The following is a 143,046-nucleotide window of genomic DNA, read 5'->3' as shown; positions in this document are numbered from 1 at the left end:
CTTTTGTTTGAGAAGTTACCCTGCAAATCTGGAGAACTGGCTTCCGCTGGTTCCAAGCTGAGGGCAGGTACCGCCTGTTCGGTTCCTTGTCTGTACTCTTCGTTCTCCCTGGCAACCAGAGCACCCACTTGGGCACCTTTCCTTCATTCTCCTGCCTCTAATGAATTGAGCTGTGGGGACCTGAACTGGGGTGTTTTTGTTTGTTTGATTTTAAAGGGGCGGAAAACCCATAACAGCTTGGTGGGTTTCCACACAAACTTTGTGCTTTTGACGCTCTGATTTACAGAACCGGACGGAGTACGTGAAAAATTCTCAATACCAGAAGCATTGGTGTATAACTTCAATCTGTAGATGACAATTTTATTCTCAGATGTGAGGAGGGAAGTGATGAAAGAATGTCAAGGCTCTTGTGGCTTTTCACAAACAATAAGTTACAGAACTACATAGTAGCCTGAAGGGAAAGAAAAGAGTCTTTACTGTTTGCCGAGAAGGACATGGTTAGTGGGTGGTGTAACAGGGTCTTATCCAATCAGGCATCAGCACCAGCTGCTGCTTCAGTTTCCCCTTCTTGGGCTTCTCCAAACATGCACCTAGTCATTTGTGAGTCAAAGAACCCCTTTTGTTGGGGGTCTGGTTGGTTAAAAAGCATCACAGTTCAAGTGTCAACTTAAATCAAAACAAGCCTTTCCTCCCACTTCACAATTTCTTTAGTGCCCCTATTGGGCTTAACAGTTCCTTCCCGAACCCAGGCCCTGCTGCCTGGTGCATCCTCACGTCTCTTCTGGCTCCTGCTCCTCACTTTCTAGCTGGCGGCTGTGGTCCCCCAACCCAAGGCCCACTGCAGACCCATTCCAAGCAGCTCCATGCAGACCTCTTTCCTTCTTCTCACCGATGGAGCAGCCGCCCCTCCCACAAACACACACCAGGTTACTACTAGGTGATCCTGGTCACCTGTCTCAAACACTAGCCCAAGCCCAAATCCATCAGCTTGAGCCAGATAACTAGGCCCAGCGGGGCTCAGTCCAACTCCCTTAAAGGGCTAGCCCCCCAAGACAAGTGGGATCAATGGTCATTGGAAACCGAAGACAGGAGAGCGAGTACAGTTGTGAGCTGTGGGGCAGAGGCTTGGTTTGGTAGAAGCTAGGAACATGCGGAAGACGGACCAGCCCCAGTAACAGGGCTGCATAAAGCTTGTCAGTCTTCATATTATTGCATTCCCTGGATGGTTGATTCTTCTCCTCACTGGTGCTGCCAGTCAATACTGCAAATGCAAGATTAGTGATGACCAATCGCTAGTGTATGAATTTATCTCATTCAATGTGCCAAAAACGGAGGGAGGTAGGAAACAAGCAACAAATGAACTAACATGATCAAAACAGAGAAATCTGTCATGCAAAATATGATCTTTGTCAAGAGGCGTTAAGTAGCAAGACAGGAAAGATTTGGGCTCACCTCAAAAAGTACAAAAAGTCGGGGCGAGAGGAGTTGTCATTTTCCAAGATCAAATGTGTGATTGAATGAACTTTTGTCTACTGGAGTCCCAGGGCAGAACACTGATGAGTTTTCCTGTCCTGGAAGATAATAGTTCTGACGATATCATCAAAATGTAGCTGTAATGTTGAAACTTGCATTAAGCACAAGAAGTGTTTGTTCACAACACAGGACACAATTCACACAAGCAGAGTCTCTGCAGAGGCAAACTGCACAAGAACAACTGAAGGTTTCACGGGGACTTGACAAATTTGAGGCTGACATCACAACTGTCATGAGAGGAAATCTGGCTTGTTCTAATTAACAATAAAGAACTGGAACCACACGGAACAAAATTAAACAAATCATTCACAGACGCTATGGAAGCTTTCCACTACTTACTCAAAAAGACTGATCCCACATAGACAGGCTGCAGGTTGAGCCCAGAGGAGGCTGAACTGGTGCCAATGGAACATAATCCTCATGTCCCTCATTCTCTTCTACCATTAACAAGGAAGGTCTCTGTTGGCGAAGGAGGCCACATCACAGTTTGTGGCATCGAAATGATGGAAACTTGTGGCAGAAGGCAGGGCAGATAATTTTTAGAGTCCTGCCTCCTCTTTCCAGTTGGCTCAACATCTGTTGAACGTGCTTTAGCATATCTGGACTGGTTTGGCCAAAATGGTGACATTGGCCATGTCCTGGAAAGAAAATAGGTGGGTGAGAGCGTATTGGTATCTAGATGCAACTGGTGTAAGGGCCTATCGAGCGAACAGGCCGGGGCCTGGATTATTGTGCCTTTGCAGTTTGTTTACAGAATTGCAGCCTTTGCATTTTGGCCAACGTGCCAAATGGTTCTGTCTGTGTCCGAGCTTATTATACTCAGGGAGTGACTCAGATAGTGTCTGCTTGACGTTTCATCTCATAAAACCCATGATGGGCTTTTCACTTTTTTCCCTCGGATTTTTTCAAGCTAGGGAAACTTACAAAACCCCACTAGTCAGATACCCCCCTTCGACTCCCCTTGAGAGCCAGAAGGTGCAAGCCCTGAAGCAGAGTGAAATCCTCATCTGCCTGGTCCTTGTTCTGCATAGGTCCTTATACCACCCTCCTTGCTGGAGCAGCTGAGTGTCTGCTAGCAGTGCATTCCCCAGCGGCTGGCCCTTGTGCCCACACAGACTGCTGGATCCACGTCAGACCGTCCTGTCCTGCGTCTGCCCAGAGTCCCCTCAGGGCAGGTCACTCCCCTCTCCTCTTCCTAGCCGCTGGGGCCGTAAGCAGAGGCCAGGAAAGAACTGGGATTCCTATCGGAGAAGAGGTGGGGCAGCAAGGCTTCACTCCAGCTCTGTTGCCCAATGGCCAGAAACCTTTCCTCTTGGTGGCACAGCGCCCCCTAGTGGGTCCCAGAAATCTTTAGAATTGGATTATCCTTCAAGATTAAATTGCCTGGGATTAGCCATGTCCTCTGTGTTAAATGAACTAAAGTGAGGAAATGCCACATGCTGGAGGAGGCCTAGAGCACAGATTGTCTCTCTGTCTCCACATTACCATGCAGCTATTTGTTTGTGCAGTAGATGGAGACCCAATACAGATTAGAACTGAAAAAGGAGGTGTGTTATTCCAGCACAGGTTCACACAGAAAACGAATCACCCTGCACCTTGGAAAAACTTCCTCAGGCACCATGATTTAATTGGGGATTGGTCCTGCTTTGAGCAGGGGGTGGGACTACATACCTCCTGAGGTCCCTTCCAACCCTGATATTCTATGAATCTATGCCAGCCCCCTGGCAAATGCTCAGTACAGCACTGGGGCTTCAAACAGGACATAGCTATTCTCACATTGGCCAGAGGTGGCAATCAGCATAACCAAAATACCTACAACATTACAGTCCGTAACTGGGTTTTCAAAACTGCTTTCACATATGTTTGCCTTTAGTGGAAAATAAAGACGACCTTAAACCAAAATCCTGGATATTGCTTCTACTTCTGATTCCAGCTCAGAGAGGCAAAGGGCATCTTTTCTCAAATCATGATTTGTTGCTCTCCTGGACACCATGCTATTCCTTAAGGAAATTCTCTCAGCCTCTGCCACAGAAATGCATAGAAGGTGAAATTCAGCCCTTGCAGAGGGCTGTCACTAAGGCCAAATATCATTTAAATATCATGTAAACACATTTCACCCAAACACATATAAGGAGACAGCTGAATTAAATAATTGCATTGGAGGAACTGGGACACAGAACAATCAAAGCAGAAAACAGATTCACATTCTTTAGTTTCCTTTCCTCCAAAGATGCTTGCACTACAAACTGCTTAAGCAGTTTAAAAAAGCCCATGCCACCTCAGTCACTAGAAAAGCAGGAGAAGATCTTGTTACTTTCGCGGCATCCTCCATCCTGCATCCATTTGAACGGGAAAGGTCTCATGGAATTTTTAGGGTCCCCAGTTCTTAAATTAAAGCCACCAAGATACTCTGCTGTGTCCATGTTGTTCAGATTCTCAGACTGGCACATGATTTGGCTCCCCTTAAATTACAGAGAAATTAACATATTTCACAAGCAGGCTCCTCACAGAACACACACATCATGATCATTGCTCAGATGCAAACATTTTAGGGGCTGCCCATAACATTCTGAGAGATGTGAGATTGAAGGTCACTCTGAGTGTTACTAATTTCTAGCCCACAAAAGCTTATGCCCAAATAAATGGGTTAGTCTCTAAGGTGCCACAAGGACTCCTCGGTTTTTTTGCTGATACAGACTAACACGGCTGTGCTGAAACCTGGCACTGATTTATAAATACCTCTGCAGCACCCAGTCAGCACCCAGTTTCATAAGTGATCACACAGTGAACTCTGCTGAAATGCAGTCATTTCATTTATTTGGTGTTGTGCTCTCTGGCTGGGTTTTGCTTCTGCGAGAAGGAGCTGATTTCCCTTCCAGTGTTTTACTAACTGCCTTGTTAGCACTGGGCCTAATTCTGACCTGAATTCCCCATTTTCACTGGTTCAACACTATTTACTTCAATGAAGTTGCTCCTGATTTACATCAGCCAAACTAAGAGCAGAATCAGGTCCATTGTTTTTAAGTAGAGATGGCTGAAAATTGAATTAAAAAAGAGTAATGAAAAGTTTTGAAAATGTTGAAATAATGTTCATTCCAAAGGTGTCCGGAAAGAATGATTTTTTGTTTGAAATGTTTCATTTTTGGTTTTACTTACTTTTGATTTTTATTTTTTCTCTTTTTGTTTTTACATTTCGCACTGAAAAATGGAGGGGGCAGGAGAGGAAGGACAAAATGAGCCACTGGAAATTTAAAAACAAAATGAAAAAAGAAAAGAGTAAATTTTTCATTTTCCAATTTTGTAAACAAAATAGAAATATTTGAGAAAATAAAGATTTTTCATTAAAACATCTGATTTAGCAAAAAGGTCATTTTTCAATTTTGTTGTTGTTGTTGTTGTTGTTTGACAAACTTTGAGTGGCTCTACTTTTCAGCTGGTCAGGCTTGCCGATGAGCACCCACCCAAAAAAGGGAGCAGCATATTGTGACAGTTGTGATGTTTTCATCTTGTACCTATTTTTCTACTCCTGTCACATAGGGAGATCTTGTAGTTCCTTCATCTTTGAAAGTAGCATCACCCCTTTGAACGGCACGATGCTATGCTGTGGTATGGCAGTTCTTTATTAGTGCCTCTTTGAAGTATTTTTTGCCATGTAAAAATAGTTTCCTCATGTAAACTCATGTGCCTCTTGAGAGTATTTCCTCTCATTAATTGCTACATCTTTTTATGGCACTTCTTGCTTTTCCTCTGCTAAAATTCCTTCCATTCTTTCCTCCTCTATGCTGTGACATCTTTTTGCAGATTTATGCATCCTTAACTTGCTGCTTTTTCTTAAAAACATGTCCCCTCAAGAAACCGTTTGATCTTCTGCTTATTTCTGTACCGGTTCCATTTCAGGAAGCTGTATATTGCCTTGCCAATGGTGCACACAGAGGTCTCCGTATTATCAGCATTCCTGGATTTGCTCTCAACTGGTCAAGGCCTCCACCTTGAATAGCATTGGTGCCTATTGCCCAAATAAGGAGGGAAGGGGCCAGAGCAGGTGTGCGAATCAACTGAGAAGCTCCTGGAAGGCATGTGAGATCATAAAAAGGGCAGGCAGTGCTGGTCGAGGAGAGAAACAACTGCACCATCCAGAGGTGAGCGAGGAGACAGCTTGCTGTAATACTGCTGAATGTTGTTGGTAAGTGGTGCTGGAAGGGCTACAGTTCTAAAGGACAGAAAGGGGGTAGCAAGTGGCAAAACGGAAATGTGGGACAGTTTAGCAGGGATGACTGAACCAGGCCGGGCCTGTGGCTACAAAATTGTTATGACTTGATTTCCCTTCTGCTACAGCTTGTTGGAGAAACACAGCTGTGGTCGTCCATATAAAAACTCAGTTTTTGGACCTTCCCTATAACATGCTGATCAGTTTTGCCTCGCAAAATGGCAGCTGCCCCTGTAGACAAGCAGACTCCTAGTAATTCAGTGATGCAGTACAGGAGAACTACATGGCATCACATACATAGGCACCCCAAACCTATCAACCTGCAGAGTCCAAAGCCAAGACAGCCAAGCAGCCAGACATACCTGTGTAGTGGGGTGTGACGGGGTGGACTGACCCCACACTGCAGCAGAAGGGGTTAAAGCAGTGCTCTTAGCAGCCAAAGCCACACCCCCTCGACCCTGCTGGGCTGCTGCAGTATAAAAGGGAGCAGCCTAGCTCAGTCTGGGCTGACTGCCAAGGAGGAAGGCCACTTGTTAGAGACTCCAGCCCAGGAACCGTTACAGCCCTTGCCTATGGGAGCTGAAGAGTCAGAAACCAGGCCCCGAGGCCTGCTGCTATCAGAACCCCAGGGAGCCTCCAGGACTGAGGAGCCTATGGATCACTGCTGCAGGAAAGCCAGTAGGAAGTGACCCGGTGAGGGAGTGCTACCTCCCAACCTCATGACGTCAGCGTATTTCAGTGGGATTCCCCACTGACCAAGTGGCAGACTGCTCCCCCACTGTTAGGGCCCTGGGTCAGGGCCCAGTGGAATCGGGTGGGACCGGGTCCCCCTACTGGGACTGCCATCCCCCTGGTGATGGCCCCCAGGTACTGGCCACTTGGCCACCTTAAACTTCAGTCGTGGGTGGCTGTATTGACTCCGGCCATTGGGCCACACTCCCCTGCAGTTAAGGGGAGTCCAGCCATTGGGCCACACTTCATAAGAACATAAGAATGTCCCTTCTGGGTCAGACCAAAGGTCCATCTAGCCCAGTATCCTGTCTTCTGACAGTGGCATTGCCAGGTGGCCCAGAGGGAATGAACAGAACAGGGAATCATCAAGGGATCCATCCCCTGTCGCTCATTCCCAGCTTCTAGCAAACAGAGGCTAGGGACACCATCCCTGCCCTCCCTGGCTAATAGCCATTGATGGACCTATCCTCCAGGACATTATCCAATTCTTTTTTGAACCTTGTTATGGTCTTGGCCTTCACAACATCTTCTGGCAAGGAATTCCACAGGTTAAAAACTGCCAACAAGGGGAGTCCTGTTCCCAGTTCCCCTGCCAACAAGGGAAATCCTGTTGACTCTGGCCATTGGACTACACAGCCCGGTGGCTGAGCACAACCATATTGACTTAACCATGCGGTACGGCAGTTCCTCCGGATCTCAAAGCGGGGCCCTTGTGGGTAGCAGGTCCTGTCCCAACTTCCAGGCTGGGGGTCATTGCTTGTTTCCAGGGCCGGCTTAGGATCAGGTTTTCCCTTTGCTCCTGGACGAAGTCCCCGTCGGATTCCAGTTCCCTTGGGGCCTTATGAAAGTCTCTGCCTGAGGTGATGGTCCATCTGGGGCCATAGGGGGGGGTCAGAAGAGTCCTCTCCTAAGTCAGGATCTGCTGAATGGCTGAGTAGCCCTCTCTGCGGGGTTGCTGCCTCCTTCCTGCCTGAGTTTCAGTGCCTGTAGCCCCTTAGGAGCTTGAACCAAGGCCAGTCATGCCCCTGGATCACAGTAAAAATGCTAGTCTGAGGGTGACCCCAAACTGGAAGACCACGTAGTGCGGGGTGATCTCCAGTTTAACCCTATCCTTGGGACAGAGCCGTATGTCCCCATGGACACACTGTAATTGTATCTTCTTCCCTGTAGGCTCAGGGTTAGATACCACCCTATCATGGATGAGGGTCTGGCTGCATCCCGTGTCCACTAGGGCCAGCGTCAGGGCCCCATTTACCCTCATGGAGGCCACAAGTTTCACTGAGCCCTTCCTTCAGGTCCGGGGGCTGGCCACCCATACCAATGGGGCACCAGAGTCCTGGGAGGGACATGGGGGCCAAGCGGCAGTGGGACACCGGCCTGCAGAAGGCACTCCGGAGGCTGGAAATGCTAATTCCCAGAGACAACCTGCAGGAGGCGCTGCATGGGTGAGTCCCACATCGCTACAAGTGGTGGAGAACGTGGGCAGAGGAAGTCCACCCTGACACAAGGGGCAAGGCAGGACAGCGGGACTATTGCCCAGACACTGGAGCTACAAGCAAGGGATGGATCCTGGGTACATGGGGGTTTTCTATGCTGAGACCCCAGGTGTCGTCCCTGGTTGGGGCCCAGTGTCAGCGCCCCGGCGGAAGGGGGCTGATGCCCTGCAGGGGATCTGGGAGGTCCAGTGGGGCTCCATGAACAATTGGGCCAGCTCATGGAGGAACAGCAGGCCCTGACTCAACTCCTGTGGCGGGAGTTCCGAAGGAACCGCAGGCGGCATGAGCAGCGGAACACCAAGCCCAGGAGGCCTGTGGAAGGGCGCAGGGCTTGCTACACCTGCTGATGGATGGGGCATTTAAGACAGAAGCCAGGTGGCTGCTGACCTATTGGGCCTGTGGGTGACAGGGCCACCTGCGGTGGGCATACCCAAGCCCGACGTGGAAGGTCTACGTCAGTCCCGGCCAGAGGATGGAACCAGTGGTGAGCTGGAGCTGGTTCGCACTGGTTCGCAGGAACGGGTTGTTAAATTTAGAAGGCCTTTTAGACCCGGTTGTTCCAGGACAACTGGTTCTATTAGGGCTTTATTTAACAAAAGCTCCGGCACTCCGCCCCAGCCCCAGCTCACTTCCCCCTCCTCTCCTGAATGCTCTGCCCCCCTTCTCCTCCTCCCCTGCTTCCCGCGAATCAGATGTTTGCGAGAAGCCTGAAACAAGCAGCAGGTAAGCTGGGGCGCGGGGCCGGGGGGGAGGGGAGGTGCGGCCGGCTCAGCCACTCCCTCCGGCCCGGCTCCTGGTCCCGGCCGAGCAGCTCCCTCCAGCCTGGCACCCCCGGCCGAGAGCCCCCAGCCCCAGCTCAGTCCCGGCGCCAGCCGAGTGCCCCTGGCTCAGGCCCTGTGGCTCCCTCTGGCCCAGCTCCTGGTCCCGGCCGAGCAGCTCCCTCCAGCCTGGCACCCCCGGCCGAGAGCCCCCAGCCCCAGCCCAGTCGCGGCCCCAGCCGAGTGCCCCTGGCTCCAGCCCCGTGGCTCCCTCCGGCCCAGCTCCTGGTCCCGGCCGAGCAGCCCCAGCCCGGTCCCGGCTGAGCGCCCCTAGCCCCGTCCTGTCCTGGCCCCAGCCGAGTGCCCCCAGCTTTGGCCCCGTGGCTCTGGCCCGGCCCCCGCTGTGCCAGTGCTGGTCCTGGCCCCACGGCTCCAGCCCAGCCCGGCTCCAGGCAGCACGGTAAGGGGGCAGGGAGCAGGGAGGGGGTGTTGGAAGAGGGCAGGGGAGTTTGAGGGGTTGTGGGGGGGTGGATAGGGGTCTGGGCGGTCAGAGGGCAGGGAACAGGGGGATTGAATGGGGGCAAGGGTCCTGGGGGGGGCAGTCAGGAAGGAGCAGGGGTTGGATGGGGTGGCGGGAGGCAGTCAGGGGCAGGGATTCCAGGGGCAGTCAGGGGACAGGGAGAAGGGGTGATTGGATGGGGCAGGGATCCCAGGTGGCAATCAGGAACGAGAGGAGGGGTTGGATGGGGCGGCAGGGGGCAGTCAGGGGACAGGGAAAGGGAGTGGATGGGGCAGAAGTCCCGGGGGGGGAGAGGCGACCACGATCCCCTCGTGGGGTGAGGAGGAGGGAACCTGTTGTTAATATTTTTGCAGCTCATCACTGGATGGAACCCCAAAGGGAACACGGGAAGCAGCACGGAGGCGGGCTGCCTGCTGGAGCTGCCGGGTACCCGGACATATTAGAAGGCACTGCCCCCTCAGGGGAACTGAGCGGAGGCCAGAGGAGGTGTCTGTGGGCCTGGAAGGGCCAGAACTGGAGAAGGCGATAGCCGGGACGGAGGGGACCCCAAAGAAGGTTGGGACTCAGACCGTCACTGGGCAACTCTCCAGTAAGGAAACCCAGACGGAGTGGGCTTGGCAAGAGGCTGGGGCCCAAGTGGGCCCTGGACAAGGGACTAAATGGACCCAGACCCTGAAGGAAGAGGGCCTGGGGGACTCAGGCCTGCGTGAGTGGCTGGAGACAGTGGAACAGGCCCATCGGACGGTGGAGGTGGGGTTCCAAAAAGCCCGCCAGGAGCAGGCAGATCTGTCCCGAAAGCTAAAAGACTCTGAGGCGAGGCGAATGCGGCTGGCGGGACATCTCTGGGCTGCACAGGCTAGGGGACCGCCCCCTCCCCCGGGCGTGGGGTTTTGAGGGGTGTGTGTAGCGGGGCACTAACCCCGCTCCAGCCCTGAAGGGCTTAAAACAGCCCTGGGAGAGGGCTGTAGTAGGGGGAAACCTGGGCTGATTGGGGAAGTAGCCACAGCTGGGCCACACCCAATCAGGCCAGGTTTTCCCCTACCACATCCCTCTCCCAGGGCGCTTTTAAGCCCTTCAGGGCAGGAGCGGGGTTACTGCCCCGCTACAGTTTTCCAAATGTAAGATGTCAGCCGGCATAGGCTGCAGGTCTCTTAAAGCCTTTAAACAAAGTCCTTACTAATGTATTTTAAATCACACATGAAAAATAGACCTGAAAAACACAAAAAAGGGAAAATGGAAGGGTAGTAACACTAGGGGGCTGAGTTAAGGTTGCTTGGGTGGTTTTTCTGTGCGTTTCCATGCTTTCAAATGTTTCAGTGTCTTTAGAGATGTAACCTCGTGCGTTTCTACTCTGTGTTTGCCTTACGATAACTACTAATAAGGCAACTGTCAAAAACCTTCATCCTTTTTGTCATGTGAAGTTTTTTGTCTGAGAATAATAATAATAATAAAAAAGAACCCTATCTCCCATCAGCGTTCGTTTGGTTAAACTAAAGAAACCAAGCTCCTAGAATCTCCTCTCGTAAGGTAGGTAGGAAGATCCAGGGAACTACAGGCCAGTCAGTCTCATAGAATCATAGAATCTCAGGGTTGGAAGGGACCTCAGGAGGTCATCTAGTCCAACCCCCTGCTTTAAGTGGTTCAGAATTGATTCCTTGAGGACCTGTTCCATGATTTTTCCAGGGACTGAGGTGAGACTGACTGGCCTGTAGTTCCCTGGATCTTCCTTCTTCCCTTTTTTAAAGATGGGCACTACATTAGCCTTTTTCCAGTCATCCGGGACCTTCCCCGATCGCCATGATTTTTCAAAGATAATGGCCAATGGCTCTGCAATCTCATCGGCCAACTCCTTTAGCACCCTCGGATGCAGCGCATCCGGCCCCATGGACTTGTGCTCATCCAGCTTTTCTAAATAGTCCTGAACTACTTCTTTCTCCACAGAGAGCTGGTCACCTCCTCCCCATACCGAGCTGCAGAGTGCAGCTCTCTGGGAGCTGACCTTGTCTGTGAAGACAGAGGCAAAAAAAGCATTGAGTACACTAGCTTTCTCCACATCCTCTGTCACTGGGTTCCCTCCCTCATTCAGCAAGGGGCCCACACTTTCCTTGACTTTCCTCTTGTTGCTAACATATCTGAAGAAACCCTTCTTGTTGCTCCTAACATCTCCGGCTAGCTGCAACTCCAAGCATGATTTGGCTTTCCTAATTTCACTCCTGCGTGCCTGAGCAATACTTTTATACTCCTCCCTGGTTATTTGTCCAATCTTCCACTTCTTGTAAGCTGTTTTTTTGTGTTTAAGATGAGCAAGGATTTCACTGTTAAGCCAAGCTGGTCGCCTGCCATATTTACTTTTCTTCCTACACATCGGGATGGTTTGTTCTGCAACCTCATTAAGGTTTCTTTAAAATACAGCCAGCTTCCCTCGACTCCTTTCCCCGTCATGTTATTCTCCCAGGGGACCTTGCCCATCAGTTCCCTGAGGGAGTCGAAGTCTGCTTTTCTGAAGTCCAGGGTCTCTGTTCTACTGCTCTCCTTTCTTCCTTGTGTCAGGATCCTGAACTCGACCATCTCATGGTCACTGCCTCCCAGGTTCCCATCCACTATTGCTTCCTCTACTATTTCTTCCCTGTTTGTGAGCAGCAGGTCAAGAAGAGCTTTTCCCCTAGTTGGTTCCTCCAGCACTTGCACCAGGAAATTGTCCCCTACACTTTCCAGAAACTTCCTGGATTGCCTGTGCACTGCTGTATTGCTCTCCCAGCAGATATCGGGGTGATTAAAGTCACCCATGAGAACCAGGGCCTGTGATCTAACAACTTCTGTTAGTTGCTGGAAGAAAGCCTCGTCCACCTCATCCCCCTGGTCTGGTGGTCTGTAGCAGACTCCCACCACGACATTACCCTTGTTAGTCATACTTCTAAATTTAATCCAGAGACTCTCAGGTTTTTCTGCAGTTTCATACTGGAGGTCTGAGCAGTCATACTGCTCTCTTACATACAACGCAACTCCCCCACCTTTTCTGCCCTGCCTGTCCTTCCTGAACAGTTTATATCCATCCATGACAGTACTCCAATCATGTGAGTTATCCCACCAAGTCTCTGTTATTCCAATTACATCATAATTCCCTGACTGTGCCAGGACTTCTAGTTCTCCCTGCTTGTTCCCCAGGCTTCTTGCATTTGTGTATAGGCACTTAAGATAACTCGCTGATTGTCCCGCTTTCTCGGTCTGAGGCAGGAGTCCTCCCCTCTTGCAGTCTCCTGCTTGTGCTTCCTCCCGGAATCCCACTTCCCCACTTACCTCGGGGCTTTGGTCTCCTTCCCCCGGTGAACCTAGTTTAAAGCCCTCCTCACTAGGTTAGCCAGCCTGCTTGCAAAGATGCTCTTCCCTCTCTTCGTGAGGTGGAGCCCGTCTCTGCCTAGCAATCCTTCTTCTTGGAAGACCATCCCATGGTCAAAGAATCCAAACCCTTCTCTCCGACACCATCTGCGTAGCCATTCGTTGATTTCCACGATTCTACGGTCTCTACCCTGGCCTTTTCCTGCCACAGGGAGGATAGACGAGAACACCACTTGCGCCTCAAACTCCTTTATCCTTCTTCCCAGAGCCACGTAGTCTGCAGTGATGCGCTCAAGGTCATTCTTGGCAGTATCATTGGTGCCCACGTGGAGAAGCAGGAAGGGGTAGCGATCCGAGGGCTTGATGAGTCTCGGCAGTCTCTCCGTCACATCGTGAATCCTAGCCCCTGGCAAGCAGCACACCTCTCGGTTTTCCCGGTCAGGACGGCAGATAGATGACTCAGTCCCCCTGAGGAGAGAGTCCCCGACCACCACCACCCTCCTCCTTCTCCTCTTGGGAGTGGTGGTCGTGGAACCCCCATCCCTAGGACGGTGCATCTCATGCCTTCCAATCAGTGGAGTCTCCTTCTGCTCTGTTCCCTCAGGTGTATCATCCACTCCACTCTGCACTAGTACCTGTGGAGAGAATATGAAAACGGTTGCTCACCTGTATCTGTGTTTCTGGTACATGGATGTTTCTGGTACTCTTTCCCCTTCTGTAAGTCACATGCCGCCAATTATCCTCGCTGGCCTTCTGTCCCCGCTGCGTAGCCTGCTCTGAATCTTCAGAACATTGTGCCCGCTGAAGCTGATCCTGACGTCTATCCAGGAAATCCTCATTTTCTTTTATGGAACGCAGGGTTGTTATTCGTTTCTCCAGACCTTGAATCTTCTCTTCCAAGATGGAGATCAGCTTGCACTTTGTACAGACAAAGTCGCTTCTATCCTGTGGAAGGAAGACAAACATGGCGCATCCTGTGCAGGTCACAACGGCGGATTGCTCAGCATCCATGGTCTCTTCGTTCTAAGAGCTCTCTCCAGGCAAACTCCTTCTGTTTGCCTCTCTGCTGTTCGCTGCTCAGCTGGTTCGCAGCTGACTGTCTTTTTATAACAGTCAGGCCCAGCTGGAACAAAGCACTCCCAAATCAAACTGGTCAAACAAGCAATCAAACAATCAAGCACACAGTCAAACTGCCAAACTGCCCCCCCAACAGACAATCAGATACTCACCAGCGCAGTCCCCCTACTGCAGCACTTAGCGTACCTCACCTCAGTCCCTGGAAAAATCATGGAACAGGTCCTCAAGGAATCAATTCTGAACCACTTAAAGGAGGGGAAAGTGATCAGGAACAGTCAGCATGGATTCACCAAGGGCAAGTCATGCCTGACTAACCTAATTGCCTTCTATGATGAGATAACCGGCTCTGTGGATGAGGGGAAAGCAGTGGATGTGCTATTTCTGGACTTTAGCAAAGCTTTTGATACAGTCTCCCACAGTATTCTTGCCAGCAAGTTAAAGAAGTCTGGGCTGGATGAATGGACGGTAAGGTGGATAGAAAACTGGCTAGATGGTCGGGCTCAACGGGTAGTGATCAATGGTTCCATGTCTAGTTGGCAGCCGGTATCAAGTGGAGTGCCCCAAGGGTCGGTGCTGGGGCCGGTTTTGTTCAATATCTTCATTAACGATCTGGAGGATGGTGTGGACTGCACCCTTAGCAAGTTTGCAGATGACACTAAACTGGGAGGAGTGGTTGATACGCTGGAGGGTAGGAATAGGATACAGAGGGACCTAGACAAATTAGAGGATTGGGCCAAAAGAAATATGATGAGGTTCAACAAGGACAAGTGCAGAGCCCTGCACTTAGGACGGAAGAATCCCATGCACTGCTACAGACTAGGGACCGAATGGCTGGGTAGCAGTTCTGCAGAAAGGGACCTAGGGGTTACAGTGGACGAAAAGCTGAATATGAGTCAACAGTGTGCCCTTGTTGCCAAGAAGGCTAATGGCATTTTGGGCTGTATAAGTAGGGGCATTTCCAGCAGATCGAGGGATGTGATCATTCCCCTCTATTCAGCACTGGTGAGGCCTCATTTGGAGTACTGTGTCCAGTTTTGGGCCCCACACTACAAGAAGGATGTGGATAAATTGGAGAGAGTCCAGCGGAGGGCAACAAAAATGATTAGGGGGCTGGAGCACATGACTTACGAGAAGAGGCTGAGGGAACGGAGATTGTTTAGTCTGCAGAAGAGAAGAATGAGGGGGGATTTGATAGCTGCTTTCAACTACCTGAAAGGGGGTTCCAAAGAGGATGGATCTAGACTGTTCTCAGTGGTAGCAGATGACAGAACAAGGAGTAATGGTCTCAAGTTGCAGAGGGGGAGGTTTAGGTTGGACATTAGGAAAAACTTTTTCACTAGGAGGGTGGTGAAGCACTGGAATGGGTTACCTAGGGAGGTAGTGGAATCTCCTTCCTTAGAAGTTTTTAAGGTCAGGCTTGACAAAGCCCTGGCTGGGATGATTTAGTTGGGTTTGGTCCTGCTTTGAGCAGGGGGTTGGACTAGATGACCTCCTGAGGTCCCTTCCAACCCTGAGATTCTATGATTCTATGATTCAATTGGCCTGTCTACAGAACACTAGGAGGGTGGTGAAGCACTGGAATGGGTTACCTAGGGTGGTGGCTGTGGGCGGCTGCGGGCAGGGGGTGGCTGTGGGCGGCTGCGGGCAGGGGGTGCAGCAGGGGCAGGGGGTGGCTGTGGGCGGCTGCGGGCAGGGGCTGCAGCAGGAGCAGAGGGTGCAGACAGGCTGGCTGCGGGCAGGGGGTGCAGCAGGGGCTGCGGGCAGGGGGTGGCTGTGGGTGGCTGCAGGCAGGGGGTGCAGCAGGGGCTGTGGCAGGGGGTGGCTGTGGGTGGCTGCGGGCAGGGGGTGGCTGTGGGTGGCTGCAGGCAGGGGGTGTAGCAGGAGCAGGGGGGTGCAGACAGGCTGGCTGCGGGCAGGGGGTGCAGCACGGGGTGCAGCAGGGGCTGTGGCAGGGGGTGGCTGGGGGCAGGGAAGGCGGGGGAGGGGTGCAGACACTCACACGGGGGGGGGCGGGCTGGGAGCAGCAGGACGCAGCCGGGGACCCACCAGGCAGCAGCAGGAGCCCCAGGGCCAGAGGTCAGAGGAGCAGCAGCAGCAGCAACAGGGCCAGGAGGCAGCCCACATGGCTCCCTCAGCGCAGCACCCCCTGGCGGCCGGGAGGAGGAATTACAGGCTTCCCGGCCAGAGCCCATCAAAGCTTCTCTTGCAGGGAAGACAGTTAACAAGTGGTTCTAAAACCGATTCTAAATTTAACCACCGGTTTGTGCAAACCGGTGCGAACTGGCTCCAGCTCACCCCTGGGTGGCACTCCGTCAGTTAATAGGGCGGCTCATATGGGTCTTCGGCAGCACTTCGGCGGTAGCTCAAGCGCTCCATTTTAGTTGTCAGCGGAAATTCAGCGGCGGGTCCTTCACCCCGTCTCTTCCTGTTCAGTGGCACTTCGGTGGCAGCTCAATCGGGTTTTTCTGTTTGCTTTTCTTCGCTGCTTGGGGCGGCAAAAAAGCTGGAGCCAGCCCTGTCTGGCACGTAAATAACTTGCAATACTGGCTACAAAAGTGCCAAGCAAATGCCTGTTCTCGCTTTCTGGTGACATTGTAAATAAGAAGCAGGCAGCATTATCTCCCGTAAATGTAAACAAACTTGTTTGTCTTAGCGATTGGCTGAACAAGAAGTAGGACTGAGAGAACTTGTAGGCTCTGAAATTTTACATTGTTTTGTTTTTGAGTGCAGATATGTAATAAAAAAAATCTACATTTACAAATTGCACTTTCACGACAAAGAGATTGCACTACAGTACTTGTATGAGGTGAATTGAAAAATACTATTTATCATTTTTGCGGTGCAAATATTTGTAATAAAAATAATACACACTTTGATTTCAATTACAACGCAGACTACAATATATTTGAAAATGTAGAAAAACATCCAAAATATTTTATAAATGTCAATTGGCATTCTATTGTTTAAGAGTGCAATTAAAACTGCGATTAATTACAATTAATTTTTTTAATCGCGATTAATTTTTTTAAGTTAATCGCGTGAGTTTACCGCGATTAATTGGCAGCCCTACTTTTAAGAGAAAAGGGAGAGAGCATCATGTGTGATAGATAGTCACATTGCTTAATGCACTTCTGGAAAGCACACATACTACAGTGATGAGGGCTGTATAAGAACCTGAATCGAAAGAAGAGTCACAGAGAAAGTGTGTCACTTATGCTCACTCTTGAGGTGATGGCTCCATTGTCTCAGTATAACTCAGCTGTTGCGGAAGGTCATGATCACCCAGAATGAGAGGGTCCCTCAGATAAATTGACCTCTCCCATGAAGGGCTTTGAATATGAGGGCTTGAATCTGACAATGATATTGAACGGAAAGCTAGTGCTGGGCTCTCAGTGCGCTGAGTTGTATTCTGAACCAATTGCAATGTTTACAGATATATGGTTTCGCTCTTAGGGAGAGTGTGTTACAGTAACTGAACCTGGAAGTTATAAATTATGGGTCAATGTGGGCATGGCAAATCCAAGAGCCAGAACTGGTGTGCAGGGAACAGCGTAACTGGGAAATCTTGCTGCACCCCGAGTTCTGAATGGCAGAGAGAAGTGTAGGGAGATGTGTTGCTTTGCATCCTTGCTGGGGCAGGTATATCTGTTTTAAGGGAAGGGGGTGAGATTGGCCTGTGCTAGTTACAGTAGTGTGGGGACAAGTGGGTGTTGGGGGTCTGCGCTGCTAGGAGGGTGGTGCTCAGAAGAGAGACTGACTGCAGCTGAGGACTGTAGCTGTGACTAGTGGAGATCTGTGCCCTGACATCATGCTGTGTACGTAGAGGGTGTCTGTGTTGTTTGGAGGAGCTCAGTGGGAGGCTTAGTAGATGGGGCAGGGCTCCATGCTGCCAGAGGGGTGGGGGCTGTAGCAGACACAAGGCCATTGTGAAGAAACTAAATTAATTCTTTGCATTGGTCTTCACAGCAGAGGTCCCCACACCCAAGCCATTCTACTGAGGTGACAAATCTGAGGAACTCTCCCAGACTGAGCTGTCAGTAGGAGAGGTTTTGGAACAAATTAGTAAATTAAACAGTAATAAGTCACCAGATTCAGATGGCAATCACCCAGCAGTTTTGAAGAACTCAAATACACCTCTACCTCGATATAACGCTGTCCTCGGGAGTCAAAAAATCTTACCGCATTATAGGTGAAACCGCATTATACTGAACTTGATTTGATCCACCAGAGCACGCAGCCCCGCCCCCCCGGAGCGCTGCTTTACCATGTTATATCCGAATTCGTGTTATATCGAGTGGCGTTATATCGGGGTAGAGGTGTATATGAAATTGTAGAACTGCTCTCCACAGGCTCTGGCTTCCTCTGGGCCCTGTGGATGCTCAACCCTCTGCTCTGCCCCAGGCCCTGCCCCCACCAGCCCCTTCCCCCCAACCCTCACCTCCACCCTGCCTCTTCCCACCCCCAACTCTGCCCCAACCCCACCCCTTTCCCCAAGCTCCCACCTCCGCCCCACCTCTTCCTGCCCAGTTTTGCTCCCGCCCCTGAGCGTGCTATGTCCCCACTCCTCCCCCTCTGCACCTCCTGCATGCTGCAGAACAGCTGATTTGTGGCAGTCGAGGAGACACTGGGAGGGTGTGGGAAGAGTTGATCGGGGCTGCCAGTGGATGGGAGGCACTCGAGGGGAGGGGAATGCCAGTGGGTGCTCAGCACGCACTAATTTTTTTCCATGTTGGCACCTATGCTATTGTCCCTTAATCTATAACCTGTAACATATTACTTAAATTAGCCTCTGTATAGTAAAGATAGAATTATCAGACATGTAGATGGATGTGTTATGTTGGGGAAGAGTCAACATGGTTTTTGTAAGGGAAATCACGCCTCGCCAACGTTCTAAAATTCTTTGAGGGCTTCAACAAGCATATGGACTGGCGTGAGCCAGTGGATATAGTGTACTTGGATTTTCAGAAAACCTTTGACAAGGTCTCTCACCAAAGGCTTTTAAGCAAAGTAGGCAGTCATGGGATAAGAGAGAAGGTCCTCTCGTGGACCAGTAATTGCTTAAAAAGAGGAAACAAAGGGTAGGAATAAATGATCAGTTTTCACAATGGAAAGAAATAAATAGTGGGGTCCCCCAAGGATCTGTACTGGGACCTTTGCTATTCAACATATTCATAAATTATCTTTAAAAGGGGGTTGAACAGTGAGGTGTCAAAATTTCCAGATAATACAAAATTACTTCAGATAGTTAAGTTCAAAGCAGACTGTGAAGCATTACAAAGAGATCTCACTAAAGTGGGTGACTGGGCAACAAGATGGAACATGAAATTCAGTGTTGATAAGTGCAAAGTAATGCAAATTGGAAAACAATAATCCCAACTATACATATAAAATAGAAGGGTCTAAATGAATGAACTGTTACCACACAAGAAAGATCTTGGAATCATCATGGATAGTTCTCTGAAAACATCTGCTCAGTGTGCAATCTCACTCAAAAAAGCTAACAATGGTAGGAACCATTAGGAAAGGGATAGATAATAAAACAGAGAATATCAAATGCCACTGTATAAATCCATGGTACACCCACATCTTGAATACTGCAAAAAAATATATTAGAATTGGAAAAGGAATAGAGAAAGACAACAAAAATGATTAGGGGTATGGAACAGCTTCCATATGAGATGAGATTAAAAAGACTGGGACTGTTCCGTTTAGAAAAGAAAGACTAAGGGAGAATATGATAGATGTATACAAAATTGTGAGTGGTGTGGAGAAAGTGAATAGGGAAGTTCTATTTACCTATTCACATAACACAAGAACCAGGAATCACCCAATGAAATTAATAGGCAGCAAGTTTAAAACAAACATAAGGAAGTACTTCACACAACGCACAGTCAACCTGTGGAACTTGTTACCAGGAGATGTTGTGAAGGCCAAAAGTATAACTGGGTTAAAAAAAGAATTAGATAAGTTCATTGAGGATACTGTTGTGTATTTGGTTGTCATGATTTTTGTTCCTATGGCAACTGAGTTAGATTATTAGGGGACAGCCCAGCCAGCTTTGGCCGGTTAGGTGAGCTCTGTGTCTGTAAATAAATGGTAGTTTTTTTAGCCGTCTACTGTCTGGCCTCAAGTGATTCTTCCTAAACCGGCTGCCCCCAAGGATATATAACAGATACGTCCATCAAAGGCCATTAGCCAAGATGGTCAGGGACGCCACCCCATGCCCTGGCTGCCAGTAGTTGGGACTGGGCCACAGCACACTAGAACTCACTTTGAAGCATCCGGTGCCGGCCATACTGGGTCAGATCAAAAGTCCATCTAGCCCAGTATCCTGTCTTCCTACAGTGGCCAAAGCCAGGTGCCCCATAGGGAATGAACAGAACAGGTAATCATTAAGTGATCCATCCCCTGTCGCCCATTCCCAGCTTCTGGCAAACAGAGGCAAGGGATACCATCCCTGCCCTCCCTGGCTAATAGCCATTGATGGACCTATCCTCCATGAATTTATCTAGCTCTTTTTTGAACCTTGTTATAGTCTTTGTTTCACAACATCCTCTGGCAAGGAGTTTCACAGGTTGACTGTGCATTGTGTGAAAAATACTTCCTTTTGTTTGTTTTAAACCTGCTGCCTATTAATTTCATTTGGTGGCTCCTAGTTCTTGTGTTATGAGGAGTAAATAACACTTCCTTATTTACTTTCTTCACACTAGTCATGATTTTATAGATCTCTATCATATCCCCACTTAGTCATCTCTTTTCCAAGCTGAAAAGTCACAGTTTTATTAATCTCTCCTCACATGGCAGCTATTCCATACCCCTAATAATTTTTGTTACCCTTTTCTGAACCTTTTCCGAGTCCAGTATATCTTTTTTGAGATGGGGCGACCACATCTGCACGCAGTCTTCAAGATGTACCATGGATTTACATAGAGACAATATGATATTTTCTGTCTTATCTATTCCTTTCTTAATGATTCCCAACATTCTGTTTGCTTTTTTGACTGCCGCTACACATTGAGTGGATGTTTTCAGAGAACTATCCACAATGATTCCAAGATCTCTTTCTTGAGTGGTAACAGCTAATTTAGACCCCATGTATAGTTGGGATTATGTTTTCCAAAGTGCATTACTTTGCATTTATCAAGGTTGAATTTCATCTGCCATTTTGTTGCCCAGTCACCCAGTTTTGAGAGATCCTTTTGTAGCTCTTCAAAGTCTGCCTGGGACTTAACTATCTTGAGTGGTTTTGTATCATCTGCAAATTTTGCCACCTCACTGTTTACCCTTTTTTCCAGATCATTTATGAATAAATTGAATAGGACTGGCCCCAATATAGACACCACTATTTACCTTTCTCCATTCTGAAAACAGACCATTTATTCCTACCCTTTGTTTCCTACCTTTTAACCAGTTACCAATCCATGAAAGGACCTTCCCACTTATCCCATGACTGCTTACTTTGCTTAAGAACCTTTGGTGAGGGACTCATAGACTCATAGATTCTAAGGTCAGAAGGGACCATTATGATCATCTAGTCTGACCTCCTGCACAACGCAGGCCACAGAATCCTACCCATCCACTTCTACAACAAACCCCTAACCTATGTCTGAGTTATTGAAGTCTTCAGATTGTGGTTTGAAGACCTCAAGCTGCAGAGAATCCTCCAGCAAGCGACTCATGCCCCACGCTGCAGAGGAAGGCGAAAAACCTCCAAGGCCTCTGCCAATCTGCCCTGGAGGAAAATTCCTTCCCAACCTCAAATATGGCGATCAGTTAAAATCTGAGCATGTGGGCAAGACTCACCCGCCAGCACCCAGGAAAGAATTCTCTGCAGTAACTCAGATCCCGTCCCATCTAACATCCCATCACAGACCATTGGGCATACTTACCCGCTGATAATCAAAGATCAATTGCCAAAATTAATTGCCAAAATTAGGCTATCCCATCATACCATCCCCTCCATAAACTTATCAAGCTTAGTCTTAAAGCCAGATATGTCTTTTGCCCCCACTTAGTCCCCTTGGAAGGCTGTTCCAGAACTTCACTCCTCTAATGGTTAGAAACCTTCGTCTGATTTCAAATCTAAACTTCCTAGTGTCCAGTTTATACCCATTTGTTCTTGTGTCCACATTGGTACTAAGCTTAAATAATTCCTCTCCCTCCCTGATATTAATCCCTCTGATATATTTATAAAGAGCAATCATATCCCCTCTCAACCTTCTTTTGATTAGGCTAAACAAGCCAAGCTCTTCAAGTCTCCTTTCATAAGACAACAAAGAATCCTGTGGCACCTTATAGACTAACAGACGTTTTGCAGCATGAGCTTTCGTGGGTGAATACCCACTTCTTCAGATGCAAGTGGTGGAAATTTCCAGGGGCAGGTTTATATATGCAAGCAAGAAGCAAGCTAGAGATAACGAGGTTAGATCAATCAGGGAGGATGGGGCCCTGTTCTAGCAGTTGAGGTGTGAAAACCAAGGGAGGAGAAACTGGTTCTGTAATTGGCAAGCCATTCACAGTCTTTGTTTAATCCTGAGCTGATGGTGTCAAATTTGCAGATGAACTGGAGCTCAGCAGTTTCTCTTTGAAGTCTGGTCCTGAAGTTTTTTTGCTGCAGGATGGCCACCTTAAGATCTGCTATTGTGTGGCCAGGGAGGTTGAAGTGTTCTCCTACAGGTTTTTGTATATTGCCATTCCTAATATCTGATTTGTGTCCATTTATCCTTTTCCTTAGAGACTGTCCAGTTTGGCCGATGTACATAGCAGAGGGGCACTGCTGGCATATGATGGCATATATTACATTGGTGGACGTGCAGGTGAATGAACCAGTGATGGTGTGGCTGATCTGGTTAGGTCCTGTGATGGTGTTGCTGGTGTAGATATGTGGGCAGAGTTGGCATCGAGGTTTGTTGCATGGGTTGGTTCCTGAGCTAGAGTTACTATGGTGCGGTGTGCAGTTACTGGTGAGAATATGCTTCAGGTTGGCAGGTTGTCTGTGGGCGAGGACTGGCCTGCCACCCAAGGCCTGTGAAAGTGTGGGATCATTCTCCAGGATGGGTTGTAGATCCCTGATGATGCGCTGGAGGGGTTTGAGCTGGGGACTGTATGTGATGGCCAGTGGAGTCCTGTTGGTTTCTTTCTTGGGCTTGTCTTGCAGTAGGAGGCTTCTGGGTACACGTCTGGCTCTGTTGATCTGTCTCCTTATTTCCTCGTGCGGGTACTGTAGTTTTGAGAATGCTTGGTGGAGATTTTGTAGGTGTTGGTCTCTGTCTGTGGGGTTAGAGCAGATGCGGTTGTACCTCAGTGCTTGGCTGTAGACAATGGATCTTGTGGTGTGCCCGGGATGGAAGCTGGAGGCATGAAGGTAGGCATAGCGGTCGGTAGGTTTTCGGTATAGGGTGGTGTTAATGTGACCATCAATTATTTGCACCGTAGTGTCTAGGAAGTGGACCTCCCGTGTAGATTGGTCCAGGCTGAGGTTGATGGTGGGGTGGAAGCTGTTGAAATCGTGGTGGAATTTTTCCAGAGTCTCCTTCCCATGGGTCCAGATGATGAAGATGTCATCAATGTAGCGTAGGTAGAGAAGGGGCGTGAGTGGACGGGAGCTGAGGAAGCGTTGTTCCAGGTCAGCCATAAAAATATTGGCATATTGTGGGGCCATGCGGGTGCCCATAGCGGTGCCACTGATCTGGAGATATATATTGTCATCAAATTTGAAATAGTTGTGTCTGAGGATAAAGGCACAGAGCTCAGCAACCAGTTGTGCTGTGGCATCATCAGGGATACTGTTCCTGACAGCTTGTATTCCATCAGCGTGTGGGATGTTGGTGTAGAGAGCCTCTACATCCATGGTGGCCAGGATGGTGTTTTCTGGAAGTTCACCAATGCATTGTAGTTTCCTCAGGAAATCAGTGGTGTCACGGAGATAGCTGGGCATGCTGGTGGCATAGGGTCTGAGTAGAGAGTCCACATATCCAGACAGTCCTTCAGTGAGAGTTCCAATGCCCGAGATGATGGGGCGTCCAGGATTTCCAGGTTTGTGGATTTTGGGCAGTAGATAGAATAGCCCTGGTCGGGGCTCTAAGGGTATGTTGACTTGTTCCGGTGTTAGTGTAGGGAGTGTCTTGAGTAGATGGTTCAGTTCCTTAGTGTATTCCTCAGTGGGATCTGAGGGAAGTGGCCTGTAGAATTTGGTGTTGGAGAGTTGTCTGGCGGCCTCCTTTTGGTAGTCAGACCTGTTCATGATGACAACAGCACCTCCTTTATCAGCCTCTTTGATTATAATGTCAGGATGGTTTCTGAGGCTGTGGATGGCATTGCGTTCTGCACGACTTAGGTTATGAGGCAAGCGATGTTGTTTTTCCACAATTTCTGCCTGTGCACGTCGGCGGAAGCATTCAATGTATAGGTCCAGACTGTCATTTCGACCCTCAGGACAGTCTGGACCTATACATTGAATGCTTCCGCCGACGTGCACAGGCAGAAATTGTGGAAAAACAACATCGCTTGCCTCATAACCTAAGTCGTGCAGAACGCAATGCCATCCACAGCCTCAGAAACCATCCTGACATTATAATCAAAGAGGCTGATAAAGGAGGTGCTGTTGTCATCATGAACAGGTCTGACTACCAAAAGGAGGCCGCCAGACAACTCTCCAACACCAAATTCTACAGGCCACTTCCCTCAGATCCCACTGAGGAATACACTAAGGAACTGAACCATCTACTCAAGACACTCCCTACACTAACACCGGAACAAGTCAACATACCCTTAGAGCCCCGACCAGGGCTATTCTATCTACTGCCCAAAATCCACAAACCTGGAAATCCTGGACGCCCCATCATCTCGGGCATTGGAACTCTCACTGAAGGACTGTCTGGATATGTGGACTCTCTACTCAGACCCTATGCCACCAGCACGCCCAGCTATCTCCGTGACACCACTGATTTCCTGAGGAAACTACAATGCATTGGTGAACTTCCAGAAAACACCATCCTGGCCACCATGGATGTAGAGGCTCTCTACACCAACATCCCACACGCTGATGGAATACAAGCTGTCAGGAACAGTATCCCTGATGATGCCACAGCACAACTGGTTGCTGAGCTCTGTGCCTTTATCCTCAGACACAACTATTTCAAATTTGATGACAATATATATCTCCAGATCAGTGGCACCGCTATGGGCACCCGCATGGCCCCACAATATGCCAATATTTTTATGGCTGACCTGGAACAACGCTTCCTCAGCTCCCGTCCACTCACGCCCCTTCTCTACCTACGCTACATTGATGACATCTTCATCATCTGGACCCATGGGAAGGAGACTCTGGAAAAATTCCACCACGATTTCAACAGCTTCCACCCCACCATCAACCTCAGCCTGGACCAATCTACACGGGAGGTCCACTTCCTAGACACTACGGTGCAAATAATTGATGGTCACATTAACACCACCCTATACCGAAAACCTACCGACCGCTATGCCTACCTTCATGCCTCCAGCTTCCATCCCGGGCACACCACAAGATCCATTGTCTACAGCCAAGCACTGAGGTACAACCGCATCTGCTCTAACCCCACAGACAGAGACCAACACCTACAAAATCTCCACCAAGCATTCTCAAAACTACAGTACCCGCACGAGGAAATAAGGAGACAGATCAACAGAGCCAGACGTGTACCCAGAAGCCTCCTACTGCAAGACAAGCCCAAGAAAGAAACCAACAGGACTCCACTGGCCATCACATACAGTCCCCAGCTCAAACCCCTCCAGCGCATCATCAGGGATCTACAACCCATCCTGGAGAATGATCCCACACTTTCACAGGCCTTGGGTGGCAGGCCAGTCCTCGCCCACAGACAACCTGCCAACCTGAAGCATATTCTCACCAGTAACTGCACACCGCACCATAGTAACTCTAGCTCAGGAACCAACCCATGCAACAAACCTCGATGCCAACTCTGCCCACATATCTACACCAGCAACACCATCACAGGACCTAACCAGATCAGCCACACCATCACTGGTTCATTCACCTGCACGTCCACCAATGTAATATATGCCATCATATGCCAGCAGTGCCCCTCTGCTATGTACATCGGCCAAACTGGACAGTCTCTAAGGAAAAGGATAAATGGACACAAATCAGATATTAGGAATGGCAATATACAAAAACCTGTAGGAGAACACTTCAACCTCCCTGGCCACACAATAGCAGATCTTAAGGTGGCCATCCTGCAGCAAAAAAACTTCAGGACCAGACTTCAAAGAGAAACTGCTGAGCTCCAGTTCATCTGCAAATTTGACACCATCAGCTCAGGATTAAACAAAGACTGTGAATGGCTTGCCAATTACAGAACCAGTTTCTCCTCCCTTGGTTTTCACACCTCAACTGCTAGAACAGGGCCCCATCCTCCCTGATTGATCTAACCTCGTTATCTCTAGCTTGCTTCTTGCTTGCATATATAAACCTGCCCCTGGAAATTTCCACCACTTGCATCTGAAGAAGTGGGTATTCACCCACGAAAGCTCATGCTGCAAAACGTCTGTTAGTCTATAAGGTGCCACAGGATTCTTTGTTGCTTTTACAGATCCAGACTAACACGGCTACCCCTCTGATACTTTCATAAGACAGGTTTTCCATTCCTCGGATCATCCTAATAGCCCGTCTCTGAACCTGTTCCAGTTTGAATTCATCCTTCAAACTGGGGGGAGACGGTTGGGAGAGGTCCAGGTGCTCTTCACGCCAAATTTATACATTGGGAGTGAGAACAACAGGATAACAACAGATATAGCCAGAGGGGGACGGTTAGGTGTAAGGAAGAGGGGGGGGACGGATACTAGATCGACAGGCTATACTGGTAGTACTGTGTCCCTACCAAGTTGGGTGAAAAGGGTGAGAGGAGCCAAACAGCAAAAATTAGGATGTTTGTTCACCAATGCGAGAAGCTTAGGTAACAAAATGGAGGAACTGGAGCTCCTGGTCCGGGAATTGAAACCGGATATCGTAGGAATAACCGAAACATGGTGGAACGGTAGCCATGACTGGAGTACGGGTATGGAAGGGTATGTGCTGTTTAGGAAAGACCGATGCAAAGGTAAAGGTGGGGGAGTAGCATTGTATATCAATAATGAGGTGAAATGTAACGAAATAACTAGCAATGCAATGGATAATACGGAGTCTGTTTGGGCAATGGTCACATTGGGGAAGAAAACTACTAGAGCCTCCCCTGGGATAGTGATTGGGGTGTGCTATAGACCTCCAGGATCTAGCCTGGATATGGATAGAGAGCTCTTTAATGTTTTTAAGGAGGTAAATACTAATAGGAACTGTTTGATCATGGGGGATTTTAACTTCCCGGATATAGATTGGGAAACAAATGCTAGTAATAATAATAGGGCTCAGCTTTTCCTAGACGTGATAGCTGATGAATTCCTTCATCGAGTAGTTGCTGAACCGACGAGGGGGGATGCCATTTTAGATCTGATTTTGGTGAGTAACGAGGACCTTGTTGAGGAAATAGTTGTAGGGGACAACCTTGGCTCGAGTGATCATGAGCTAATTCGTTTCAAAATAAATGGGAGGATAATCAAAATTGCATCTGAGACTAAGGTATACAATTTCAAAAGGGCTAACTTTACTAAATTAAGGCGACTAGTTAGGGAAGTGGATTGGACTAACATATTTAGGGATCTAAAGGCAGATGATGCCTGGGGTTACTTCAGGTTGAAGTTGCAGGAGTTGTCAGAGGCATGTATCCCGAGAAAGGGAAAACGGCTCGTAGGTAGCAGTTTTAGACTGAGCTGGATGAGCAAGCGTCTTAGAGGGGTGATTAAGAAAAAACAGAAAGCGTACAAGGAGTGGAAAATGGGAGGGATCAGCAAAGAAACCTACCTTATTGAGGTCAGAGGGTGTAGGGAAGCAGTGAGAAAGGCAAAGAGCCGGGTGGAAATGGACCTAGCGAAGGGGATTAAAACCAATAGCAAAAGGTTTTTCAGCCATATAAATAGGAGGAAAACCAAGAAGGAAGAAGTGGGACCGCTTAAAACTTTAAACGGAGTGGAGATTAGGGATAATCTTGGAATGGCACAATATCTGAACGAATATTTTGCCTCGGTCTTTAATGAGGCTAATGAAGGGCTAAGGAATAGTGATAGAGGGACTGATGGGAATGAAGATATGGGGGTAGACATTACGGTATCTGAAGTAGAAGCCAAACTTGAACAGCTAAACGGAAGTAAATCGGGGGGCCCAGATAATCTTCATCCTAGAATATTAAGGGAATTGGCGAGTGAAATTGCAAGCCCGTTAGCGATGATTTTTAATAAATCTCTAAACTCGGGGGTTGTACCGTTTGACTGGAGATTAGCTAATATAGTTCCTATATTCAAGAAGGGGAAAAAAAGTGACCCGGGTAACTACAGGCCTGTTAGTTTAACATCTGTAGTATGCAAAGTCATGGAAAAATTTTTAAAGGAGAGAGTGGTTACAGACCTTGAGGCCGATGGCAACTGGGACAAATTACAGCATGGATTTACGAAAGGTAGATCGTGCCAAACCAACCTGATCTCCTTCTTTGAGAAAGGGAAATGCGGTGGATCTAATATATCTTGATTTCAGTAAGGCGTTTGATACGGTACCTCATGAGGAATTACTGGTTAAATTGGAAAAGATGGGGATTGAAATGAAAATCCAGAGGTGGATAAGGAGCTGGTTAAAGGGGAGACTGCAGAGGGTCGTATTAAAGGGGGAACTGTCGGGTTGGAGGGGGGTTACCAGTGGAGTTCCTCAAGGTTCGGTTTTGGGTCCGATTTTATTCAATCTATTTATCGCTGACCTGGGAACCAAGAGTAGGAGTGGGCTAATAAAGTTTGCGGATGACACCAAGTTGGGAGGTACTGCAAATTCGGAAAAGGATCGGGATATCCTCCAGGGAGATTTGGATGACCTTGTAAACTGGAGTATTAGTAACAGGATGAAATTCAATAGTGAGAAGTGTAAGGTTATCCATTTAGGGATGACTAACAAGAACTTTAGTTATAAGCTGGGGACGCACCAGTTGGAAGTAACGGAGGAGGAGAAGGACCTAGGAGTCCTGGTTGATCGTAGGATGACTATGAGTAGGCAATGTGATGTGGCCGTTAAAAAAGCTAATGCGGTCTTGGGATGCATTAGGCGAGGTATTTCTAGTAGGGATAAGGAGGTGCTAGTCCCATTATATAAGGCGTTGGTAAGACCTCATTTGGAGTATTGTGTGCAGTTTTGGTCTCCCATGTTTAAGAAGGATGAATTCAAACTGGAACGGGTACAAAGAAGGGCCACTAGAATGATCCGAGGAATGGAAAGCCTGTCGTATGAAAGGAGACTTGAGGAGCTCGGTTTGTTTTCCTTAACCAAAAGAAGGATAAGAGGAGATATGATTGCACTCTTTAAATATATCAGAGGGATAAATACCAGGGAAGGAGAGGAATTATTTCAGCTCAGTGCTAATGTGGACACGAGGACAAACGGATATAAATTGTCAGTCAGGAAATTTAGGCTTGAAATTAGACGAAGGTTTCTAACCATCAGAGGAGTGCAATTCTGGAACAGCCTACCAAGGGAAACAGTGGGGGTGAAGGACCTCCATGACTTTAAGATTAAGCTAGATAAGTTTATGGAGGAGATGGTATGATAGGATAACGGGCTTAGTCAATAGGTCAATTAAGTGCCACACTGGTAATTAGTAGAATGGGTCAATGATAGGATATTGTTAGCCTTTTTCCAGAGGGTATGGCTGGAGAGTCTTGCCCGCATGCTCGGGGTTCAGCTGACCGCCATATTTGGGGTCAGGAAGGAATTTTCCTCCAGGGTAGATTGGCAGTGGCCCTGGAGGTTTTTCGCCTTCCTCCGAAGCATGGGGCAGGGGTCGCTTGCTTAAGGAGTGGGTGGATCGGGTGGCCTGCATCTTGCAGGAGGTCAGACTAGATGATCATAATGGTCCCTTCTGATCTTGAATTCTATGATTCTATGATTCTTAAACATGGGAGACCAGAACTGCACACAGTATTCCAGATGAGGTCTTACCAGTGCCTTATATAACGGTACTAACACCTCCTTATCTTTGTTGGAAATACCTCGCCTGATGCATCCTAAAACTGCATTAGCTTTTTTAATGGCCATATCACATTGGCGGCTCGGAGTCATCCTGTGATCAACCAATACTCCGAGGTCCTTCTCTTCCTGTTACTTCCAACTGATGCATCCCCAATTTATAACTAAAATTCTTATTATTAATCCCTAAATGCATGACCTTGCACTTTTCACTATTAAATTTCATCCTATTACTATTACTCCAGTTTACAAGGTCATCCAGATCTTCCTGTATGATATCCCAGTCCTTCTCTGTTTTAGCGATACCTCCCAGCTTTGTGTCATCCGCAAACTTTATTAGCACCTTTTTGTGCCAAGGTCAGTAATAAAAAGGTTAAATAAGATTGGTCCCAAAACTGATCCCTGAGGAACTCCACTAGCAACCTCCTTCTAGCCTGACAGTTCACCTTTCAGTATGACCCGTTGTAGTCTCCCCTTTAACCAGTTCCTTATCCACCTTTCAATTTTCATATTGACCTTGTTAAAGGCTTTCTGGAAATCTAGATACACTATATCCACTAGATCCCCCTTGTCCACATGCTTATTGACCCCCTCAAAGAATTCTAGTAGATTGGTGAGGCATGATTTCCCTTTACAAAAACCATTTTGACTATTCCCCAACAAATTATGTTCATCTATATGGCTGACAATTTTGTTCTTTACTATAGTTTCAACCAGTTTGCCTGGTACTGAAGTCTGGCTTACCAGCCTGTAATTGCTGGGGTCACCTCTGGAGTCCTTTTTAAAAATTGGTGTCACATTAGCTGTCTTCCAGTCATTTGGTACAGAAGCTGATTTAAATGATAGGTTACAGACGACAGTTAGTAGATAGAATAATGGGCTAGGTAGACTATTGGTCTTAGCAGTATGGCCATTTTATGAGTGTGCTGGGGAAGGGATATCTTTGTTGATGTTGGTGGAAGTCAGGGGGAGGGACGCTGTTTGCTGGGGGATGTCTCTCTCCAGCTGGGGAGATCACTGGCGGTGTTTCTGAGGTTGGTGGAGGTGTTGGTGTATGGGGAGGTTGTGGGAGGGAACTGTGTGCAAGGAAAAGTCTCTCTCTAGCTGGGGGTGGTGCTGTTTGTGCTGGGGGTGAGATCAGTGGGAGTTTCTATGTCTGGTGGGAGTAGAGGAGTGGAGGTGATTTTATGGCTGGTGGGTAGCCAGGGATAGGTCATGGGGAGGCTGAGTGCCAGGGAAGAAGGGAGGTGGGCTCAGGGTGTCTGTGCTGGGGGGTGATCGGTGAGTAGGTAGTTGGGGGTGTATGCCAGGGAAAGAGGAGGACAGGTCTGGGCTGGAAGATGGAGGGAGGTAGCTGAGGGGAGGTCATGGGGGCTGAGGATCAGGGTGTCCGTGCTGGGGGGGTGCCAGGGAAAGAGGGGGGTTATGCTGCAGGAATATTGGGGGGGTGATAGCTGGGGGTATCCCAAGAAGGAGAGGGCTGTGTGGGGGAAGATGGGGTGGTAGACAAGGATGTCCCAGGGAGGAGGGGGCTGTGTGTGGGGAGATGGGGGGTAACCAGAGGTGCCCAGGGAGGAGGGAACTGTGCAAGGAGAAGATGGGGGGTAGTGGGGGGAAGATGGGGTAACCAGGGGTGTCCCGGGAGGACGGGGCTGTGTGGGGGGAGATGGGGGCTAGACAGGGGTGCCCAGGGAGGACGGGGACTGTGCAAGGAGAAGATGGGGGATAGCGGGGGGAAGATGGGGGTAACCAGGGGTGCCCAGGGAGGACGGGGACTGTGCAAGGAGAAGATGGGGGGTAGTGGGGGGAAGATGAGGGGTAACCAGGGGTGTCCCGGGAGGAGGGGCCGTGCCGGGGGGAGACGGGCGGTACCCGAGGGCTGTGCCGGGGGGGGTCTCCACAGCCGCCTCCCCTTCGCGCCCCCCGGCTCCTGCTGTCCCCCGGGCGGCAGGGGGCGGCGTTGGCCGGGCTCGGCGGCTCCGCTCCCTCCCTCCCGGCTCCCTCCCTCCCTGCGCTGCGCATCGGAAACATGGCGGCGGCGAGGGACTGAGCAGCCCCAGCGCTCGGCGGCCGCGCAGGTGAGGGGGCGGCGGGGCGCGCGGGCCGGGCAGCGCCTGTGCCCAGGTTCTTCCGGGGAGCGCTCGGGCCGGCAGGCAGCGCCCAGGCCGCCTCGGGGCTGGGCGGGGAGCCGGGCGCGCAGACACCCGGCCTGGCCCGGCCCCCGCCAGGGGCTCCCAGCACGGGCCCGGCCGCCCGCCCGCCCGCATGGGCGCCGCGCCCGCCCCCAGGCTCTGCGCCGTCTGTCGGCGCCCCGTCAGGCGGGCTGCGAGCGGCCCGCCCCGTCCAGCGCCCAGCCTGGGGCGGTCCCTCCCCTGGGATGGTGTCTGCCTCGGGCCCCAGCCCTGGCCCCGAGCCTGCACAGGCCCTGCCTGCAGCCACCTCCCCGACGAAGCCCAAGAGGGGGTGCAAAGGGCGACCCAGCCCAGGCCGGGGGGAGCCGTTCAACCGTCTCCCCTCGCCTGGCCCAGGCCCCGGGGGCTGGTGACGCTGTCCTGGAAAATCGCAGAGTTCTTCCCAAAGAGCGTTGCTCGATACATCAGTCTTTTCTTGACTTCCAGCAGCCTTTAACCGACAGCCCCGTGTTTTCTACCCAGCACTTCCTAGATCTCGCTTGTGCTTGTTGTGTGGCAGTTCTGACAGTAGCTCTGCCCTGTTCTCTTAACTCTGGGACATCATTTTTCATGGCATGGAAGTTAGCTAGTTTTCAGCCATAATTAAATGCAAAGCTTTTAAGGAGGGTGGGAGTGTTTCTTTTGTTTTACAAGAGAAGAGAGAAGGTCAAGCTGAGAACTTATGCTATCCTTCCAGACTGTGACCCAGTCCTGCAGGATACTCCTATTGGCAATCCCTACTGCCTTCCTGGGCGCTCTGTTCAGGCATGGAAAAACTTGCAGAAGTGGGGCCTCTTTCTGTAAAAAAAAAAACAAAAAAACAAAAAAAAAGTTTCATATTTGTTGTGTGTATGTGCACTAGGCACTGTATGTTGTGTACATACATTATATGTATTGCACAGTTCTACAAGATAATTTAGTACTGTCTTTTGCTCAATTTCTGATGCTGGAGGAAGCCTAAAGTACAGTATAACAGCTGCCACCTGTTGCTTGATTGTCATTGCTACAATGTGTGCTTCTGTATTATAGCCCTGATAGGGTTAAATTTCAGAAGGCGTTTGCTTTTGCTAAACTCCCAAATATCTGACCAGTCAGAACTGAGTGTTATTTTTTTTTAAACCTAGGCGAGGCAGGATGGCCTTGTGGATAAAACTTCAGGCTTTCCTTTCTGGGACCAGGTTCAAGTCCAAAGCAAGACTCATAAAGAAATAAGTTGAACTGTATTAACACAGCCAGGGAAGGGAATTTGGATGGAGCAAGCAGTACAGTTGATGATTGGTTCGATATAGTTGTCATTTCTGTATTCTTCAGATTTGCTGGTGTTTTTGATATTTATTTGATCAGCTGTGGGTATCAAAAGCTGACTTAGAATCTAGAGTTTGCTGTGTTTTACTTAGCAAGATCTGCATGTAGCTGTCTAATAAAAGCTTGGGCTGTTAGTAAAATATATTTCAGGGGGAAGATTGGAGGCGACCAGCTGCCTGTGACTTATTTATTGTTCTTTTTATTAATTTGGGGAGGTGCTTTGACACTGCGGGGATGAGGGCCTTATAAGTGCTTAGTTAGATGGATGTATAAATTAATTCAGTAATAATACTTAGTGTTTATATGGCAGCTTTTATTCAAGGCTCCCAGAGTGCTTCATGGAAGCTAATTATACCTCACAATCTCATGGAAAGTGGGTGAGTAGTATTATCCCTGGTTCACAGGAGGAGAAAAACAAGACAGAGAGAAGTGAAATGACCTGCCAAAGACAGTACAGTAACCAGTAGGCCACACTGCTGTCTTTTTAAACTGGGGAGATCACAGGAAATTCCCAGGCAGTTTTCTGCTTCCTTCTCTCTATGTGAATGCTTTGGGATGTTGCTGAAGTACTCCTCTCAATGTAGAACAATATAAAAATGAACAAGTAGAGGATGCTGCTGGAATATCTATCACTGAAAAATGTGGTCCCTTACTCCTAAGGCATTTCTGGTGTGACGTAAAGGGTAATCCCAGTGACTGGGCAGATAAATCCCATAATTACTATCCCTTGGGGCTTTTTCTTTGTTTACCCTTTGAAAGGTATCTATAGGAAAACATCTGATCCTTCCACAACCCTCAGAATGATGCACTCTGACAGAACTGGAAGCAGAGCAAGAAAAGGTTTGAGACTGTTGTATAAATAGCAAGATGTTTAAAAATAAACATCGTGTCAAATTTGCTGCTGCATATCATTGAGGTATAGTTTACATTTTTTTGAAGCTGCTGTGTAGAATTATGCCAGTATTTTCAAGTCTCAATGGTTAAGTCTTATTTTCAGAATTGCTGGGTACCTCAGCTTCCTTTGACCTCAGTGGAAGTTGTGGGTGTTCCGCACTTCTGAAAATCAGGTCAATTATTTAGGTGCCTAAAATATGGAGATCAAAGCCTAACTTTAGGCTACTGAAGCTTGACTATTTTGGCCTTTGCTCTATAGTATTGTTTACTTTTGTTGTTGTTGTTGTTCATATGATAAATCCTGCCTCGTACTGGCTAAAAAATCCATGTGATGACAGTTTCTATTTATCTTTTTGGAAATCAGTAACACTGGTCAGGAAGAGTGTTTATCAATCCAATTTCATATATAAATAAGTACCTGCTAACTGGTTGCAGAGAGTCACCTCTCAAAAAAGGACAATAGCTTTTTCTGGACCTCCAGCTTCATTTTCCCATTTGAATGTTTGTTTCACACTTTTCCCATCCTGGCCGTGATGAAGATTTCCAGATATTCTAGCTCAAGACATTTGGAACATAGTATGGTGAACGCACCAAGGATTTCGTGATCCTCACCAAAGCCATATAGAATTTCACAAAGACAGTAAGGCTTGAACTCATCTCCTGCTCTGAAAGCACAGATTCCTACCACTTGAGCTAAAGGACAGCTACCATTAGCTGTAACATTATAAGGTCTCTGACACACACTAGAGTAATTCTAAAGCCATCCAGTAGAGAGTGTGGTGCACATACTAATAAGTCAGTCCATTACAATAGGTAAGAGTGTAGGTAACATAACAATACATATTTTTATTTGGTTTGTTTTTTTTTAACCTCAAAATTTGTTTTCCCTTGAGGCAGATATTGACCTCAAATTCTTCTTGGTCAGTATTTACATCACAGCTCCATTAATTATAACTTTTCACTTCAAGAGGAGTCCATGTCTGTTAATAATAACTTTATATTCTTATTTCAAAACAGCAAGCATGAGACTGAATTCACTTTATTAAAAAAAGAAAAAGAAACCTCTCCCCAAAAGCCCCCAAGATATGTCCAGAGGTTAGAGCAAAAGAGTGAGTCAGCCATTGCTGGCTCTATATCTTTGGGTAAGTTGTTTCACCCTCTCTGTCTTGGATTCCTGAGATATAAAATGGGGATAATACGTAACTTTGACTTACCTGTCTGGAAGCAGTGTTTATCAAATGCCTTGACATTTTGGATGAAAGGCGCTGTAGAAGGGCAAAGTGTTGGTATTCACCAACTAACTGACCTTTGAACTATGGGGAACATTTTTTGGGTTGGGAGGGGGGAGAGATGAGCTACACTTTTTATCTTTTTTACTTTATGTAAAAGTAACACAAGAAAAGATTGAGACAAAGGGGTGGAAGGAGCACTGATCAGATGGGGGGGAACAATGAAGAAAGAAAACAGTAAAAGTGCATGTAAACAAACTAGTTGAGCATCTGTGGGGGAGAAGAGGACTGTAGCTCTGAGTGGCCTTGTTTTATGCACCTTTAGAATGTGTGTGACTGCTGTCCTACAAAGCAGACCAAATATACGTTTTGTCAGGCTGCGAAATTCACATACCTGTGTGCTGAGCTGTGTTTTTATGCAGAGGCCTGTGCTTGTTACATGAACCACTCTTATTTTCAGAATCTGGAGCAATATGCTACCCGTTGCTAGGTATGTGAACTTGCACTTCGGTGCCATCATAATTGAGAATTTGATATGTCTGAGTTTCTCATAACATTGATATTTTCAATTTCGTCCGCTTCTTTTTCCTTTCTTGTCTATTTTTCCCATTGCACTGGGTATTCAGGGAACGCAGCTGAAATTCAGTTACGTTTTGTGATGAGAAGGGCAAATTTTGAATCTGTTAGTCTTTAACTCTCCCATTTTTCAGGTTAGTGGAGAAGTTGGCCTCACTATGGACTGGGCTTCACCCATTTTGTGGATAGACAGAGAATCTCGGTTTGTAGGGCAGTTGATCTGTGATAAATTTGCCCAAAAGAGCAGAATGATACTTTATGCTTTTACTGAGTTTTTCCTCATAATATGTTTTAAATAATCCTCGCAACGCCACTGTGCAGTAGATAACAGGTCAGTATTATCTTTCTTTTGGTGATAAGGAAACTGAGGCACAGAGATCAGTTGATTTGCCAAGGCCAGAGAAGGCATTTATGTCAGAGTTGAAAGTAAAACTCTGGAGTTCCTGTCTTCCAAGTCTGTGCTTGTGCCACTAGACCTAACACCTCTCTCTCAAAACTTTATTCATGCTGCCAATCAAATAGCATCAATATGGGGGGAGGGATAGCTCAGTGGTTTGAGCATTGGCCTGCTAAACCCAGGGTTGTGAGTTCAATCCTTGAGGGGGCCATTTAGGGATTGGGGCAAAAATCTGTCTGGGGATTGGTCCTGCTTTGAGCAGGGGGTTGGACTAGATGACCATAGATGAATATCAGACCTTCCAACTCCAATATTCTATGATTCTATGAATATGATCTAAATGCACAAACACTTTTTGCAAATGTCCGACAGCTGACCTGCTTAGTCCCTGTGGCCGTACTTCAATTAGCTCTTGTGCATGCCTGCATGACATAACATGAGGAATCCAGAAATCTCCTGGGGGTTGTTTTTTGAGCTTTGCTATGTTACAGGAATGGAGCTGTTAGTGTCACTGCAAGTATGTTAAATTCAGCTATCCTCCCATTCAGAAATACACAGTTCTTCTCCACTCTCGGTTCTCCTGACAATGTGCCAGAGACTGTGTGGGGCTCTTTCAGGTCAATATATTATCAAGGGAGCTGTTCCAATTCATGCATTGCTGGAGCCATATTTACTGCTGTTTGGTGAGCATGCTGGGGGCAGATACAGTGCAATGCAATCCCAGTGGAATCATTCTGGCTTCTCCCTAATGTCTTGTTGATGTCTGTGGTGCTGGGAAGGACACTAGGAAGAGTAGTTATTTTGCAGCAAGGATTACAGCTGTGCATACTAGCTGCTTGTATGTGTTAAAGGAAACATCTGGTGTTTCTTTCAGTTTTGGTGTCTGAACGCTGCAGTCCACATTGAAAACTGGGCTGTGCAAGTCCTGACCCAAAACCATGTTTGCGTAGAACCCATAACAACATATCAGCCATGTCTCTCTTGCCTTCATGTAGTTCAGGGGTAGGCAACCTACGGCACGCAAGCTGATTTTCAGTGGCACTCACACTGCCCGGGTCCTGGCCACCAGTCCGGGGGACTCTGCATTTTAATTTAATTTAAACATTTTAAAAACCTTATTTACTTTACATACAACAATAGTTTAATTATATATTATAAACTTGTAGAAAGAGACCTTCTAAAAACATTAAAATGTATTACTGGCACGCGAAACCTTAAATCAGAGTGAATAAATGAAGACTCGGCACACCACTGCTGAAAGGTTGCCGACCCCTGATGTAGTTCAACCATGGGGTTAATTAAACCATGAAGAGTATATGGCCAGTGGCTGATTAACCCTTAGAATGAGTGTCCTCATCCATAGAGTGTTGGGAGATGGGAGCTGAGAACTCTGCTTCAGTCTTTGTTTTCATCTACCTCCCCCTGGACAGCAGCCCTGCCATATTTCCTTTTTCAAAGCCATCTCTCCTTCCCAGCTCCAAATAAGTCATTACCTCCTCCGCCCCCAGCCCCTTGCATTCCAGATAATAGGACACCCAGCGATTCACCTCTGCTGGCAGAGAGCCTAATGCTCCCTATCCACTGTTTCCTGACAAGGGTGCTAGCACATCCTCTCTGGGCCCTGTACCAGAAACTCTGCCCTGACCTGCCTTCCCAGTATCCCTGCTGTTTCCCAAGCCAAGAGCCAGCAAACAGAGGGAGGTGGAGCCCTGTATGAGGGCTGGCTGGGAAGAGGGATGTTCTCTGCAGGGGAATGTGGACCAGTAGGACTCACTCTAGGCAAGTGTCCAGCTCTGGCACTGCCTTGCATGGGCCGGAAACATACTCTTCCCCGTAACAGCCCACCTCCTGCCATGCTGCTGTGTAGTAGTTGCCTTTAACTCTCTAGAACTGGCCAGTCCCCAGTGTTAAATGCTTGGAGATGAGCGTGTATCTCAAGGTTTACAGCATGTGTATCAGGCTAGACATTCTGAGTGGGCATTCCCTCTCCCATAATGTCTTTCTGGGAGACGTGGATTTTGTTCTTGGCAACTCACCTTCTGCAGCAACACCCACCACTGCAGAGAGTGAGATGTTTGTGTGTCTCTTCCTGGGGGGGCATCTTTTTGATCAATCTTTGTCCCATCTTTTTACATAACATGGGTTTTCTTGCTTCAGTCACCACAGAGCTATAGGACTCTGCATGAGAAATGTTGCATGTTTGCATATTACATGAGGGGTGCGTATCTAGTCAATGGGATAGTGACCAGAAAGGGAAGATGATGGAGTTGGAATGAAGTGGTTATACAGAATCTCCTTTCTAAAAAATGATATTTTACAAAATGTAAATGGTCCTAGTGCTCGTGTTCCTGTTACCCATTGGCCACTCTTATTTATGCACTGACCCTGGGCGCTGTTTGTCCTGTTCCTGCAAATTACAAGAACCACGTGAAAAACATCTCCACAGTTACTGTTCAACTAATGGGAGACTGCAAAGCTTTCAGCCTCAAACTTGCACTTAATTTAAATTATGAATAATCTGATGAAGAAAGACCTTTGGATCCTATGTATTTATATAGATTTTAAATTCCACCCGCTATACTGCCAAGAAACTAAAGAGGAGAAAAAACACTAAAATATCAAAGCTATGCTGGCTTTGACTTACCCCTGCCACTTCTCTTACAAACAGTGTTTCTAGTGCCTGCTTCTGGTTCTTGCACAGGATTATTTTCTTATTTATTATTTGCATTGCAGTAGCACGGAGGAGTCTCAGTCATGGACCCCGGACCTCATTGTGCTAATCACAGTAATTAACGGTCTTAGAATTCTGCTGACATCGTCAGTGATAGTGGCAGGTAAAGGTGAAACATATTTTATTAAAGCTATATAGTGTGAACTGCTGAGTTACTTGATATTTTCATAGTTAAAATGCATATGGTTTTTATAAAGTTTTCAGGAAGTAATGTCCTTCATTAAACCAGCAGGATGTCATTAAAAATTACACCTGGATGTTACTTCAAAACATGATCTAGTGTTACTACTGATAAAGCCATTGCTGGCAAGGAAACAACAGTAATAATGTTCATCCTCACGAGACAATAATAAACATTTTAAATGAAGATATACTTTCTATGGAACCTTATGATTTACAGCTAATTGCCATCTGTGGATAAAGGAGGCATTTATAACCTCTCTAAGGGAATATCATAACATCTGTATGTTTTTCAGGTCACTGGTTGATAATTTTTATGCCACATTGAAATGAGATATCTAAAACTGAAATAGCTTGAGGTCCAGTCTATAGTTGGAGGAAATAGGGATATTCTCCCAAACTCTGACCACGATAGTGAATTCCTTACTTGCAAAGCCAAAATGAGAGAGACAGGGTGAAATCTTGGCCCTGTTGATATCAGTGAGAGTTTTGCCATTGACTTCAGTGTAGTTAGGATTTCATTTCAGATGTATTATTGTAGTGGAAGTATTGAGGCTCTCAGTAGTACATGTAGGCATTCATAATATGACTATACCACTTCTTCATTGTGTGTTTTCTGTGCAGTAGCATCTACTGAGTGCCTTCCACCAAAATGGACATAGAATCATAGATTATTAAGGTTGGAAGGGACATATTTCTGATGTATTTTCCTAGATTAGATTTTCAGAGTGTTGGTCCATCCAGCTTCATTAGCATCATTGTGAGAAGCTGGAGCCACAATTGTACATGTTCATGGTAGCGAATTCTCTCTTGTAGTTAGCTTTGGCAGTGGAACTCATTGCTATAGCAGTTTTCAGTCTCTGTAGGCCCTGAACAGTCATTCTTCTTCCGCTTTGCATATGCTCAATTTCCTGCAAAAACTTATTTCTTTGCAATCCACATAGAATATATCCATGTTACAACGCCATAACTCTTGGTATCTGCGGTAGCTTTGACAAGTGACTATTCTGCATACACTTCAGACAGATGTCCAAGCATTGGAGGCCCTTATACTCATTGACCTACTTTCTGTGGTGTTAGCTAGACTCCTGCATAACTGCAGCATGAATTTAAGCATGTTCAGTGGTACAGTTTGGTATTTCAAAGTGACATAGCCTGTCCTGTATGCTCCACACACAGTCCTGAGGTGTCAGCCACTGAAGCAAACACTGGAATCTGTGCTGGCAGCAATATGTCAGCTTCCACCAGATGTTACTCTTTTTAATTTGCATCTGTCTGAATACCAGTTCAGAAGCAATGTCTCTCATGATTCCTAAGTTGTGCACCAAATCACAGGAGGTCAGAATAATTTTAAGACCACTGCACTTGGCACAGTGTTCTGCATCTCTGTTGTCCATGAAGTCCTCACTGAAATGTTTGTGTAGTGGAGGATAGGCATTGGTGGTGGCTTTTATAGATACCTGATTTGATGTCATCCAGTGGATATCAATGACAGCTTGTCAGTACTGATCAACTGTGATCAGCTATGTCTTCACACTCACAACTCTTGTTGAGTCCTTGATTCTTAGGCGTTACAAAGGACATCAAACTTGCTGAAGACTCTCTGGAGGTGACGGACCCCGCTGTCTTGTCATGTCATGTCTCCGATCTGTGACTGCAGCGATGCCAGATGACGAGATTGCAATGAAGTCAAAACTACTCCACACATTTCCCCCCAGCATGGCAGTTTCTTCAACAGATGCAAACTCATAGACTCATAGACAAAATAGTTGCTCTGCTTCAGGAAGGCTTCAGTGAATTGACTATGCCTCAGACTGTCCCAAAGAATCTGATATTGTCCTTGCATTCAGCACCTAAAACTGGGTAGCCTCGTTATTGTTCTCAGTCTCACAGGAGGGCCAAGTGGTTGCTTGATGATCTTGATTTATCTGTCATCACACTGAGCTTTGCACTCTTCTGCATTGTTGAGACAGCTTTAATTTTCATTTACTGTGGTAAACATTCAGTGATACCAGCACATGCTGCCTCAGACTAAAGAACTCCTCTCGTATGGAACCTGTTCAGTCACTGCATGTTCATGTCAGCTGAAATATCAGTAAATGCCCTCTTATATTTTGTGGTTTTATAAACTGTACAGAATATCTGGCAGGTTGTTGTAAGTCAAGCACTGTGCTCTGTAACAGTGTATTTTTTCCTTGTTAGTCATACTCTGTGTGTTCTTTTGCAGCTACAGGATGAGATTTTGGTTGCTTGTGGTCATGATTTTTTTTCATTGACATCTACTGCACCTACTGTAGTCAAAGTAAGACTACGTAGAGCCACACTTCGTAGAGAATTGAGTGCCATGTGTGGTTTATTTTTATTTTGGTCAGTTTCCAAACTCTTGTCCTTTCAGGCACACAGAACAAGCCAACTCCTTGATCCTTGCAATTAGCCCTGGGTAATCAGTTTGGGTTTTCTTACAGAGACTGGCTAAGAATTACCGTTCACCGCTGTTCTGCTAGATGTGGTGTGTGCTATTGGGATAGAGTAATTAAGTGGCACACAGGAACACTTGTTTTCTTTGTTGGAATCTTCACAAGTATTGTTTGCATGTTGCTGGACTTCTCTTCACACTAAAACTCAATAGATTCCAGAGGCTATTTTGCCTGTTTCAATAGACTCAAAATGTTGAATTCTGGGATCCCAGCTTCCTGAGTAACAAGACAAACCAAAGTTAATGCTATGCAATATGAAATGCAAATAGCAATTGATAACAGAAATCTTCTCTGAGCTCATTTGGACTTCCTGGACTGGTGCTGCTGCAGCTCCCTGTTTCTTCTCCCAAGAGGCACAGATGTATTACTACAGCTCTGTGTGACTGAGAAAATAAAATAAAGGTGTGTGTGTGTATACACACACACACACACACATACACTCACTGATTTTGCTCCCCCACTCTCTGGGGTCCTCCAAGCTCCCCTTCTTCTCCCGGCTGGCTTGGCTGGTCTCTCTCATTGGCAGGGGCCTTGTTCTGGTGTGATCAGACTGTTGTCCTTGCTGCTCCTGCTGGTGAGACAATAGATTAGGCAAGGTCTAGTGTATGAAAGTTAAAGTGTGGCATGGCTTCTGCGCTAGGCTTGCTGGGTGGGCTGTTCCCCTGTCTCCCTCTCGCTTTGTAAAGAGTTGGACTTCTGCATCTCTTCTGCCCTTGAAACAGCAGCTGAGGCTCTCCTCTTTGGTTTCAGCAATAGCAGGTCTGTCATCCGTTTGGCTCTGCTACATGCAATCAGGGACAGGGTGGTGTTGGCTACCTAGAATGGCTTCCAGGTACCCTAGCACCTACAATCATCTTCAAAATTTGCACTAACATCTCCGAGGTTCAAAAAAGAGATCTGGTACAAAGGTATTCTTTGAGTATTGTCCCTGAGGGTACTCCATTTCAGGTGTGCATGTGGAGATTTTTGGTAACAGTATGCATTCAGCCTCCACGTGTGCTCCAGACATTCTCATGCCCTGTTGTCTTATGTGGTATCTTCATTACCAGAGGTTTGCAACCATGGTAGCCCATTTGTTACAATCCTCTGCTAGTCTCTTTGTGTATGACTTGTCCTTTTCAATCTTCCCAGGATACCACATCATCCATCCAACTTCTTTTTTTGCCTTGTGGTCTTCTGCCATCTGTTTTCACTTCCAGTGCCCATAAACATTCATCACCTGCTGAACCTCTTAAAATGTGCCCTGCAAATTGAAACTTTGTTTTCATAAGCTCTCTGACTAGCATTTGCTCGGTTCCAATAATTTCCAATGCTGTTTTTTTGGTTACCTGGTCTATCCATGATATTTTCAGAATGCACGGATACATAAGGACACACATCTCGAAGAACTCCAGTTACTGCCCAAGGAGAGTAATCTCTCCTTTTCAGAGGTGAATCCTTCTCTCTGAAGGTTATATACCTGCTTGGTGTGGCCGAACCTGGATTTCTTGACTCCTGGGGCATGCAGTAGGGCTCACTTTCCATAGGCTTTCTCTGAGACAGTGATTTTGAATAAGAAGACTGAGTTGGAGAATTTTATTTGTGGTGAGTTGGAAGGGTTTTTGAGCCAAGAAATACTTCTGTATGTATCTCTAGGAAGAATGTGTAAATTCCTGGAGTTTTGTTGGGGCTCTTTTGATTAAGTGCAAATAATTAATTTAGTGGTATTCTGAATCATTTATATGCTAATTTATATGCCACATTACACACTCCTGTATGTTCCTTGTCATGAACTTTACAGTCTAAATAAGACACGGCCCTGCAAAGCATAGGTGCAGGGTTCATTAAATGAAACCAAATTCCCTGAGCATGTGTGTTGAGTAGATACTTGGGGCTCAGTCCTATTCTCCTATTTGTATCTTTACATAGGGGGCTGGTGAGTTACCTCCTGTGTAGGGAGGACAGTCGCACCTTGGCATTCCACCTTGATGATATTATGGAGCCCAAATGTTTGTCTCATGCTTCTGTTTTAAAACAGTCTTCTAGTATATAGTGCAGAAACTGCCTTCTAGATACTATTGCATGATTGTGCCTTCATAACACTCAAAGGCAGAATTCTGTTTAAAGGACTCCAGTGAACCACATAGCAATTCCAGGGCAAACTGCAGGTTGTTTTGATTTATGCTTAAGGTTTGGCATATGGCTCAGTGCAAATTAAAACAGCTACATGATAGTAACTTTACAATCATGACTGGCACCAAATTGGCCTCTTTGCTTAGTCTCATCTGAGTGCTTGGGGTATGAGTGAATTCCCCTGCTTCTTATAGACACGATCCCTCCAGGTTAGGTATGGAACTCATTATCATGCTGGCATGGGGCACAGTTTCACTGCTGCTGCTCAAGCTATTCCTGTTCTGTGGACACAGATCTTCATTCTTCAAGGCTGTTAGTCCCACCAGCATCAAACAAACTTCAATAAATAAAACTGAATTAAAACCCGGATGTCCAGAGGCAGGGCCTGGGACTCGGGTTCAGTTCTCTACTTTGCCCCCTCCTTCCTGGGTGACCTCACACAAGTCACTTTGTCTCTCCATGCTTAATTCTTAATCTGTAAAATAATATTTGAGTGCCTCCTGGGTGTGCTGTGGGAATAAATACATTAAGATTGTGAGGTGCTCGGATGTTGCTGTAATGGAGGCCATCTAGGTACTTTTGATATCTCGACTGTAAGAAAGACTGCCCCCTGGGACGGGAGGATCGGTGGATTGGCCTCTGCTGGAGTGCAGCTGTGCTGGCAGGGCCCCACTGCAGCTAATAATGATTTGGGCCTAAGGTTACTGACAGCGGTGCCTCTGCAAAGCACTGTGAAACAGGAACCTGCTGCTTTTTCAAGAGCTGCTGAATGGATTTATGGCACGGAGGAGTCTTTGTGACCTTCCTTTCATGTCTGGATCTGGCACTTGGACACCTATAACCCCAGGGAGTAGAAATGATAGGGCAGTGCAAAGTGCTGGAAATCATTTAACCAAAGATGAAAAAATCTCCCCGGAGTAATTGAAAGACAGAGCTGCAGCCTCTGTAACCCTATCTACAGTAACAGTGGAATTCGTTTGGTATGATTTGATTACTGAATCCCCTTCATGTCAGACAGTCTTCACAGTGGGGTGTTCCCCATCTCCAGGGCAACTGGAGGCAGATCTTTGCTCTGGACCTGGGCTTAGAACAGGGGTGGGCAAACTATGGCCCGGGGGCCGCATCTGGCCCTCGAGCTCCTGCCAGGGATCAGGGTCAGGGGCTTGCGGCTCCTGGAAGCAGCGACATGTCTCTCCTCCGGCTCCTACGCGTAGGGGCATCCAGGGGGCTATGCACGCTGCCCCCACCCTGAGCGCCATCCCCGCAGCTCCCATTGTCCGGGCGGTGCCTGCGGATGTGGCAGCATGCAGAGCTGCCTGGCTACGCCGCCGCATAGGAGCCGGACGGGGGACATGCTGTTGCTTCTGGGAGCTGCTTGAAGTAAGTGCCGCCTGGAGCCTGCATCCCTGACCCCCTCCCACACCCTAACCCCCTGCCCCAGTCCTGATCCCCCTCCTGTCCTCAAGCGCCTCGGTCCCAGCCCGGAGCACTGTCCTGCACCCCTAACTCCTCATCTGCAGCCCCACCCAAGAGCCGACACCCCCAGCTGGAGCCCTCCCGCACCCCAACCCCCAATTTCGTGAGCATTTATGGCATGCCATACGATTTCCATACCCAGATGTGGCCCTCAGGCCAAAAAGTTTGCTCACCGCTGACTTAGAACCATCCCTCATTAGGGCTCTTCAGAATTCTCTACCTCCAAGCAGCAGACCCAGGACTTCCTTTGTAGCAGAGCTTTTACAGGGTTTTAAAAAGATTGTAAACTCAATGTGTCTCAGTTAATTCATTGGCTTGGAGGTTTTTCTCCTCAAAAGTGCTACAATTTTAAAAAAGTTCTGGCTTTCTGAGAAGAGTTTAAAGTTTCTGTTTAGAATTCTGGAGACCAGAACTGTCATGTGTGAACTGACTAATGGCTGCTATAATTTGGTATCCTGCTTCAGACAATGGCCAATGCCAGAAGCTTCAGCTGGAAGACATACTCCTGCCCTCCTTCCTTTGCCTCACAAAATGCAGCTACTTATGCAGTACTATACCATAGAGAAGGGTTTTCTTGCTCACCCCAGCTACCATTCAGCTTTTACCTTGGAGCATGGGATTGATGGTCTATGTAATTTCTGTCTCAGCTGTGTAATTACAGATGATGTTCTTTATCTGAATGTCTAATCCTTTTTTGAATGGTACTGCTGCATTGCATTGATAGTGTCCAGCAGCAGCAAAATTTATTCCCTTCTATCTGTTTTAGACGTTTAATGTTTTTAATGCTGTAGAAGTGCCTATCGTACTCTGAGAGGGGCAAATGGGAGTCCTTGAGTGACCTTCTCCACTCTGTTTGTTGTTGTATATAGCTCTAATCTCTCTCCTCTTGATTTTTCTCTTTTTCATACTAAACAATTCTGGTCTCTTTATTCTTTCCTTGTATGACATGATTTACATTTACAAAAGATGTATTGGTTTGTTTCTGTTTTGTTCTCCACATCAAAGGTGTATGTCAGGATACCTGAACTCTTTGGCACTGTGGTGTAGTAGATTGAGAATTCTGTGGCAGCTTCATTTAAATTAAAATATGGAAGTTTTAACGCATAAAATATGAAAATGCATAAAGCAAGCAGTACATTAGCCTCTGTTATTCAATTTGAGATTAAATTCAGGTTTTTTTAATTTTGTCTCCATATTTTCAGTTTTTGATATGCCACAGAGCTTTGTATGTGTACTGACAATGCATAACTGTCTTGTAGAAATTGTCCTGGGGAGCTGGAAATTATAGCCAGGACTTTGGAGCTGTGCTCCGGCTCCGGAGCAAGCTCCAGGCAAAAACTTGCAGCTCCACTGCTCCAGAGCTGCTCCGGGCTCCGCTCCAAACCCCTGGTTACAGCAGTTCTGTAGAGGCATATTGGGGCTTTTGGCATCTCGGAGATTGTGGGATAAGTATATTAAATGTATGTTTCTGCTAAAATGATGTTCAGTTAAATAGTTAAACTCTTTAGGTTTCAGGGTTAATGTCCTATTGAGATGAATTTGCACCTCTGACCTATTTTTTCAGGATGATAGCACTACATCAGTATACATTTGGTTCATGCTTTCAAATTTAACTTGATGATAATATGGGCTGGAAACTTACTCTTTTTAAAAAAAAAAATGAAAGCTTTGATTCTGGAGTGTAGTGGTGGATTCTGGAGCCAAAGCATCACAGGATACTGGTTACAAGTGTTTTTTAATTCTTAAGTATTTTGTCTGATACTGAAGTAAGGTTCGCTGGCCACTGATTCCTAGGATCATGCTCAGCAACATCTTTGCAAAAACACACATACAACATTGGCCACCCTCTAGTGTTCCTACATAGTAGCTGTTTTTAATGCTATATTATTTATTTTTATTATTAGCTCAGCTAATTTGGTCTTTAGTTCTTTCTAAATTCCAATAGAAATCATCTGGCTGTGGAGATCTACTGGAATTTAGCTTGTCTAACTGTGCCATCACCTCTCTTTTGATACCTCTGTCACTGACAGTGGCTCCTCCTTATCTGTGCAGAGTAATCCCAAGGAAGCTACTTCCCTCTTATCCTGTATTGTCTCCTTATCCTCTTTGATTGTCTCCTTTATATGTTGGTGGTCCAGCTGACACACACTCCCCAGGGCACACTGCTTCTGAAGTTCTTGAAGAATTCCTCATCTATTTTATAGCCAAATTCTTCCATCAGTTACTGGCACACAGCTTTTGTTATTTGTTCTTCAAATATCCTCCTAGTTTTCAGTCCCTTATACCATGTTGTGCATGTGCGGGCATGCATATGTACACCATTTTTCTCTTTGCTATTCCTCCTCACCTCCTTTACCTTTCTCCACTACAATTCATTCACCAAATCTGGAGGAGGCGCTGAAGGAGGCATTTCTAGAACAAATAACAGAAATAGCCAAAACACATGATCTGATAATAATTGGGGGACTTTAACTACTACTTGAAAAAGTAATACAGAAAGAGAGAAAATGTACAGTAAGTTCTTGGAATGTGTTTTGGACAACTTCTTGATTCAGAAAGTAGAGGAAGTAACCAGAGGGCAGCCATGTTCGACTTGATTATGACTAATAGAATTGGTTGTGAATCTGAATGTGGAAGGCAACTTGGTTGAAAGGGATCATGAAATGACAAATTTCATGATTCTAAGGAAAAGAAGGACTCAGAGCAGCATAATAAGGACAATGGACTTCAAAAAGGCAGACTTTAACAAACTCAGAAATCTGCAGTGTAAGGAAGGTCCCATGGGAAAAAATATCTAAGGGAAAAATGAGTTCAGGAGAGCTGCTAGTTTTTCAAAGAAACAATATTAAAGTCACAACAGAAAATCATGCGGCCACAAAGGAAAGATAGGAAGCTAGTATGGGCTGCACCATCCTACAAAAAGTGGAAACATGGACACATTGCTAAGGTTTGAGCTCAAAAGAATAGCACGAGAATGCAGGGACAAAATCAGAAAGGCTAAGGCACAAAATGAGTTACACCCTGCAAGGGACATAAAAGCCAGTCAGAAGGTATTTTGTAAATACCTAAGGATCAACATAAAGATGAAGGGAAATGTAGGTCCTCTGCTTAGTGTGGAAGGAGAGCTAGTAATGGATGACACCAGTAAGGCTGAGGTGTTTAATATCTGTTTGCTTCAGTCTTCACTAAAAAGTTTAATTGTGAGCAGATGCTTAACAAATTTAATATTAACAGTAAGGGGGAAGGAACACAAGCCTGAATAGTGAAAGAGCAGGTTAATGAGTGTTTAGATGAGTTAGCTGTATTTTTCAAGTCAGGAAGTCCTGATGAAATTCACCCTAGGGTACTTGAGCTCGCTGAAGCAATCTCAGAACCGTTAGTGATTATCTTCAAGAACTCATGGAGAATCATAGAATATCAGGGTTGGAAGAGACCTCAGGAGGTTATCTAGTCCAATCCCCTGCTCAGAGCAAGATGAACACTAACTAAACCATCCCAGCCAAGACTTTGTCAAGCCGGTCCTTAAAAACCTCTAAGGATGCTTCACTCTAAGGATGATCACGACCTGTTGAGCCCAACAATCTAACCAGCTTTCTATCTACCTTGTAGTCCATTCATCCAATCCATACTTTTTTAGCTTGCTGGCAAGAATTCTGTGGGAGACCCTTATCAAAAGCTTTGCTAAGGTCAAGATATATCACATCCACTGCTTTCCCCATATCCACAGAGCCAGTTATCTCATCACAAAAGTCAATCAGGTTGGTCACACATGACTTTCCCTTGGTGAATCCATGTTCACTATTCCTATCACCTTCCTCTCCTCCAAGTGCTTCAAAATGGATTCCTTGAGTACCTGCTCCATGATTTTGCCGGGGACAGAGGTGAGTCTGTAGTTCCCCGGGTTCTCTTTCTTCCCTTTTTTAAATATAGGCACTATATTGCCTTTTCCCAATCGTCCAGGGCCTCCCCCGATTGCGAATGGGTGAAGTCCCAGCGAACTAGAGAAGGGCATACATAGTATCTATTTTTAGAAAGGGAAACAGAGAGGACCCGGGAAATTATAGACTAGTCAGCCTAACTTTGATATCTGTAAAGATACTGGAACAGATTATTAAACAATCAAGTTGTAAGCATCTAGAGGATACTAGGGTGATAAGGAGAAGCCAAGAACAAATCATGCCAAACTAACCGAATTTCCTCCTTTGATAGGGTTACTGGGCTAGTGCAGAGGGGGACATTAGATGTGAGGTATCCTGCATTTAGTAAGGCTTTTGACAGAGTTCCACACTAGGGATATGTGCTCTAGTGAAAATACTATAAGGTAGATGCAAAGCTGGTTGAAAACTCATACTCAGAGTAGTTATAAATGGTTTGCTCTCAAAGTGGGAAGATGTATTTAGTGGGGTTCCTACAGGGGTCTGTCCTGGGTATGGTGGTATTCAGTATTTTCATTAGTGACTTGAGTAACAGAGTGGCAAGTATACTTTTAAAATGTGTGGATGACACCAAGGTGGAAGAGGTTGCTAGCACTTTGGAGGATAGGATTAGAATTCAAAATTATAAACCAATTCTCCAGTTTACCAAGGTAATCAACCAGGTGAAATTCAGTAAAGACAAATGCAGAGCACTGTTCTTCAGAAAGGAAAAATCAAGTGCACAACTACAAAATGGGGAATAACTGGCAAGGCAGTAATCCTGTGGGAAAGGATCTGGGAATTATAGTGAGTTGCAAATTGAATATGAGTCAACAATATGCAAAAATGTCTAATATTCTGAGTATATTACAGGAATATTTTATGTAAGATATGGGAGGAAATTGTCTTGCTCTGCTTGGCACTGGTGAGGCCTCAGCTGGAGTACTGTGTCAAATTCTGGGGGCCATCCTGTAGGAAAGATGTAGATAAATTGGAGAGAGTCCAGAGGAGAGCAACAAAACTGATAAAAGGTTTAGAAAACTTGACCTGTGAGAAAAGGTGAAAAAACCTGGCTGTGTTTAATCTTGAAAAAAGAAAGCCGAGGGGGGACCCAATAACGGCCTTCAAATAGGTTAGGGGCTGTATAACGGGGTTTGCTGGCTCCGGAGTTAACTCAGCACCCCAGTCATTCAAATCCCTACCTGTTTACACTGATTGAGCTCTGATTGAAAGGCAGTGGGCAGATGAGGCCAGTAACTGAGTGGGGGGTACATCTCAGGGGTTAATTGGGTGGAAGTATCCCCAGCAGCTAGTCCTGTGTAAGCAGACAGAAAGGGAGTGTCAGAGGAAGAGTTGGGAGCTTGAAGGAAAGCAGAAGTAGGCAGCCCTGGCTGCTGTTGCTACAGCACCCTTACTCAGAAGCAAATGGAGAAACTGGTGACTCATTGTAAATATAAAATACAATAAAACAGTGTGGTGGGGAAGGAGTGGTTGTGGTTAGTGGTTAAGGGCTGATAGGACTCAGTGACTATGCTATGACAGACCGTTATAAAGGGGATGGTGATCAGTTGTTCTCCATGTCCATTGAAGGTAGGACAAGAAGTAATTGTATTAATCTGCAGCAAGGGAGATTTAGGTTTGATTTTAGGAAAACCTTTCTAACTATAAGGATAGCTAAGTTCTGGAATAGGCTTCTAAAGGAGGTTGTGGAATCCCCGTCATTGGAGGTTTTCAGGAACTGGTTAGACAAACACTTGTCATGGATGGTTTAGATATAGTTGTGGTGCCTCTGTGTAGGGGATGGACTAGATGATTTCTTGAGGTTCCTTCCATCCCTATATTTCTATAGAGAAGGCTCACAGAATCAAGCTAGGATATTTCAGGCTTGGAATTCCCTCTAGGTGCATCTCCAGCTTCCCTTTGTCACCACCAGTGAAGTGTAGACAGGGTTTGGCATTTCTATCACTGTGTCACATAACCCTGCCAACACGGCGATTAAATTGCCGATCTTGTCTCTACAGCTTCTACTTGGTCTATTTATTGATGATAAATACCCACTGGGAATTACAGACCCCAGAACTCCTAGTGTACACAAATTCAACCTCATACCAGTTTGAGAAGGGCTAGGGTAATGACATTCCTCCCACGGTGCTGTCTCTAGACCAGGGATCGGCAACCTTTGACACGTGGCCCGGGCCAGTTTGTTTACCTGCTGCGTCCGCAGATTCGGCCGATCGTGGTTCCCGGCCAATGGGGGTTGCGGGAAGTGGCGTGGGTCGAGGGATGTGCCAGCCGCCACTTCCCGCAGCCCCCATTGGCCTGGAGTGGCGAACCGCAGCCAGTGGGAGCCGCGATTGGTCGAACCTGCGGACGCGGCAGGTAAACACACCGGCCTGGCCCACCAGGGTGCTTACCTGGCCTGGCCCACCAGGGTGCTTACCTGGCCTGGCCCACCAGGGTGCTTACCCTGGCGGGCCGCGGGCTAAACGCTGCCGATCCCTGCTCTAGACCCGTCTCAGAGGCTTCCTTCTAAAAATTGGGCTCAAATAATAGGTGCCTGATAAATTTGATTCCCCTCTTACAGGTTGCAGGGAAAAGGAACATTCTCTTTCCTACTCCCCTCATTCCCTGAGTTGCTGTGGTGTAGTTGTGCCTTCGTTGTGCTAACCCTCCCTCAGTCTCCATTTTTTCTGTTCTCTCCAGTGAATAGCTCTAGGATTTGCTTCTGTGGGTGAAACTGACTCGACTTTTTTGGTCAGTTTCTGGGCTGCTTATAGGGCTCTGAAAAGCAGCAATGAAATCCAACTAGACTGATCAGTTTTCACTTTGCTGCAGGTTGGGAATGGTCTGAGCAGTAGCAGGGGCAAGGGAGCTGTGTGTGCAGACCTAGGAAGACAGCACTGTATTGGTTTATATTTTATTCATCTGTAAAAGGTTATTTTTGCAACAGGAATGGCCGAATTTTTTTTTATTTTTTAAGGCAAAGTTGCAATAAAATGTCAGCATGCTTTATTGTACGTTACTTATTATGTATTGAGGATCAGGTTAATATTCAAAGAACCTGACTAAAGATTCTGGCTTTCTGGCTGAGGAGCCTTTTTAAACAAACCCTTGGATTCTGCTGAAGTTGATAGTACTTACCTGGGAAAGCCTCCTCCATGGCCAGACAAGTGGATTTGTCAGGCCTTGTTCATTTTCATATTAGACCTCTGGTTCCAATTTGGTTATTTATAGCCATGTCTGTGGTGCTCGTTACTGGTATTTGAACACTTCACCGCATTAAATATCACACCAGTTACCATTGGAAGGCAGAGCTGTCTACATTTTCCTTCTGCTAGGCTGGTTTCTTACAGAGATAGGGGCTGGTTGTTGATTGCGTCTACATCAAGAGTCTTGCACTCTGGTTGTTTGGATGAAGACGGAGACTCTCTCTTCTATACTGGCTTTCCTTCTAACTAATAAATGAAGAATCTGTATTTCCCTTGTGTAGCTGGCGTAGCATGTGGAACTGTGAGTGGCTCAGGGAGAGCTGCCATAGTGGCTTTGGATTTCAGACTTCTGAATAATCTGTATTTAGTTTCCAGAATCTTGCTCCTACAGTTCCCTGTGGTGTTGGTAATAACCAGGGGTCCTAGAAATCCATTTGCCATGGAAAAATGCTGAATTTGCATTTTTACAGAGAATCTTTGGTTTTTACGTTTAGTGTGTGTGAGGGAGACAGGACCTATACAGTAGAACCCTGTTTATCCAAACCTTCATTATCTCTCTCTCCATGTTAACTGAACCACCAGCTGCCTGCAGGTGACCGCCTGAGCCCTGCCGCAGTCATTCCCTGATGGCTAATGGTTCGGTTAATACGGAGAGCTGGATTATGGAGGCTCGGATGAATGGGGGTCTACTGTATATCAGTAAAACATTATGTTCAACTGATCCCTATATATATATTGTGGCTAGGGAAACTAAAGTTCAGCATTTCATTTTGATCATGGAAAAATGCAGATTTTTATGTTTTATTATTGGAGAATTTGGGGGTTTTTTTATCACAGGAAACTAAGATCCCTGGTAATAATATGGACCATCAATAGAGACCGGCTCCGCCTCAACTTTCTATCGTGCTGTTTACATGCTGTATGAGAGCCTTCCTAGTGGCACTCTGTAGGCAAATTACCTGGCTGTTGTCATGATAAGTCTGACTCTTCTACCTATGCTCCTGGTAGGGGGTTCTTGTCATCAGGACAGCTTAAGTATGTTACTTTTACTATTGCAAATGAATTGGTTGTCTTAGTCCGGCTCTTAGCAGCGAGGTGTTCACTATGAATATCATCCTACTACCCTTTTTAAGGAAGAGGCCGTCCCTACTTTTTAGTAACATATTTACATTTTCCTGTTGTGTTCCTCGGTGGCAATGTCTGTGGAGAAGCTGAAGGGGGGACAGGCTGTGGAGACTTAGCGGTAGTCAATCGCTCCAGCCAGGGTTGAAGCCCAGGTGGAAGGGTAGTGTATAGTGCCCATGCTGCATTTGTTCCCTCTACTTAACTGTGTGGTCCTTGTCACCGTAGTGTCTGAATGCTTCACACACATTAGTGAATTTACCCTCACAAATTTCCTGGTGGAGAGAGCAGCATCATCCCCACTTCATATATGAGGAACTAAGGTGCCTAGAGATTCAGGGTGGACTTTCAAACCCACCAAAGTGACTTAGACCTCACATCCCATTAGCACTCAGAGGGTTTTATGCTTTTGAAAACTCACCCCTCGTGGAGAGTCTGTGATAGAGCAGGGAGCTGAACCCAGTTCTCCTGAGCCCCTCTGTGCAGTGCTTTAAATGCAGGATCCTTCTAGAGGATGCAGTCGCAGGCTCTTAGCTCAGCACCTTTTAACAAAGTGAAATTATGAAAGAACATTTTAGGGAGGAGACATTGAAGTTATGCTCCCAGGTTAAAAATTATATTTTAAATCAACTTCCTCATAATTCACCTTAAATTATTGAAATGAAAAGAAGCTTTATAGTTTCATTTCACTATATACAGATAATGTAAAGTTTACTTTTTGCTGTTCTCTCCAATTGGTTACCAAAACAGTTTAGTCTTCTTTTTTTTTTGTTGGTATTCATGTTGATTTTGGAGATTGTTTAAGGTTGCAAACACCGGAGAGGAAAGTTTTATTTAAAAAAATCATCCATTAGAATAAAAAACTTGTCCTAAGTTTGATAAAAGTCTGTTCTACAAAATCAAAATTTTGTAGCTAAATTGGACCTGACAATGTCTCTTTAAACAGAAATCTAGCATTGCATCCTGTGATGTGACTTCCTTTTGCAGAGAGATTCCAATTTTGGAATTGCCCACACTGTTAAATGTGGGGATTTGTATTGACACACTTGCATCTTTCATTTAGCTTAGTGTCAATACATGCTTTTGCTATCTTTCCTAACTCTGTCACTGTGGACTTGTGTAGGGCTTAGCCCAGGGATCTCAAACTCAAATCACCCCAAGGGCCACATGAGGGCCAGTACATTGGCCGGAGGGCTGCCTCACTGACACCTTTTCATATAAAGGTACAAAAGCCCCCCCCGCCCCCACTCCACCCTTTTCATGAGGCCCCGCCTCTTCTCCGGCTCCTCCCCCCACCCTCCTGGAAAGCGCTAGGTGGCAGGAAGCGCCTGGAGGTAGGCAGAGGAGCGGGGATGTGGTGCGCTGGGGCGGCAGGGGAGAGGGGAGCTTGGCGGTTGCAGGAAATAACTCTGGGGGGGGGCGCGGGGAGCTTGGTGGGCCGCATGTTTGAGACCCCTGGCTTAGCCACTTATTTTAGGAATTTTCAATCGGGGTTTAGGCAGTATGCTATATATCACTTGGTACAAGTGAAGCTGGCCTAAGAAGGGAAGCATGACCTTTGACCTATATGTCTGGAGTAAATCTCCAGCTGGCATTGATAATCAATAATACTTTCTTATGACAAAAATACAAATCCTTTGACTTGTTGGAAATGGACTTACTAGCCTTCCCTCCTCAAACTGGGAAGCAAACACAGATCAGCAGCTAGGACTTGCATTGCAGCAGTACCAGGAAAATATTTCCTGCCTCCATGTCCAATTCCTCTTACTAATTGCACAGAATTGCCATGTGCAATTCAAACTGCAAGTCCCATGCTGGAAATTGTGTTACTCTCATCGCCAGGTTAATACTACATTTCCATGTGTTTCTTTAATAAATGTCGGGTCTCTCTCTCTCTCTTTGTTAGAGAGCAAGAACAACCCCCCACCTGGGAGCACAGAGATTGGCATATGGTGTTCTTACTAATTTGTGCTGCTGCTGCTATAAATTTAAAATTGCTTGCTTATTGGAGAAAGACCGTTCTGGTTTCAGAAGGTTTGACAGTATTGTCCACATTAGCAAACAGAGATTTTCTAAGCAGTTTGGGATGAAGGGATACTTATTCTTCTCCACTGCATACTTATTTAATATTGCAGACACTTGTATGATGCAGAGCTGGGAATTTTATCATGTTTATTTCTTTTGTCCTAGACATCTTCAGGTAGCTAAAGCCAAGCTAGTTCAGCCTAAGGACGGCAGCAAGCGGTATAATGCGGAAGCCAGGCCCTCAGAAAGGTAAGTGGTAATGCTCGGTCTAGGAGAAGGCCCTTTGGTTAGTTAGTTGGGTATAAACTAATGACTCAATTGCAGATCATTAGAGAGTTGGTATGAAGATGGAGAGGAAGCTCTGGGACCTGGGTAGCAGTCTGGAGCAAAGCCTGAAGAGAAGGGAGTGGAGTAGGTCTCACTTGGACCGCTTGGACAGTAGTCCACATGGGTAGAAGTTAAAGAAAAATCTCTGTTGTCATTTAGTTATCCCCGTGCCAGTGCAGTCTGCTCACGAGAGAGACAGAGCTGAACTGCTATGGAGACTTCTCCGTCCCAGTGATGCTGCGGGGTGCCGCCAGGTCAGGGCAGAGATCATTGGGGGAATAGCATGGGGGAGCTCACACTGCAGCTGGCTGGACTGTACCTGCTTCATAGGTAAAACTTCAGTTCCCATTGCTGCAGAGTCCCTTCACCATCTTCTGCACAAGAATAACAGTCACAGACCTTTTTAAGGAAGCACTTAGTCTGGCTTGGGTGGCAAGGCCATTTGAAGGGAGCTTTTGCTATCCTCATAGCGCCCCTGCAACATCTGGGGCATCCTGTCAAGCAGTGATATTCCACTGTGAAGCCTGGTCCATGCACCATCTGCTAGTGCTCCCAGCACGATCTAAGCTGGTGCTTGCTGTTAGAAGCCTCCCCCTTCTAATGAGGCATGAAACTGAAGACCAGCCTACCTTGTGGAGATCAAATATATCACAGGAACTTAACTCTAGTTGCCTGAATCTTTCATCCCATTACAAGGCTTTTGCAACTGCGAGCACAGGGAGCACTGTGCAGTTACAAGCAAGCTACCTATGTGCTGTTTGCCTGAATGGAAGGATAAACCCAAGCAGTCTGTTTGCATCTTAGCAGTTTGGGGCTTTTGTTCTTTAAAGAAATATTGATTTCCTTTAGTGTTGTTCCATACACGTGCATTTCACTGGAGTGATCTCATCACGCTTTCTACAGAGGATGGGGGAGGGGAGAATGGTAAAAAGAGAAGCAGCCGCTGCAGTTTTGTTCACATCTGCCGCATGCACATGTTTATTGCAGGAGATTTCCATGCTTGATTTCTTCCCCCTTTCCTTTATTTTTTTTATGTCTCCTTTGCTTCTCCAGAGGTTTATCCTACAGGAGCATTATCCTCTTTCTAGCACCACTTGTCCTTTAATGAAGTGAAAGTAAATGAAGGAAAACAGGGAGCGCATGCTGGGAGGCAGCTGGAGGGCCTGGAAATAAAAGAGGCAGGTTGATTAGTCAGCAGTGTGGCCTCTCACACAGCTTGTCATCTTTTCGCCGCGTGGAGCAGGAGGCTAGGCAGTGTTGCCGTTGTGACCTCTGTGTTGTGAATGCAGTGCCGTATGTTCCAGAATCAGTGCATGTGCTGGATACAAACAGGTTCCTGTCCTATTTACCTGGTTTTCTATAACTCACTGAACTTTTTTAGCTAAAGTATTTGCACATCGGAGCCCCGGTGTTCCTGGAGTTTCTTTCCCCTTTTGTTGGTTTTGCGTGCTGCTTAGGAAAGATTTTGCATTAAAAAAAATTAACTGCAGAAATGGGACTTATCCTGCAGAGAACTCAGAGTAACCCAGAATGCCCGAAGTAGTGAGCGTCTGAACAGAAGTATGGTATGGGGGAGGGGGCACTAAGTGCCCCCATAGGTATTCTCCATCGCTGTCTTCTGAGCTTTGTCTGCTCCATCCTTGCTTTTCTCAAGAGGTGGTAGAGCATCTCCTTCCCTGTGAACTATCAGTTGTTAGTCTGCCTGGGAACACTGATTGCCCAAAGGCAGTGATGGGCTGCCAAAATCTTAACAAACGGTTCCCTCCTCACCCCACAAGGGGCTCATGGCCTGCCCCCGCCCCCCAGGACTCCTGCCCCATCCAACCCCCCGCATTCCGTGATGCACCCCCCTGGGACCCCTGCCCCATCCACCCCCCTTCCCTGTCCCCTGACTGCCCCCTGCTGCCCCATCCAACCCCTCCTCTCATTCCTGACAGCCCCCTGGGACCTCTGCCCCATCCAACCACCTCTTCTCTCTGTCCCCTGACCGCCCCTGCAACCCCTTCCCCTGACTGCCTCCCACTGCCCCATCCAACCCCGCCTCCTTCCTGATTGCTCCCCCAGGACCCTTGTCCCCATTCAACCCCCCTGTTCCCCGCCCTCTGACCACCCCATCCCCGACCACCCCCCAAACTCCCCTGCCCTCTATTCAACACCCCCCGGCTCCCTTACCGCGCTGCCTGGAGGTGGCTGGCGGTGCTTCAGCCACGCCGCTCGTCTGGAGCCAGGCCACACCGCTGCCACGGAGCTTCCGCCCCCCCGCTTCCCGCGAATCAGCTCTTTGCGCAGGACGCCTGGGAGGGCTAAGAAGCAAGTGGCGGCTTCGTGCTCAGGCCCAGGGAGGCGGAGGCGGAGTGGAGGTGAGTTGGGGCGGGGAGCCGTTCCCCTGCACTCTGCCCTCCCCCCGGGTTACCTGCTGTGGTGCAGGTGGGCCCCCCGTCCCAGCTCACCTCCGCTCCATCTCCGCCTCCCTGGGCCTGAGCGCAAAGCTGCCTCACCGCTTCTCCGCCCTCCCAGGCTTCCCACGCAAACAGCTGATTTGCGGGAAGCGGGGAGGAGGGGGAGAAGCAGGGTGGAGCATTCGGGGGGGAGGCGGAGTGGAGGTGAGCTGGGGGCGGGGTGGGGAGCTGGAGCACCCATGGGGTTGGCGCCTAAGGCGCCACTTTTGGATAATGTGCTCAGGGGGAGCGGCTGCTCCCCCCCCCCCCAGCTACACTCCTGGGTCACTTCAATTTACCGGTTGTTAAATTTAGAAGCCCGCACAGGACAACTGGTTCGAAAAGGGCTTCTAAATGTAACAACCGGTTCCCGCGGACCGGCTCTAGCTCACCACTGCCCAAAGGCACATTCTGATTGGCTCGTTTTTGATGGTCACAGTTATGCACCAAGTCCAGTGAGTCACATGTGAGGTGTCCTCACAATGACACTGACTGTGTGTGACAGCAAAGGGAGGCGCTTTGGAAGCTGTGGAGAAGGAGAAGATGCTGTTTTAACCGGGCCTCGCCCCAGGTGGTCCAACTGCCCTTTCGGCAGCAGTATGCGGCTCTTTCAGCTTCTTGTTGAGAGCTTTTAAATCCATTTCCCTGCATATTTTTCTCACACCCTTTCACTGAAAACTCCTGTTCGTGGTGGAAGAGTATATTTCATAGAGCGCCACAAAATTACTTCATAAAACAGCATTAAAATAGCTTAAAATAGCTTTAAAAATGCAATGTAAAATAAATGAGTTAGCCTGTAATAGCAATAAGGCATGCTGGGGTGTGCATTAGTCAGCTACTAGTGCATGATGCAGCCTCGTTTGTTAAGCAGCTCCCCCAAACAGGGACTAATAGCCTATTAATGCATGGTCTGTTGGGCTTCCATGTGTGGAGTCGCCTGTTTTGTTGCTTATCACACTTTGGGAAGGGTCTGGAGAATCCCTCCATTTTTATGCCACTTCTCAGTCTGTGGCCACCATCCTTGTGAGCAGAGGACTTGAAGTGACAGCCTGTGGAGCCATCAGCACCATTTCTTGAGCAGCCAATGGGATGCTATCTAGCTGAATTTGGCTCTTTCTGCAGGAGTTGAGCAATACTCTGCGACTCAGGCCCTAGTGACCTGGGCAGTGAGCACCCCATATTGGAGCTCAGACTCCTGATATTTTGCGTGTGATCCTTCAGGACTTTGGCGGAAACCCATTGATGTCCAAGCCCCTGGATCACCAGAAGAGAGTCTAGGTGGATGGTGGGGAAGGGAATAGCTGCACTGACCTTTATTTGGAAATGGGGATCTAATCCAGGCTTCCCCATCCCATAAAACAGCACAGGGGGAGGCAGCTCCCTTTCACTTTCATTTCCCCCCTCTCAGAGTCTGTCCCTGAAGCCTACCAGCCTTTAGCCTCGTTTAAAATGTTAAAAACTAGAAGGTGAAAGGATTTGTTCTTTGCCTCTTGGCTCATCATTAACAATGAATATTAGCAGGTGAGAGCTGGTAGAGACTGAGACCCAGTAGACACCTGAGGCCCAGTTTTCCTTCTCTTGAGCTCAGTGGGATGAGGCAGATGTAAACTGAGATGGGGGCTTGGTAGATTCTGCAGTGGATGTTGATGGGGGGAGAGCGAGTCAAACAGTGGGAGCTTCCCTCTTGTCCTGGGGTCAGTTCTTCCCTGGGAGATACAAAGTGCCTGTGAGTCAGAGGAAACCAAGTCAGTGTCCAGTGTGTAGCTGCGTGACCACCTCCTGCTGAAGGGTAGAGCTGAATCAGGCGGGCTTCCTCACTCACATGAATGCTTTGTTTCTTGTCTTAGCCATAGACTGGAAAGATGGTAGAAAGCACAAGTATGGCCGCCCATCAGAGTCTCCTTCCCAGTACCAAGGTAAGAAGGTGCTTCTCAGCTCCCTCTTGTTCCTCTCCTTGAGGTCGTTGAATTGCTGAGGACCAAAACTCACCCCATATGCTAGAAAACTGATGCAAACTGCATTTAAGGGGCTTTGCCCGTAGCAGTAGTATGTAGAAATGACTCTTTGCACGAGGGTACATGTTCTCTGGCACTATAGGGTTTCCTTACTTCTAGGTGAACTGTTTCTTTCACATTCATGTGAAATGGTTAATCTAGGCCCAGTCCTGTGAGTGCAATTGTGACTGTATCTGAACACTGAATACTGCACATTCCCATTTTTCCAGCAGCAGGATGTTGGCGTCCACCCCAGTAGACTGGAGCCCCTTGTGAGTCAGCACAGCTGGCAGTCTCTTAGGAGCTGAGGGCAAGGTCTGGAGTTAGCAGCATGCGAGTTAATCACTCCTTTCCTCCCTTAGAGACCATTGGCAGGGCAGGTTGTGGTAGTGTGCAGAGCATCTGCAAATTAAGTTTATAAAACTGACAGTTCCTGCTGTCTTTCAGAAGAGACGTCTGGGTGAGTTCTGACTGCTTGGGGCAGTGTAGTTTATGACAAGGCCCCACTTTTTACTTATCTTTATAATCTGGGTTTGTTAGTAAGGTTTAATTTGCAGATTCCCCACTAAATGCATCCACTGAGCCATAAGAAATTAACAAAGCATTCCCAGAGTGAATAGTTCCTAACATAGAGCACTGCATGCCTTTGTGTAGGGCGTTCTTATGTTTCTTAGAGCCATTAAAACCTCTCCCTGCTGTGCATGGGGGCTCTATGTTGTAGGGAAGTGTTGGGTCTCTGTATGTCATTCAGCCCTGAGGTATATCCTAGGGGGATTTTCATGTGTGTCTCAGGACTCTGCCTGAAGACATGAGCATTATCCACCACCATAGGGCGGCCATCATTGCTTGGAGAATCCTGCCTAGGCCCCTCCTGGTGGTCTGTAGGGGCTCCTTCATGATCTCCATTTTGCTGGGTGCTGCGTCGTTCCAGGGCATGTGGAGAGATGTACTTTTTTCAGGGATGAGATTGATTTGAAATGGTGCCTCTCTCTGAAATTTGATAACGTGGTGTGGTTTGCTATCCTTTCATTCTCCATCCCATCCTGAAAGTCTCCAAGCTCTCAGCCAGGGTGAGGAATTGCTAAAGAGATGCACTGTGCTCAGGATCAGTTAATTGTCTATAAACTGAACAAGTACTTGTGTAACAATAGGAATCCCCTCACTACAACAAATGCTGACTTGCATAGAATCATAGAATCTCAGGGTTGGAAGGGACCTCAGGAGGTATCTAGTCCAACCCCCTGCTCAAAGCAGGACCAAACCCAACTAAATCATCCCAGCCAGGGCTTTGTCAAGCCTGACCTTAAAAACCTCTAAGGAAGGAGATTCCACCACCTCCCTAGGTAACCCATTCCAGTGCTTCACCACCCTTCTAGGGAAAAAGTTTTTCTTAATATCCAACCTAAACCTCCCCTACTGAAACTTTTTCTGCCATGTGCTACCACAAGTGCTCCTGTTCTTTTTGTGGATACAGACTAACACGGCTGCTACTCTGAAACCTGTCATTATGCAAGGCACTGCATTTAGCCGTATGGAGTGGAAATCCATCAACTTCATGATACAATCAACTTAGGCTTAAATAGGGACTGGGAATGGCTGAGCCATTACAAACATTGAATCTATCTCCCCTTGTAAGTATTCTCACACTTCTTATCAAAGTGTCTGTACTGGGCTATCTTAATTATCACTTCAAAAGTTTTTTTCTCTTACTTAATTGGCCTCTCAGAGTTGGTAAGACAACTCCCACCTTTTCATGCTCTCTGTATGTGTATATATATATACCCTCAATATATGTTCCATTCTATGCATCTGAAGAAGTGGGCTGTAGCCCACGAAAGCTTATGTTCAAATAAATTTGTTAGTCTCTAAGGTGCCACAAGTTCGCCTGTTCTATTTACTGAGAACAGTCTAGCTCCATTCTCTTTGGAACCCCCTTTCAGGTAGTTGAAAGCAGCTATCAAATCCCCCCTCATTCTTCTCTTCTGCAGACTAAACAATCCCAGTTCCCTCAGCCTCTCCTCATAAGTCATGTGCTCCAGCCCCCTAATCATTTTTGTTGCCCTCCGCTGGACTCTTTCCAATTTTTCCACATCCTCCTTGTAGTGTGGGGCCCAAAACTGGACACACTACTCCAGATGAGGCCTCACCAATGTCGAATAGAGGGGGATGATCATGTCCCTCGATCTGCTGGCAATGTCCCTACTTAAACAGCCCAAAATGCCATTAGCCTTCTTGGCAACAAGGGCACACTGTTGATTCATATCCAGCTTCTTGTCCACTGTAACCCCTAGGTCCTTTTCTGCAGAACTGCTGCCTAGCCATTTGGTCCCTAGTCTGTAGCAGTGCATGGGATTCTTCCATCCTAAGTGCAGGACTCTGCACTTGTCCTTGTTGAACCTCATCATATTTCTTTTGGCCCAATCCTCTAATTTGTCTAGGCCCCTCTGTATCCTATCCCTACCCTCCAGCGTATCTATCACTCCTTCCAGTTTAGTGTCATCTGCAGTCCACGCCATCCTCCAAATCATTAATGAAGATATTGAACAAAACTGGCTCCAGGACCGACCCTTGGGGCACTCCGCTTGAAACTGGCTGCCAACTAGACATGGAGCCATTGATCACTACCTGTTGAGCTCGACTATCTAGCCAGCTTTCTATCCACCTTCTAGTCCATTCATCCAGGCCATACTTCTTTAACTTGCTGGCAAGAATACTGTGGAAGACCGTATGAAAAGCTTTGCTAAAGTCAAGGAATAACACGTCCACTGCTTTCCCCTCATCCACAGACCCAGTTATCTCATCATAGAAGGCAATTAGGTAGGTCAGGCATGACTTGCCCTTGGTGAATCCATGCTGACTGTTCCTGATCACTTTCCTCTCCTCTAAGTGCTTTAGAATTGATTCCTTGAGGACCTGCTCCATGATTTTTCCAAGGACTGAGGTGAGGCTGACTGGCCTGTAGTTCCCCGGATCCTCCTTCTTCCTTTTTTTAAAAATGGGCACTACAGTAGCCTTTTTCCAGTCATCCGGGACCTCCCCCGATCGCCATGAGTTTTCAAAGATAATGGCCAATGGCTCTGCAATCACAACCGCCAACTCCTTTAGCACCCTCGGATGCAGCACATCCGCCCCCATGGACTTGCACTCGTCCAGTTTCTAAATAGTCCCGAACCACTTCTTTCTCCACGGAGGGCTGGTCGCCTCCTCCCCATGCTGTGCTGCCCAGTGCAGCAGTCTGGGAGCTGACCTTGTTTATGAAGACAGAGGCAAAAAAAGCATTGAGTACATTAGCTTTTTTCACATCCTCTGTCACTAAGTTACCTCCCTCATTCAGTAAGGGGCCCACACTTTCCATGACTTTCTTCTTGTTGCTAACATACCTGAAGAAACCCTGCTTGTTACTCTTAACATCTCTTGCTAGCTGAAACTCCAAGTGTGATTTGGCCTTCCTGATTTCACTCCTGCATGCCTGAGCAATATTTTTATACCCCTACCTGGTCATTTGTCCACGCTTCCACTTCTTGTGAGCTTCTTTTTTGCATTTAAGATCAGCAAGGATTTCACTGTTAAGCCAAGCTGGTCGCCTGCCATATTTACTATTCTTTCTACACATCGGGATGGTTTGTTCCTGCAACCTTACTAAGGATTCTTTAAAATACAGCCAAGTCTCTTGGACTCCTTTCCCCCTCATGTTATTCTCCCATAAAGCTCCACACGAGGCCTCCACACTTGGCTGTGACAGTGTAGATACAGCTGCTTTCTGGGTGAGAAAGTGTGACAAAACAGGAATTTTTCATAATACTTTGTATGACTACTGTGTGTGCCTCAGTTTCTCCTATGTGCTGTGTGGTTAACTAGGTGGGGAGAAAAGGCTGTTTGCTCATTGCAGAGACCTAGAAATCCAGATGTGACTGGCATGTAGCTGTCTGGGCGTTGGCCCCAGACAATGGCCCAGCCAGTTGGTACCTAGCAACTAACGACTAGGGGAGCCCACCCGCTGCAGAAAGCCAACCAGTTTTGACCAGCTGGAGAACAAAGAGCATGGTGACCATTTTTGTATTGGAAACCAGAACAAAGGGCAGAGGAGGGGCCCCTGTGGGGCTCATTACGTGTGGGCTGCTGGAAGCAGGGCTCACTCTTCTGGACTGAGACTAAAAGGGTGGTAAGAGAGCTCTGGGCTCCAAACTGACCCAGATGGACCAGGCTGTAATTTTGTTTTCTGTGATAACCAAGGACTTTCTATGCTGTGTTCCAGACGTCTGGTAAACCTTCTGCTTTTACACTGCTGGCTCAGAGTCAAGAGTTGGGGGGTGCATTGCTCCCTTTGGATGGGTAAGTCTTCCCAGGTGCCCAATTCAGGTGGACTCACTGAGGGGAACTTACGGTGTGCAGCAGGGGTGTTGAAGGCTCCAAGGCTTGGTCCCAGGAGGCGGTAAAGCCAAGGAACTTACCCCAGTGAGAGTATGATCCTAAGGGGGTTAACACATTGAAGGTGTTCCTCCCAGGGTCTGTTCCAGAGCTGCACGAGAGCACCAGACTCATGGCTCTGTGACACAGGGTCCTAAACACAATGTGAAAATGGTTCCTGGCAGAGTTAAAACTGGACCAAGGCACCTCTTAGGACAAGGGAGTGGTAGCACATACTGTTCTAAACCCATTAATCCTGAGAGAATTCTTATTCTGTATGTGGCAGGGCAAGAAAGTGGAGTGCACTGAGTTCCACTGGTACTTGTGGTGAATGTGTAACCTAGATTAACAGCTCTGTGTTAGCGAGAACCCTTGGAAATTACAGTAAAGTAGGATCTGTAGAAATTCTGCTGTCATCAAAGAATGAGAGCCTGGCTGCTTGGGCGGGTGAAGTCTTGCATTTTGGAAAGCCACTAATGTGATTGGAATTGCGAGCAGAGAAGACACTGGCATTGTCATTTTTCTATACCAAATCTGGATAGACTGTCCTGCTTTTGTATGCAGCCCTGATACTATTTAGCAGGCTCACGTATGGGCTGCAGACTTTAATGGGATGCCTTGATCTGGGTAGGGCAAATTCTCCTTGCACAGATGCGACACAAAATGCACATACATCATGTTCAATAGGAGTGATGACCCCTTGAGGATTGAAATGCTAATGGAGCCCAAAACAGATTTCATTTAAACGCATAAACAAAATCTCCAGCTTCATTCAAATTCCAGGCAAAAGAATTGCATTAAGTACAACATATGGTTGTGAATTTAAACCAATGCAAGTCAGGGAGTTAAGACTTACATTGGTCACAAGTCCCATAACTTGACCCCTTGTGCACACAGAGTGTTTTTCTCTAGTAAGTGGTTTTTTAAAGTGGGCTAGGGCCCAATTCTCCCACTTTTACTCACACTGATTAAGACCTTCATCGAGGATACTCATGGAGCAAGGCACTGCCTAGAGCAAAGAAGAGTGACAGTATGTTCATGCTGGCAAAGTTACTTGGGGTGGTGTAGCTTTGAACTTCTTGGCTCTTGTGTGTTTAAGTCCCAGCTGTAACTCTGTATTATGGCATGTTCCTCACATCATTTTCTGGTTTTGTTATTTTGTAAGCATACTGGTTTATTTCACTCTGCCGAACAAACCCTATTTGAACGTATGATCATTCCGGTTCATGAAAGAGTGATGCTCTCTGCATATTGGCCAAAATTTGTGTGTGCGCGCGTGGGGGTGGGGTGGGGTGGGGTGTCTGATGAGAAGTGAATTTAGTGCTAGGGAAAGATGCCAGACAGTGCTAGAGACCAAACTCTTTTCCCATAGAGCAGGCATCAACAAGGCAAGCTTTTGTCTCTCTACTCTGTCCACATGCTTCACTGCTTTATGTTTTTAGGGGTGAGAGAGTTCGGTTTTCATGGTCTATTCAGTCCTCGGTTCCTCTGCTGAGTCAGCCAGCAAGGGGCCCAATTAGCACCAGTTGAGATGCTAGTTTATGTGAAGTGAAGAGCTCACTAAGAACTGGACTACAGCCACCAACTCATTTTGTATAACCCACTGAACAGCCATTCAGCAATGTTCAGTTGCTACCAACCTGGGCCCTAGAGGCAGAATGATCCATAGCCCACTATCATATCTGATTTATTTAAAGCTAGCAAAATGTACGAATAGTAACAGAATACTGAAAACAGAATATTTGGCCTTTGTTATATGGGAGCTCGGACTAGATGATCCCAGTGGTATTATAATCGATGACTGTACCATTCCTTTAAGATGTCATCAGAAGGTGGTTTGGCGTCTGGCTCCTGTGCTCTCTGTAGAGTGTGCACCAGAGGTGCTAGGCTCCAGTGCAGATAGAGTTGGAATTGAATGTGCAAGTTAATAATCATGTTTGGATCAATTTGGGGAGGGACCAGAGAAGCCAAGGTTAAGATGACCAAGCCTATTATATCTGTATTAAATTGTTTGCTCTGTTTCCCAGTGTAGAGCTCTGGATATGTTCTCTACTCCCTGGCCAAAAAAACTTGTGGCTATATCCTGCCCTGTTCTGCATCACTGACTGCTTTCCCTTCCTTGACAAAACTCTCGTGTCAGTCCACTTGGAATCTGTAAAATGGGGTAATGGTATTTGCCCACCTTTGTAAAGCCCTTTGAGATCTATGGATGAAAAGCATTACACAAAGGTCTAGGAATTTTTATCACTTCTGCTACTAATACATTGCATTTGTGTAGAATGCACAAGTGTAAGTCATCCAAAGTTCATCGTAAGTTATCTGTGCCATTCATTGTCTACGAGGGAGTGATTTTTAAAAGAAATGTCCTGTAATTAAATGGGTGCGTATGTATATAAAGGAATTACCAATACAAGATTGTGGGGCCCAAAGTGTGCCACACTTGTTCTTCTTTTTAAAAAAAGTCCGTTTTCATTAAACAGAGAAATCCTCTATGCCCCCCTTTTTTGCTTCAATTCTTTAAAAATAAATAGTTACCAAAAAGACCCCTTGAGAACTGTGAGTCTTTGTTTCACTGCCGTATGTCTGCTCACGTTCTAGTGAGATGGCAGCAATGAACACTAGAGTTTAAGCTTACATAAGTTTCCATCCTAACGCACTGTTTTCAGTGGCACACAGCTTTCTTCAAAATTCACTGTTCAGTCTGGAATCTTGTAGGTCTGGTCTCTGCCAAAAGGTGGATTCATTTAGAAAGTTCGAGCAGAAAGGCTTTGAGTGGTGTTGCATAAGAGGAGAGAGGAGGAAAATAAACCCACTTCTCCCATAGTGTAAAAAATAAAAGCTTTTTTGGGTAAAAATCTTAAAAGCACCTCAGCCCCTTTTTCAAAAGGGATTTAGGCACTTAGTGTCTGTGCAGGTTGGTTTAAACCTGGCTTATACTGGTTCAGTTTGTATGATATGTAAGAATGTCCACTCACAAAGTTGCACTTGTTTAACTAAACCAGTTTAAAATCACAGCTTTAGTTAAACTGGGACAACTTTTGTGTGTAAACCAGCCCTCAGTTTGCTTTTCAGTTAAGCCTTTCATCCTCGGGATTGCAGCTATGGGAGGCCATGATATTTGAAGAGACAATGGGTGCTGACTAACTGCTTAAAATACATGTCTTAGAGAGAGGAGCGCTTACATTAACAATCTGTCAACAGAAATATACTGGGCCATTATAGCAATGAAACAAGTTTAAGTACAGTGTAAAAGAATAAAAAAATGTGTGCTCTACTAGTGTGCATGTAAGATTATAGACGAATGGTGTTTCTGATGTATTTGAGAGATAGTAAGTGATCATGTCCTCACAGACTCTGTTGTTGTTCTTCCTGCATATACACATGGGGCAGAGTGAAGGTTGTGTGTATAACATTAACTTTTGCATTTCCAGACCTTTGGGTGCTTAATCACAGCACCTTGTATTTGCTCCTTAATAAAGCTTTTATATCAAATAATAAGCTGATTAAAAACCTGATGTGCATAATGAGAACTGTAATTGACTCTATAATTGTTCTGCCACTGGTGCTCTTGTGATGATTTGAAAATAGAGGTCTCTTGGGTGCTGTTTGGATTAATAGAAGCTAATGTCATGCAGGCTCTTGTAAAAGATCTTTTCTCATCTGCTCAGTCTAAGTGGCAGGAGTCTTGATCTGCTTGGGCCACTTCAGTAAATTCCTCATTTAATAAGAAGTCTTCTTGGGAAGTGTAACACTTTCCCTGGCCCTCCATGTACCTTTGAAGAGCAGGGCAGACAGTGATAAAATGTGCTCAGCCCTTCCCCTAGTGGCGGTTTCCAGCTGAAGGAGCCTTTGCATTGAATAGGATCTCCTCTGTAAATCCCTGCCTGGAGGGTATGTCTGGGCTGCGATTAGACACTCACTTAGCCTGTGTCTGCACTGCCACTTTCAGTGCTAAAACTTTAGTCATTCAGGTGTGTGAAAAAACACCCCCGAGTGACAAACGTTTTAGTGCTGAAAAGCGCCAGTATAGACAGTGCTTTATCGCTGGGAGCTGCACTCCTGGTGATAAAGCTCTCACCCCTCGTTTGGGGGGGGGGGGGGGTTGGTTATCGCCAGGAGAGCTCTTCCCCTGGCGATAAAGCGTGTTTACACTGCGCACGTCACAGCCATGGGGCTGTTTAACTGCCCTATAGACATTCAGGCTGCAGTCCGAGACCCTGGCTCCAGCTCAAGCCCGAACATCAGCAGTGCAGTTAAACAGCCCCTTAGCCCGAGCTCCGTGAGCCTGAGTCAGCTGGCATGGGCCGGCCACAGGTTTTTAATTGCAGTGTAGACAGACCCTACGCTACAAACTAACTGTCCAGGAGAGGTGATTTATTGCTGACCAGTCCACTAATCAGCTACTACAAACTGGATGATTCCTGCCCAGATGGGTTTGGTTTTTTAAGAGGAAAAAGAGCCCTGGCTAAGGCAGAAGCCATAAAGTCAATAGAGGATCAGGCTTTGCTCTTAACTTGGGGGTGATTGAGATCTCATCCTTCAGTGACTTGTTCTTGATTCCAAAACTGAGCAGCGTGTTTAATGTATCGCCTGAAGGAGCAATTCGCTGGGAAACTCTGCTTTCTCCTCTGGCAGCTTACATCATCATGCAGCCTATGGGTTTGTGAGATTGGGGAGAAAAGCAGTTTGTACCCAACGCAGTGCTAACACCTCCCCACTCCAGCCTGGAAATCCAGGATTTGGGTGGTGCATTGGGCAGGCCAATACAAGCCAGTTCTTCTCATCTCTCGGGTAGAGATCTGGCAATAATGGTGTAAGGAGCCCTGGGTGGCTGCTTTCCTGAGCTTTTTGCTGTTTTCTAGGGTCCCATTTTAATCCCCTTTTCCCCCCTCTTTGCAGGTCACTTCACCTGGGATAAATACCTGAAAGAAACATGTGCCATCCCAGCTCCTGCCCATTGCTTCAAGCAGGTAATTTGTTGGGTGGCGTCTTGGGTGCAGGGGGCGAGAGTCTGTTTGTGATCCTAGAGCTCCGATTCAGGACAAGCCTTAGAAATAGGCTCTGGCCCTTTAATCCAAGAGGGAGGAGCAGCAGGGAAAGCGGACCCTTGGCTGGACTGTGCATGGTTAAGCAAAGATAAAAGAGAAAACATTCATGGCTTGTATAAATGTATAGAATAACCCAGGGGACGTAACTCTCAGATGTGGATGGGTGGGAACGTCAAAGTTGTGTGTGTGTCAGCTGAGCTCAGGTGCTGGAGGGAAGTGTATATAAACTGGATCATTGCTTAGTATAGTTATGATTTAGATTTCACTAGATGCAGGCCAGTAAAGGGAGTTTCTTGCACAGCTTCCCTTCTGCAAAATTCCCTGGATCTTGGTAAGCTGTTTCACTGTCTCCTGGGCTGTAGTATCCAGTATCTGGCTATGTTGCCTGGAGATGCGAGCTCCCAAAATCATCATTCAAGTTGATGTGAGGGCCCAGGACAGAGCAAGCAGGAGGGGGTGGGTCAAGATGCATCAGCTGAACTGTCTGGGGAGTTCCAAGATAAGCCTGTGCTACAGCTGGTGCAGGCATTTGCTTGGAGCTCCTTCCTTACCCACTCAAAATGTATTTGTTTTATTGTATTTTAAAAGCAAAAGACAGTCTGTGTGTGTTGGGGGCTGTTAAATAGCCCCTTGTGTGTTATGCTGGTGGGTGTCTCAGATGGGGCAAGGCCCCAGAAAAGGGGCTGGCTCAAGGTGAAACGTGTGGTGAAAGGCGATAGATTGTGAGTGGGTGCCAGGGCCTTTGTTCACTGAGCTCCCCTTGCTGCTGTCTGTGGCACCTGTTCCAGCATTGGCATGGAGGGCACCGTCCATCCTCAGCTGCCAGGAGCAGTGGGTCTTGGGGCTGGGGTTCTGGGAAGGAAATGGGTCATATGTGAAGTCTTGGCTCTTGTTCTCTGCAGTCGTACACTCCGCCCAGCAATGAATTCAAGATCAGCATGAAACTGGAAGCCCAGGACCCCAGAAACACCACCTCCACTTGCATCGCCACTGTGGTGGGTCTGACAGGCGCACGGCTGCGCCTGCGTCTCGATGGCAGCGACAACAAGAATGACTTCTGGCGGCTGGTGGACTCTGCTGAAATCCAGCCCATAGGGAACTGCGAGAAGAATGGAGGGATGCTGCAGCCCCCTCTGGGTGAGCCTGAAATCCTGTCATCCGACCAATGGAAAACAGCCACAAGCTGTGGGGGGATACCTAGTACCCTTTTTGCTTTCCCTGCTCAGTACAGGAAGGCATGGACTGTACTCGCCTACCAGGGCTTGTTTCACTATGTATACTTACCAAGGGGCTGTCACTAACCTGACTTCCCTCCACGCACAAAACAGACAGGTTCTCCCACAATGCACTGGGAATCAGAGTGGCTCAGCTTACTGAGGTGCTAAGAACCATGGGATATGACCAGAAGTCCTAGCACCTCCCACAGGTGAGTGGAGCACCAGTTTGGACTCACTGACTCTTGTGTGGCTTTGCAGTGTGGCTGCTCACGCCTGGGCTTCGCCAGCCCGGAGGCTTAGCCCCATGTGCAGACCACGCGAGTGAATCTCCTGTGCAGACATACTCTCAGTCCCACCACACAGCTCTAGGCTGGCCTGACCATGGGCCACTGCTTGTGACTTTGGGCCACCACCTGTGTTACCTGTAAGCTGCGCGCTTGGGCGGCCACGCAGGAGAGATTCAAATGCACCCAGCTGATTAGAGAGCATGCACAGCTGCCAGCATGTGTTCAGGTGCCAGTCCCCCCACGTCCTGCAGCTGCTCCCGGGACCCTCCTGCTGCCTGTGCAGAGCAGGGGAGGAGGGTGCTAATGTCAGGGTGTCCCCCTGCCCCTGTACCCCATCTCTGCAGAGCAGGGCAGAGGGGACAGCCTGGCTCAGGAGGACTCAGAGCATCTGAGATCTGAATGGTGAGTGGTTGAGTGCCTTTCTTAAAGAGACAGTGCACTGTTTCTGAGATTTCCCCAGCAACCAGCACACAGTTCCTTCCCCGCCCCCCATACCCCATCTCTGGGGTGGGGAGACAGCAGGGCTCAAGGCAGAGCAGGAGAGCTTTCCGTGTATGTCTTAAAGAGACAACGCACACAAACACACACTCGCACTGTGGGTCTCACTCACCTCCCAACACATACTTGCATTAATGTTGTTGTTACTTCTTGGTTCTTCCTGCAATGCACATATATTCTCTGTAATTTTATTCTTTCAGAGTGTGTTATTTTAGTGTTGACTGGTCAATGCGTTTCATAATTTTTATTTCTCTCTTTCACTTAAGTTTAATTCTTTGAGTAGTGAGTTCTAAAATGCCTAACTTGTCCTTGCTGGAGTAATTAATTATCCCTATGGTAACTTTTAAAAAACATACATATCATCTAGTTTTTTTGTTTCTACCAGTGGCGCACATCCCCACATACCTCGGTGCACATAACAAAATGTGTTCCACCCCTGGATGGAAAAAATTAGAAGGAACATTGGTGCGAGTGGTGGTCAATCTAACTTGCAAGTTACCTACTATTAAAAATCTGTGAAACACAATATACTCTTCTCATGCCATCAGCCCTTCTCTCTCAGGGCTTGTCTACATTACCCACTGGATCAACGGGCAGTGATTGATCCAGCAGGGGTCTAGTCTAGACGCGATAAATCGACCACTGAGCGCTCTCTCGTGGACTCTGGACCTCCACCAGGGCGAGAGGCGCAGGCAGAGTCGACAGGAGAGCGTCAGCCGTCGACTTACCGCAGTGAAGACACCACGGTAAGTAGATCTAAATACGTCGACTTCAGCTACGTTATTCACATAGCTGAAGTTGCGTAACTTAGATGGATTCCCACCCCCTAGTGTAGACCAGGCCTCCCTTCCATCGTGTCCAGAGCATGGTCATGAGCCATAGGATGGAGGGTGCCTTATTGGACCCTTTCAGTTGTAATGTAGAGAATAATCAAGGTAAAGTATGAGAGTCCAGCTCAGTCATTGCTCCTTAACCCACAGCACTTTACATTTACTTTCCAGCCATCCAGGCATACTTGTGCCCATGTACTAAGGGCCAGCACAGAGAATTGGGTATCAAGTGTAGACGCTGGCTGGAGCACCAGCTGGATGGGTTTAAATTACTCCACTCCTCTTAATTAGGACTCCCTGCTGGGCAGCAGACTAACCCAGTTTGAGGCCGTTTAAAGGAAAAAAATACATCTGCTTCAAATAACTCTCAGTCCTGCCTTGAATGAAAGTGACAGACACAGCATTTCATCGGGTTTTTTTAAAACTTTATTCGGCTACAGTTATATAAATGGCCTGGATATTGGAATTCGCCATTTCTTATCATAGAATCTCAGGGTTGGAAGGGACCTCAGGAGGTATCTAGTCCAACCCCCTGCTCAAAGCAGGACCAAACCCAACTAAATCATCCCAGCCAGGGCTTTGTCAAGCCTGACCTTAAAAACCTCTAAGGAAGGAGATTCCACCACCTCCCTAGGTAACCCATTCCAGTTCTTCACCACCCTACTAGTGAAAAAGTTTTTCCTAACGTCCAACGTAAACCTCCCCCTCTGCAACTTGAGACCATTACTCCTTATTCTGTCATCTTCTACCACTGAGAACAGTCTAGATCCATCCTCTTTGGAACCCCCTTTCAGGTAGTTGAAAGCAGCTATCAAATCCCCCCTCATTCTTCTCTTCTGCAGGTTAAACAATCCCAGTTCCCTCAGCCTCTCCTCATAAGTCATGTGCTCCAGCCCCCTAATCATTTTTGTTGCCCTCCGCTGGACTCTCTCCAATTTATCCACATCCTTCTTGTAGTGTGGGGCCCAAAACTGAACACACTACTCCAAATGAGGCCTCACCAGTGCTGAATAGAGGGGAATGATCACATCCCTCGATCTGCTGGAAATGCCCCTACTTATACAACCCAAAATGCCATTAGCCTTCTTGGCAACAAGGGCAGGACTCTGCACTTGTCCTTGTTGAACCTCATCATATTTCTTTTGGCCCAATCCTCTAATTTGTGTAGGTCCCTCTGTATCCTAGCCCTACCCTCCAGCATATCAACCACTCCTCCCAGTTTAGTGTCATCTGCAAACTTGCTAAGGGTGCAGTCCACACCATCCTCCAGATCGTTAATGAAGATATTGAACAAAACCGGCCCCAGCACCGACCCTTGGAGCACTCCACTTGATACCGGCTGCCAACTAGACATGGAACCATTGATCACGACCCGTTGAGCCCGACCATCTAGCCAGTTTGTATCCACCTTACCGTCCATTCATCCAGCCCATACTTCTTTAACTTGCTGGCAAGAATACTGTGGGAGACTGTATCAAAAGCTTTGCTAAAGTCCAGAAATAGCACAATCACTGCTTTCCCCTCATCCACAGAGCCGGTTATCTCATCATAGAAGGCAATTAGGTTAGTCAGGCATGATTTGCCCTTGGGAATCCATGCTGACTGTTCCTGATCACTTTCCCCTCCTTTAAGTGGTTCAGAATTGTTTCCTTGAGGACCTGTTCCATGATTTTTCCAGGAACTGATGTGAGACTGACTGGCCTGTAGTTCCCTGGATCTTCTTTCTTCCCTTTTTTAAAGATGGGCACTACATTAGCTTTTTTCCAGTCATCCGGGACCTCCCTCGATCGCCATGATTTTTCAAAGATATCTCTCAGTTAAACACCGCTTCACTCCTTGGCAGTGGCCAAATGGGTCTCCGGTGAGCCAAACTGATGCTGACTCTGTCCCAATTAACGTGATGCTGTCATTCAGCTCCCAGGTCCCCATGAGATGTTTCTATAAAGAACCTGTCCACTTAGCACGTCCCTATAGAAGTGTACCAGGCTATGAGACTGTGCAGTGGAGACCATTTCCCCTAAAGCACCCTCTGGAGGGTCAGGTGGACATACTGTCTAGGCTGCCAGCTAGCCGGGACTTGGGAATGGGGAGCAAAAGAAGAGGGATCTTGGCAGGGAAAGGAGAGGTGTGGGATGGAAGCCACACACCTTACCACGTGAGGGTATGAGAGTCCTAGATCACTGCCAGCGCAGGATGCCGTGACTGTGGGTTCCCTAGACCACACTGATGTGTGTCTGCTGAGGATCTGGCCCTGTGAGTCCCTAACCCAGTTCAGTGCAGAAGACACAGGTATGAGAAATCTCAGTCCTTTGATCATAGCCACCTTTTTTCACTTCACTCAGCTGAGGCAGAAACCCTGTATGGAGTTACTTCCTGCACATCTCTAGTGAGGCCAGAATGAATCAGTTTTGGAGAACCTCGTCTGTGAGAAAGAAGGTTCCTTTGGCTGTTGAAGTAGTCCCAAACTGAAGCTTTGGAGCACACAGTGTAGAGGCCCGGGTCTGGCTTACTGGCTGGACCCCATGGGTCTTGTTGCCTTGTCATTTCCAATGGGCCATAGCTGCTAAAACCTGCCTGCAGAGATGGAGACTCGGAGGGTGAGGTTGAGAGGCAGCCCACTTCCTCCAAATGCTTCATAACAAATTGGAGTCTGGCCTCTATGGATCTTCCTGCCATGAGCAAGCTGATCATTTCTGATGCATTGTACCTCTCCCACTGACAGGCGAGTCAGATCTGCCATGTCTGTCAACGTTTGATTGAGCCTCGTTTTTAATAAATGAAGTACCAGCATTGTGCCCATAACATCTGCTGTTGCCTGCTCACAGTAGGCAGCCTGAGATAAGATGGCCACTCAATAGGGGCAGCTGAATCTTGTGCGTGTGCCGTTACCTGGACATGCCCACGTGCATATTTTGCATATAAAGCCCAAGGATCTGTTTTGGGCCTGACGACAGAAGTGTTTGTGCTATTCCTCGGTCTGCCACTAGAGGGCAATAAGAGTAATCACATCACAGACTTCCAGCACATCTCATGTGGTTCTGTAGGTGGTAGGTAGTTTGAACTGGATGTGGAGGGTCTATCATGCTGGGTTCTGATGGGACAGTCCCTGTCACTGAGCTGGTTACTCTTGTGATCTGTCATAGAGGCAGGGTTGGGGGCAAGAGGTGGTAGATAGTCATCCCCTTATCTGCTGATCTCTCATAGCCCAAGTACAGGTAACAAACCACACTCCTGAGCTGCTGGCCCTCTGTTCCCTCTCCACAGAGCACCAAAGCCTGGCATGTGTATGTGGCACTAAATGCCAAGTCTCTCACTTGGTGTCTTTCCTGCCTACTGAAGCTCCATTGTTCAGCTGTTGTTTCTTGGTAGCATGAATCGAAGCGGCTGCTTGCTGGTGAACTTGAGGCTGGTGGGAGGTTCTCCCCTTTCCCAAGCTTACCTGACCAGCTGGTTTTCATGCCCTGTTTCCAGGGTTCCATGACAGAACTGTGTAGATCAGCGGTTTTCAAACTGTGGGTCGGGACCCCAAAGTGGATCGCGATCCCATTTTAACGGGGTTGCCAGGGCTAATGTTAGACTTGCTGGGCCCCAAAGAGCAAGGACTTCGCCCCGGGGAGGCAGGGCTTGGGCTTAGGCTTTGTCCCCCGCCCCCCTCCCCCTGTGAGCGGCAGGGCTCAGGTGGGCTCAGGCTGTGCTCTCCTGGTGGTGTATAGTCATTTGTTTGGTTAGACGGGGGGTCACGATGCAATGAAGTTTGAGAACCCTGGCGGAGATAAAATGCCAGCTTTGACTTAGCTCATTGGGACATCTCTGACATTCAGGCCCTGTCTACAACGGCAGAACTTCCCCTGGTAGTCATCACCGCTGCAGTTCCCAGGGAACTGTCCGTGGAAGTCCAGCCCTGGGGTTAACTTTGAAATGCTCTATGGATTTAAAGGGCAGCCCCTTGCTAAGCATCAGAAACTGACCCTTTGGAGCTGAGGTGCCAGGCTGTCAAGCCAAGGCACTGGCACTGGACTCCTCTTGTGAGCCTGCTTTCAGGGTCTGCACTTCCTGTAGCTGCCAGCTTCCCTCCCCCCCGGCCCCCCCAGGGCTTCCCACTTTGCCTTGGCGGAACGCCCACGGCAATGGGCTAGCAGAGGGGTGCTCCCTCACACCGTATCCGAGCACAATTTCTGTAACCTCCATTTTCTCTCTTCTCCTTTGTTCTTTTATTCCTTTTTGTCTTTGTTTCTGTACTCTCCCAAATAGGACTGAGAGCCTGGCCTTTCCGGGATCAGTAATGTCAACCCCAAGCCTCGTAGTTCCCTTCCTTTCCCCCATGTGGTGCTGGCACGTGTGGGGTGGGAAGCAATGGTCGCTGGCATTGCTGTTCAGACATGATGCATTTTCATACTTGCTAATAGTTTAGCTTCTCGGGTACAGATCCCTGTAATGAGGAACTCATCAGTACAGGCGCCAACATTCAATGTACCGGGTGGGGGGGCGGGTGCTCGACCCCCGGCTTTACCCCAATGGTGGCCCCACCCCACTCCACTTTTCTGACCCCCACTCCGCCTCTTCCCACCCCGTTCTGCCCCCTCCCCCGAGTGCGCTGCGTTCTTGCTCCTCCACCCACCCCCCCGCGAGCCTCCTGCATCTCCTGCATGCCGTGGAACAGCTGATCGCGATGAGCGGGAGGGAAGGGGAGGTGCTGATCAGCAGGGCCAATGCTGATAGGGGGCCTGCCAATGTTTACCCTGCGGGTGCTCCAGCACCAAGCACCCACAGAGTTGGTGCCTATGCTCATCAGTAACACATGGAAACCCTCTTTCTCCTCAGCATACCCCTCTGCTCCCTAGAAGCCCCTTCCTGGTACTTCCATGGGCATTCCTGATACCCAGGTGCCCAGTATGGTATTGGTACCAATTGCTATCACCATCTTGCCCAGCCCAGCTCCTACCTATGCCTGTATCTTAGCTGCTTGCGACTCACCTCTGTGTGGGTGAAAGGTCAGCAAGGAAGCTGCTGGCCTCCATAGGACGGATGTATGCACCAGGGATAACGTCATGGGCCTGACCCTGTCCATGCGCATTGATATCTTCTCTGCACCCAGTTGACTGCCATATGCAAACACTAATTCCATGCAAAGTGCTTTGTGAGCAGGGCCAGGGCAGGGGCTTTTATTGCAGTGAATAAAATCGCAGCCATGTCTGATTGTTTCCAAGTGGGGAAGTCTGCATAAAGGGCCATTCCTAGCTTTCCCGTGTTCAGAGGAAAATGCTGGGGGAGCTTAAGGTGCATGAAGGCTGAGGCTGGATGAATAGTGTGGAGAGGGTGTGACATGCAAAGTGTTCATCAGAGCAACCTGGTGCTGCCTCACCCAATGGGCCCCACCAATATTTAATAGTCTCCATCTCTGCATCTGTTCTGCAGGTTTTCGGCTGAATGCCTCCTCTTGGCCCATGTTCCTCCTGAAAACTCTGAATGGAGCAGAGATGGCTCCTCTCCGGATTTTTCACAAGGTATCGTATTGTGTGCAAAGGGCTCCCCTTGGCACAGGACACCCAGGCCAGCTCTCTGGTGTGTCTTGCAGTTAGACGCCTGCGGTTGGCCCGTGCCAGCTGGCTCCAGCTCACGGGGCTCGGGCTAAGGGACTGTTTAATTGTGGTGTAGACACTCTGGCTTGGGCTGGAACCCAAGCTCTGGGACCCTGTGAGGTGGTGCTCCAGTTTGGCCAGTGAAGAAGAGTCCCAGTGAGGCCTGGTGAATCAGAGCTGCCTGAGTGGGAGTCAGGGGCGGGTGAGAGCTACCAGGGGATGGTGGAAGGTTCCAGAAGGAAGCAGAAAGTCGTCCCTGGAAGAAGGCTGAAGAGAAGGAGAGCAGCAAGAGAGGTTTGCTAGCTGGCGTGCCCAAACCAGAGAGCTGAAGGCAGTGGGAGGTGCCTATGATTTGAAGCTGGAGAGGGCCAAAGGCAGGAGAGCAGTGGAGGATTTACCTGCTGACGTCTCCATGAGAGAGAGCTGGGCCCAGAGGATCCTGGAGAGGGCCAGGCAGTGAGGGATGCTCCCAGCAGAGAGGCTGGGGTGGGGTCGCCCTGGGAAGAGCAGGGTTACACTCCAGTGGGAAGGCCTGGGGTGGCTGTGCTGGCGGAGGGACAGAAGAGGACTGAGCAGGAGCTTAGGTGTCACCGAAGGTACCAGTGTGCGGTGTGAAAGCAGAGAGGTAGGCAGGGTGCCCACTGGGAAAAGTGGGGTTTAAGGGCTATATACACTGGGTATGGGAATTGTACTATGGTTGGGATTTCGTTGGGGATTCAGAGAACTGTGTTTGGGAATAAAGCAGCTCCAAGGAAGGGTGAAGTGGGTTTACTGGGAACTCTGAAAGCAGGGCTGCCTGAGACACTTTCTCGCATCAGTGTGCCACTGAGGAGCTGTCACAGGGTACCTGCATTCTGTCACCTGGTTTGTCTGGTCCCGAGTGCAGAAGGCACAGGGTGCCATAACTAGAGACCTTGCCTAGAGGTGCACATTTTACACCAGCCCTGGTATAAGCTGGAGCCACCTCCTTTACCTTCTGACATGGGGCTGAATTGGTTCTGGCTCCATTGAGCCCTGCTCTTGTGATGATGTAGGCAGGGGATTAATCCAAGCCCAGGAGACACCGACACACACTCCCTCTTTTGTAACCACCTTTCTGAACCCTCCCCTGTAGGAGCCACCGTCTCCATCCCAAAACTTCTTCAAGACGGGCATGAAGCTGGAGGCAGTGGACAGGAAGAACCCACACTTCATCTGCCCGGCCACCATTGGGGAGGTGAGAGGCTCCGAGGTCCTAGTGACATTCGATGGCTGGAGAGGTGCCTTCGATTACTGGTGCCGCTACGACTCCAGGGACATCTTTCCTGTCGGCTGGTGCTCACTGACAGGAGACAACCTGCAGCCCCCTGGGACGAAAGGTAAGGGCCACATCCCATCTCAGCTTCCTTGTCTGCTCAGCCCCTGCAAAGCACAACAAAGCAGACAGGGACTGGCAACTATGAGTCCTGTGTTCTGTTCCTGGCTCTGCTACAGACCTGCTGTGTGTCCTTGGGTAAATCCCTGCCCTCCGTGTGCCTCAGTTACCCCACAATATGGGAAATGGTATTTGCTCAGCTCCTGGGGCTGGTCTGAAATCCTTGATGGAAGGTGCAGAGGAGTTTTGCATTTTTCCCTGAGCAGGGAATTAGTGATTAGCAATCGCTATTAACAGTAACAATACAGTGGAGGCTAGAGAGACTCTGAAAGCAGGTTTGTAAGTCCCAGCTATTCCTGAGGAGGGAAGGACCAGGTGGCGACGCTCAGTGAGATTACTCAGCTCTTCACCCTTCCCAAGATCCCTCAGAACCTGTCCTGCCTCTTCAGAAAATATAGGGTCCCTAGTGTTTTCCATCCAAACTGGTAGTCCTGGGACTGCTGGGAATATAGCAGGGGGATTAGGGTCACATGGGGTCAGGGAGCTGGGGAGCCAGGACCATCCTAACTGAAAGGACTCTGCTCCCTACAGGAAAGGTGAGGAGGCGAGGGAGAGGCCCATCCTGGGGCAGAGGCACAGTGCCTGCTGTTCATGGTTTTGACAGAGTTGTTTTGCTTTTCCTTAGGTTGTGCTGTCCACTGGGGACCTGGAAAAGGCAGGTTGTGCTGAGATGAGAAGCTCTGTCTGCTTCTCCTCCCCGCCCCCAGCAGCCTTGACTGCTGTGGGTTTGGTGGCTGTCACCCTCTGGCCTTGAGGGTGCCCCAGTGTCTGGAAGCTACATGGGGGCTGTTGAGGTGCTCTAACACCTGTTGCCTGCCTGTAGCTGGAACTGCCCTATAGGACAGAAGGGCTGCCACTTTCCCCAGCCGTGGTCATTTGGCAGTAACAAATATACTCCCCTGCTGGCTGGCAGGTTCAGCAGGGAGTATAAAGCATAAACCTTCAGTGCAAGGCAGCAGCTAAATCAGTAGGTTCTTCCTTTAGCTCCACCGTCCTCATCGTCTGTGACCTTTGAAGCCAAGGATCTGGCTTTGATGGAAGCCTTCCCTGTCCTTAGTGCCGCACCGCTAGGCGGTCCTCCCAGAGCCTGATGAGCTGAGATCTCCTCCACTTTGCCTATGAATAAACCCAGATGTGAATTCCCCTTGGGTTAGGAAGATGCATCCGGCTGGTGGAAGCTGAAAGGCACTCTTTGTTTATCTTGGATCTCTGCCTCCAGCATAGTTAACCATTGTGCTCCCAGCCTCCCCCACTCCCTGCTGTTTGCTTGTTTTGCCTGCTGCCTCTCCCTACGCTGGCATCTTACACGCTTTACAACCAGTGCTCAAGATGCCCAGCAGGAGGTGCTCTTGAGCCAATATGATTTACCCAGCTCCTTTGAGATATGAGCTCCAGCCAGGTTCACAGCACTTCTCTGGTACACGCAAATGGCTGAAATCCTTGTAGGTTTTGGCTGGAGGCTTCTGTTCCTTGACGTTACCTAGAGGGCTTTGAGGATGATTTCAGCGCAGTGAGAACCGATTCTATGAGAACTTCTGATCTGTTCAGCCTGGGTAGGCGGGTGCTCCTTCAGACCTATTTGTGCTGAGGGCTGCGGAGGAAGTGGAGGGGCATCCAGAAAGGATACATGTCCAGGGGAACAGAACTGTATCATTGGGAAGCATTTACCTACCAGTTAGCAGGTAGCTGTGACAAGCTTTCTCTCTTGCATTGACCTCAGCCAGGTGGTAGGCATGGGAAATGATCACAAAGAGCTCCCATAGAACCAGGAGGAGGGTGCTTCTGGATGCGATATGTGGACAGTGGTCACTCCTGTCCTGCCCGTGGGGGGGAAGAGCCTTATTCGTGGCAATTGAAAGGAAATTTCCTTGGCTGGTAGCATTTCCCCAGGAAAGTTCAGCTCAGATTCTTGTCACAAGATTTTCCTTCCCCCCTTCCTCCCTCTCCTGGTGAGTACTGCTCCAACTCTGTGGTTTTATTCTGAGGAAGAGAAGTGCTGAGGATCCTTTCTTTCCTTCTGTCATTAAAACCCTCACCCTATCTGTTCATCCCTAACTGCTGCCTTCCCTTTGGACAAGAAGGGATAAACACAGCTCCCTCCAGAGCCTGTGAATTGCTGCTCCTAAGGAAGTTGGGGGGAAGGTTCACCTCAGACAAACTCCAGGCAAACAGTATGCGTTTTAATATGGCTACATGGTAAAGGTTACAGGTCTACATCTAGGAACAAAGAATGCAGGCCCAACTTACAGGAGAGTTGGCTCTGTCCTGGGATGCAGTGATTTGGGGGTTGTGGTGGATAATAAGCTGAACATGAGTTTCCCAATGTGATGCTGTGGCCAAAAGAGTTAAGGCAGTCCTGGGATACATAAGCAGAAATCTCGAGTAGGAGTACAGGGGTTATTTTACCTCTATATTTGGGGCTCGTGCAACCACTGCAGGAATCCCGTGTCCAGTTCTGGTGCCCACAATTCAAGAAGGGTGCTGATGAATTGGAGAGGGTTCAAACAAGAGCCATGAGAATGTTTAATGTTGGAAAACACGTCTTATAGTGCTAGACTCAAAGAGCTCAGGCTATTTAGCTTAACAAAGAGACGTTAAGGGGTGACTTGATCAGTCTCTAAGTATCGTAGAACCATAGGGGTAGAAGGGACCACAGGGGTCATCTAGTCTAACCCCCTGCCAAGGTGCAAGATTTGTCGTGTCTAAACCATCCAAGACAGATGGCTCCAGCCTCCTTTTGAAAACCTTCAGTGAAGGAGCTTCCACAACCTCCGTAGGCAGTCTGTTCCGTTGTCCTACTCTTCTTACAGTTAGGAAGTTTATCCTGAGATTTAATCTAAATCTGCCATACTGTAGTTCGAATCCATTTCCTCTTGTCCTGACCTCTGTGGCAAGAGAGGACAACTTTTCTCCCTCTTTTTTATGGCAACTTTTCAAGTATTTTAAGACTGCTGCTATGTCCCCACTCAATCTCCTCTTTTCCAAACTAAATATACCCAGTTCCTTCAGCATTTGCTCATATAGCTTGTATTCCATCCATTTGATCATCTTTGTTGCTCACATCTGGTTCCTTTCCAGTTTCTCTACATCCTTTCTATACAGCAGTGACCAAAACGGGACACCGTACCCCAGCTGAGGCCTAATGAGCACCGAGCAGAGTGGTACTGTCACCTCCCATGACTTGCATGCTGTGCCTCTGTTAATGCAATCCAAAATTGCATTTGCTTTTTTTGCAATAGCATAGCATTGCTGACTCATGTTGAGGTGTGATCCTCCACTACTCCCAGATTCTTCTCAGCAGTGCTGCTGCCAAGCCAATTTTCCCCCATTCTGTACTCGTGCATTTGATTTTTCCTACCCAAGTATAGAACCTTTCATTTGTCTTTGTTGAATTTCATTTTGTTGACATTTGCCTAGTTCTCCAATTTATCAAGAGACCTCTGAATTTTAGCTCTGTCCTCCAAAGTGTTTGCAACCCTCCCTGCTTTGTGTCATCTGCAAATTTGATCAGTATGATCTCTGTTCCTACATCTAGGTCATTAATAAAGAGGTTAAATAACAGCAGATCCAGAACAGTTCCATGTGGAACCCCACTTGAGATGCCCTCCAATCCAACATCATTCCATTAATAGTTATTCTTTGTTTGAAGTTGTTTAACCAGTAATGTAGACACTTAATGGTAGTTCCGTCGAGCCCACATATCTCCAGCTTACTTATCAGATGGGGAATAAATGTTTAATAGCAGAGAAAGGTGTAATATGATCCAATAGTTAGATACTGAAGCTAGATAAATTCAGACTGGAAATAAGGCATACATTTTTGACAGCGAAAGTAATTAACTGTTGGAACAACTTACCAAGGGTGGTGTTGGTGGATTCTCCATCACTGACGATTTTTGAATCAAGGCTGGAATGTTTTTCTAAAAGCTCTCCTCTAGGGATTATTGTGGGCCAGGTCTTTGGTCTGTGCTATCCAGATCAGAATAGATGATCACAATGGTCCCTTCTGGCCTTGGAATCTAAGAATGCATGGAAGTCACACAAAGGGTTAACTGATTAAACGGGTGGCTTCGTAGAGCAGAATACAGAGGCCTAGTGAAGCGAGCTCATGCTGAAGAAAAGCAGAGCTTCAAAGAGCTGAGGCATGTTTTGAGGGTTTTTAATGCTATTTCAAGTGTAACCTGTCTGTTCCGATGGCTGCCAATGGAGGTGGAGGAGAGGCCTTTCCTGGTCATATGGCTCATCTGATTGACCATAGCATGCCCCAACGGGCCCTCTTCAGCAGTGTTTGTTTAGGCGGCGTTTCTGTAGTTGCTGGGGACTGGCCAACCATGCTGAATGGGAACTTTCAGGAGGGCACGTGTGTGAAGAGGGGACAGAGCTCAAACAAAGGGGAGGAAAAAATCTCTGCTCTCCCTGCTGGGAATCGCATTGCCTTTGGTAGGTGCTCTGTGCGATGACTCACCGGGAGTGCTCTGTGGTGCAGCACAGCCAGATGCCTGCAGATTTCAGTTTCTTTACCTCTGCATCACTGAAGCTTCTCACATGAACATGGTGCAGCCTAGAGATGTCTTTTATACCACCCAGGTGAAGTGTGACTGTAGGTGGATTGACACATGTAGGTATGTTTCCCTGTCCCCCTCCCTTGAGCTGCAGGGGGAGGTTGGTGGTGAGATACTCTTTCTGATTTGCTCTCTCTAAATTTGCCTGCTGTGTGTGCGTGCTCATTACACTGGGTTATTTAAGAAGGGGTGGGGGTGAAATTTCTTTTTCGTATCCATTGTGATGCTCGTTTTCATGGACTGTCCAGTTTAACACTTGTGGTTCTCAGTATAGCTGCAGTTAGGGCAGATGGGATGGCCCACAGGGAATGCTGCTGTCTTCAGGGACAGTCAGCAAATTTCCCCCCTTCCCCATCCAAGCCAGTGGTGTTATGCATCTGTAATGGGGGTGGGGAAAACATCCTGGGAGGCCCCTGTGTACACCCCTTTGTTCTACTCTTCAGTGCTCTCTGGGTGGATGTGCAGATGGGGTTGATGGACACTGCTCATACAGATAGTGGAATCTCCTTCCTTAGAGGTTTTTAAGGTCAGGCTTGACAAAGCCCTGGCTGGGATGATTTAGTTGGGTTTGGTCCTGCTTTGAGCAGGGGGCTGGACTAGATACCTCCTGAGGTCCCTTCCAGCCCTGAGATTCTATGATTCTAATTAGCTATAAAGTAAATCGCCCTAATGGACGTGGCACAATCTCCAAGCGAAGATGTGCAGGCACCAGCAAGGGAGACTTGCAAAGAAGGGTTTAGATTCCACAGCAGTTCTCAGATGCTTGGCGGAAACTCAGTGGCTTGCACAGTCCTTCCTGGTGGTCAGCAGAATGACATCGGTGGGAGAGGATCCTTGGAAGCTTTTTCTTTTCCTTTCCCTCCTGGAATGGTGCATGGAGAACTGCTGAACTAACATGCTCCAGGGGGGCAGCACAAGGAAGGAAGGGCCTGAACTGTGGTATTCCCTCACGCAGCAGCAGGGTGGCTGAGGAGGCGGCAGTGAAAGCGTTAACTTTGTTGGGGCAGGCTCTGAGCTGGAGGCAGTTCTGTGCCTTATCGGAGTGAGCTGGAAATTTGAGGAGTGGAGTTTCTGCCTTGGCACAAACCCAGCTGGCAGAGAAGCTCTGAGCCCAGCCAGGCTGGAGCGAGCTAATAAAGAACACATCCTCTTGTTACTGTGCCAAGGCCAAGGCAAGTTACAGTGGGTGCAGCAGAGATCCTGGTACTCCAATCAGATAAACAGCAGGCGCTTGCCTGACTCCCTTTGTTCCTGTCTGCTGTTAGCTGTCACTGCGCTGCTCCCTCTGTCAGGCTGGCTGAATTTGAGACGGTCTCGCTCTGCTTACAAAACAAGCAAAAGTTAATAGTTTTAAATAGTTACCATGGGGATATTTTAAGTGGTGCTTGCATACACTCCCAGACTTGCCATCTGTTGCATGCTTTATACAGTTTGCCTGTAATTCCAGTTGGTGTGCGCTGCACAGCCCTGGTTGGCATTGGTCTGGCCAGCCATTGTGTGTTTAGTTGGGAGGCAAAAGCTTCAAGAGGGAACAGAAAGCCAGGAAATGCGGAATCCCTCAGAGAAAGTTTACAGGGCTCCCTACCCCCTTCACCTTTTGCTGCTGCTGTCGTGCAATTTATTTGTTAACTGCTTGGTGGCTTCACACGGACAGAGATGATGATCAGACTCAAATAACTAGAATTTCCTCCCAGAGGCAAAGGTAACAGATACTTTGTGATTTTTTTTGTTGTTGTTCCTCTCTAGCGTTGCTCAGTTTCTTTTCCTTTTTTTGAGGTTAGGGTGAGTAGGAGGTGGGGGGCCGGGTGTCTGACTGGAGGCAGATGAACATTTGCTATTTAAATAAGGTCTTGTGCTTTAGTGCTTGGTAGAGAGAGAAGAAAAAATAACTTGTGACTGTAGTGTTTGCAACTGAAAATGAATGTGATTCAGGGCTCAGGAAGCGAGGTAGCTGGCAGCACTCCAGGCCTGGGGAGCTTACGAGAGAAGGACGACAGGGCTGTCATGCCTTTCTGTACTGAGATGGCTGGTTACTGCTTGGATTTATGGTCCTGAACTCTACAAGGTTAGGACCGCACAGATAGAACCCGTGTGCCAACAGCAAGAGCAGCAGGAATGTTCTGCTAAGAAGTCTCTCCATTGATCTACAGTGTTTGTAATGTACGTATTCTAAATGCTGCTGACTTTGGGTTTATTGCTGGAAACTAACCAGCCAGACTCTGAAACCATCTGGAGCACGGGATCACGGTACTTAGCACTAATCCCTTCTCTGCTCTGAAATGCCAAGGGAGTGACAGTTTCTCACCCTCAGCTCCCTTGGAGCTGCTCCTTGAGGAAAGGGGTTTGGTCGATGCAGAGTTCAGGGTGAGGAGCTAACGGGCACAAAGAAAGCAGAAATCCAAGATGGAACAGCAACATCCATAGAGACCTAGACTCCAGAGGCAGCGAGGGACCAGGGATACGGGATTGTGGTCTAAAAGCCAACTTCAGAAGAACTATGGGAAGTTCTGAGGTGAGGTGCTCACTTAGTGGCTTGGTGGCCCACTGGATAGGCATGGAGATAAAGACCTGCCGAAACATACTACAGACTAGAGCCCTTTGATCCTAATGAGCTTGGCTCCTGCTGCAAGGTGAACTCATTTGCTAGGCGCGTACCTTGATCCTTCTCATAACTGTGTGCCCTGTATTACTGCTGTTGGCAGTTTGAATGGCTGTGGAGCCCAGGCAAGCTCTCCCTGACAGGCTGCATCAAAGGGGCCCAGTGGAGGAGGGCATGACAGTAGGTCCTCTGTAGAGTAGTGGCAGCGAGTCTGGAATGTGGAACCTGGCCATGTGGCTGCTGGGATACTCTAAGTGGGCGGACTAACAAAAGCCTCATAAAATGAGAGGGAACTTGTCCTGGAGAAAGCAGAGATGCAGGAATGTGGATCCTAATGGCTTAGAATTGGGTGACACTGGAAATAGGAGCCAACCTGTCCTTAGTACCAGGAGGCTGCAGCCAACTTCAATTTTCCTCATCCATTTAGTTCTGAAATTTCCCCCCACCTAAGGAATTTGGACTTCATTAAGGTGGTTTCTCTCCTTTCATGCCCCAGGGGGATTTTCAAAGTCTACGATGTAAAAGTCTGCACACAGCATTAGTTTGAGAACATTTTTTGTGAGCAGGGTGTGTGGGAGAAGGGCTTTATCAATGGGAACCTCCTACCCTTTGGTGAATACAGCCAAGGGTATCTTCCTGTGCCCACAGTAATACTTGCTGGTGGAAACAGTCATCTGTGCTGGGCCTCTCATGCTGCTGAGCCCCACTGGCAGGCAGCCTGCTTGCTTGAGACTTCAGCATGTGTCCCTGGTTAAGATCTTAGAGCGTGGTGTTTATATTGTCAGGCTGGGCACTTGTTAGCGGTGTGTGATGCAGTGACATGTCTGTAAGGCAGTGGTGCTCCAACCTTAGTCACCCTCATCATCCAGATTCCATCAAGGCCATTGGGATATATAAAGAACCTGTTTAATGATTACATAGTATTAGACCAGAGTAATCACAGTAGCTGTATCCCTGCGGATCTCTCTGTGGAGGTATAGTCTTCCTTGGCTATGTGAGAGCTCTCTGCTCAACTCCTTTATATGTTGGACTCATTACAGGACCTTTAGCCAGGCTGAGAAGCCTTCGGAGCAAACATTTCAAGCATCGAGTTTGTTGTGTGTCCTGTTTTAGCCTGAAGAAGAGCTTGAGAGCTTGTCTCTCTCGCCAGTAGAAGTTGGTCCAGTTACCTCCCCCACCTTATCTTTGTTTTAGCCAGGCAGATAACAGAGCTCACAAAGTGGCTTAAGTATGCTGCCCCCAAACCCTGTCCTTTTTCAGCAGAAGGATTGAGACCTATAAACAATTCTGCAATTCATAGAATAGAACAGGGGTCAGCAACCTTTCAGAAGTGCTGTGCCGAGTCTTCATTTATTCACTCTAATTTAAGGTTTCACGTGCCAGTAATACATTTTAACGTTTTTAGAAGGTCTCTTTCTATAAGTCTATAATATATAACTAAACTATTGTTGTATGTAAAGTAAATAAGGTTTTTAAAATGTTTAAGAAGCTTCATTTTAAAATAAATTAAAATGCAGAGCCCACCCGGACCGGTGGCCAGGACCCGGGCAGCGTGAGTGCCACTGAAAATCAGCTCACGTGCCGCCTTCGGCATGCGTGCCGTAGGTTGCCTACCCCTGGAATAGAATCATAGCAGATGAGGGTTGGAAGAGACCTCAGGAGGTCATCTAGTCCAACCCCCTTCTCAAAGCAAGACCAACCCCAACTAAATCATCCCAGCCAGGGCTTAGTCAAGCCAGGCCTTAAAAATTTCTAAGAGTGGAGATTCCACCACCTTTCTAGGGAACCCATTCCAGTGCTTCATCACCCTCCTAGTGAAATAGCTTTTCCTAATATCCAACTAGACCTCCCCCACTGCAACTTGAGACCATTGCTCCTTGTTCTGTCATCTGCCACCACTGAGAACAGCCGAGCTCCATCCTCTTTGGAACCCCCCTTCAGGTAGTTGAAGGCTGCTATCAAATCCACCCTCACTCTTCTCTTCTGCAGACTAAACAATCCCAGTTCCCTCAGCCTCTCCTCATAAATCATGTGCCCCAGCCCCCTAATCATTTTTGTTGCGTGCATTGTCTCATTCTAAAGCTTTTTGCCAAGGAGATTGAAAAGCTCAGGAAATGATTTGCTGGGTCTTTCAGTTCCAGGTTATCTGTTCAAATCCAGATCTATACTGAATGTCTGAACGTCATTGCTGTCCAGTAGATTTTTGGTTTATGAGAAGTCAAATAGTGTACATAGTCCTTCCATGGATATGAGAGAGACAGTAGCCTGGTGGATAGAGCACTGGACTGGGACTCTGGAGATCCTGGAATAAAACCTAGCTCTGCCACTGGCCTACTGAGTGACAGGCACAGAGAAGGACTCGCCCCAGTTCTCCTATCTGTGAAGCATGGATAATGATACTGACTTCATTTGTAAAGTGCTTTAAGATCTACTGATGAAAAGCGCTTGATAAGAGCTATTGGTGTGTCCATGTTTCAGAAAACCCAACTAGCACAGACACAAGTGGAGACCCCTTACTGGTCTCATGAAAAGGCTTCAGATTGAAGAATGAGGGAGCCAAGCTGCTTTAGCTCTCCTCCAGGGGAGCCCTGCGGTCAGAGTGGAGCACACATGGCTGTGGGGAACTGGCCCTGCTGAGTCCAGTGCTGTGGGTGCAGGAGAGAGCCCGGAGGTGTGGTATCAGCACAGGTCTGCGAATTTGGAAGTGCTGGGTTCTAATCCCAGCTATGACCTTTCTTGGTGACCTGGAGAGAATCAGTAAACCCCTCTGGCTCCACTTCCCACTCTGTGCAAATGGAGATGATCCTCACTTGCTCCAGAAGGGTGTTGCGAGGGTTAATGACAAATTATATCATATTAGTTATGATATAACTAATATGAAATGCTGAGTGAGTGAGTGATCGATTGTATTGCCTATCGGAGTTCCAGACGGCCAGTCTAGTACCTGCCTTTCACCAGCACCACAGAGTGGGTGCCGTGAAAGGAGCCTCGTCACATGTAGTGGAGCTTTTGGTGGACATTTGTAACCAGGGAACTGTATTGACGTTACCAAACTCTTTTCACGCAGAACACCTAGTGTCCATGATAAGGTAACGGTATGGGCAGTAACTACTGACTAGACTAGGTGTGGAGAGGTGACATTTCCCTGGGCCTGAGCCAAAGCCCATGGACTCAGTGGGAACGTTTCCAGTGACTGCAGTGGGATTTGGACCAAGCACCATATCCTCTTACCTGGTCCACTCACCACCCTACTGATATGACTGTTGCACAGTTCTGTCAAGCACAAACTAATGTCTGCTCTACTGGCTCCAGGGCTTTGATGAACAGTGCTAGATAGAGTGAGTGTAACTTTCATGAATAGCTCTTTTTGCCCCATATCTGAGATATGATCCTGCTCCAAGTAAATCTAAGGGACATGGTGATTAAAATACCAGGGGCCCATCCATACTAGTGCCCCCCATGGCACAGCTCAGTCAGTGGGGAAAAAACAGTGAGAAACTTTGGGAGAAGCAGTTGTAGGGCAGACAAGGACTAAGGCTGTTGATGCCAAGCTAGGCTTGGCCTAGCACCGTGAGGTTCATTGCTAAGTGTGCGAGCTTGATGTCAAGCCTGCAGCCTAGCTAATCACAAGGGCAAGGACTGTTTTTCGGCTTTCCGGGTGTTTTGTTATTTCTTTGACCCTCTGAGAGTGTTTCTGTAATCTCAGAGAACAGCCTGACGGATGAATACTGTTTCCTTGTACTCCCCTGTCGGTCTCTCTGTATCCACCTGTTGTTTCCTCTTCTCTGGTTCGATTGTAGGCTCTTTGGGGCAGGGACTGGCTTTGTGTTCTGTGTTTGTACAGCACCCAGCACAATGGGGTCCCACTCCATTGCTGGGGCTCCTAGGTGCTGCGATAATATGAAAAATAATAAGAGTAAAATCTTAAACTGCTCTACCTACCAGCCCCTTTGAGCCTTGTGCCCAGATAATCCCACAAGGCGTTCGGTTAACAATTAACCAGTAAGCCAGAGCTAAGCAAAGATCAGAAAAAAGGTAAAAACTAGGACTGTTGATTAATCGCAGTTAACTCATGTGATTAACTGAAAAAAATGAATTGTGATTAAAAAAAATGAATCACAATTAATTGCACTTTTAATCTCACTGTTAAACGATAGAATACCTATTGAAATTTTTAAATATTTGTGGATGTTTTTCTACATTTTCAAATCTATTGATTTCAATTACAACACAGAATACAAAGTGTACATTGCTCACTTTATATTATTTTTATTACAAATATTTGCACTGTAAAAATTATAAACTAAATAGTATATTTCAATTCACGTCATACAAGTACTGTAGTGCAATCTGTTACTGTGAAAGTACAGCTTACAAACGTAGATTTTTTTTGTTACATAACTGCACTCAAAAACAATACAATATAAAACTTTAGAGTCTGCAAGTCCACTCAGTCCTACTTCTTGTTCAGCCAATCGCTAAAACAAACAAAAAACCCACCGACCACTATGCCTACCTTCATGCCTCCAGCTTCCATCCCGGACACACCACATGATCCATCATCTACAGCCAAGCGCTGAGGTACAACCGCATTTGCTCCAACCCTTCAGACAGAGACCAACACCTACAAGATCTTCACCAAGCATTCTCAAAACTGCGATACCCGCACAAGGAAATAAGGAAACAAATCAACAGAGCCAGATGTGTACCCAGAAGCCTCCTGTTGCAAGACAAGCCCAAGAAAGAAATCAACAGAACTCCACTGGCCATCAGCTACAGTCCTCAGCTAAAACCTCTCCAACTCATCATCAGTGATCTACAACCCACCCTGGACAATGATTGCTCGCTTTCACAGGCCTTGGGAGGCAGGCCAGTCCTCGCCCACAGACAACCCGCCAACCTTAAGCATATTCTCACCAACAACCACACACTGCACCATAGTAACTCTAACTCAGGAACCAATCCATGCAACAAACCTCGATGCCAACTCTGCCCACATATCTACACCAGCGACACCATCATAGGACCTAACCAGATCAGCCACAACATCACTGGTTCATTCACCTGCACGTCCACCAATGTAATATACGCCATCATGTGCCAGCAGTGCCCCTCTGCTATGTACATCGGCCAGATTAGACAGTCCCTACGTAAAAGGATAAATGGACACAAGTCAGATATTAGGAATGGCAATATACAAAAACCTGTAGGAGAACACTTCTATCTCCCTGGACACACAATAGCAGATTTAAAGGTAGCCATCCTGCAGCAAAAAGACTTCAGGACCAGACTTCAAAGAGAAACTGCTGAGTTTCAGTTCATTTGCAAATTTGACACCATCAGCTCAGGATTAAACAAAGACTGTGAATGGCTAGCCAACTACAAAACCAGTTTCTCCTCCCTTGGTGTTCACACCTCAGCTGCTAGAAGAGGGCCTCATCCTCCCTGATTGAACTAACCTCGTTATCTCTAGACTGATTCTTGCCTGCATATTTATACCTGCCTCTGGAAATTTCCACTACATTCATCTGACGAAGTGGGTATTCACCCACGAAAGCTTATGCTCCAATACGTCTGTTAGTCTATAAGGTGCCACAGGACTCTTTGTCGCTTTTTACAGATCCAGACTACCCCTCTGATACTTAAGACAAACAAGTTTGTTTACATTTACAGGAGATAGTGCTGCTCTGTTTTACCCATATTCTGCCATATATTTCATGTTATAGCAGTCTCAGATGATGACTCACCACATGTTGTTCGTTTTAAGAACACTTTCACTGCAGATTTGACAAAACACAAAGAAGGTACCAATGTGAGATTTCTAAAGATAGCTACACCACTGGATCCAAGGTTTAAGAATCTGAAGTGCCTTCCAAAATCTGAGAGGGAGGAGGTGTGGAACGTGCTTTCAGAAGAGTTAAAAGAGCAGCACTCCGATGCGGAAACTACAGAACCTGAACCACCAAAAAAGAAAATCAACCTTCTGCTGGTGGCATCCAACTCAGATAATCATAGAATATCAGGGTGGGAAGGGACCTCAGGGGGTCATCATGTCCAACCCCCTGCTGAAAGGGGGACCAATCCCCAGGCAGATTTTTACCCCAGTTCCTAAATGGCCCCCTCAAGGATTGAACTCACAACCCTGCGTTTAGCAGGCCAATGCTCAAACAACCAAGCTATCCTGGTTAATGAATGTGCATCGGTCTGCACTGTTTCGGATCATTATTGAGCAGAACCATGTCCTCTGGAATGGTGGTTGAAGCCTGAAGGGACATATGAATCTTTAGTGCATCTGGCATGTAAATATCTTGCAATGCCGGCTACAACGGTGCCATGTGAACGCCTGTTCTTACGTTCAGATGACGTTGTAAACAAGAAGCAGGCAGCATTATCTCCTGCAAATGTAGACAAACTTGTTTGTCTGAGTGATTGGCTAAATAAGAAATAGGACTTGTTGGCTCTAAAGTTTTGTTTTGTTTTTGAGTGCAGTTATTTTTTTGTACATAATTCTACTATTGTAAGTTCAACTTTCATGATAAAGAGATTGCACTAAAGTACTTGTATTAGGTGAATTGAAAAATACTATTGGTTTTTTTACAGTGCAAATATCTGTAATAAAAATAATATATAGTGAGCACTGTACACATTCTGTGTTGTAATTGAAATCAATATATTTGAAAATGTAGAAAATATGAGAAAATGTTTAAATAAATTATATTCTATTATTGTTTAACAGTGCGATTAATCTCTATTAATTTTTTTAATCGCTTGCCAGCCCTAGTAAAAACCCTTAGAAACGTGCTGATTGGCACAAATACCAGGTAGAGTGAGGAAGTGTTCTGATCCTGGACATGGATGGGTGGGATTCTGTGGCCTGCATTGTGCAGGAGGTCAGACTAGATGATCATAATGGTCCCTTCTGACCTTAAAGTCTATGAGTCTATGAGGCAGACATCTGGTATCCGGAGCACTAATGCAGAGAGAGAAGTGAGGCCACTATATGGAGACAGTCACTGGGGATGGGACTATTCAGCAGATTAACTGTGAAAGCCTCTCTCTAATACTACCACTACTTCTCTGATGCCATGTGTTGTAACAGAGAGCAGTGCTCTGATTCTCTTGGGGGTGCCAGCTGGAGCTGGCATGTGTCACTGATACCTGGTTAGACAATGCTGCTGGCCCCGAAGTCATGGCTGTTTCTGGAGGAGTGCTCAGAGAGCTGCCAGCTTCGTGCAGAATGGAGAGGCTGGGGATTAGTGTCATCCTGCCTGCAGTGTGGAGATGTTTATTTGGCTGTTTGTGTCTCTAGAGCAGGACCAAAGCCGCTGACAGCAGAGTCAAAGCTGTTGTACCCAAGTAACATGGGGAATTTCACAGCTCAGTGTTCTGAGTCGCTGTTGGAGTCTGTGCAGACATTGGCTGGGCTGGGCAGGTATCGATCTTTCCAGTCCCAAACCCTCGCCCAGCACAGCCTACTGCTCCCTCCCTTTCACCTCTTGTGAGCAGGGGGCCAACTGGAAAAAAAACCTACACTTCCAAGCTCAGCCCACAAAATAAGCTCCCCCCATATGAATTGCCAGCATGCTGTACAGTTCACAGTACACTGTGCAGCTGTCCCAGCCATGAGTCTGAGCACTCTGGGAACTCCACCAGCTTGATGCTCCCTCAGAAGGGTCTGAATATATTTGTGAGCTCTGCTCCTCCCTTGGGGGAGGGGCTGGGGGCTGGATTTGGCTCCTTGGTCAGAAGTGGGGAGAGTTGTGACCTCTTTCCTAAAGACTGCAGATCTGTACTCTCCCTTTCCATTCTTACATGCTTTAATGAGCAGTGAAACTGTTCACAGGTTGACATTTAAAGTATCGCTGGGCATCTGAGGTGACACAGCCCTGAGCTGAACAGGCAGGGCATCCTTTACTGAGCCATTGCCTGAGGGAGACACTGCTGTACTACTTACAATTGGGCACTTAAGAATGTTGCCTGGAGTGATGTGAATCTGAGACCCATCTACAGAGCGAATCTGAGCAATTCTTGGAAATGCTGGCCCTGCCTCCAGGCCGGCTTTTGTTTAACTGTTTTATTTTCCTAAATAGAAAAGCATAAAAAATGCCAACTAAGCAGCCACAACTTAAACTAGCAGCTTCGTCAGTAACATCCAAGGCATGTGGAACTCGCCCAAACACATGGAAACATGAATTTAAATAAAGAAGCAGTTATTCCTACCTTGTAAAATTCTAAGCCTTTAAGAAATGGGATGCTCTTCCCCTAAATATTCATAATCCCCATGTAATTGGGTGGAACATTTTGCATATTTGGTGAATCTGAGACACAGTTCAGCACACGCTTTGAATTTCTAGCCACACTTATGCTTTGGGTGCTCAGGTCTGGCTTGAACAGGGCCATGTCAGGCTTGATCTACCCAAAGCAGGGGCAGAGTTACACACGAGTGGAGAGTAGAAGGCAGTAAGCAGGATGGGGCGTGCAAAGGGACTCTAACTTTTGTATTATTGGCAGTGCTGAGGCACAGTTGCCAGTTAATGAGCTCTAAGAGGGGAGTGTGTAGCAAAGCACCTCATGATTTCCAGCAAACAAAAGCATAACCAGATCCAGATTGAATGATCCTTAGCTCAACCAGAAATTGAGCTTGATGCAGGAATTACTGGGTGAAGTTCTTGGAGTACTTGCTGGTGTCCATTCCATGCTAGATGTGTGCGCACCATGTGCACAGTTGCCGGAGTTTTTGCCCTCAATGGTATCCATTGTGCCGGCTCAACCTCCTCTGGAGACGTGCGGTTATATGCTGGTATAAGGGCGCCGCTGGCCACACACCCTCTCAGTTTCTTCTTACCGACCCCTCTTACTCTGGCAAGGATTTCTTCCCAATGTTTTTTGGAGATTCTCTTGTTTCTTAGTTATCATAGTTAGTGTAAATAGATAGTATCAGAGGGGGAGCCGTGTTAGTCTGGATCTCTAAAAAGCAACAAAGAGTCCTGTGGCACCTTATAGACGAACAGTTAGTCTGTAAGGTGCCACAGGACACTCTGTCACTTTTTGCAAATAGATAGTTCCTGTCATCGAGGGACTCTTTCACCCCAGGGGCCGGGCTTGCCCTGATCTCTGGGCTTCAAGTCTTGAGCCTCCTGCGGAAAACCTATGCCTGTGAGTGACCCGCACTCCAGCTGCTCGAAGACTCACATGAAGGACAAGTGCCAGATCTGTCAGGACATCAGACCCCACAGTAAAAAAGACAGAGACATTAGGCAGAAGCAGCAAAGAGTCCTGTAGCACCTTATAGACTAACAGACGTTTTGGAGCATGAGCTTTCGTGGGTGAATACCCACTTCATCAGATGCATCTGACGAAGTGGGTATTCACCCACGAAAGCTCATGCTCCAAAACGTCTGTTTAGTCTATAAGGTGCTACAGGACTCTTTGCTGCTTTTACAGATCCAGACTAAAACGGCTACTCCTCTGATACTTGACATTAGGCAGAAGGCTATCCTCAGACCAGCCTAAGAGCTGAGCTGCTTCGATTAGAAACCAAGCACTTTGGCATTGCTGCAAAGCTCTTCCCTGCACCATTCACTGGCTACTAATTCACCACTCTTCCCTTTGGCCTGTCGGCAGCCCCCCAGGGTTTTCATGAAGTGTATGGCAGTAGTAGCAGCCTTCCTCAGACGGTGAGGTGTCTAGGTCTACCAGTAACTTTACGACTGGATGGTCAAAGGTCGGTCGCAGGTTCAGAACAGCATCAGCATGGTCAAAGCCACCTTCTGAGTGCTGGGTCTGCTGATAAACTAGCAGATATCAATTCTAGTCCTGGTTCAGAGAATAGAATTTATTGGGACAGTATTTGACTCAACCCAAGCCAAGGCCTTCCTGCCTGAAGCCCGATTCCAGACCATGTTGGACCTGATATCCAATATCAAGGTCTATCCAATCACAACAGCTCGGATTTGCCTCAAGCTGCCGGGGCATATACTAGTACTTACATGGTCCAGCACTCAAGGCTGCTCCTCATACCCCTCCAGATGTGGCTAGTGCAAGTTTACTCCTCGAGCAGACACCACTTGGACTCAGTGCTCATGGTCCCTCCTCTGGTCCTCGCATCCCTGGACGGATGGAAAGACTGGAGATTGGTAATGGTGGGGGACCTCTCATCCGTTGATAGCCTTAGTCTTGGACAAGTAAGACCTAGGGTGGGGATCCCACCTCAACAACCTCAGGGCCTGTGGTCCCAAGAAGAACTCTCCCTGCACATAAACGTCAAGGAGGTACGCTGAGCATGACAAGTGTTCCTCCCTGAGATCTCAGGCAAGGTGGTGCAGGTCCTGACAGACAATACTGCGGCCATGTTTTACATCAACAAGCAGGGAGAGGCTCGATCTTCGGCCTTGTGTAAGGAGGCCAGCTGTCTGTGGGACTTCTGTGTGATGCACTCCATTCATCTTGAGGCATCAGATCTCCCAGGAGCCTGGACTGTACTGGCAGTTCACCTCAGGATCCTTTTCCTCTCGCCACGACTGGTCCTTTTACCCAGAGGTCACAGGTTCATCTTCCAAAAACAGGAGCTCCCCAGGTGGACCTTTTCGCTACCAGGCAGAATAGGAAGTGCCATCAGTTTTGTTCACTATGCAGGCTCAGCCTGGGCTCCCTCTCCGACGCTTTCCTGCTCCCGTGGACAGATCCTATTTTACACCTTTCTCCCGATCTCCTTGGTTCACAAGGTCCTCCTAAAAATCAAACGGGACAAGGCAAGAGTTATTCTGATAGCCCCTGCATGGCCACATCAACACTAGTTTAGCATGCTTCTGGAGCTGTTGATAGCAACTCCCCTTTCACTCACACGCCATCCGGACCTAATTTCACCAGACCACGGCTGGTTTCTTCACCCCAGCCTCGCCTCCCTGCATGTAATTGCATGGATGCTGCATGGCAGAACCCTGAATAACAGGCTTTCTCGGAACAGGTCCAGCAGATCTTGCTAGATAGTAGAAAGCCTTCCACCAGGGCAATCTATTCGGACAAGTGGAAGCGCATCTCAGTTTGGGCATCTGAGCGTGCTCTCCCCCCATCTCAATCTTTCCTGCAGTCTGTCTTGGACTGTTTGCTCCAGTTAAAGCAGCAGGGCCTGGCCCTTGCATCTATCAAGATGCATTGAGCAGCCATCTCAGCCTTCTACCCACCGGTGAACAGCAGATCAGTGTTCTTTCACAAGATGACAGTGTGGTTTCTCAAGTGCTGGAGAGGCTCTGTCCTCAAGTCTGCAAGCTGACTGCCCCTGCCTCCCATGGGACTTAAACCTGGTTCTTTCAAGACTCACGGGTCCCCCCTTCAAGCCATTAGCATCGTGCCCTCTGCTACTTCTCTCTACTAACCTTCCATAACTGTTCTTCGAGATGAGTTGCTCATGTCCATTCCATGTTAAGTGTGTTGCTGGAGAATTTTCCCTCAGTGGTAGCTGTCAGACCAGCTCTTGCACTCTCTCAGTTCCTTCTTGCAAGTAACTCCAACAGAGAGGTAGGAGGGTGGGTCATGGAGCGGACATGAGCAATACATCTCAAAGAGCAACAGTTACGAAAGGTTGAGTAACTGTGTTTTCTTCTTCGAGTGCTTGCTCATGTCCATGCCATATAGAAGGTCGCCTTCCTGGTAGCGATCACCTCTGCCAGAATGGTCTTTGAAATCAAGGACCTTATGTCAGAACCACCAGACACTGTGTCCTTTAAGGACAAGGTCCAACTGCGCCTCCATCTGGCCTTCCTACCAAAGGTGGTGTGTCAATTCCATAACAACCAAGCCATGTCTCTACCAGTCTTCTTCCCGAAACCTCATGAGAACTGAGGAATGGTGGCTTCACTCATTGGATATTAGGCGTGCCCTCACTTTTTTTATTGAGAGGACTAAAACCTTCCTCAAGTCCACGCAACTCTTCGTAGCAATAGCGGAAAGGATGAGAGGGCTTCCTGTGTGAGCCCAGAGGATCTCGTCCTCACCTGTATTCGGGCCTACTACGAGCAGGCGAATGTCCTGCCTTTGGCTATCTAACTACTCACTCCACAAGGCTTCGTCAGCAGCGTTTCTCACACAGGTCCCAGTCCAGGACATCTGCAGAGCTGAAACCTGATCATTGGTGCATACCTTCACATCCCACTACGCCATCACCCAATAGCCTCAAGACGACGCCACTTTCAGAAGAGTAGTGTTTCAGTCAGCATATCCATGAACTCTGAGCCCACCTCCGGGGGGACTGTGTGTGAGTCACCTTGCTTGGCATGGACATGAGCAAGCACTCGAAGAAGAAAAAACAGTTACTTAAACTTTCGTAATTGTTGTTCTTTGAGATGTGTTGCTCATGTCCGTTCCACGATCCACCCTCCTACATCTCTGTTGGAGTTACTGGCAAGAAGGAACTAAGAGGGTGCAAGGCCGGTGGCACTCCTCATACCAGTGCATAACTGTGCAACTCCAGAGGGCGCTAGAGCCAGTCCAACAGATACCACTGAGGGAAACTTCTCCAGCCGCCTTAAAATCTAGGAATCTGAGGATTCCGCTCAACGCCTTGTCTCCTTATTAGACATATACTGGAGGCTAATCCTTCTGCAATTCCCATGCTTGAGCCTTTGCATCCAGCAAATTCCTAACAGGATTTTCTTTGGAATCAATCTGTCTTTATGTGCATGGTAAACTTGCCCATCTCCATTGAATATCTCTCTAATCTCTCTTCTGGGCTGGATCACTCCCATGCCATACCAGTGGTATGGGACAGGGTCTGCCAATCATGGGCCCTTACAGCAAAAAGGAACCACTAACCATGTTCTCCCTCCAAGAAGAGTAACTTCAGAGCCATTTTAGGTCGAGAGAATGTTAAATAAAGATGGATGAACTGTGTGGACTTCTGGACAGAACTAGTGCATTACCTGCTTGTTTGATCAGTGGGCATACACCACTGGTCATTATTAGAAAATCAGTTGCCAATGATTATCACATGGTGCATCAGTATTTCCCTTGCTTAGAACAGGGATCTCCGTTACGGTAACTGCTGGTAAATGCTGACTGTTTAATGGCTACTGCTGTGTCTCAAGGGAGGAGAATGACAGACAGGAAACCCTACATCTCTGTACGTATTCTACTCCACTGTACAGCCTGACTCCAGAGATTCTTGTTTTTATTTTATTTAGGCTTGGACACGACTATTGGAAGCTGACAATTGACAAATGCTGTTTTTTGGTGTTGGTTAAAGTGCCAAGGAGACGTATCTTTAGTAGAATCTCTCACAAAGTTTAGCTGAATTTAACAGCAAGGTGAAGCTTCAACTGTTGCCAGTGCTACACACCAACTGCATATACGTCATGGATTCCACAGCTGGGAAAAGATGTTTATTCCTTTAGAAGCTGATGGCTTACGTTTTTTGGCAAGGGTCTTTGCTGCTTCAGCAGGCTGGAAATGCTGCAGCAGATGTATTTTTATGGAATTAATATATAAATTACTAATTCAATCAGTATTGTAATTCTGGTGTTAATTTGATACTAAATTCAATTTATTCAGCTTGGGGCCCTAAATTTCCCATTTTCAGTGTGCCACAGATTGTTCTGGCAATATGACTGCATTGTAGAAATTGTCTAAGGGGAAGCTGGAAGTTTTGACAGTTGGGTAGAGGATGGTATGAGCTTTTAGTGCTTGGGAAGGCATAGGGAAGTGGTTATGGCTGTGGGAGAAGCACACTTGCTGGATGTTCCAACTAAAGTATTCAGCAGGGCAGTAGTTAATGTTGGCATTTAAGCTGTCCCAGTTCAATTTTTTGAGTTAATGCTCCTTTAAAGTGAGTGGGATAGTTCACGCCTTTCAGAGCTGTTTCAGGCTGTATGCAGACATTGCTGCATCAGTTTCTCTTGGGGCACTTTTGGAAGATTTTCTTTTCAATAGTGAGGGCTTGAAACTTTTTTTTAAAAAGTTGATTCCGTGGCAAGTTTCACAGCTGCAGAATAGAGGGAGGCCTGGCTTAAAATAAAGCAGCAGGTTCTTGATATGTGAGATCAGACTCTGGGAATTCCATGTTGTCTGAATAGAGGGAAATGGTTAGTTATCGTGCACGATTCCTTACATGTGAAGACAACTGATCATTCTTCCAGGAGCCAATAAGCAAGGGAGGTTCAGTTCATGGAGCTTAAGAACACGTGGAGTGATCTAAATAACAAAGTGTCAGTCCGCTGATCATTCGTGAATCGTATAGCTATGTGGATGAGGGCTCTGGTTACATAACCGGAGCTCACATGCAAGTGGCAGTTGCCTTCCATTCTGACATTTTGCAGCATGGCTAAGTCTGGTACCCTGTAAAATATGTAGGGAACTCTTTCCTCTCCTCCTACACAAATCCGATGAACTACGTGTCACTCCAGCATGTGGTGATGTGCCTTAAGGTTCCAGTTAACATAACTTCAGAAAGCCAGGAAAGAGATCCACTGCCATGAAAGCTCCTGAGGCCATGGCTATATCAGTCTGTTACAAAAGAGTCTCACCGAAATAGCTATTCCAGTTCCATATGCCAGTAAATATTAATATTTAACTTGGACATTACTGTATGGGCCCAGAGCAGCCCAAGTCTGTCTGTGGTTTCAGTAAGGCCTGGATTGATCACAGGTTTAACAGAACTGCAGTACTACCACCTGTAGCAGACACCACAGTCATCTGGAAAATAACCAGCCATTTCAAACATTCAGCTTGTATTGCACTTGTGCTATTATAATATACTCTTTCAGACATGTGGTAATAAATCTTGATTACCCCACACCCATTTTCTGTATATCTTCCCACTACATAAAGGCCTTATTTTAAAACTAAATTAGGTTGCTGAGTAACAGTGTACTGACATTTATCATAGAGTCATAGAATATCAGGGTTGGAAGGGATCTCAGGAGCTCATCTAGTCCAACCCCCTGCTCAAAGCAGGACCAATCCCCAACTAAATTATCCCAGCCAGGGTTTTGTCAAGCCGGGCCTTAAAAACCTCTAAGGAAGGAGATTCCACCACCTCCCTAGGAAACCCATTCCAGTGCTTCACCACCCTCTGGGTGAAAGCTTTTCCTACTATCCAACCTAAACCTCCCCCACTGAAACTTGAGACCCACTGAGAACAGCTGATCTCCATCCTCTTTGGAACCTCCCTTCAGGTAGTTGAAGGCTGCTATCAAATCTCCCCTTAGGGTACGTCTACACTACGGGATTATTCCGAATTTACATAAACTGGTTTAGCAAAACAGATTGTATAAAATCGAGTGTGCGCGGCCACACTAAACACATTAAATCGGTGGTGTGCGTCCACGGTCCGAGGCTAGCGTCGATTTCTGGAGCATTGCACTGTGGGTAGCTATTCCGTAGCTATCCCATAGTTCCCGCAGCCTCCCCCGCCCCTTGGAATTTCCGGGTTGAGATCCCAGTGCCTGATGGGGCAAAAATCATTGTCGCGGGTGGTTCTGGGTAAATGTCGTCAGTCACTCCTTCCGCTGGGAAAGCAACGGCAGACAAGCATTTCGTGCCTTTTTTCCCTGGATTGCCCTGGCAGATGCCATAGCATGGCAATCATGGAGCCTGTTTTGCCTTTTGTGACTGTCACCGTATGTGTACTAGATGCCGCTCACAGAGGCGATTCAGCAGCGCTACACAGCAGCATGCTTTTGCTTTTGCATGATAGCAGAGATGGTTACCAGCCATATTGCACCATCTACCATACCATAAATTGGTAATAAGATGATCGTGGCTACCAGTCCTTTTGCACTGCACCATTTGCTACTGTCATAAGTGCCCCTGGCTGAGATCAGCCAGGGGCGCAAAAGCCAAAATTGGGAATGACTCCCTGAGTCAATCCCTCCTTCCTGCCTAGAATATGGGCAAGGGTACTAGAGAACCACTGTATCATAGAACCAGAGAGCACAGCTGCTCTGTGTCAGATCCTGCAGAAATTATGAGCTGTATGCTATTCACAGGGGGTGCTCCTGCAACAACCCCACCTGTTCATTCTGTTCTTCCCCCAGCCTTCCTGGGCTACCATAGCATTGTCCCCCCACTTGTGTGATGACACAGTGACTTGTTAGTGAGAAATGAGTGGAAGGCAGCCTCCAGCTGCTATGATAGTCCAGACAGGACATTAAGCAGTGTGTAGGAGAGGAGCCCAGCATCCCACTGCTAGTCCAGGGGCAACTGAATCTTTTCTTTACACATGAAGGGTGGGGGCTGATGGAGCTCAGCCCCCTGTTGCTATGATGAAGACGGTTACCAGCCATATTGCACCATCTACCAGGAAAAATTAGGGGCAGGCACCCTTGATCGACCTAACTGATGCTAGTCGGCATGGTTACCAGTCCTTTTGCACTGCCCCATGTGCCAATAGGCTGATGATGACGATGGGTATCAGTCTTATTGCACCATCAGCCACCCATGGCAGGGGGGGAGCAAGGATGTTGGTGTTGAGTGTTGCAGCATCGCGTCTATCTGCAGCATTCAGTAAAGATAGGGTGACATGTAAAAGAGTCAAGAGAGGATTGTTTTCCCTTTCACTTCTGGGGGTGGGTGGGGGGCTGCGTAAATTGCCGAGCTATGCCCTGACCCACCGCGGACACTGTGTTTGACCCTAGAAGCATTTGGAGCTCAGCCAAGAATGCAAATACTTTTCGGAGACTGCAAGAACTGTGGGATAGCTTGAGTCCTCCAGGCCATGAGCGTCCATTTGATTCTTTGGCTTTCCGTTACGCTTGTCACGCAGCAGTGCGCTGAGTCCCTGCTATGGCATCTGTCTGGAGATTTTTTAAAAATGATTTTGAATTTCGTCTTCTGTAACGGAGCGCTGATAGAACAGATTTCCCTGCCCTTACAGCAATCACATCCGCATGGTCCATGCTGGAGCTCTTTCTTTATTTTGATTTTTAACTGCCTCGCCACACGTGCTGATCGGAGCTCCACGCTGGGCAAACAGGAAATATTCAAAAGTTTGTGGGGCTTTTCCTGTCTACCTGGCCACTGCATCCGAGTTCAGATTGCTGTCCAGAGCGGTCAGTGGTGCACTGTGGGATACCACCCGGAGGCCAATACCGTTGATCTGCGGCCACACTAACCCTAATCCGATATGGTAATACCGATACTAGCGCTACTCCTCTCGTTAGGGAGGAGTACAGAAACCGGTTTAAAGAGCCCTTTATATCGATATAAAGAGCCTCTTAGTGTGGACGGGTGTGGCGTTAAATCGGTTTTACGCTCCTTAAACCGGTTTAAACACGTAGTGTAGACCAGGCCTTAGTCTTCTCTTCTGCAGACTAAACAAGCCCAGTTCCCTCAGTATCTCCTCATAAGTCATGTGCCCCAGCCCCCTGATCATTTTCATTGCCCTCCACTGAACTATCTCCAATTTGTCCACATCCCTTCTGTAGTGGGGGGAGGAGGGGGGAAATTTACGCAACACTCCAGATGTCGCCTCACCAGTGCCGAATAGAGGGGAATAATCACTTCCCTCGACCTGCTGGCAATGCTCCTACTAATGCAGCCCAATATGCCGTTAGCCTTCTTGGCAACAAGGGCACACTGCTGACTCATATCCAGCTTCTCATACACTGTAATTCCCAGGTCCTTTTCTGCAAAACTGCTGCTTAGCCAGTCGGTCCCCAGCCTGTAGCAGTGAATGGGATTCTTCTGTCCTAAGTGCAGGACTCTGTACTTGTCTTTGTTGAACTTCATCAGATTTCTTTTGGCCAAATCCTCCAATTTCACATCATTTACAGAGCCAAGCACATAATAAAAGCAAGGAAATTAAAAGTGAAGTCGTCCTAAAACTCACAGTATCCACCTACTAAGTACAGTGGGCTCAGTTCAGGGATGGGTTGTTGTTGTTTGCCCCACTGCAGAGTGAGTACAGCGTGGGTCTAAAACGCTCTGTCAGCAGCGTAGTATTTCACGCCCATGCTGCGCTGGTGTAAACAATTCCAGCAGGTGCTGGGTAAATGGGGAGACATGCAAGCAGCTTAGACTCCCAATGGCCCAGGCACCAGGTGCAGCAAGTCTCCTTTTCTCACGTAAGCTGCAGGAGAGAGAGCGTGAGTCCGTTGCCTAAGAGCCTAGTGATTCATGGCCGAGATGGGAATGGACCCCAGAGCCTTTCCTGCGGTGTCCACTGGACACTGAGCTAACCTCACCTCTGCCAGAGCATGGGTGTAGCATATTGTTTACAGGTGGGGGCTGGAATCCCTTCACCCTGCCAGCCTGAGCCCCCACCAGAGAGACGGTCGTACAGCACCACTGCTCTCCTCTGACAGTTGGTGAAAATAGCCAGGGCTCTGTGACTGACAGCTGTCTCCCCTTTAGCAGTGACCAGTGGGAGCGAGGGGTTGGTCTAGGAGCTGGGGGGGACACTGCTGACTTTTTCACTTAAGAGTCTTAGTTTGTATTCATCCCTCCTCCCAAGTAAACCCCTTGCTGTTGTGGCTGGTAGCTGGAGCTCATGGACTCAGGGCCGTGCACACAAGCCTCTCACAGACCACTTCTCCTAGGCTCCTCTGCTCTCACATGGCGCCTAGCCCCTCCCGACTCTGCCCTTGTCTAGGTATTAGCCCCTGGTGCTGTAGTGCCTGAGGACCTTCACAAAGCCACAGCCGTCTGGCCTCCATTCCATCACTGAGTCTTGACCCAGGATGCTCTTCTCTGGTTCGTTTGTTGCCATTGCATTTGCACCAGCAAGGTCTGGTGTCTCTCCCTGGATGTAAATGAGGAAGCTGCTCATCCCCACTCCTGCCTTAGCGGTTTCCCTGAGGCTGCGGTGGGCGGAAGGTTTGAGCCCATAGCCTTAAGGAGGCTTTCTTGTGGCTGGGGCACCTGCCTGGAAGCTGAAGTCTCCAGCCTACATCTAGAATAGCCTATGTGCCTAGGTGACGCTGGCAACTGATCTGGGTGCTGAGGGCTTCAGGATGGCAAAGCCTGTGAGACAGCTCTTGGAAGTGCAGGCTAGGCCACCCCATTCCTGTTTCAGACGCTTGTAACCCTCTAATGGCCAGAGATAGGGTATGGGGTGATCAGCCACTTACTGCTCAGCTGATCCATAGCTGCATTTCCCCTTGCTGACCAGCATGTTCATCTGGGTTCTCACAGGGCTCTCCTCACTAGATGCCCAAGGACCAGCCACCTTCCCACCCACTGCTGTAGAGGCTGAAATCAATATCAGGCTGTCACTTAAGGGGTGAGTCTGCCCCTGTGAGCAAAGACTAAAGAGAGAGGAATTCAGGAGGTGTTGTCATTTCAGTGCCCTCGCACATGGGGAGTCCTCTAGTCTGGGAGATGAAGAGTGGCAGTTCACCTCTGGAAGCTGTTGAAGTAGACAGACATCACTGCATCAGTTACACTCAGTTCACATGTTGAAGGTTTTCTCCATGACCATGAGGGTAGAGATCTGATTGACATTTGCAAAAGCAATTACCAATCTATGTGCCTCCATTTGAAACATCCATTGGTGTCTCAGGTTGGGCTTCCAAAATTAGTGGACATTCCTGAAATTTTAGGCCTTATTTATTTATTTTTTACAGATGTTTAAATTCTAGAGCAAAATGTTAATCATTGGAGCTGAGTCACTTCCTGTCCCTATGAGAATATGAGCAGATGAGTGACTACGGCGGGATAAGGGGGCTGATGCAGAAAAACAAGGAAACTTGAAAAAATGGCTGAGAGGAAAAAGGGACTGTCCCCTTTAACAGTAGGCAAGTATCCCAAAGGGCTGTGTTTTGATACTGGGGCAGCCTGACCTTGCAGCCTGGAGAGCCCTAAGAAGGAAGTGCGAATGGACTGCATGTGCCAGCTGCAGGCAGTTGGGGTGTCACTTCATTTAGGTTGGGCAGTACCTTGAGTGGAGCATGCCATGGGCTGTGGATAGCAGCCCCAGTCTGTAGGGATCAAGGGTGGAGGGTGCACCTCGCAGCTGCAATGCATTGGAAAGTTGTGGGCACTGCAGATTTGACTTTTTGCCTGCAAGTGCTAGAAGGGGCTTTCAAACAGCACTGTCTCTGTGACTGTCAGGCAGGTGCTGACTGGCCCTCCTGTTTGGAATGTTCTCTATGACAGGCCACTACATACGGTAAAGAAAGGGCGGGACTTGATGACAAGCCAGGTAACTTATATGAAGAGGTAGGACTAGAACCTTGCTCCTCAGGGAGTTCAGTGCCAATGAAGTAAATGATATAAAAATGATGTGAACCAAACTGTACCATAGAATCACTAGGGATGGTAATTCCATGCTTGAATATTAAGAATACAGCAGTAGGTATATTCTACTGACCACCTGACCAGGATGGTGATAGTGACTGAAATTCTCAGGGAGATCAGAGAGGCTATAAAAATAAAAAGCTCAATAATAATAATAATAATAATGGCAGATTTCAACTATCCCCATATTGACTGGGTACATGTCACCTCAGGACGGGATGCAGAGAGGAAGTTTCTTGATACCTTAAATGACTGCTTCTTGGAGCAGCTAGTCCTGAACCCACCAGAGGAGAGGCAATTCTTGATTTAATCCTAAATGGAGCATAGAATCTGGTCCAAGAGGTGAACATAGCTGAACTGCTTGGTATTAGTGACCATAACATAATAAAATTTAACATCCCTGCGGGGGATACCAAAGTGGCCACCGTGGTAGCTTTTAATTTCAGAAAGGGAGACTACACAAAAATGGGGAGGTTAATTAAACAGAAATTAAAAGGTACAGTGCCAAAAGTGAAATCCCTGCAAGCTTCATGAAAACTTTTTAAAGACACCATAATAGAGGCTCAATTTAAATTTATACCCAAATTAAAAAAAAAAACAAGAGGACCAAAAAAGTGCGACCATGGCTAAACAACAAAGTAAAAGAAGCAGTGAGAGGCAAAAAGGCATCCTTTAAAAAGTAGAAGTTAAATCCTGTTGAAGAAAATAGAAAGGAGCATAAACTCTGCCAAGTGAAGTGTAAAAATATAATTAGGAAGGCCAAAATAGAATTTGAAGAACAGCTAGCCAAAAACTCAAAAAGTAACAGCAAAAAAATGTTAAAATATATCAGAAGGAGGAAGCCTGCTAAACAACCAGTGGGGCCACTGGATGGTTGAGATGCTAAAGGAGCACTCAAGGAAGCTAAGGCTATTGCAGAGAAACTAAATGAATTCTTTGCATTGGTCTTCATGGCTGAGGATGTAAGGGAGATTTCCCAAACCTGAGCCCTTCTTTTTAGATGACAGATCTGAGGAACTGTTCCAGATTGAGGTGTCACTAGAGGAGGTTTTGGAACAAATTGATAAACTAAACAGTAATAAGTCACCAGCACCAGATGGTATCACCCAAGAGTTCTGAAGGAACTGAAATGTGATATTGCAGAACTACTAACTGTGGTATGTGAACCTATTATTTAAATCAGTTTCTGTACCAAATGATGGGAGGATAGCTAATGTGATGCCATTTTTTTAAAAAAGACTCCAGAGGCAATCCTAGTAATCACAGGCTGGTAAGCCTAACTTCAGCACTGGGCAAATTGGTTGAAACTGTAGTAAAGAACAAAATTGTCAGATGAACACGATTTGTTGGGGGAAGAGTCAACATGGTTTTTGTAAAGGGAAATCATGCCTCACTAATCTACTAGAATTCTTTGAGGGGGTCAACAAGCATGTGGACAAGGAGGATCCAGTGAATATAGTGTATTTAAATTTTCAGAAAGCCATTGACAAGGTCCCTCACCAAAGGCTCTTAAGCAAAATAAGTTGTCATGGGATAAGAGGGAAGTAACTGGTTTAAGCATAGGATATAAGGAGTTAGGAATAAATGCTCAGTTTTCAGAATGGAGAGAGGTAAATAGCCGTATCCCCCAGGGGTCTGTACTGGGACCAGTAGTGTTAAACATATTCATAAAAGAACTGGAAAAAGGGATAAACAGCGAGTTGGCAAGATTTGCAGATGATACAAAACTGCTCAAGATAGTTAAGTCCAAAGCTGACTGCGAAGAGGTACAAAGGGATCTCATAAAACTCGGTGACTGGGCAACAAATGGCAGATGAAATTTGGTGTTGATAAATGCAAAGTAATGCACACTGGAAAACATAATCCAACTATACATATAAAATGATGGGGTCTGCATTAGCTAAATTAAATTAGAGATCTTGGAGTAATTGTGGATAGTTCTCTGAAAACATCCGTTCAATGTGTAGCGGCAGTCAAAAAGGCTAACAGAATGTTAGGAACCATTAGGAGAGGGATAGATAACAAGACAGAATATCAGATTGCCTCTGTATAAATCCATGGTACGCCCACATCTTGAACAGTGCTTGTGGTCACCCCATCTCAAAAGAGATACATTGGAATTGGAAAATGTTCAGAAAGGGGCAACAAAAAGGATTAGGGGTATGGAACAGCTTTTGTATGAGGAGAGACTAATAAGACTGGAACTTTTCATCTTGGAAAAGAGATGATGGGGGGGATATGGTAGAGGTCTATAAAATCATGGCTGCTGTGAAGAAAGTAAATAAAGAAGTGTTACTTACTCTTTCTCATAACACAAGAACTAGGGGTCACCAAATGAAATGAATAGGCAGCAGGTTTAAAACAAATAGAAGGAAGTATTTCTTCACACAATGCACAGTCAACTTGTGGAACTCTTCGCAGAGGATGTTGTGAAGGCCAAGACTATAACAGGTTTCAAACAAGAACTAGATAAGTTCATGGAGGATAGGTCCATCAATGGCTGTTAGCCAGGATGGACAGGGATGGTGTCCCTAGCCTCTGTTTGCCAGAAGTTGGGAATGGGCAACAGGGGATAGATTACTTGATGATTGCCTGTTCTGTTCATTCGCTCTGGGGAACCTGGCATTGGCCACCGTTGGAAGACAGGAAACTAGGCTAGATGGACCATTGGTTTGACCCAGTATGGCCATTCTTATGCTAATTGAGCAGTCCACCTAACTTAAGCCAGAATGTCCCATATTTTCGGAGAAAGGACTGTCTTATGGCTAAAGCACTGGACTGGAAGTCGAGATGTGGGTTCCTACATGAGATGCAGAAAAATCATCTGCACACTCAGCTCTGAGCTCTCTAGTGTACAGCGAAAGTTGCTGCTACCCGGGGATGGCGGCATTTACAGATAGAAGCCACTCATATTCTGATCCACAGCTGTGTGCAGGAATAATTATGCCATCGTAACCTTGTGTCAATGATGATCATCATCGTTCTTTTGACTGCAGTTGTGATTCCAAAGAGCCCGTTTCCTGTCTCTGAAGGAAGTGCCGAGAAGCCCAGCATGCACAGCAGCATGAAGACTGCTTTGGGGGCCCAACCTGAGCAAAAGCGTCGCAAGTCGGGCAAGAAGCGCGGCCGGACGCCCAAGGCCTTGATCCATCATCCCATCCCTACCCCCTCCAAGTCTGTGGAGCCTCTGAAATTCCCCAAAAAGAGGGGACCAAAGCCTGGCAGTAAGGTAGGTGACAGGGTACGTGCCTGTGATCACATGTGAATGGAGCGTGCTGCGTGTGTGCCTCTGGGAGAGCAGCTGTGTTTTTGTGCAGGGGCGCTGGAACACTTTGTATAGTGAGGGGGCTGAGAGCCATTGAACTAAACTGTAAACCCTGGATATGATGGAAACCACTTCAAGTGAGGAGGTGCAGCAGCACCCCCAGCACCCTCCGTCCCCGAGTTGCAGCACCTATGCTTTTGTGTGTGTGGGAGGCAAAGTCCAGCCCTGGGACTGACGGGTAATGGGAGCACACCCATGGAGTGTGGAGTTTGGGAGCGTCTCCAGACTCCAGGTCCTCAACCCAGCAGGCGCTGGCAGCACATGCACTGGGCAGGGGTGTGGAGTGGAGGGAGTAACTAGACTCCAGCCTCACACCCCCAGGGATGATCATATTTAAAAGTGTCAGGAAGCGTGGCCAAGCAGGGGGTGGGGTCTGAAGAGGGTGCTGGGCGGGGGATAGAGCAGGGTGGGGGCAGGGTCTGATGAGGGCGGTGGGCGGAGGTAGAGCAGGGTGGGGGCGTGGTCTGATGAGGGTGCTGGGCGGGGGATAGAGCAGGGTGGGGGCAGGGTCTGATGAGGGCGGTGGGCGGAGGTAGAGCAGGGTGGGGGCGTGGTCTGATGAGGGTGGTGGGAGGGTGGGTTGAGCAGGATGTGGGCGGGGACAGACGAGGGTGGTGGGTACAGAAGGGCGGGGAGTGGGGTCTGATGTGGGTGGGGGGCTGGAGCAGAGTGGGGTCTGATGTGGGCTGCAGTAGAGCAGGGTGGGGGTGTGGTCTGATGAGGGCGCTGGGCGGGGCAGGATGGTGGGGAGTGGCGGGATGAACTCTTCCCAATCCCTTTCTGCAGAGGAAACCTCGGACTTTGCTGAATCCAGCCCCCACCTCTCCGACAACTAGCACGCCAGAGCCAGACACAAGCACTGTGCCCCAGGATGCTGCTACTATCCCCAACTCTGCCATGCAGGCCCCCACAGGTAAGCTGAGCTCGCCTCCTCAGGAAAGATGATGCAGTTAAGGAATCTGGGGGAACCCAGAAAATATCAAGTGAAGATACCATGATTTCCAGACATGGCAGCGAGTCTGGCCAGTGTGGAAATAAGAGCGGCCTAACGCAGAGAAGAATCAGGCTGGAAAGAGACCTAGAGGTTCCCCATGCCCTCCCTCATTTCCCCCGGGGTGATGGCACTGCATTTTCCTCTCATAAATTATTGCTTAGAGCAGGCCTGCGAAGCCTCACTGTGCAGCCCGCGGGGGGATTCTAAATCCCCCACACACGGCGCTCTGCGGGCACCCCAGAGCCCTTTGAATCCCAGCCGCGGCCGGGAAGCAAAGAGCTCTGGGGTGCCCGCAGCCGCAGGGAGCCCTGAGCCCTTTAAATCCCAGCCGCGGGGAGTCAAAGGGCTCTGGGCTGCCTGCAAGGATTCCCAGCCGCGCCTGGGATTTAAAGGGCTCAGGGCCCCCCGCGGCTGCGGGCAGCCCAGAGCCGTTTGAATCCCGGCACGCGGCCGCTGTTTGCCCCCTCCCCGGACCCCTGCCCCAACTGCCGCCCAGGACCCCCACCACCAATCTAACACCGCTGGTCCTTGTCCCCTGATACCCCTCTCCCAGGACCCCTGCCCCAGCTGCCCCTTGGGACCCCAGCCCCTATCTAAGCCTCCCTTCTCCTTGTCCCCAACTGCCCCCTTCTGAGACCCCCCCAACTTTCCCCCAGGACCCCACCCCCTACCTGTCCCCTGATAAACCCCTGGGACTCCCATGCCTATCCTACTGCTGCCTGTCCCCTGACTGCCCCCCTGAACCTCTGCCCCATCCAACCACCCCTGCTCTCTGTCCCTTGACTGCCCTCCGGAACCCCCTACCCCTTACCGTGCCACTCAGACCAGCGTGTCTGGCTCCATGCAGCTCCAGACAGTTGCTGCCATGCTCCCCCGTGGAGCCCACAGCCCCCCCTCCCAGCACCTGCCTTCCAGATTTCATAGAATAACATAGAATCTCAGGGTTGGAAGGGACCTCAGGAGGTATCTAGTCCAACCCCCTGCTCAAAGCAGGACCAAACCCAGCCAGGGCTTTCTTGAACACCTCAAAATTCAGGAGCGCTCAAGATCAGTTTGGGCAGCTGTTACTTCATTTCTCCCAAATCAAATTGGCAAATTCCCCATAGAAAGAAAGAGTGGAACAAAAGAATAATAAAGGCACCTCAACTTTTCCTCATTTATGGAGGACAGTCTTATAATATGCATCCAGATCTCCTCCAATCACACAAGCTGAAATTGTTCCACTTTACTGCAGCTCTGTAACCATATGGGAACCAATCCTGTCTGTGTTCTGTGCACATCCAAAATTCCTGCTGAATGACCCGCCCTGGGGGCGTTACCAGTGACCCAGGGCTGGGGAGGCAGGAGGTGTTGGAGGCGGAGGCACTGGTGGGGGGGAGCCCAGGGCTGGGGCATGAGGAGGGTGGGGGGAGGGCACTGATGGGGAGGCAAGGGGTGTGGGTCAGTGGGGGGAGAGCCCAGGATTGGGGCAGCAGGGGGGTACAGGGGGGAGCCCAGAGCTGGGATGGGGGGCAGCCAAATTTTCTTTTGCTTGGGGCAGCAAAAAACCTAGAGCCGGCCCTGCCGGGTTCCCCCAGCCGCCGGAGCCCCGAGCCCTTTAATTTGACCCTGAGGGCTCCCAGCCACCTCTTCAGCTGGGAGCCCCTGGTTGATTTAAAATAAAGTATCAACTCCCCACCCCCAACCTTCCTTTTTGGCCCACAGCTGTTTTGGTGGCGCGGCGCTGGGGAAGGAGGGTTTGTTTCTGCAGGGCTGGACGGCCCTGGCGCGGGGTGTTTCTGCGGAGCCGGGGGGTTTCAGACCTCAGCTGTTTTCTTTGGAGTAATGTGGCCCTCGCCGCTTTACGAGTTGTGCAGGCCTGGCTTAGAGGTACCTAGCGGCGTCCCCTGGGGGTTGAACAGAGGGATGTCTGCATGGACACGCCAGACCTTTCACTCTGGGCTGAGGCTAACCTTGGAACTAGGTGCAGAGTGCTCTCTTGGAGCCTTTTGGTTGGACACACACATGCTAGCAACTCCGCCGCTCCAGGAGGGGCATTTCTCCAGGCCCATGCTGCTCTGAGGCAGGAAGGGCTGCAGCACCCCAGTTCTCTCTGGAACTAGAGAGGGGGGCAGGCTCTGCTGTTGAGTCACCCCAGAAGCCTGCATTAAAAGTCAGGGTGTCTGCTGCAGAGTCTTGCTGGGTCCATTGAGCTCCTAGTGGGGTGGAGAGGCAGCCAGAGTCGCTTTGGGCACAAAGGAGCCAGGGTTGAGATCCTAGAAAAACCAAGCTAAGGTTTCTGTGGGGTTCCGATCTTGAGTCAGAACTAAAGCTGACGCCAGAAAGGGGAGTCTGATGCTAACTCTGCCCAGCACACAGTTTGGGGGACGCTCAGCACGCCCCTGTGCAAACCCGCCCACAGATTGGCATACTTGGAGCGCTAGGACAGAGGCCGTGGAGGAGATGCTAGCGTGGCTTGGAGGATGAGCCGCAGGGAAGCGAGGAATCAGCATTGTGGGCTTGTACCTCTTCTAAATATGCCTTGTGCTGGTAGGCAGCAGACCAGTGGCTATGCTGGACTGGCTTGGTTCACCCTGTTTGTGAGCATGTGACAGCAGGCAGGCCCCGTGCTGGGAGGAAGGGGCAGGGCTGTGGGCGGGCGGCTCTCGTGGGGTAATGGTGAGCGGATGACAGGGCAGGCCCCGTGCTGGCAGGAGGGCAGGGCTGTGGCGGGCGGCTCTCGTGGGGTAATGGTGAGCGGATGACAGGGCAGGCCCCGTGCTGGGAGGAAGGGGCAGGGCTGTGGCGGGCGGCTCTCGTGGGGTAATGGTGAGCAGATGACAGGGCAGGCCCCGTGCTGGCAGGAGGGCAGGGCTGTGGCGGGCGGCTCTCGTGGGGTAATGGTGAGCGGATGACAGGGCAGGCCCCGTGCTGGCAGGAGGGCAGGGCTGTGGGCGGGCAGCTCTCGTGGGGTAATGGTGAGCGGATGACAGGGCAGGCCCCGTGCTGGCAGGAGGGCAGGGCTGTGGCGGGCGGCTCTCGTGGGGTAATGGTGAGCAGATGACAGGGCAGGCCCCGTGCTGGTAGGAAGGGGCAGGGCTGTGGGCGGGCGGCTCTCGTGGGGTAATGGTGAGCGGATGACAGGGCAGGCCCCGTGCTGGGAGGAAGGGGCAGGGCTGTGGCGGGCGGCTCTCGTGGGGTAATGGTGAGCGGATGACAGGGCAGGCCCCGTGCTGGGAGGAAGGGGCAGGGCTGTGGCGGGCGGCTCTCGTGGGGTAATGGTGAGCGGATGACAGGGCAGGCCCCGTGCTGGGAGGAAGGGGCAGGGCTGTGGCGGGCGGCTCTCGTGGGGTAATGGTGAGCGGATGACAGGGCAGGCCCCGTGCTGGCAGGAGGGCAGGGCTGTGGGCGGGCGGCTCTCGTGGGGTAATGGTGAGCGGATGACAGGGCAGGCCCCGTGCTGGCAGGAGGGCAGGGCTGTGGCGGGCGGCTCTCGTGGGGTAATGGTGAGCGGATGACAGGGCAGGCCCCGTGCTGGGAGGAAGGGGCAGGGCTGTGGGCGGGCGGCTCTCGTGGGGTAATGGTGAGCGGATGACAGGGCAGGCCCCGTGCTGGGAGGAAGGGGCAGGGCTGTGGGCGGGCGGCTCTCGTGGGGTAATGGTGAGCGGATGACAGGGCAGGCCCCGTGCTGGCAGGAGGGCAGGGCTGTGGCGGGCGGCTCTCGTGGGGTAATGGTGAGCGGATGACAGGGCAGGCCCCGTGCTGGCAGGAGGGCAGGGCTGTGGGCGGGCGGCTCTCGTGGGGTAATGGTGAGCGGATGACAGGGCAGGCCCCGTGCTGGGAGGAAGGGGCAGGGCTGTGGCCGGTGGCTCTCGTGGGGTAATGGTGAGCGGATGACAGGGCAGGCCCCGTGCTGGCAGGAGGGCAGGGCTGTGGCGGGCGGCTCTCGTGGGGTAATGGTGAGCGGATGACAGGGCAGGTCCCATGCTGGCAGGAGGGCAGGGCTGTGGTCGGGTGGCTCTCGTGGGGTAATGGTGAGCGGATGACAGGGCAGGCCCCGTGCTGGCAGGAGGGCAGGGCTGTGGCAAAGCGGGGATGGTTGTGCTGGGCAAGCAGCTCTGGCAGGATAACCTTGAACCTTCTCTCTCTCTCTGCAGTCTGCATTTACTTGAACAAGACCAGCAGCACCGGGCCTCACCTGGACAAAAAGAAAGTTCAGCAGCTGCCTGACCATTTTGGACCAGCTCGGGCCTCTGTGGTGCTGCAGCAGGCAGTACAGGCCTGTATTGACTGTGCTTACCATCAGAAAACTGTCTTTTCCTTCCTGAAGCAAGGCCATGGGGGAGAGGTCATTTCAGGTAAGAACCAAGCTTTCTCCCCCTGCCCTGCTTTCTGAGAAGTCTTTGGTGAAACCATGTCCCTGGAGCACAGCACCATCCTGATGTCAGCTGTGGCCATCCCCAGCTGGGGAAGTCTCTGAGCTCTGTACTGGGCGGCTGTATAAAGCCTGAACAAGCGAGGATCATTTCTCCAGTCATAGGTGGGGTGTGTAACATGCTTGTGCATATAAGAATAAAACTCCCATGTGCCTTCCAGCCAAGAATCACAGTGCCATTCTCAGCCACTAATCAGTGCAGTCCTTAGCTCATGGGGTGCTGTGGGAAGTGTCACTTTCTTTCCCCATTTTACAGATGAGAAAACTGAGCCACAGAGAGGTGACGTGACTATCCAAGGTCACACAGCTCGTTGGTGGCAGATCTGAGAGCAGAATTCAGCCTCCTTGGTTCCCATTAGCCTGAAGCCCATCCTCCCCTGTTTCATCAGTGTTCTTTGTGCTACTTTATGTTTGTTTCTTTTCAATGATACCAGCTGCTTCCTAACCCCGTAAGAGAAAGGGTAACATTCAGCAGCTTCAAGCTGGTCCATGGTGGATCATGTTAGTGGGGCCCTGCCTCATTAACCATCAGTGTAGGGTGCCTGCAAATATACCCATCAGCACCAGGGAATTGTGCTCCGAGTCCTCCTGGAGGTGCCACAGAGGGAGTCCCACAGATCTGGTACAAGGGGCTGGGAAGTGTGAACGCTTCTCTCCTGGATTTTGCCTCCATCAGGTCGGTCAGAATGCTGCTGCTAGACTCATCTGCTTGGCTCGTCACTCTGACGAAAGGCTTGGGTACGCAGGGCTTTATTGCAGACTAACTGCTGTTGTTTCTAATTAAAATGGGCTGTGTCCACACAGCACAGTTCTTCCAAATCAACTGTGTGAATTGGATAATCCACTTTGAAGTGGATTAGGTTAATTTCAGAATGAGTTAACGTGGAGAAATGTTCATATGGACGCATCTGTATTTTGGATCAACTTTTCAGTCTTCCCACTGATATCCCAGAGTGCATCGCTTCACACCAGGACTCCCTTGTCTGTGTGTGTACGCTGTCTGCTGTGCTGAGCTCATGGTGACTGGATGTCCCCATGTTTAAATGGTGGCACACAGCCAGCAGCACCCCTTTTGTGATTCCACACTCCTGGAGTGTTACAGCAAACACCTGGAGATGTGCAGCAGAGGGGTTTCCTTGCAATCTGGGGAGAGGAGCCAGTGCAGTCATGCCTAAACAGCAGCCACCCTGAGGAGAAAATACACGTGTACAGCTAAGCAAATGGCTGAGAGGGTCCATCCTGGGACATGGCTTAGTCCTGCAACACAGGGAAGGAGAGCTGCTGGCAGGATGACCGAGAGGGGCTGTCCTGAGATGCGGCTCACTCCTGCAACACAGGGAAGAACAGCCAAGGACAGACATGGCCTGACAGTGCTACAATTACCTGCCCCTACTTTAAGGAGCTGGATTGGATTTTCCCTGGTACATTGCGGATAGTGCCAAAGGCACCGAGGAAAACCCCAGTCCTGACCAGGACTTGGAGGAGGAGGAGGTGTCCCCAGAAAGCCAGAATCTCTTCTCCAGGCTAGAGTCTGACCAGACCCCGAGGAACAGAGAGCCCCCAGGAGGACACAGCCTGATAGTCCTGGGCAGAGGGCCTCGGCCAGTAAGTATGATGTGCTGTATTACAATTAAACTGTGTCGATGGGGTTAAAGCTTTGTTCTGGGAGCCCATTAGATGCCACCATTTTGGGTGGATGTGAACTCTGCTTCTGTCCTCCTTCTCTCGTGCTCAAAATGGTGTCCATGTCTCAGAATTAGAGTTCTGCAGGGTTTACTTCCCTGATACTTTCATTTCCCACAGCCCCCCCCCCCCACCCTCCCCAGCCCCGGTCTTGTCCTCCTTGTGGGCCCTTCTCCCAGTCGTCCACTGTGGACTGCTCCCAGCTCTCCTGCCACAGTCAAGCTAATGGTACTATGGTGGTTGTAATGTAGACATGCTTATTGAAACATCACTTACAGGAAAATAATACAATATAAAAGACTTTGTTTCACAGTTTGATAAATGCCCTGAGATTCCAGCTCTGTTAGCATTTCATGAGGTATAGTGGCAGAGTTAAATGCAGAGAATTAAACTTCCATCGCCTTTCTGAACAAGTCCCTTCTGTGCTCTTGGTGATCTGTAGTAAGGTTACATCCTCCGACGTTAGGCCTGCCTGCAGAGGTGCACCTGCAGTTACTAACCTGGCCTCTGCAACTCCCCAGCCCCAGGCCAGGCAAACCTCCAAATCCTTCCACCTACCCCCACTACCCCACCCATGCAAACCACTGGCCTAAGCCCCACTGCCTACTGCAGCCTCCCACCGCACCAACTGTCTAGAGTTAGAACAGGAGTCATGTGCAAAGACGGAGTAAGGTGAAACTCTTCTGCCACCTCTAAGCTTTCCCCAGGTTGAGAAGGGACCATTGCAATGGCATTCCGAAACTGAGGAAAAAACATTTTATCACTGTGATTCTGGTTCCTATGGGAATTATAATAACTACTTCTGTTTCTTGCTTCCCAGGTTCTGCACCTAACACCATGGAAAGGACCGTTAGCAACTTCCAAATACCTGACTAATCTCCGGGCCAGGGAAAAGAAGGCCAAAGACAATGTTTGAGGACCTCAGGACAGCATTGCCGAAGAGGGATAAGAAGCCAGAGGAGTGGAGGAAGTTCTTGCAGAGAGAGGTCAGAGAACATGGAGAGAGTGACTGAGAGAGGCAGAGGCAGCTCCTGGTATTCATGCAAGAACAGACTGTCTTGATCGAGAACGTGATGGCGCCATATTCTGCCACAGCCCCACCACCTCAACTCCAGCCCTGCAATCCATGGAGAGCAATGTGTACTGGGAGCAGCAGTACCCTTCCCAAAACTCTGGCCACAGGCATTTCCCACCCTACCCACCAGACTGCAAACAGCTCCTTCACCTCATAATGGCAAACAATGGTTTCTTCCAGTGTCACTCCACACGCCAAGGAAAGACACTAGGCAGAAATCCTGCCCGTACGTATGCCTGTGACTTGTGCAGCACTAACATATGCACTCAGTACATTTGTCATGGGCTGCACTTCTGCACTGTGATGTTGCGTAAAGCTTGCACTGTTATGCACAGTGTGCACTGTTTTATGTTCTAGTTCATGTTACAATGGATACACAGTTTTGATCAATAAATGTTGTTTGCACTATTTGATGTTCAGTAAGTGATTTTTGACAAAGGTTCAATAAACTTTCATAAAATGCCACCTCTTCCATGCACATAATAAAATGCCCTTTCCCAAAACTATAGCACAAAGTATTTAAAAAGCAAAATAAACTTTTTTCACTAGTCCATACAGAGCAGTGAAACCCTGCCACAATGCACAATCAAATTACATTGCAACATTTCAGCTCCTAGCCTCAAAGTAGGAGCCCAAGGCATCCCCTGACCTTGTGGCCTTGACAATTTGCTGCAGTATGCAGAAGCCATTCATAACATTCTGAAAGTCTCTGTACCTCTCTCCCACCCATCAGCAAGGCTCTCTCCCTGTTCTCTCAGATGTGCAAAGCACAGCAAGGCAGTGATCATGAGGCAGCTACTGCACAGCAGCCTCCCACCTCATCATGAGACAACGCTGTCTCCCTTTCAGCCTTCCACGTGCATACTCCAGTGTCATTCTGCAGCTACTCAGGCCAGAGCCAAACAGCTCCCTTTTCCTGTCTCAAGTCTCCTGTAAAAGGCTTCATAAGCCGGGGAAGCCCAGGTTGAGTTGGGTCTCCCACACTGATGGGGAATTGCAGCACCATTAATGGCCATAGCCATCCTGGAAGCAAAATTTCCACTTTTCATTAAATAAAGCTGTGCGTTTCCAAAGATCCTGGTAACATGGACTCTCCAGACCAACCCACTTCATATTGGTGAACCTGCCGTGCAGGTCAGCCAGGCCTGGGAGCAGCAGGGAGAAATACTCCTTGCTTTTGATGAACTCTGAGGCCTGGGGAGAGGGGCAAAGTATAGGCATATGGCAAAGGCCCTGAAAAATTCAGAAACCCCAGCCATGCAAATCCATCAGCAACCTCCTGTGCATTGCCAGGCTCTGTGACCCCGGATAGCAGCCCAGACAGCTGATCTGCCAACACCAAACTGGTTAGCTACTGATCAGCAGTACTGAGGGTGGTGAGCTTCCTGATAGTGATGGTCATGCCCTTCTCCACACTGAGGGCAGCTCTCATTTTGGTATGATGCCACTGCAGCTCGGGGGTTCCTCGCAGGATGAGAATGGGCCCTTCCCGAGACATCTGAAGTTCTGCCTCCAGTGCTGGGCACCTCAGGCCAGGATCATTACCCTTCCCCCCCAGCCAGAGCTGGCACCCCAAACCCAGAAACAGCATCCTGTAGGGCGAAACTACTCCAGAAAAACATTAGCCAAAATTAGCTGCTCAGTTTCATCCTTCTCCTCCTGCTCTACCAAAAATAGCTCAGCAGCACGACAGCTGCCCAGGTGTGTGATCACAAATACATGTGTGGCAGCCTGGACCGCAGTACACAACTGTGTTCCTTACATGCTGGCTGACAGCAGTTTGAAAATGGCACTGACTTGCAAAAGACAGATGACTCCTGGGATGTGATGAGAGGAATCATGGGAATTTGCTGCTCTGACCCCAAGACTCAGAGTTCCAGTGCTTTATGGTAGATAACCCACAATGTACCATGAGAAGAATCCCAGAATGCACAGAGCCCAGCAGCGGGACAGCACCATGAAATACCAACTTAGAACACTGAGCACCTCTTTTGAAAAGAGTAAATGCCACGTGTACCCTTGGATTCAAAGAAAGTAAGTAAAAGCTGGCCATGTGCACACGATTACTTCAGAATAGTTATTCCGCAACTGTTAGTGCACACAAATCTGATCCACCAAACTCCACCATGCAGACAAGCCCGAAGTCATTTCCTTCTGACATCCTACCACTGGCTCCCCCTCTCACACACAGAAAAGCTTCTTGTAAAAATTTACAAAGCTGCTACATTTCCCTCCTTGGGATCCTTGGACGGGGACCCCGAGCCATGGGCCAGAGAGTGCACAGAGAGCACCAGTTAGTCCTAAGGCCTCCCTTTTCTCTTTCTTGCCCAGTGTTTAGGTGGATAATGTGACACCACCCAGCAGGTGTCTTAAAAGAGAACGTTCCCCTTGGCAGCTCTCCTGGCCGCAGCTGAGGGGGCACAGCATTAGTGAACCAAAGCACAGGTTTCACCCTCCGGCTGTGAGGTTGCACTCCAGACTCTCCAAAGATTGCCAGAGTCCTCCAGGAGTGGGCGAGGGGTGGAGCATTTGTTGTTTCTCTTTCTCTTTTACACACACACACACACACACCCCAAGTCCCTTCCCTGACCCACTTTTTTTTGTTTTTGTTTTGTTTTTGGGAAGTACTTTGAGGTCATATTTATCCACCACTCAAGAGCAGGAAGCACAGACCCTGTCCTTGCATGGCCTTCAGTTCACCTATAAAGATAAGCTTTTCAGGCACAATAGCCACACCTGATGCTTGGTGCAGCAGGCTAGTTCTGGCCTGTCCCAAAGAGGAGAGTTCCCCAGCATTAAGCCAGGGGAAAGCAGTGGCTTTTGTTTGCTTTAGTTAGCCAGGTGAGGTGGAGGTACAGGAGTGGCTGTGCAGCCTGGGAGTTTATGTGTTCGGCTCTGTTTGTTTCTCTCTCCAGCCGTGTTTGATCGGGAACAGCACACTCTGAATCTGCCGGCAGTAAACAGCATCACCTACGTCCTCCGCTTCTTGGAGAAACTCTGCCACAACCTGCGCAGCGACAACCTCTTTGGGAACCAGCCTTTCACTCTGAACCATATGCAACACTCCCACGCGTACAGCCACGACAGGTACCTACCAGGTAGGAGCTGGGGCTGGGGGTGGGCTTTCTGGTGTCCCTCGAAGCACCATGTCCTAACCAGACTTTACCCTTCAGCTAAGAGATGGCAGTGGTGCGGACGGCAGAGTCCTGTTTGGGGGTTCACTGCATGACGTCTACTGTCACTCACACCTGTAGGATCCCCGATGCTGCACTTTCTGCCTGTGCTACTTGATTTCCATTTGTGCCAACAGATCTCCACTCATCTGTCTCACCCTCTCTGCATCACTCATTCCCTGCGTGGCTAATCTGAGAAATGTAACCTGATCTAGGTTACTGATCCATTTAGGAATTAGGGTGAGAGACTTTGTGTCGAGAACAGAAAGGTGATCCCATGAAGTAGGTAAATGGAAAATTTAGCTAAGTCGTACCTAAGTAATTTCTGTCGTGGCTGTGACTCTTGCCCCAACAGAAAGAACACGCTTGGTGCCAGCAAGAAAGCTCAGTTTACACCTCGGGACAGGGTCCACACTGCTGGCATATTGTGCATGGCTGGATTGTGGTTCTCTTGGCATGGCTGATGCTCTCACTGTCTGATGCCACACATCCTGGGCATGTTGGCTCATGCCACTGTGCAACAGAGACTAGGTTGCAATATAGCTCTGCAATTAAAGTGCTACTAGGTAGACTGCCAAGAGGACAAATAGTGTCCCAGCAAGGACTAAGTGGTGACACCCCACAATGCAGGAGGGACAGACTGCCATGCAAGAGCCCATGGCAGGCTGCTGGAATCCTGTAGAGGGGATGGGAGAGGAAATCCCTCTCAAGCTCTTTATCTCAAATTCGATAAAGGTTCCAGGGCTAATGGGTCATCCTGTCCCTTTGCTCCACTGCTCCAAAATGGGTGAGTGACTAGCTTAGCAAAAGTGAAGGTAGCCCAGGGTTCATGCTGGAAAGCAGCTACTGTTGGCTAGTGGCTGGGAACTAGGAATCTCCAGTGTGCATACATCCTGGGGGGAAATAGAACCCAAATCACAAGTAAGTGCAGGCTGGAAACACTTGGGAAGCAGCAGCTTTTTAGGAAACCAAGAGGTCGTTGTAGGCAGTAAAGTGGATCTGAGCTTGCCATGTGAAATGTTGCAAAAAATCAGATACAAATCTGGAGGCATCTCATCACAGATCATCCTGTTAGATGGCCCTCTGAGACTGTTCCTGGCAGGCTGCGTACAGTGCAAGGACCTTAGTATTCGAAAATTGGAGCCATGTTGGAGGGAAGGGCATTTGGAGAAGAGCAGCAGTGCTGATGAGAGAGCTGGAGGGATAGGTCTGAAGAACTCTGGGTATAACTGGGCCAAATAATGACTAAGGGATAGAGAATTTCCTAATTGTCTAAAGGCTTCACAGACTGGAGGGAAGGGATGGTTTGGGGTGAATTGAGATGTATAACTAGGAGAAACGGCATGAAATTAATTGAAGGAGATAGAATGGCTACAGCACCTAATAGTTTTGTGCCATCACCAATAGCTCTGATTTTCAAAATGTTGCAAAATGAAAATTAAATTCGAAGCCATCAAGATCCAGGTGGCTCCCAGAGGTTTGCCAGGCCAATGTAAGGTTGGACATGGGTCATAAATAATCCAGGCAGGACTGAATTTCCCAGGAAGTCTCCATTCCTAAGTAGGGCTTGTTCTCTTTTATAGACAGAAGCAGTTCATTAGACGGCACTCTGCAGGGACCAGGCCGAGGTACAAAGCGATACTCCCAAGATTCCCCTCCATACAGCGCTCCTCTCTCCCCCAAGTTACCAAAGAATGACCGTCACCCTTTGGAAGGTGAGCACAGCATCGCTTCCCAAACCTGGCTCTTTATAGTTACTCTTAACCAGTGTAGCATGATTGGATTTACAATGCCAAATCAACCCTGGGTCCAGCAAGTCTGGTTTTCAGACTCTAGCAGGGACCAGTGCCTAAGGCTTCATAGGAAGATGAAGAAAATACAGTACCCCAAGCCAGTTGCATGGAGCAACTCTTTATGACCCCGGCTTTGATCATCTTGTGCCATGAAGCATGAGACTTGACTATCCTTATTTTAGTCTCTATTATTATTATATGTTGTTAACGGTCATAACATTATCCAGGCATTCTTAATCAATCCAGCCGCCGTATTGTACTCCATGACCACCTGCTGTAGTGAGTGCCACAAGTCGACTCTGTGCTAGAGGGAACCTGCTTCCCTTTTCCAGCCATTTTCCCCCCAATAGCCTATCTGGTCCCTCAGTCAGCACCAATTAGTGCATGAGAGCTCTACCAGGATTTACCTGAAAGAGCAGCATCCATGAAACCAGCTAAGTAAACCCGCCTGCCCAAACCTCTTGGCTCTCGGAGATTTTCTTTCAACTTCTAAACTGCCAGTCACATGAATACTGGGGAGGATGTGCTCGGCCACATGACCAAATGTAGCTGGATGAAAGCCCTTTCTGGCATTTGGTCCATCAGCCTGTGTGCACGGGAGATATTTCCAGAGGGCTGATGTAGTTGGAAGCTTTCTCTGCCTAAGGATTTGAGCTGAAAGATCCAGGACTGTAGAGCTTTCTCTGGCAGTCTTTGTGTAATGGAGTAAATATGTTTTAAGCATCCTGTAGCCTTTAGACTAATAGATATGCAGTGCGAATGGCCTTGATGTAAGGATGCAGACTACATTAGCCAGGAATGAGTGTGAGCATCAGTTGCTCTGTTTAAATCCCTGTGTTCAGTAAACATTAGGAATAAAATCCGTGTCTTGGATCACAGTGAGAATCTGTGCAGGCCATTTTCAGAGGCGAATGGGATTTTCTTGCACAGTTCACTGGTCTGTAAGATTGCCTCCGGCCAACAGGGTTTCCCAGGGAATAGAAATGAAAGTCACTTTCCTTTCACTCGCTTAACCCTAGACCAGCTCAAGGCTATTGCTGCATCCAAAGCCTCAGCGCTCAGACTGCCGTGCAGTGTGGGGTCCAGAAACGCCCCGGTGATGGGGACAGTTAGGATGTAAGGCATCAGGGTGTTCAGTCAGCAGAGTAACAGTCTAGAAATAACTAGCAGCTAATCTGCCCTTCCAGCAGTGGGTTCTCCAGCTACAAGAGGGGAAACCCTTGCCTGCGTTGCCAAGAGAATGCTTGCTAGGGAGGGTTTCCAGTGCTGAATGCAGTTTGGCCCTAACCTCAGTGCTTAAGTGGTGCTAATGCAGTTTGATTTGGGGCTAGGCTTGCAGCTGAACTGCCATCAGCCCTAGCTCGGTTTGTAGTGTCCACAAGGCCTCAGACAAGCCTGCAGTGTCACTGTTCGAATGGCTCCTCTTTGTTCATTGCACAGGAAATTTGTTTTTCCAACTTTCTTCTTTAAAAAACGGTTCATTTAATTCATTCAGAGAGAAAACAGCCTTCGTAGTAGGTTTACATGAAAAGACATTAGCATTTGTCATGTATGGTGCAAGATGCAGCACAGTCCAGGTGTTCCACTTTACCTACATGGGGGTCACGTTTGTCATGCGTTGGCAGGTCTGAAAGCTGGGAATTGTGACTGAATGCTGTGCTCCCAGTGTCACTTGAGCACCTCCTGCCTATCAGGGTGGAGGCTTTGGCATGCTTGGAGAATTTGCGATCCTTCTTCAAAGAGCAGCTTGAATTCTGTGCCGGGACAAATGCATTTGATTCCCCTATGCCAGCATTTTTTGTTTGGTTTTTGTTTGTTTGTTTTGTTTTGTTTGGAGGGGGGTGGAGGGTTGAGTAGCCACTCAGATAACTCAGAACTGTTGTAAGAGTCTCTTTGCTGGCCCTGGGAAAAGTTGCTCTTGTGGCCGGTATGGGAAGAGTGTCTTGTGATGGCTGCATAGCATAACCTGTGGTACAAAAGCAATGCACCTTGGTCCATTAACCGCTTTCTTCTCTTGCAGTTAGACGTAGCAGGTCCTTCACAAAGAGTTGTCTGGAATGGTTCCCTAGGGCTCTGGGCTGGTGGAGCTGACTTTGTCGTGTAGCGGCTATGCATTCATTAACAGAATCTATCCTGACCATTCAAGACTTGCACAAAACATGCACAGTAACGTGCACAGCAGAGGAGAGTATCCCAGGGCATTAGATGCACTTGCTTAAGCTGTAAATCATCCCTACGAACATCATATAAACCATCCAGATCATACAGCCCAGCTTCCCCCCATCTCGTCCCCAGCCTTCCCCCATCGCCTGGGGAAAAGGGGAACCTAGCAGGTGCCCCAGAGGTCAGTAAATCCTGGCTCAAGTCGAGCTGGAGAGAAAGTGAATTCCAATCCTGTGGGCCTGCATCGAGAGCACCCTGCTGCCCGCTCCCTCCCTCCCACTGGCACCAGGGGAGCGGTAGTGTGAGGGCGTCCATTGATCACAGCTGCAAAGGCCTCGCTGAAGCTCAGCAGCCATGTTACTAGCTGCAGTAACGTTCCATCCCTGCTAAGCCCCAGCTGCATGGCAGGGCCTCCCCACCTCTATTTGCTAGACCCTCGGGGAAGTCTTATTTTCAACGGGGAGAACTTCAGCCTGTTGGGCACGTTACTGAGCCCAGTTCTGTATATGCATAGAGCCCTCCTGGCAGGTGGAAAGGGACAGTGGCTGATAGTTAATGGCACCTCGGTGCTGGAGCCAGCCTGACAGCGGCAGTGACAACGGCGTGTGTCGTTATTAGAACGAACCCTGGTGGTTGATGAAGAGAGCTGGGTGCTGTCTGTGTCTGGGGAAAGCCTGTGCCAGTGTCCATAAAAGGCCTGTGTCAACAATTAGAAAACCCGAGCAAAGCCAGTCAGCTGGGCCCGTCCCTTGAGGGTTAGTGCCTGCAGCAAGGGAATGACCCAGAATGGGCTCAACCCAGTCCTGTGGCTCTGGGTCCCAAGCCAACACCTCCCTCCACTCAGAGAGCTGTTCTTAGAACAAGGGCTTAACCCTTGGCTGCTAGGGGCCAGCAGTAAGGATAAGCACAGCAGGCAAGGCTTATGTCCCATATGGGCTCTGCAAGCCACCGCCAGTTCTGTCTTCCTCTCAAGCAGTAGAACCAGTGTGTGTGGGGGTGTGTGTGAAGAACGGGGGCGGGGCGGGGGGTGTCAATTCACTCCCTGGCCCAATTCCCCCACCCAACAGGGGGCTGAGATGGTGCTCGGTTGGGGAGGGAGGGTTCACAATAGTGGATGATAGCAAGGTATGGGGGAGAGCAGGAAAGAACAAATACCTTTAACCCAGATTGTCCCAGAGCTCCTGTTCTCACTGGTGGAATTGTGAACCAGAGAAGGAATTCCCCTTCTGCGTGGATTTAGGGAACACTTCCAAATCTTACTCAGAACAGGCGACTTTCCACCCTTGTCTGCCACTGGCAGTCAAAGGAAGGAGCTCATGGAAGCAGCAGGAGGATGAGTGTGCAGGGTGGGACTGGTGTTGTTGCTACAAAAGGAACAGGTAGTGCACATCTTTGTGTGGACCATAACTGCAGCTAACTGACGCTCAGGAGCAGCAGGACTGAAACTTGGTAGACAAACACCCCGTTGCAGCACTTAGTAAATGACCCCTTTCTGTCTGATTTCTCCAGCACACTGTACAAGGAATGCTGCTGTCGCTGTATAGAATTGTAACTGTGTACCGCATACCCCGTATTGGTTCTGACTGCCGCTCGGTGTCTTACAGGTGAAACCTTTGTTCTGGGAGACGGCCTCCCAGGTCCCCTGGAACCTCGCCTGGACCCAATGGACTCTGCCTTGAACTCTGTCAACTCATCCAGCCCCAGCAGGAACTGCAGAGACTATCGCTTGCAGGGATACAGGCATCTGCACCAGCCCTCTAGCCTCACTCAGGGCAATGCTTCTGCCTTGCGTAGGCTTAGCTCTGGGGGTAAGTCGTCCGTCCAAGGCTCTTCGTTTGGCAATATGGAGCTTTGCTGGCTCCCGTTACAGCTTTCTAATGCCAGCAAGTACCCAAGACTGACCTCTCCATTGTCAGTTAAACAGACAGTTTGTTAGACATACGTTCTAGAGATGGATGGTACGTTGGTGGGTGGAGTTGTGGGTGGACAGTCAGGGAACGGCTTGGTGGCTGAATAGGGATGTGGAGATCAGTGGCTGAATGGATAGAAATGATGAGCTAGGTGTTGATGAATAGGTTGGGGTGTGTAAGTTGAAGCAGTTGAGATGATGAATCGATTGCTGAATGGATGGGGATTTGAGAGGTGATAGCTGAATGGATTGGAAGCAGCTAGAGTGAGGAGAACTGACTAGCTGAGTTATGAATGAGGACATGCGGGGTGGATGTGTGGGCAGATGGGATGCATATTGGCCAGCTGATGAATGGATGAGGTAAACCTAGTTGGGTGGGTGCTTGCCGATCACTAGTGACACATCAGTTATATTGTGATATATATAAACTAACCGGTGTGTAGGACAGGTGCAGCAAAGCTGCTAAATGCAGTAAATCCGCATGTGTGCCAAATCCATCTGTTCGTAATAAAATGTTGTGTGATTGTGTGCACAACATCACCAAGGCTGTGAGGGTTAAAACCAGCAACAATACTGCACACTTAGGAGTTGGGTCCCCTTCTCCATGGCATTGTGCACAACTAACACCGACACCCGAGAGTCAAGATGCTGCGGGTCTCTGTGGATGACAGCTCCTCGTGAGACAGGCATGGCAGATGAAGCACTAGAAGGGAGCAGAGCGCACAGAGGGGCTGCAGCTCAGTGGAGAATTGGGTGCAGCTTGTACAAACAGAGACTCTGTTAACAGCATGTTACGGTTGCACAATTCAGTGCTCAGGAGACAGGAAATGAGAGCTGGACATTCAGCCTTCAGTCTGCCTGTGTGTATGTTATAACACAGGCTTTACTTATAGGGAAACATTTTTTTAATTAGCTTCATATGTGCCATTAAGATAAGCAGTGATCATATTTAACAGCTGCATTGTAATGCATATGCTCAAGAGGATAGAGCTACAGTATCGCGTTTACCCTTTTCTTGGCACGTCCTGACCCTTGAGTGCTTACCCATGGAAGCTTTAGTTGCTTTAACATATTTTTTGTATTTCTTTGATTATTTTTAATAAATGAAAAGACCCCAGTTCTCTAATGGGTGCCAGTTGGCAAAGGCCAGCTTGACAAACTGTGGGCTTCGCGGGCATTTGAAGGTTCACTAGTGTCTGTAGGTGTTGCATTGCCAGACCTGGGCACGTAGTTTCTCTTAGAAATGTCCGGTTCAAGGGCTCCTTTACAATCAGGGCCGGCTCCAGGCACCAGCATTCCAAGCTGGTGCTTGGGGCGGCATTCTGCAAGGGGCGGCAGTCCCTGTTGTTTTGCCCCCAAGCAGCGCGCCGAATTGCCGTCGCAGACGGTGGGGGCAGTCCATGTGCCCTTAGGGTGGCAGGCGCGTCTCTGCGGTGGCGGCAATTCGGGGACAGCTTCTATGTTTAGCTGTCTGGGGTGGCTTCAGCTAAACATAGAAGCTGCAGCCGAATTGCCACCGCCGCGGAAACGCGCCTGCCGCCCTAAGGGCACCCAGACTGCCCCCGCCGCCCGGGGCGGCAATTCGGTGTGCTGCTTGGGGCAACGAAAACTCTAGAGCCGGTCCTGTTTACAATGCACAAACTCCTCCCCCCTGCCAGCTGTGCCGCTCCCTTCTTGTCCCTCAAAACTGGAACTTTTCTCTCCATTTAATTGAAAACATTGTCAGTTTAAATTTGGCAAAAATAATGTCTGCACGTTCCAAATAACCCCCCAATGTAGTGGGAGAAACAAGGAGGCTGAATTGCTGGAGCAGAGTATAGTAAGAGGCAGCAATGAGGCAGGCTCCAACGGCTGATGCTTTGCCAGTCCTCCCCATGGCAGACAGGTGCACATTGTCTGTCTCAGTGCCCACCTCCTAGAGGGGTGAAAAATCTGCTTTACTTGCCCAGGGAACCACTTTCAAACATTTGTTAGTCTGTAAAACCAAACCAAAGTTTTCTGACTTAGCAAGTGCAGTCAGTGAGCAACAGGGCCAGGCCAAGGGTCAGACCTCTCCTCTTTTTGCCACAGTTTTTCTCCGACAACACTATGGTAATGAGGATATGGAGGTAGATATTACCACATCCGAGGTAGAAGCCAAATTCAAACAGCTTAATGGGATGAAATTGGGGGACCCAGATAATCTTCATCCAAGAATATTAAAGGAACTGGCACATGAAATTGCAAGCCCATTAGCAAGAATTTTTAATGAATCAGTAAACTCAGGGGTTGTACCGTACAACTGGAGAATTGCTAACGTAGTTCCTATTTTTAAGAAAGGGAAAAAGGTGATCCAAGTAACTATAGGCCTGTTAGTTTGACATCTGTAATTTGGAAAACATTTTGAAGGAGAAAGTAGTTAAGGACATTGAGGTCAATGGTAAATGAGACAAAATACGACATGGTTTTACAAAAGGTAGATCGTGCCAAACCAACCTGATCTCCTTCTTTGAGAAGGTAACAGATTTTTTAGAGAAAGGAAATGCAGTGGTTCTAATTTACCTCGATTTCAGTAAGGCATTTGATACAGTTCCACATGGGGAATTATTAGTTAAATTAGAAAAGATGGGGATCAATATGAAAATTGAAAGGTGGATAAGGAACTGGTTAAAGGGGAGACTACAACGGGTCATACTGAAAGGTGAACTGTCAGGCTAGAAGGAGGTTGCTAGTGGAGTTCCTCAGGGATCAGTTTTGGGACCAATCTTATTTAACCTTTTTATTACTGACCTTGGCACAAAAATGTGCTAATAAAGTTTGCGGATGACACAAAGCTGGGAGGTATTGCTAACACAGAGAAGGACCGGGATATCATACAGGAAGATCTGGATGACCTTGTAAACTGGAGTAATAGTAATAGGATGAAATTTAATAGTGAAAAGTGCAAGGTCATGCATTTAGGGATTAATAACAAGAATTTTGGTTATAAATTGGGGACACATCAGTTGGAAGTAACAGAGGAGGAGAAGGACCTTGGAGTATTGGTTGACCACAGGATGACTATGAGCCGCCAATGTGATATGGCCGTTAAAAAAGCTAATGCGGTTTTAAGATGCATCAGGCCAGGTATTTCCAGTAGAGATAAGGAGGTGTTAGTACCGTTATACAAGGCACTGGTGAGACCTCATCTGGAATACTGTGTGCAGTTCTGGTCTCCCATGTTTAAGAAGGATGAATTCAAACTGGAACAGATACAGAGAAGGGCTACTAGGATGATCTGAGGAATGGAAAACCTGTCTTATGAAAGGAGACTGAAAGAGCTTGGCTTGTTTAGCCTAACCAAAAGAAGACTGAGGGGAGATATGATTGCTCTCTATAAATATATCGGAGAGGAATTATTTAAGCTTAGTACCAGTGTGGACACAAGAACAAATGGATATAAACTGGACACTAGGAAGTTTAGACTTGAAATTAGATGAAGGTTTCTAACCATTAGAGGAGTGAAGTTCTGGACCAGCCTTCCAAGGGGAGCAGTGGGGCCAAAAGACATATCTGGCTTCAAGACTAAGCTTGATAAGTTTATGGAGGGGACGGTATGATGGGATAGCCTAATTTTGGCAATTAATTGATCTTTGATTATTAGCAGGTAAATATGCCCAGTGGTCTGTGATGGGATGTTAGATGGGATGGGGTCTGAGTTACTACAGAGAATTCTTTCCTGGGTGCTGGCTGGTGAGTCTTGCCCAAATGCTCAGGGTTTAGCTGATCGCCATATTTGGGGTCGGGAAGGAATTTTCCTCCAGGGCAGATTGGCAGAGGTCCTGAAGGTTTTTCGCCTTCCTCTGCAGCGTGGGGCACGGGTCACATGCTTGAGGATTCTCTGCACCTTGAGGTCTTTAAACCACGATTCAAGGACTTCAATAACTCAGACATAAGTTAAGGGTTTGTTACAGGAGTGGGTGGGTGATATTCTGTGGCCTGCATTGTGCAGGAGTCAGACTACATGACCATAATGGTTCCTTCTGATCTTAAGTCTATGAGCCTATGAGACAGAGGTCCCCAAACTATGGTGTGCGCACCCCCCGGGGGGGGTGCAGAGGAACTTTTGAGGGGCATGGCTGGGCCATGAATGGAGCTGCAGACAGCGGCTGTGAATGATGCACTGAATGAATTGGGAAGAGGAAGAAAAGGAGGGAGATGGGGTAGTAGTTGGAAACGCAGCTGGGCGCAAGGGACACCATGCTGAGCAGGGACTGTTGGGGCCGTGAGGGGAGGGCAGAAGAATCAGACGAGAGGCAGGAGGCGATATGGTCATAGGCACCTGGAGGGGGTTGGAGGAGGGGAGTCTGCAGTTCTAGGGAGAACTGGAGGGTGCTGTCTTGACCCTGCAAGAGAAAAGGGACAGCTCAGGCCTTGGCAGGTGCGTTCTTAACATGGTGTCTGGCAATGGTTCAGAAAGGATGAGACACAAACCGGGGAGGGGGTAAATCAACCTTAACTCCCCCCCACCCCCGTCCGCCCCCACCGTGCTGTCCTCAGCCCTAATTCCCCCCCCCGCCCCCAGGCCCTGCTGCCCTCAGCCTTTGTCACACCCCCATCCACGCCAGTGCCCTGCTGCCATCAGCCCTAATTCAACACCCCCATCCGCCCCTGCTGCCCTCGGCCTCCATCCCGCCCCCGTCGGCCTCCATCCCACCCCCGTCCGCCCCCGCGCCCTGCTGCCCTCAGCCTTCATCCCGCCGCCCCCGCGCCCTGCTGCCCTCAGCCCTAATTCCCCCCCCCCCGCCCCCAGGCCCTGCTGCTCTCAGCCTTCGTCACACCCCATCCACGCCAGCGCCCAGCTGCCATCAGCCCTAATTCAACACCCCCATCCGCCCCAGCGCCCTGCTGCCCTCAGCCTTCATCCCGCCCCAGCGCCGTGCTGCCCTCAGCCTTCATCCCGCCCCCGTCCGCCCCAGCACCCTGCTGCCCTCAGCCCTAATTCTCTGCCCTTGTCCGCCCCAGCGCCCTGCTGCCCTCAGCCCTAATTCCCCGCCCCCGTCCGCCCCCGCGCCCTGCTGCCCTCAGCCTTCATCCCGCCCCCATCCGCCCCAGCACCCTGCTGCCTTCAGCCTTCATCCCACCCCTGTCCACTCCAGCGCCCTGCTGCCTTCAGCCTTCATCCCACCCCTGTCCGCCCCAGCGCCCTGCTGCCCTCAGCCTTTGTCCCGCTCCCGTCCGCCTCAGCGCCCTGCTGTTCTCAGCCTTCATCCCACCCCCATCCGCCCCAGCGCCCTGCTGTTCTCAGCCTTCGTCCCGCCCCCGTCCGCCTCAGTGCCCTGCTGTTCTCAGCCTTCATCCCACCCCCGTCCACCCCAGCGCCCTGCTGCCCCCAGCCCTAATTCCCCGCCCCCGTCCGCGCCAGCACCATGCTGCCCTCAGCCCTAATTCCCCGCCCCCGTCCGCCCCCGCGCCCTGCTGCCCTCAGCCTTCATCCCGCCCCGTCCGCCCCAGTGCCCTGCTGCCCTCAGCCTTCATCCCGCCCCGTCCGCCCCCGCGCCCTGCTGCCCTCAGCCTTAATCCCGCCCCCGTCCATGCTACCACACTGCTGTCCTCAGCCCTAGCTCCCAGCCCGTGTCTATTTCAGCGCTGTGCTGATCTCCACCCTTGCACCCCAGCACTATCCTCACCAGCACTGTGCTGACATCGGCCAGAATGCTGATGCTCTAACTAACTGTTTCTCTCTCATTGTCTCACTCTTCAGGGTCTGATAGATACCTAGGACTTAGAGACACCTCCCGGCTGAACAGCCGAGACCCCTCTTCCTGGACAGTGGAGGACGTGATGCATTTCGTACGAGAAGCTGACCCACAACTGGGACCCCATGCTGATCTCTTTCGAAAACACGTAAATATATCTGTGTGTATGTCCAGCTGGAGGGCCGGATACTCCCGGTGTAAATCAGGGTGCTCCAGTGACGCTAACTCTCACAGTCATAGAGATGGAGGCAGAAAAGCCCAGTTAGATGCTGATGTCCAGCTCTCTGGCCAGTGCAGGGTCACCTCCAATGTACCTTTACTAGGGCTGTGTTTGGAGAGATCTAACCTAGCCTTGCCCCGGTGAGAGGTGGCATCATTTCCTCAAGTGATGTAAACATCTGTGTGTATCTCCTGAGAGACAGGGCAGAGCATTGACAAGCTCTCCAAGGCTGTGAACCTGGGCAGGCATTCCAGCTCTCAGCTGGGATCGGACCCAGAGTCTTCAGCACCGAAAAAGCCTGTGCCACTTATTATTTACTCCCTTTACTGAAATAATGGTCACTCCTGGAACCTTGAAATGCACCTCCCCTGCAGGGAAATGTCTCCTTCATGGTGAATCCCATTGAATGACAGCAAATTGCTGGTCAAAAGACTCTTCCTCCCCCACAGGACAGGTTTGTGTGTCTTTGTGTAGCTCTGTTAAATGTAAAACCCTGCAGTAATTCAGTAATATGGTTAAAATTACAACAAGGGTGGAAACCCCAGCCCTAAGGTTCCAGCAGGCACTTTGTTACTTTCTACTATCCTTTCACATCCTAAATGGTAATGCAGGTGCAGCCAGAAAAACAAGACAAGACCGTGCTGCGTGCACCTGAACCTGGGAGGTGCTGAGCACCTGGCCGTGTTCCAGCAGAGCATTTAAGCACATGCTGAATTCCAAGTGGTGCTACTCAGATGCTTACGCGCTCTCCGGGAATGGGGCTGGAATCCCCAGCAGGCCTTACGCTCCCTGAGGGCAGGTTGCAGCTGCAGGTTGAAAGTTGCATGTCCTGACTGCTGGTGACTTTCTTAAATTTCGTGATCTCGTCCGTTTGAGGAGGCACGTTGGCAGCTGCTGCTGCTTGGTGGGAGACACGTCTATCAGTTGACAGTACAGATGGCTCTGAAATGGGAAGATACTTCTCAAATTATATGAGAAGAGTGCCTGGTGCTTTACCAAGAGTTAACGCCACAGGCGCTGGGTCTACAGTTCTGAGAAATGTTTTCATGACAAAAAAAAGTGACTATTTGCAGGATAGTGCAGATTGGACCGAAAGTTTCAGAGCCCTCAAATCACAGTAGCTGTTGGTTGGGTTTAGGTTGAGTGGTTTGTTAGAGGATTTTTGTGTGTGTGTTTCAGTGAGGCACCTAAAATCTGCCCCCTGGAAACTGTCCCATTGACAGCCTCTTGTCCCTTCAGAGCTCCTGGCCTAGCCAGGCACAGAGAATGATGAGTGATGATGTCACAAGGTGGGGGCCAGTAATAAGTTGCTAAATTTAGCAGATGCCCACTGAGCGTGCTCAGAAGTGATTCTTCAGTCACTCGCGCTGAGGGAGGGTTTTGTCCAGCTCAGGTTTCACGCCTCAGGCACGTTTGACGTACATGGTGTGGGACTGGCTGACAATGTGGACTGTAGCCGGACTCTGCCTCCAGCGGGGGGAATCACAGGAAGTGAAGTTTGCCCAGCCTTTCCAGAAACCTGCCCCTGCCAGGCAGAGACCTGCTGCTGAGGGGGTTGAATGTTTGTTCCCTTAGGCTACAGCCTGAAATTAAAGGGGGGGACATTGATGTTTGTGTCTGGCCACCCTGGGGTGAGCTGACAGTTGTATTAGCTCACCCATGCTGTAACATGACTCAGCATTCAATGCAGACAGCCCCTCAGCAGTGCTTTGAGCCTTAGGTCTCATGGAAGCAAGTAGTGATTCCGGTCAGCTCCTCTTCCCACTGGGAGAGCTTTGCCTGCTACCCAGGAAGGGCTAGATCAGGGGGAGGTGGGGGAGGTAAATAAATCCGAAACAAAGGAGAAATTGAGGAGAACAATTGTGGGGTTAAGGCACTGGACTGGGAGTCAGGAGGCCAAGGTTCAATTCCTGGCTGTGCCACAGATCTGCTGTGTGGCCTTAGGCAACTCACCTGATCAGTCCATGCCTCTGTTTGCTCACTGCTGAACGGGGAGGGCAGCCTTTGGCTCCCGAGCATGGGGTGCAGTGAGGCTAAAGTGAGTGATGCTTGTAAGTGTGTGAAATGCTTGGGTGAAAGGCGCTACAAAAGTGCAGGTTAATGCAGTTAATAACCATGGGAAGTAAAGAACTCCAGCAGCATTGCACCCTGGCTGGCTCTGGCCTGTCTCTTGGACAGAACCACCTCAGAAGAACCAGGATTTTAAATCCCGTCTTTGGACAGACTTCTCTCTGAGTGAGGGACAGAGGGGGAATCTGAAGATGAAAACATTATCAGACAAAGCCCATAAAGTAATTCATTCTACTCCTCAAAATAGCACAAGCCCAAAGTGCTTGTGGGATGGAATTTGGTGTTGACACAAGCCAACATCCCTGTTCGGCTGTCTTGTGGGAGTCCTCAGAGTAGCTGTTTAATCAGTTTCACAATCACATTCACCTTTGTACTTTCAGAGTTCATTGGGGGGGCATGTCGGCTTTCCCTGCTAACCCCCACTGCACGCTGCCAGCAGGCCAGCCCTTCCTCAGGAGCCACTGCCCAGACCTGACAAGGCCCCAAGCATCCAACATGTTACTTCCCTTTCCCCTGGCAGTCACCCACCTGCGCGTGGCACCACAGCAATGGCTGACAAGGAAGCGGGGTTCCGTCTGGGCGTGGCAGGAGGCACATTCTCGTTCCTGACTTCCTCCTACGCAGTAGTGGCTACAAGAGCCTTGTTTCTCGCTGGTTTCACAGAGACGTGAGGCTGCTCTTTGCAGGGACAAACCTGGGTATCTTTAGGAACAGCTGGAAACAAAGGGTGGGGGGGAGTCAGTATCATGTGGGCAGCCAGGTGGGTCTTTAACAGCCCCCATGGGCCACAGACCACAGCTTCGAGCTGCTCTAGTGCATGCCCCGAGAGCCCTCAAATACCCCCAGTCCCCCCTTATGAATGGAGCTAACCATCCCTGTTGTCTAACAGCCCCAGCCACGGCATGCGTTGAGTGTCCTTGATCAGCCCCCGGGGGAGAGCTGAGAGGCAGCGGACAGAGGAAGATTTAGCAGCTGTGATTTCCTTGTGGGGCTGAGGATGAGAGGGGGGAGACGGAGGGTGTCACTGCAAGGAATGTCCTGCTCTCTTGGACCCTGTCGTTCTCCTTCTGAATGGCAGCCCCTCCCCACCAGGCAGTGCCACCGGAGCCAGCCTCCCAGTAGGAATGTCGGGTCATTCTCGCTGGGCCCAGGGCGGGCAGGTGGGAAGGATTCCTGCCCGTTGGTGGGAGCTGCAGGGCAGTGAGTAGGGAGGGAATGCCTTGGAAATGGCTGACACAGACGCTTGCTGGGCTGGCGTCAGTCAAGTGTTCCCATGGGGTTTATAAGAACCTAGTGAATTGTAGGGAAGGAAAACCTGCCCAGCCCTGGAGCCAGCGTCCTTTAGTGCCGCCCCCCACGGTACTCTTGGGAGAGTGAGTTCCAGGGGTGCCCTGGCTAAGCCAGGCAGTGATTTGGGGCTAGTGATGGCGCCAGGCAGTGCCAGGGTTTGTAGGGCAGAGCAAGCCTCGCTAACGCTGACCTTCTCTTGCTCCCTGGTGCCAGGAGATTGACGGCAAAGCCATGCTCCTGCTGCGGAGTGACATGATGATGAAGTACATGGGGCTGAAGCTGGGTCCGGCGCTGAAGCTCACCTACCACATCGACAAACTTAAGCAAGGCAAGTTCTGAGAGGACTCTTTGCGGGACAGCCCGTCAGAATGCCGGGCTCCTGGCCACACCCTGCAGACTGGTACGCATGCATACACCGCCGGCAGACACGGCCCAGAAACGCCTGCAGATCACTACATGGATCCACCAGCCCCCCTCCTTCCACTGTCAGGAGCACAGTGGGCACGTGAAGGGAGACAGACAATTTGTTGGCTCCCCAGGGACCAAACAGAGCTTGACTCATGGACTTCCTGACACAAACATACGAACCCTTTCCGTGCTCCTGCGCTGATGCTCGACTGCAGAGCCCAGTCCCTCTGCACCCAAGGGGACGAAGACACGCTGTGTTTCGCAGAGTTCTTCAGCGCCCTGGGCTTCTGCGGTGCTGGATCCTTTCCCCTTTGTTCCCCTGCAGGAGTGCGACTCTCTCATGTCTTTCCTCTGCCCCGGTTCCCTTGTCTCTCCTGGCTGTCTGGTCCGGCCTAGCCTTGTTTCCTCGCTCTATATCAGATGGACAGCTCTGCTGCAGATGCTACGATGCTGGCATTTTCCATGCCGCCATGCCAGGCTGGGCAGGACAGGCTGTGAGAACCCAACTCCTGGAGTAACACTATGGCAAGCTTAAAAGACTGTGCACCCTGTTCCCAGCCTTCCGTGAAGGGCTGTGTGCCTGGGACTGCAGCCCAGAACATGGTCACACAAGCCTGCTAGTCCTGCTGTCTTGACAGAGCAGCCTTTCCTCCTGCCCCGGGGGCCCATAGCTGGTGGACTTCCTCATGCTGGCGATGCCAAGGTGGCAATTCCTTTGTATTTATTTCTGACAAGGAGGGAAGCTCAGCTGGGGCAGACACAGACTGATGCCTTCCCAGTTAGCATGGGCTGTGGGCTAGGAGGGCTGGGCGCCCTGTTGAATTCTCTCTTTTTAAGGTGTCATCTGTTTAGGAAACAACAATGAAATGTTTTTGTATCTATTATGAAATCGCAACCCTCAGAGCTCTTTACCCAACAATGTAAAGGTTCGTCTGTCCAGATGGTACTGTTAGAATGGCCTTACCTCTCCATTTCATTCTGTCAACCATCAGCAGGTTCCAGGGGTGTGTGACCAGGGCTGGCTGTGTGACAGCAGGATCACAACTTCTGGGAAGGCCGTCCCTCTCTCTGCCCTTCCTGGGCCTGTCCCAGCTCCCGCCCGGCACAGCTTGTTTCAAGCTGTTTAATGTATTTATTTGTGATGGCACTTGAGCAGTGACCCACTGTCCCATGTCTGAGTTGCTGCAGCTGTAGAGAAATGAGGTGGAGAAGAACCTAGCCAGGTGCCCTACACCTGCCATGGGGCAGGAACCTGCTCCCTAGGAAGCCAACGGAACTTTTTCATGAACTCCGATGGGAGCAGGCTCTTCATCACAGCTGTTAGAGCCCTGCAATGGAAAACGGGCTGGGTAATACCCCGCACAATCTCACTGCCTGGTATGTGACAAGCAGAGGGAAGAGCTGCCATGCCTCTTGGTGTGCCCATGAGTCAGCTCTGAGGGCAGGGTGGGGCTTGAGCACTGGCCTGCTAGCCATACGCCGAGAACATGGCCCAAAGGGACAGGAAGTAGGGAAATGTCCATCACAAGCACTTCTTTCCTCTCCTGCCTTTCCCTCTTGCTGTCTGCCCCCCCCCCCCCCCCCGCCAGGGGCTCCCTGGGTCCGAGTGCCACGGGAGCTCTTATGTGGCTCTGCTTTACCCCTAAGGGGAAATTGGAAAGAAAACCCAAACGTAATAAAAGGCTATTTGTAAAACAAGGTCTCTGCTAAATCCTAGCGGTTGTCCCCAGCACAGCACGACGAACCGGACGAGGGGCTCGGCCTCGTCGCTGTCCCATGGCCAGCGGCAGCACAGAAACCTCCTCCTTGGTTTTCACGTTTCCTTTGCTGCTGTCCGGCTGCAGACGGGCCTCTCGCAGGCAGGTCCCAGTGCAGTGCAGCCAGCGCTCTCCTCGGCACTTACTTTATGTTGAGTTGTTTATAAATAAAAGAATAACCACGTTCCTTGGCTGGCTTTGTCAGGTGGTTAGAGAGGCCCATTCTACAGGGCTGTCAGCCCCCCACGCAACCAGGGAGCTCCGCACCCAAGGTGAGCAGGGGTCTGCCCCTGCATAGTTGCTTCTCCACGAGGGAGGGTGCTCTCTGCCGCTGGAAGCTTGTTCTGTCGGAGGCTGCAGGCACATACAGATAGGAATGAGCCATTGGCAGGCTCCAGCCCAGTCCTGCTCCTACATGATTTGTACATCCGGCTCCTGAGCATTTACACCTTTGAAACTACCGCGGCCAATGCAATCCAAGGAAGCTGCCCGGCCAGTCTGCGAGAGCTGTCTGCCTGCAGCAGCAGCTCGCCTGACTTGGGATCACAGAACTGAAGTTCCCAGCAGTAGATTGTGATTAATCCCTGGAACCTTTTAAACCTTGTCAGTGTCTTTTCTGCCCCTCTCCTCACCTCTGTCTGCACCTGGGGGAGCCCCAGGCATCCCAGGGAATTGACAGGGAGCAGCCAGTCATTCCCAGGCCTGAGCTGTGAAAAGAGCTGGGGGTACTTGCCACATTGCCTGGCCCCTGCTTCCCTCCCCTGTGCTGCTGTTGCAGCGCTGGGCCCGGTGAGAGTGTTGGCCAAGCTGGGCTGCACGGGGAGCTCTAATCCCAGACCTGTTCTGGTAAGTGCAGTCGATTTACAGGGGCTCTTTCCACCAGAACGTCTGGCCACACGTCCTGCACATCCCAGTCCCATGCACCTTCCCTGCCCAGAGCTCCTTCCCCTGGCTGCTCAGCTGCAGAGCCTCCACGGCGGCTGCCTAGTCCCTCCTAAAGGCTCTGAGCGAAACTAGGCTCAGCTGCCCCAACTGCCTTGTCCAGGGCAACTCCCTGTTGGGATTTCATCACCAAAGCCATGTGGTGAGGGGCACAGATCAGGCAGGGCCCAAGTGCCCTGCATTGCTCACACTTGGGGACTTGTGACGTCACCGAATCTCAGGGTTGGAAGGGACCTCAGGAGGTATCTAGTCCAGCCCCTGCTCAAAGCAGGACCAACCCCAACTAAATCCCCAAGTGGCCCCCTCAAGGATTGAACTCACAACCCTGGGCTTAGCAGGCCAATGCTCAAACCACTGAGCTATCCCTCCCCCCTGTGCTGCTATCACCTCGCCTCTGGGCGGGGCGAGCTTCCCGCCCCACCGCTGTGTGAGCCGCTGAGGCATTCTGCACGTGGCATGGTGGTGCCAGGAAGGGGTTGCTCAGTCTCAGGAGCTGGGCCGAGAACTGATTTTGCCACAGACCAGCAGGAGGTGACAGCCAGTAATGGGGCAGCCTTTCCTCTGGCCTCGCCCGCCCCGCCCCACCCCAGGGCGTGATCCCCATGGCGTGGTGACAGGAGGGGAGACCCTCACAGAGCTCGAGGCAGCGCCAGTCCCAGGACTAGGCTCAGCAGCGCTGGCAGCTGGTGCTGTGATTGCAGAGCTGGTTCCCCTCCGCGGCGGGGGACGTGCTCTGAGGCACCCGCCCTGGGGAGCTTTGCTGGTCGCCCCGGGGTTAGCAGCAGCAACCCCCTCCCCCTGCCCTGAAACCCTCTTCCTCCCGCGCTGCTCTGCTCCTTCCTTCCACCGGAGCCTCGCTGCGCTGCTTCCACGACTCCAGAGCCTCGCTGCGCTGCTCTGCCCCTGCTCGCCCCGGGACCCCCGTGTCCCCCCGGGACCCCCGCCTCACCCCCGTGTCCCCCCTCGCCCCGGGACACCTGCCTCACCCTGCACCCGCTCGTCCCCCCTCGCCCCGGGACCCCCGTGTCCCCCCTCGCCCCGGGACCCCCGCCTCACCCCTGTGTCCCCCCTGGCCCCGGGACCCCCGTGTCCCCCCTCGCCCCGGGACACCTGCCTCACCCTGCACCCGCTCGTCCCCCCTTGCCCCAGGACACCCGCCTCACCCTGCACCCGCTCGTCCCCCCTCGCCCTGGGACCCCCGTGTCCCCCCTTGCCCCGGGACCCCTGCCTCACCCCTGTCCCCCCTTGCCCCGGGACCCCCGTGTCCCCCCTCGCCCCGGGACCCCCGCCTCACCCTGCACCCGCTCGTCCCCCCTCGCCCCGGCCCCGCCTCACCCCCGTGTCCCCCCTCGCCCCGGGACCCCCGCCTCCCTCTGCACCCGCTCGTCCACCCTCGCCCTAGCTCCCTCACCTTGCCCCCGCCTCCCCCCCATGTCCCCCTTCGCCCCGGGACCCCCGCCTCCCCCCTGCACCCCCTCATCCGCCCTTGCCCCGGAACCTCACCTCAGCCATTTGTCCCCCCTCACCCCAGGACCCCCATCTCCTCCCGCCTCCCCCTGCACTTCCTCGCAGCAGCACCCCACCTCACCCCCATGCCTCCCCCTCGCCTCGGGACCCCCGCCTCCCCCCTGCACCCCCTCGTCCACCCTCGCCCCGGCACCCCCACCTCGCCCCTGCCTCCCCCCTGCACCCCCTCGTCCGCCCTTGCCCCGGCACCCCCACCTCACCCTCTTGTCCCCCCTCACCCCAGCACCCCCACCTCAACCCCATGCCTACTGTTGCCCTGGCACCCCCACCTCACCCCCACGTTCCCCCTTGCCCCAGCACCCCTGCGTCCCCCCTTGCCCTGGCACCCCCACATCTGCCTTGACCCCCCACGTCTGCCCTTACCCGGCACCCCCACCTCACCCCCCGCATAAGCCCTCACCCTAGTGCCCCCACTTCCACCCTCGCCCCAGCACCCCCACCTCACTCCCTGCACCCCCCGGCACCCCCTCATCCGCCCTCACCCCGGCACCCCCACGTCCCCCCTCCCCCTGGCACCCTCGCATCCCCCCTTGCCCCGGCACCCCCTCATCTGCCCTGGCACCCCCAGCTCACCCACGCATCCCACCTCACCCCCATGTCCACCCTTGCCCCGGCACCCCCATGTCACCCCCCCCCCGCATCCGCCTCCTCATCCCACTCCAGATCCCCTGCATGCACCCGTTCCCTTCTTGCAAGGAGTAATGGTCTCAAGTTGCAGAGGGGGAGGTTTAGGCTGGATATTAGGAAACACTATTTCACTAGGAGGGTGGTGAAGCACTGGAATGGGTTCCCTAGGGAGGTGCTGGAATCTCCATCCTTAGGGGTTTTTAAGGTCAGGCTTGACAAAGCCCTGGCTGTGGTGATTTAGTTGGGTTTGGTCCTGCTTTGAGCAGGGGGTTGGACTAGATACCTCCTGAGGTCCCTTCCAACCCTGAGATTCTATGATTCTATCACCCCTGCCTCCGCCCTGTCCCTATCGTCAACCCTCCCCCGTGAACCCCACACCATCCCCTGCATCTCCCCCTCCCCTCCCCGCTCTTGACCCCCTGCCCCCATTCCTGCCCCCTCCTCGTATCTCCCCAGCACCCCCTGCAGCCATCCTCGTCCCCTCAGCCCTCCATCTCCCCCCTCCCCGCTCTTCACCCCCTGCCCCCATTCCTGCCCCCTCGGCCCTCCATCTCCCCCCTCCTCTTTGGATCTGCCTCCTGCCTGTTCTCATATGGCTCTAGTCTAGGTGATTTGCTGCAGCCGCTCCCCTCCTGTACTCACCCCGCTCCGGGGTGGGGGGTGTGTGACCGGTTCTTTGGGCAGTGAACCAGGTCTTTGAAAAATCTCTGGCGTGCGGGGTGTGGCTCTGGCTTCGCTGCACCCCATGGCCTTCGGGAGACGGGTGCTGGAACTAGGGCTGCTGTAGCACCCGCCAACGTGAAGCGGTTTCTATCCTATCCAGGGTTGACAGTTTGGTTCAATGACGCTCAGCCCCCCACTGTACAAATTGTGGCAGCGCCCTACTCACAGCTGAGATCCACTGTCTCTCCACGTACCGAGCATGGGCTAATGGACCCGCTGCTGCGATGGAGGGTGT

The 143,046-nt window shown here is 49.0% G+C and overlaps 1 protein-coding gene and 1 long non-coding RNA gene across 8 annotated transcripts; one reads left to right on the top strand and one right to left on the bottom strand.

Annotated features, from left to right (window-relative positions):
* Positions 1-31,703: 31,703 nt before the first annotated feature.
* SCMH1 (Scm polycomb group protein homolog 1) lies at positions 31,704-139,100 on the top strand. Of its 7 annotated transcripts, none has more exons than XM_044997980.1 (15): positions 31,704-31,833; positions 55,739-55,822; positions 60,186-60,254; positions 69,639-69,709; positions 70,690-70,924; positions 78,035-78,123; positions 79,313-79,556; positions 109,998-110,230; positions 111,113-111,239; positions 115,457-115,657; positions 121,408-121,590; positions 123,249-123,380; positions 127,226-127,429; positions 133,253-133,395; positions 137,041-139,099. In XM_044997980.1, exons 2-15 carry the CDS (start codon positions 55,798-55,800, stop codon positions 137,164-137,166), a joined length of 2,082 nt encoding a protein of 693 aa, XP_044853915.1. In that variant the 5' UTR covers positions 31,704-31,833; positions 55,739-55,797; the 3' UTR covers positions 137,167-139,099. The 7 variants fall into 7 exon arrangements, with proteins under 7 accessions (XP_044853915.1, XP_044853922.1, XP_044853918.1 ...); XM_044997982.1 differs by lacking the exon at positions 31,704-31,833 and adding an exon at positions 34,055-34,071; XM_044997981.1 differs by lacking the exon at positions 31,704-31,833 and adding an exon at positions 39,046-39,161.
* Positions 131,513-136,412, bottom strand: LOC123355475. The gene is made up of 3 exons (XR_006575112.1): positions 136,066-136,412; positions 134,210-134,409; positions 131,513-131,894 (listed from the first exon to the last, which is right to left on the bottom strand). It is a non-coding gene; the product is annotated as an uncharacterized LOC123355475 (long non-coding RNA).
* Positions 139,101-143,046: the final 3,946 nt, after the last annotated feature.

This window comes from Mauremys mutica, chromosome 23 (genome assembly GCF_020497125.1).
Source record: "Mauremys mutica isolate MM-2020 ecotype Southern chromosome 23, ASM2049712v1, whole genome shotgun sequence".
Taxonomy (NCBI): Eukaryota; Metazoa; Chordata; order Testudines; family Geoemydidae; genus Mauremys; species Mauremys mutica.
Note: the sequence above shows the minus strand (reverse complement) of the source record. Positions and strands in the feature narration are given on the sequence as shown.

Excerpts from the sequence above, each read along its gene's own strand:
- SCMH1 (XM_044997980.1), top strand. The coding sequence starts at position 55,798 with ATGCGGAAGCCAGGCCCTCAGAAAG. Across the intron at positions 55,823-60,185 it reads GAAGCCAGGCCCTCAGAAAG|CCATAGACTGGAAAGATGGT; the intron begins GTAAGTGGTAAT and ends TTCTTGTCTTAG. Across the intron at positions 79,557-109,997 it reads GCAGCCCCCTGGGACGAAAG|TTGTGATTCCAAAGAGCCCG; the intron begins GTAAGGGCCACA and ends TTTTGACTGCAG.